This window comes from Geotrypetes seraphini, chromosome 6 (assembly GCF_902459505.1).
Source record: "Geotrypetes seraphini chromosome 6, aGeoSer1.1, whole genome shotgun sequence".
Classification (NCBI taxonomy): domain Eukaryota; kingdom Metazoa; phylum Chordata; class Amphibia; order Gymnophiona; family Dermophiidae; genus Geotrypetes; species Geotrypetes seraphini.
Genome location: NC_047089.1, coordinates 15,066,908 through 15,188,803, shown reverse-complemented (window position 1 = coordinate 15,188,803; position 121,896 = coordinate 15,066,908). Strand labels below are relative to the sequence as shown.

Genomic DNA, 121,896 nt, shown 5'->3' with positions numbered 1-121,896 from the left:
AGAGGACATGGGCTGAGAATAGTGTCTCTTAAAAGTTGATGACTTGATATCTAGGGTTATAATAATAACAACAATTTATATACCTCAGGACCGTGAAGTTCTATGCGGTTTACATTGATTAAAAACGTTACAGATTGAGTAGAACAGAATTAAAGTCTAGAGATCAGTTATTTTGGGAAAGATTGTGCAAATCAGCTACTAAGTACTTTAGGAACAGATATGTTTTTAGGTGTCTCCTAAATTCCCCATAAGTATTAGCAAGCATGAGTAATTGTTTCAGATCTTTACTCCATAATGCTGGCTGATATGAGAAAAGATGTTGATGATGTCTTTTAAATTTACATCCTCTAACCAGTGGAGAAACAAAATTCAAGTTTGAGCTTCTCTTATGTTGGTTGAAAAAGAGAAGAGGTCAGTTATATATTCGGGGGCTAGACCGAATAGTACCTTGAAGCAAAAACATCCAAACTTAAACTTCACACGTGCCTCCATCGGCAGCCAATGCATCACCTAGTAGTGTGGGCTTAAATGAATTTGAGGTAGACAAAAGTTGTCATACTTTGCTCATGCCTAGTCATTTTCTCAGTGGCTTTTTCAATCTAAACAAATAACTCATTCCCAGACAAGGAATATTGGTGAAGAAATTTTGTACATTAGGATCTAAGTCAGAGACTCGCAGCCAAGCCTGTTGATGCATGGCAATAGACAGAGCAAACATTGATCTGGCCATGAACTTTCTGGTTTTGAGCAGATTATGAATGATGTCTTGATATTGGTTGATTAACTCAGAAGGAAGATATTATTCGAAGGTAGCCAACTGCTGGACTAACTGTTTAAGGTAAAGAGTCATATAAAAGTTATAACTTAGAATATGGAGCCAAAGGAGGTATAGGGGCTGGTTGCGACTGCAAAATAAGGCACAACTCCCTTTGAAGGAACTCTCAAAGTTGCTCCTGTAAGGTTTGCACCAATACCATTGTCAGTACAGATAGTGCTCCTGCAGTGCGTCGAGGCATTGGTGACCTCGATGAGGAGGCATGCCTCTGAGAAGACACTAACTGCAGTGAAGGAGTGGTGTACAAATTGTCCATGGTCCTGCCCTCTCTTCCAGGAGGAACAGTGGCATAGACCGTAGAAGGGTTGTTCCATTTCAGCGAGGACTCCACAAGAAGGGATTGATGTGATAACTGAGACTTTTCGATGCCCTTGCAATGGATCATTCGGTAACGGGATTCCAGCTTGCTTTGTACAGCAAGAATGGAATAAGGTGTTTCAAGGTTTCTCTTGAAAGTTTGAGACACAAGTCTATTAATGGGTATTTTAAGAGACTCCACCGGAGGTCGAGATAATCCCATTTCTTTCTAAATACTCAGGAGTGTATTTGGAATCAGGCCCAAATTAATTTTGAGTTCTTTACTCATCTGACATAGAAAAGAAGAGAAAGATATCTGTTCTAAAGTAGGCTGTTCTGGAGGGGAAGGTGACCGTGAAGCGCCTCGAAGAGCAGAGAACAAGGGCGAAGCATCCCTGGAATACTCACACCTGAGCCCAGAATATTCCAGTATAGACGATTCACTGGGAGATGAAGGTCTAATAGGACAAACAGTTGGAGGTGGTGTCCTCGACTTTGGAGTAGAAACCCTCGAATGACCTCGAGGTGTAGAGACAAGGCATGTCTCGAGAAAAGGATCTATGCCTCGATGAATGTTTCAAAGGATGCCTCGACTAATGTGGAGAACTGTGCCTCGAACCAGGCAGGTCTAGTTAAGAAGAACGTTGAGGAGTCTTTGCCCTATGCCTCAGGAAGGGCGATGCCTTATGCGAGGAACGAGGACTGGAGATCAAGACACCACAAGAGGTTGAACTCCTGGTGTCAAGGCATCTCGAGGCACTGACAAGGACTCGACTCCTTGGACAGCGTGCTGATACTCCAGACGAGACACTTGCAAAGAATCGACTCCTTGCATAGAGTGTGTAGAATCCTCTCGAGGCAATCCCAAGGACTCGGCTCCTTGTATAGAGTGAGAAGATTGAGCTCGAGGTGCAGTCAAGGACTCGACTCCTTGTGATACTGCTGAATGCTCAGGTTGGACTGCAGGAAGCAGAGTTGAGGCAGGAGCATGTTTGGCAAGAATATTGCCCAGCTGATGATCCAAAATGGTCTGGATGAAAGCCTCCAAGTGGGACACAGAGACCGGATGATCAGTACTGTCGATGTAGGGATGATCTCCAAAGAAGAGGAGAAAGAATGACCCTTTGACTTGGAGACATGCTTCTTGGGTAGCTTGATAACTACTGCTGGCACCTGACCTGATGGAGGGAGCAAGGCAAGCGTCTCGTCAGGGGAAGACTTAGCAGATTTACCAGAGGATGAGGATGCTCTGAACGAGGCAGGCTTAATCATCGAGGTCAAGGATGAGGCAGAAGGCGGAATCCCTGTGAGAAACTTGACCGAATGGGAAGTCGAGGTCGAGACCGGGGCAAGTGGATCCATACCAAAAAATTTCTCCACCTGAACTTGATGAAGCTTGTGGGCTCGAAGTTGAAGGATAGCACAACGAGTACACGACTCCAGATGATGGTCAGGTCTCAAACACTGAATACACCACTTATGTGGGTCAGTGAGGGAGATCGAGTGCTGACAATGACTACACTTCTTGAAGCCTGTTGCCGGCTGGGACATAGATAAAAAAATGACTTTAGTAAAGTCGAAACCTGCTGGCAGAGGCCGCAAAGCAGGCCCCGCTGTGACAGAAAAAGAAAATCAAAGTCTTAAAATTTTTTTTTTGAAAGAAAATACGCAAACACACAGCGACCCTGAAAAATAACAAAACACGAGCCGTGGTGAGAGAAGGCACGAAATTTAGAACCGAGTGTAGCACAGAGCGTCAAAATCAAGCCTTCTCGGCTCTGCGGAAAACTGAGAGACACTGGGCAGGAAGGCACTCACGCACGCGCAGTGCGGCAGTCAAACTTTCTAAGTTCTGTAAGCAAATCAGCTTGCGAAGCTGTCCGCATCGGGGCTCCGTGGATGACGTCACCCACAAGTGAGAATATGCTGCCTGTTTGTCCTGGGATAAAAATATTGCCAGGCTACTAATAAAATAGTTTTCCTTAAAGTTATGGCCTGTTCATTAGCAAGAGCTTTTGGCATAATCTTCCTATATGCCATTTTTTCCAGTCCGGAAGCCCAGTTTTGTTTTGGCACAACACAGGGCAGCTCAGCTGTCCATGTTTAACATCATTAATACACTAATTCTGATCGCATGTTCAGCCAGTATACATTAGCTGCCTAAAGCCCTGAACAGAGACTAGACAGTTGGTTCAAATCTAGTCACCTAGGTTACTGTACACATCTGACCATTTCCTACACTAGTTTCATTAAATCATTGTAGCTCTGAATTATACAAAACCTGATACACTAAATTACATTTTTAACAAAATAGTGATAAACCAATCTAAAAAGTGTTAGTATTCTGTGACCAGACCAACCTCATTATAGACTCACACCTCCACAATACAGAGCAAAGAAAAGCCAAACTTATTATTCTGAGCAGTTAAAAATATACAAGAATAACATTAATTAATAACAACCTGAAATATAAAGCACATATTACCCTTGAAATGTGACCTCAGTTTACGATATGCTGTACCTGTCAGTACTATTAACATACATATATAATCATCAGGAAGTCACTTTATTGCAGAGAAATCTTGGAATTGATGCACAAATGCAACACTATGTGCCCGAACAATTGTGGAATGTCTGTCTATCTTCTCAGTCAGGCTAGCAGCTCAGATTTCCAATGCAGAGTTCTTCTCGATTTGTCACAGCTTCTTGGATGGCTCAACAAGGATTACAGGCCATATTCCACAAAGGAACTGTCATAAGGGTAAAAAATAGGGATATTCCTTCAGTGTTAACTTAAGGAGAAATTAGGTTCTTACCTGCTAATTTACTTTCTTTTAGCCTCTCCAGACCAGCATAGGACCCCACCCTGTCTATTGTCGTGTTCTTGCGTGCAGATTTTAATTTTTCGCTTCGTTTCTAGTATTTTTCTAGGGCCAAGAAAAACGGCTGTGGCTTGGCTGGTGAGCTGTGGGGACCTTTGCTATTTGCATTTTCCAACAGTGTTCCTGTTTTTATTAGTTGTTACTCCTGTTCAGAGTCCTGTTTGTTTTTCTGTTTATAGTTCTGCTTGGCTATTCGACAGACTGAGATAATTAGGGAGGAGTCACATTATATGTACTATTCCAAAGTTTTGTCTTAGTCTCCATCTGCTGGTCATGATGAGATATATACCCGCTTGTAAGATTAACCTATGCTGGTCTGAAGAGTTGCTAAAGAAGTTCTGGTTTGCATTGACTATTTCATGTAACATGTTCCATAAGTGACAGAAAACCTTATTAGTTTTATTAGCATTTGCTAGTATTAGCGAGTTTATGTGGAAGTATTATACTAGTTTTAGCTATTATCTCTGGAAGAATAGGATAAGATGCATATCATATGGGAAGGAGAAATTAGGTTCTTACCTGCTAATTTTCTTTTAGACTCTCCAGACCGGTACAGTTCACTGATGGGTAACAGCTCACCATGACCAGCAGGTGGAAACCGAGACAAAACTTTGGCTGTAATACTAATAGCTGTGCTTCCCTCTAGTCTAACCAGTCTGCCAAATAGCCAAGTAGAACGAAGAAGTGCTAATTATAACAGTAACAACACTCTTAACAGGAGCAATAACTAACATAATAATACAGATGGAGTACCTGGAAAGTACCACAAACTTATCTATTGTGACAGCAGCCCACATGTCATTAGCGGCAGCACTGAAGCAACCTGAGGCTCCCACAAGGCAGCAAGTACAGGCCAAGGTAGATTAGGTATATCAAATGTACAAACAGAGCTTTGCACTATAATAAAGTGCTTTTATGAAAACCTGGAATCCCTACATTCAACAGTGTGAACACTTAGGATAATTAAAATGACTATGGGATTATGACTATGCTTGCTTTCACCCTATTCATAAATCACTTGAGGCTGGGGGGGAAGGGGGCTAGTTTGTTAAGTCAGACTATGTTTTGTTAAGCAGTGTACCAAGGTCAGAAGTACATATTTCTTTAAGTATTTATATACTGCTTATCAAAGTTATCTAAGCGGTTTACAATCAGATGCTCAAACATTTTTCCTATCTGTCCTGATGGGCTCACAATCTATCTAATGTACCTGGGGCAATGTAGGAGTGACTTGCCCAGGGTCACAAGGAGTAGTGCAGAATTTGAACCCCCCATCCTCAGGGTGCTGAGACCGTAGCTCTAACCACTACACCACTCCTGTCTGTAAGTTCTGTATTGCAATTTGCATGTCTGTTAAAATAAATAAATCAATAACCCACCTTTACCCTTGGTCTGTACTTCAGATAAAGTGTTCTGGTATATAAACTAAAGGAAAAAGAATACATGGATTATTTATTGTTATTTCCATAAAGAATGTATAAAGAAAGATTAGGTTCTTACCTCGATAATTTTCTTTCTTGCAGATGTGTCCAGTGGTCCTGAACACTAGGGTTTTGCATCTCAACCTGCAAGTTGCTTGAAGAATGCTGTCAATCATCTTTTGAACTCTGCCCTGGCCCCTCAGTTTATACAAAAGCAATAAAGTAACACTGTAATTACAGACATAACTGGAAGGAGGAAAACAGGGAAAAATCCCCAAAACAGCCATTCTATTCTGCTCTGTAACCAATATATCCATTAACATTCAAGTAACTGATCAAAACAGACAAAGAAACTGTGCAACTCATCATATAGAGTTTGTAGTTACTCGCATATCCTGCTATCAAGCAGAGACTTAAAAAAAATTACTTTATAGAGCATTTTCCTTTTTTAAAAAATTATTATATCCTTTCAACTCATCTGAGTCAGAGAATTCTCCAAATTTGGACTGATCTTAACGCAGAAGGCAGGTGAAGCCCACTGACAGGGTGAGGTTTCATGACCACCAGACACATCTATAAGAAAGATTATCAAGGTAAGAACCTAATCTTTCTAGCACAATGTGTCTAGTGGTTATGAATACTAGGGATGTACCACAACAGACCCCAGAGTCTAGGGCAGGCCCACTGAGCCTGCCTTCAAAATGGAGGACCCAAAAGCGGCATCATTCCTGGCTACTATGTCCACCCTATAGAACCTGGTAAAGGTATGAGGGGTAGATGAAGTAGCTGCTCTACAGATTTCCTCGGGTAAAACTATCCGAGTCTCTGCCCATGAGGTAGTGATTTCTCTAAGTGGAGTACGCTTTCAATGTGATCGGCAGCTACTTGCCGCAGACCACATCCATGGCAGGGAGCTGTTGAGACACACGTGCTCCACTACAAGAGTCCCCGACTCCCCAGACTCGGAACGCAGACATTTTGCTCCAGAAGTCAGTAAAACCACTGGATGGTATTCTTTATCGAATCATAGACTCAGGTTGGCTCCCCAGCCCGGGAGAATGCGGAGGAGGCTAAATCTGAAGTTCTTGCCCCCTCACCCTACATGCTATGGCATGCAGTACACGGTTGCTGATCCGGCACAATAACTGTTGCCGTTGTTTGGATCCACGGTGACGGCTGGAGGGTGTTGGCACTGATGGATGGATTGGGATTAGGCCGCCTCGACTCCTCTCCTCAACTGCCGCATCTGATCCATCGCAGCATCCGATTCTCCGCCATTGGAGTCAGGTTGGTTGGGAGGAGGATAGTGCATCAGAGTGAGCTCGGAGGCGGTGCTTCTGAGGAGAGGATGGCACCTGAAGGATCCCAACGTGAGCAGTTGTCCTGCCTTGGAGCTCGCCTGTTCATCGGAGGGACCCCGTGATGTTTGGCAGGATCTTTGTGAGCAGCTGTCATGTAGCTTTTTGGGCTTCTAAGTCCCTGCCTGCCATATTTTCCCGGCATCAAGTGAGAGGATCGCAGTTGGCCTGCATTGGACTTTCATCGTACCAGCTGCATCTCTTTTGTCTCTTCTGATTTTTTGGTGGTTGTTTTTTCATTTTATTTTTAGTTTGGATCTGTCAAGAGCTGACATGGAGATGTCCTGTCATCTTTTGTCTCAGGCAGTTATTTGGCTCCCAGGATTTTGGAAAGGTCAATTACAGCTGGCTTTAAAGAGAATGTATAGGTTGCTCCACTAGACCGGAATGAAGCTTGGACCTAGTACCAAACTGGAATTTATTTTACTTTACATTATAATTCATTTCATTTTATTTTGCTGAGTATGTTTAATTTCTCCTTATTTTTTTCCGTTTGATATTTATTATTTTTGATAGTTCTACTTTTTGGGGTATCTTCTTCCTCTTAACAGAAAGTTTTAATACCAGTGAAGCAATTTCCTAAGTTAGCTGCTGCTTCCACCTGATATTTTCTTTTTAAAATTTATTTAATTTATTTTGTTAGGTTAATATGTTAGTATGTTAATAAATGTTTAATATGGTGCTTTAGTTAGATTGTGAGCCTTTTTTGGACATATAGGAAAGATTTAAGCACCTAGTGTTAACCGCCTTGATCTGACAATAATTGTAAAGTAAAGCAGTATATCAAATAAATTAAACATACATACACTGCACAAATTCAGAAGATTTATTTATTTATTTTCACAAATGGTTTACACAAGTTATACATAAAATATTTTAAAAAGTCAGTACAAAATAAGAACAAAGCAGACAGATTCAATCTTTACATTAGATCAATTGCTCAAGGAAATGCATCTACAAATAGTTGTGTTTTTAACATTTTCCTCAATGAGTTCCTATCTCTACATTTTTGAATTTGGCCAACAAGGCTATTCCACAACTTAACTCCTTCACATGTAAAAGTCATGGCATTTGTTTCTACTTATTTAGGATTAGCTTGTGTTTTCAGAAATGCCAAACTCTCAGAACATAATGATCTTAATGGTTAACAGATTCTTAAAAAATTCAGGAATCTTATTATATAGAAATTGGTGACATAATTGCTTTGTATTGAATTCTAAATAAAACTGGCAGCCAATGCAATTGTCAGAGATATGGAGTAAAATGCTCATATCTCGATGTTCCAGTTATCCATCCCAAATGATTTTTAATCAAAACCCAAAAATCTGAAAACAAAAATAGCGATTTTGGGTCTGGGGAGATAGGGGACCTGAACCCCACCCACAGAAACTGTGAAAAACGAACTTTAATGAAAGATTAGGTTTCTTACCTCTGCTAATCTTCCTTCTTGTAGATCTCCTCTGTAGCCTGAACTCCTGCCCATCTGATTTGTCCAATTCGCAGGTCGCCTGCCAGTAACTGGTAAGTTGGCTTTCTCTCTTTGACCAGCCTCACTAACATTTCCCCAAGTGTCCTTTTATTTAAGCTTATGGGGTTTTAAGGGTCCTGGGGTGGTGCCCCTTCTGCTCTTTAGGCTGGGTCTTCTTTAGTGATCTGTTCCTCAGTTTTGCAGGTGTGAAATGTTTCAATTTCTTATTATCCTAACTTGGCCTTTTTTTGGCCGTTGTTGATTATGTATTTGGTTATTATGAGCAGCATTGATGTGTATCAGGGAGTCCTTGCACCCCCTCTCTTTTTCTTGTGTTTCCTGTTTGTATTAGATACTCCTGGCTTTGCCAAGGGGAATGGCCGCACAGGTGACCTCGCAGAGGGGGTTGGTTTTATTTTTAATTTCTGCAGCCAAGGCTGGAATGGATGCACTATCCGCTAGTTTAGGCTCCAGAGGGATTGTACAAGAAATTGATTTACAAGCCATCCCTGAAGTTCCCATAGGAAATAATGGAGGTACTCACAGTCTGTGCTTATCAGCATTTTTAAAGCAGCTGAGTGGAGAAAAAAAGGACTTTCTGCCTCAGAAACAACTCCCCAACTGCACAGAATTGAAGATCTTCAGACTCTCAGCCAGCCAGGGACCAACTACAACCTCCGCCCCCACAGATCCTCTGCCACGTGGTAGGTGACGGAAAAGACAACCTGCGCCTTGAAAGTCAGGTCGGTTTCTGTCCAGACGCACACAGCCTATGCAAGAAACCTGTCACAGAGTCACCAACAGGACTTCAAAAAGGTGGCACACATCAGGCAGACTCCACAGATCCACCACCAGTTTTTCTGTGAAGCTGCAGTCCAGAACCGCAGGACTGCGTCCTTTTCTACGACTGCGGACAACCGGGGAGGGTCTCAAGGCACTAAAGCCACCGAGAAATAGACTTTAAGTGAATTTTAAGTGAAAAAATAAGAAACAGAAGCAGACACACCTGCTCGGACTGCTTGCAGAAACTCTCAGGCTAACACTCAGGCTAAGGGGGTGGAGCATGTGTTCAGAAAACATGTGGTGAATTTCTGCAACACCTGGACTGCGGGCTGGGATTGAACACATTACATTACATTAGTGATTTCTATTCTGTTAATACCTTGCAAAAGATTACAAAAGAAGATAACGACATTTCCAGGAAAATTACAAATTAGGGTGCTGTTTATATGGTTGAGATTTTGCTGGAAAATTTACAAGAGTGGGGATAGTCATGGAGATGTGTTAGGATTTCTTGATAATTTTTTGAATAATAAGGTTTTGATTTCTTTTCAAAATGATTTTCGGATGTTGTTGTCAGCATGTTGGAGAGGTGGAGATCAGGTTTTGCTGCTTGCGTTACACGTAGGTTGTCGTACATCTTCTTGCACTGTATACCTTTGATTGGGAGGTGGGTAAATGGGGTCTGAATTCTCCTTGGTCTGGTTGATTTGTTCCAGATTAGTCAATTGATTAGGTAGGTGGGAGCAGTGCCGTTTATTACTTTGAATAATAGACAATAGAATTTGAATAGTATTCTCGCTTGTGGAGGTAGCCAGTGTGGAGGTATGCGGTGGTGATGTGAACACCTAGCGTATGGAATCCGGAAGGGATGTAACAGAACTCCTCTTTGGGTGGACAGAAGCTCATTTGCAGGCTCTCTCGGCCACACACGTAGCAGGAGTGTAAAATGTGCAGGCCAACTTTCTCAGTCAGCAGATTCTTGACCTGGAGGAATGGTCTCTATTCCCTCAAGTGTTCATCTCCATAACTCGGCAGTGAGGGCGTCCACAGACAGATCTGAGGGCCTCAGCTGTAAATACAAAGGTGGATTGCTTTTACAGTCGAAGATACGAGCCCGGAAGCATGGGGTTGAATGCGTTAAGTTCAACCATGGCAAGAAAAAGGGCTCTTGTATGTGTTTCCCCCATGGCCCGGGCTAGGGTGGGTCAGCTGGGGTTGGTAGCCCTAGTGGCACCTGATTGGCCAGGGGAGGAGCCAAACAGCCTGCGCTGAAGCTCCTGATGGCCCCTGAGCTTAAAAAAAATACAAAAGCGGGCTGGCTAGCTAGGTGTCCCCATGGGCTGATCCTACAAGCAGCAGACTTCTGCAGCGTGAGTCTCCTTCTTCTCCCAGGCAAGTGGGAACCTCTGGGTACTGAGCCTCCAACCAAACTCTTAGAAAAATACCCAAAAATATTACAAATACACAGCAGAACAGAAATACTTCTGAACAACATGCTTGCAGAAAAAATAAAAAACTGAGGGGACAGAAGCAGCTCCTTCGGAAGGAAGTGGACGTTAAAATATGATTGACAGCATTCTGCAAGCAACTTGTGGGTTCAGATGCATTAGACACATTGCACTATAAAGAACTGTTTCTACACTTAGGTCTTTAATCAGATATAGTAATCCTAGTACTTGATTATGCCTTTTCTTTCGTGCAAATTCAATTAACAATCAAATATCACCCACATTGATAAGACTTGAGATTTTGTATTTCAGTGCCTGTATTCCAATGTGATATGTATACACAAAATGCAGATTAATTATTGAACTAATGCTATACACCAAACGTGTTGAAAAGGTCAAAGAATAGTACAATGTATCCCAATGTCAATTAAATCACCACCATTAATGACCTAATCTTCAATTTCTTAGTCCCAGATCCTCAGAGACAACACACTAGGCTCAAACATTTCATATACCTAGTAATTAACATGTCGCTTCGACATTAGGCTCAAACTTTTCATATACCTAGTAATTAACATGACGTTTCGTCACTGGATCAAAGTAATCTATGTGCCATTCCTTCAAATCTTAAATTATTCATAAATGTTCTCTATATATGTTAATTATTTAACAGCATAGAGAGGGCTAGAGCACACCAAATAAGTACAATACAGCAAAAAAAAAAAAAGCACAAAGGACCTCAATAAACAGGGACTTGTCTTTATTGACCCAATACAGGCTGTGTTTTGGCACACAACGCCTGTATCAGGGGTTTGCAAAAAAAGTATACATACAAAATTTAATAAAAACAAATACCAATAAAAATTAATAAAAATATTTGAAACAAATGATGCTTAAGGCACGAGAATAAAATCGTAACATTAATGAAAATCGTTATCAGATGGGGAATATATCTTTTTGGCTGTAATATATCTATATCTACTGATTACAGCTGTTACTATAACTCATTTGGCAGCTCTAGGACCGATTCTGATCCCTGAAGTTTGGTAATCATATTTTGCTCATTGGCTGGTAAGATTCTGACAATTGATTTGGATCATTCTCACATTTATTTTTCAGACATTGGGTGTCGCATCATATCTTATTTCTCACATTGTTTAGCAATTTCTCACATTGTTTAGCAATGTATGTTGCATTAAGTTCTTATCCTCTATAACAGTGTTCTTCAACCTTTTGATGCCTATGGACTGGCGGAAATAAAATAATTATTTTGTGGACCAGCACCGGTCCATGGACCGGCAGTTGAAGAATACTGGGCTAAATCATGGGTCAGATCCCACCCCATCTCCACCCAATCTCTGCCCCAGACCCCGCCCCATAATAGTACTAATTGTAACACCATTTTTTCCATTCATTTTTCATATAATCATTCCTATCAAAACACAGATAACCCCATGCAAATACGGGACCAAAAACTAAGGGCTCCTTTTACAGAGGTGCACAAGCATTTTTAGCGCATGCACCGGATTACTGCCTGCTTAAGAGGAGGTGGTAGCAGCTAGCGAACGCATTTTAGCATGTGCTATTCCGCGCATTAAGGCCCTAACGAAGCTTTGTAAAAGGAGCCCTAAAAGTACTAATATATACAAACAAACCCTAAGATGCAAGGCTCTGCATGCAGTACAACCCCAGAGGAAAAGAAAGAAATGCATTTCTTCCTGAACAGACAGCAGATGTAAATCAATCACTAAATTCAAAAATAAAATCATTCCCCCCTACCGCTGTTGTCTCCTCCCTCCATGCTGTGCCTTGCCTTCTGGCCTGTTCTTCAGAAGGAGTATTTATATTTACATTACAGACTCTGGCGGAGACCTATTTAGAAAGTATGTATTCTTCCAAATTAATATTTCCAATTTAATAAAGTGTCTTTGTTTATTTGTAAATGTGTGTCTACCAGAGCCTTTAATTCAGTAACATTATTAAATTAAATAACTACTTCTGAAGTTTATGGGGATGGCAAGGATAGAATAGATTACTTGTGGAGACAGGTGGGGACACATTCGTTTCCAGCAGGGACGGGTGGGGACGAATTCAATTTCCAGGGGGGAAAAATTTGGATTTCTGTCCTTGTGCAACTCTCCAGTAGAAATCTAGACATGTAGCTTACTATCAAGAGATGGGTGAGGTAATGAAAGCCCTACTGAACAAAACAGTGGAGTATATTCATGCAGGAAGATTAGAGATCATGCCCAATGATTTCACAAAAAAATAATCTTTTTTTTTTTTTTTCCTTCAAGTCAAGTGCCTGAGTAGTAGATTTAGAGATGGAAAGTGGGGTAGATTTGCAGTAGATGTGGTCAACCTGGATTTCAGTAAAAGCTTTGACACCGTTCCTCAAGACAACTGTTTAAAGAGTTAGCAAATCTGGGAGCTAACATGAAAATTATACTGCGTGACAAACTGCTTGAGCAAGAGGACCCAGGGATAAATCAGAGTTGTTCCATCTCGTCATTTAGAAGCAGTTCAAGATGTGATTTTGTTTTTGAAATCTTAGATTTTCTAAATTTCTCAGTGAGCTGCTCCATTAAGCAATAATCTTTTGTATTATTTTGCCCTGATAAGAATACCATTTTTTATCTACACTTAAGTACCTGTCTATAATATGTAAACTGCTTTGATTGTGTAAACCACAAAGGAAATGCAGTATATTGAGTCCCATTCACTTTACCTTATTTTTCCTTACTAGACTGTAGAAGGGGATTTCTTGGGGTATATTCGGAGGGAACAGGTGCTGGCTATCCTCACCAACTAAGCCTGTGGGTCAGATCTTAGGGCTTTGGAGGGGAAGGTACCCCTAAGACTGACCAGGGGATCAATATCTGGGAGCAAATCCCAGGCTAAGGCTACACCTCAAGGTCATGGACTGCACCCTTTAAAAACAGGCCTTCTCAGAAGGAACAAACTGGTGCACTAGGCCCAATCTGCACCATCTCTTGAAGGCACAGATTACTGAGATGTTCCAGGCTGCACCACTCCCTATATTGGCGATATCACTTAAACCAGGGGTGCCCAATGCGTCAATCGCGATCGACCGGTAGCTCAGGAAGGCAACGTGAGTCGATCACAGAGCCCATCCCGGGCTCTGTGATAGACTCGTGTTGCCGTCCCGATCTACCGGGCCTATTAGCCTTCCTCTCCCCGACGTCAAAGACGCCGACGCCGGCCATTAGGCTGTTTTTGTCATTTCAGGGGGGGGGGGAGCGTGGCAGCGGCAGCAGCAATAGCAGCCTGAAAAAGAAATCATCCTGGCTGGGGTCGGTGTCATGCTCCGGAGCTCCTACAGCCTTCCTATCTCCCTCTCCCTTCTACCTGCTTCCGGCCACATCCCCTGCTCCGCGGCTCTCTTCGGCAACTCAGCAGCAGTGATCGACACAAGCTTCTGACGTCGGGGCCTACCCTCTGCGAGTCCCGCTTATTTCAACTTCCTTTTTCCACAAAGGCGGGACTCGTAGAGGGAAGGCCTCGATGTCGGCAGCTTGTCTTGATCACCGCTGCTGACGAGTTGCTTAAGAGAGCCACGGAGCAGGGGGGTTTTGCCAGGTGCAGGTAGAAGGGAGAGGGCCAGATGCAGGACTCGTGGGTGAGGGAGCAGAAGAGAGAGAGAAAGAGAGAGGGGAGGGAAACAAAAGGAAATATTTCATACTGGGCTGGGCCGGAGTGGAGGGAGGGTGGAAAGATTCTGGCTACAGGGTGCATTAACAAAGGAAAAGGGGGGAAAGCTGAAAATGGAGATAGTGACACAAAGAAGAGAAAGAGTAAGCAGGACCTACTGAATAAGGATAGAGATACAGAGGGGACATGAAGAGGAGGTGAAATAGAGACATAGAAGTAATGCTGAAAAAGTGTGTGTGGGGGGGAGATAAAGACATTGAAAGGGCAAATGGTGAACATGGGGTAAAGACAAGGACAGAGACAAATGAAGATTCTGAAAAAGTGGTGAGATAGGGATATAGGTGAGATAGCCACAAAGAAGGGTGCTGCTGGAAAATAGGTGGAATGGTAATTCTGACAGACACAGAAGGGAAATGCTGGATCAAGGAGAGATGGGGCTCAGGCTGGATGGAATGAGGAGAAATGCCTTGTTGGCCCAGAACTTCCTCTCCTACGCCAGAATTGATGTCAGGGAGCGGAATGCTGGTCAGCGCGACGCTTCTGCAGGGAAAGCTTGGGACGGCGGTGGCTTGGGGGCTGTTCCCCAATGGCGGTGGCAGCAAACCGAGTGGCTTGGGGGAGGGCACGGAGAAAGAAAGAAAGGGGGCAGATAGGGAGACAGAAAGAAGGGGGAACAGGGAGACAGAAAGAAAAAGTTGGGGGAGAGAATGAAGTCTGGAGGAGAGGAAACATACAGGAGGCTGAAAGAAAGGAAGAAAGATTGGATGCACAGTCAGAAGAAGAAAGTGCAACCAGAGACTCATGAAATCACCAAACAGCAAAGATAGGAAAAATGATTTTATTTTCAATTTAGTGATCAAAATGTGTCGGTTTTGAGAATTTATATCTGCTGTCTATATTTTGCACTATGGCTCCCTTTTACTAAACCGCAATAGCGTTTTTTAGCGCAGGGAGCCTATGAGCATTGAGAGCAGCACGAGGCATTCAGCGTAACTCCCTGTGCTAAAACCTACTATTGTGGTTTAGTAAAAAGGGAGGGGGTGTATTTGTCTATTTTTGTATTTTGTTACTGAGGTGACATTGCATAGAGTCATCTGCCGTGACCTCTTTGAAAAAACCCGGAATATGAATAATTAACATTTCCTCTGCCTTTCAGTGTGCTTTGTGTTTTTTTTTTATTTTATTGTTGGTAGATCATTTTGACTTAGTCATTATAAAAGTAGCTCGCAAACCCATAAAGTGTGGGCACCCCTGACTTAAACAGTTCAGAATCTCTGCCTCCATCTGCTGGTAGTGTGATATAACCCATGGCTGACAAAGAGGTTTTGTTTTGGATTGGCCAAATGAAAGCCAATTTCATACCTACTGAAGTGTTGCAACAAGATCTGTAAAACTGTTTATACAGAGCCACAATCAAATGAACAACTGAAAGATTTCTATAAGGAAGAAGGTGCCATACAGTTAAGGAAGTGCCACTAGTTACTGAATAAAAGGTTTCACATAAGGATAATCAAAATATATCCTTTCTGTCTGATTTATTAGGGGTATTTTCACTCTTACCAAAATGTAAATGAGAATCTAATCACAGAGTATAAATTGTGTTAAAATACAGACATCTTCGGGGGAGGGGTTCACAAACTTCACCACTATAACTCATTATCAAAGCTACACAACTGGAAAAATTGGTTAAAATCAAATTTTGCCACTGCTCAGTGAACCATTGCTTTATAGTTACCAGAACAGGATGTGCAAGTAGGAACCCAAGCCTGTTAGAACGTGCCACCATGCATGAAACTGTGTGACAGCTCCCAGGACTGGGGGCATCTTCTGCCGAGCTCCTCTATTAGAAGAAAACAGAGATAGTTTTTCTGTAACAACTTTTATCTAAAGGTTGTGTCATATCTAACATATTTCTAATCTAATCTAATCTAATCTAAATCTTGGGTTTATATACCGCATCATCTCCGCAGATGGAGCTCGACACGGTTTACATGGTTAGTGAAGGAACGGAACTCCAGTGGAATTATATAAGTATGAGAGAAGAGAGGTTGGTGTGAGAGTGCCAGGAGCGGGACGGGGTTACGTTCTGGAGAGGAGCCAGGTCTTCAGATGCTTACGGAATGGTAGAAGGGGGCTCAAATTGCGGAGAGGGGAAGGGAGACTGTTCCAGAGCTGAGTGATTCTGAAAGGGAGGGAAGAGCCAAGTTTACCAACAAGGGAGATGCCTTTTAAGGAGGGGTAGGATAGTTTTAATTTTTGAGTGGATCTAGTGGAGGTTGGATTTGAGGAATTCCAGGATAGAGGGATAAAAGGAGGAAGGATACCGTGGAGGATCTTGAAGGTTAGGAGAACTTGAAGCCACCTCGTTGTTAGGCCAATAGGATGAGAAATAGGAAAGACCTTACTCCTAATTACACTTCTTGTGACCTTAAGCAAGTCACTTCACCCTCCACTGCCTCAGATACAAAAATTAGGTTGTAAATAGTAAATACCTACTGTAGCTGAAATGTAACCTGTCTTGAGCTACCAAAGAAAGTACTGAAACAGTCTTAAAGTACACATCCTATACTTAACCTTTGTATCTGTAATCCTCATTCTAACTTTGGACAATGCAATATTTAATTTTAATAAAAGTTAACATTTTCCAAATCATTATATGATATTTAAATGAGACTCAGCTCAAAGGGGTTCATGGGCCATTAATGCTGACCCTTTAACACCATTTCTTGCAACAGAATTTAATAAATATTTTATACATTTCAAAATACATAAAACATATTCAACAACAACGAGAGACTACTTCTAAATTTCTAGAAATGTTTCTAGAGAGACACGGGAGGGACCGGGGATGCCACAATATTTTCTATTTATAGACACTAAAATTTTAAAGAAAATTGGAAGCATCTTCATGGTTTTTTTTTTAAGCAGAAGACTGAACTTTCAAAATGTGTATCACAAACAAAAATTAAGGGCAAGCATACATAGTCCAAAGGAATGGTAGAGAGTATATTAACAAGCTCACCTCCATGTATCACAGAAAAGGGTGTCCAGGTTCCAAAGAAAGAATCCCATTAAAAATAAACCAAGAGATGTATAAGCTAAACTCCTAAGCCAAGGATATACCCTGTGAAGGAAAATTAAGAAAGAGAAAGAAAATTGATAAATATAAAGAGAAAGATAGAATTAATGCATGAAATCCACCATTAAGCTGAACTATTACTTACCATGTAATAATATAAACGGATCGTAGCACTAAAATAAAAACTAAAAGGCCATACATAACCTGAGGGGGAAGAGAGACAAAGGTTAGGAGTGCATTATATTTAAAAAAAAAAAAAATTATATATATATATATATATATATATATACATACACACACACACACACACACACACACACATACAATTTAATTTTCAAAACAAAGTAAAAAAAAACCCATTAAATTGGCCACTTCAATTACTGCACTTGATAGCCACTGCCCAATTTATCCTGGGAACATGTAACAGAATGGTCAGATAGACTGTTCTACTATATGAACAGTTTCACACAAAATCATTAAAATTTTAAACACCTCTACCGGTCACTAAAAAAAAAACCAACCCAAAACCCAGAAAAGAAACATATACAAAAAAACCTGTATCGTGCTATATCAATCTGGTTACAGCAGATTCATAAGGAAAGATCAGGTATTTACCTCAGTAATCTTTTTCTAGTAAATAGCATTTCCTAACTCCTGAGTAGTCAACCCCTTCGCATAAGATTTGTGTAGAGCAGTGTTTCAACTTCTTCAAGCCCTAAGTCTAAAAAATATCAACCGAGTACCCCTGTCCAAGCTCTGCCCCAGACTCCGCCCTAAACCCACCCAAGCTCCGCCCCTGCCCCTATAAAAGCACAGTTACTTACCATAACAGGTGTTATCCAGGGACAGCAGGCAGATATTCTCACATATGGGTAACGTCATCCACGGAGCCCGAATGCAGACAGCCTTGCAAGCAGACTTAATTGTAAAATTTTAAGAAAGTTCACAACTGTCGCACCGCGCATGTGCGAGTGCCTTCCCGCCCAAGGTAGGGCGCGCATCTTTTCAGCGTCTCCTCAGTTCAGATAGCTAGCTAAGAAGCCAATCCGGGGAGGTGGGTGGGTTGTGAGAATATCTGCCTGCTGGCCCTGGATAACACCTGTTACGGTAAGAAACTGTGCTTTATCCCAGGACAAGCAGGCAGCATATTCTCACATATGGGTGACCTCCAAGCTAACCAGAATGGGATGGTGGGAGTGTTGGCAATTGAGGAGAATAAATTTTGTAACTGCCTGGCCAGAAAGGCCATCCCATCTGAAAAAAGAATCCAGACAATAATGAGAGATGAAAATATGAACCAAGGACCATGTGGCAGCTTTGCAGATTCCTCAATAGGAGTAGATCTAAGGAAAGCTACTGATGCCGCTATGGCTCTGACTTTGTGGGCTGTGACTCGACCCTTTAGATGCAGTCCAGCCTGAGCATAGCAGAAAGATATGCAAGCAGCCATCCAATTGGAGACAGCGTGCTTGGAAACTGGATGTCCCAACTTGTTTGGATCAAAGGAGATAAAAAGTTGAGGAGTAGATCTGTGTGACTGAGTCCTTTGCAAGTAGAAAGCCAAAGAACGCGTACAGTCCAGAGTATGAAGAACCGTTTCTCCAGGATGAGAATGAGGCTTTGGAAAAAAGACAAAACACTGGAAGTACAATGGATTGGTTGAGATGAAATTCTGATACTACTTTAGGCAAGAATTTAGGATGAATATGGAGGACCACCTTGTCATGATGGAATACTGTAAAAGGTGGGTCCACTACGAAAGCTTGTAGCTCACTGACTCTGCGATCAGACGTGAGAGCAATGAGAAAAACCATTTTCCAAGTGAGATATTTCAGACTAGTCTTTAAGCCCGTTACATTAACGGGTGCTAGAATAGATGTGTCTGTCTGTGTTTCTTTATCTCTCTCTCCTTGGCCACTGTCTGTATCCTTCTGTCTCCCCCCCCCCCCGAGCACAGCTGTCTGCCCCCAGGACACACCTCCCCCCCAAAGCAGCCCCCTTCCCTCTCCCTAACTGTCTCTCCATGGCCCTGAGAAAAAATGTGATGAAGAGGCGAGGAAACGAGTGTCCATTCCTGAGGTTGCAGAAGACGACTCAATTTGTTCGCCAAACAGTTTTTCTCTCTTTGAATATAGACCGCTTTTAGAAAGGTATTGTGAAGGATTGCCCAATTGCACACCTTTTGAGCTTCCTGGCAGAGAGGGAGAGATCCTGTTCCTCCCTGCTTGTTGACGTAGTACATGACTACTTGATTGTCCGAATGAGGACTATTTGATTGTGGAGAAGATGCTGAATAGCTCTGAAAGTATTGAAGATCGCTCTGAATTCCAACAGATTTATGTGACACTGACGATCTGTGCTGGACCGATGGCCTTGAGTATGGAGACCATCGAGATGAGCCTCTCTAGCATAGGTCAAGGAATCTGTTGTGAGAACCTTCTGAGGAGGGGCGTTTGAAACAGTAAGCCTCTGGAGAGATTGGAAGAGAGCGTCCACCAGTGGAGAGACTGTCTCAATGAAGGAGTTACTGTAATATGTTGAGAGAGTGGGCCGCAAGCCTGCGCCCACTGAGATGCCAGGGTCCACTGAGGAATTTGTAGTCTTGTAAAAAGAGTCACGTGAACTGTAGAGGCCATGTGACCTAGGAGAACCATCATGTGTCTCGCTGAAAGTGAAGTGAGGGATGACACTTTGTGACAAAGTTGAATGAGAGCATTCTGACGCTGCTGAGGAAGGAATGCTCTGCGTTTCACAGTATCCAGTACAGCTCCGATGAAGTGTAGAGTCAGAGAGCTGTAGTTGGGATTTTGGAAAGTTGATTTCGAACCCCAAGCTTTGGAGGAACCAAGTAGTCCGTTGGGTCGCTACAATAACCCCCTGAGATGTTGTATCCTTGACGAGCCAGTCATCCAGGTATGGAAAACTCTGAAGACCATGGTTACGCAGAGCTGCTGCTACCACTACGAGGCACTTGGTGAAGACTCTGGGAGATGATGCCAGGCCGAAGGGTAGCACTCTGTATTGAAAATGATAATTTCCCACCCGAAATCGGAGGAACTTGTGAGAGGCTGGATGAATGGGAATGCGAGTGAGTATAAGTCTCTTTGAGATCCAGAGAGCATAACCAATCGTTCTGATCTAGGAGGGGATACAAGGATGCTAGAGACAGAATCTGACATTTTTCCCTGACAAGAAATTTGTTGAGTGCTCTGAGACCCAAAATAGGTCGCAGGTCACCCGTCGTTTTCGAAGCTAGAAAGTAACGGAGTAAAACCCCCTGCTCTGCTGTTCCAGAGGAACTTTCTCGATGGCAAGGAGACAGAGCAGAGCTTGAGCTTCCTGAAGAAGAAGGGCAGTCTGGGAAGGACTGGAAGGTTACTCTCTTGGCTGAAGATAGTAACCTTCCCTGATGATAGAGAGGACCCAGAGGTCAGATGTAATAAGTTCTCATCAAAGGTAATAGAGATGGAGACGATCCCCTATGAGAAGCGGAGAGGACAGAGGCGAACTATTGAGGTTATGCACTGTGTTATATGGTCAAAAAGGCTGAGAGGCCTTGGGTGCAGTAGGAGTCTTGAGTTTTTTGCCGACGTTGTTGCTGCTGTTGTGAATAAGGAGCCGGCTTCTGAGGAAATCGCCCCTGGTAGGATGAAGTAGGCTGAAAACCTTTGGCAGTGGAAGGCTTTGGCTTGATGATGGAAGCAAAGGACTTCTCATGTTCAGATAAACGCTTGGTAGCTGCCTCAATAAAATCATCAAAATAATCGCCCTGGCATGGAATGTTGTCCAGACGATCTTGGAAAGTCGGGTCCATGCCCACGGTGCGAAGCCAGGCAAGACAACGCATGGCCACCGAAAAAGCAGTGACTCTAGAAGACAGTTAAATGCATCATATGAAGACTGAACTAGATGCATGCGAAGTTGCCCCAGAGTATTGTGAAGTTGTTGAAACCCTGGAAATTGTAATTCAAAAGTCGGGTCGTCATGAGTTTTTTTTTTTATACAAACATGTCCATAGTCCTGCCCTCTCTTCCAGGGAGGACGGTGGCATAAACCTCGACAGGATTGGTTCTTTGGAAAGAAGATTCCACAAGAAGAGACTGATGGGATAATTGAGACTCTCTAGGAGGATGAGATATTCCCAGCTCTTCCAGATACTCCTTAGAATATTTTGAGTCAGATTCTAAAGATATGTTAAGATTTTTACTCATTTTAAAGAGAACTTGGTAAAGGATACCTGGCTGAAGAGGAATGACCTCATTGAGGAGAAGGTGATCGAGAATCCCTCGAGATCTCTCTCATAGCAGAGAACAAAGGTGAAGCCTCTCTGGAGTACTGATACTTCTGAGTCCAGAGGAAAAGATGACCCACTTATAGAATGTCACGAGAACCTTGCAGGAGAGGAACTCGACTGACGAGAGTGGTGAGGCTCTACAACTGACAAAGGAATATGAGGCCTCGATGAGTCTTGCTGCCTGGATAAACGAGACCTGTCTCGAGAAGAAGACTTAGGTCTCAATGAATGCCTCAACCTCAAATCACGGTCCTGTGATTGAGATCCAGCCTGGAAAATGAATGTCAAGGAGTCCTCATCCTATGCTTCGTAAAGGGCAACGCCTTATGTGAAGAGGAAGGACTGGTGGACGATCGAGGGTAAAATACCAAAAAATGACTCAGCTCTGTGTAACGAGGTATCTCGAGGCACCGTCAAGGCCTCGACTCCTTGTACAGAGTGTATTGGTGTTTCTCGAGGCACCGTCAAGGCCTCGACTCCTTGTACAGAGTGTATTGGTGTTTCTCGAGGCACCGTCAAGGCCTCGACTCCTTGTACAGAGTGTATTTGGTGTTTCTCGAGGCACCGTCAAGGCCTCGACTCCTTGTACAGAGTGTATTGGTGTTTCTCGAGGCACCGTCAAGGCCTCGACTCCTTGTACAGAGTGAATTGGTGTTTCTCGAAGCACCGTCAAGGCCTCGACTCTTTGTATAGAGTGTATTGGTGTTTCTCGAAGCACTCTCAAGGACTCGACTCACAGAATGTGTTGGTTTTTCTCGAGGCACTCTCAAGGACTCGACTGCTTGTATTACTACTGAGTGCTCAGGCTGGCCTGCAGGAAGCAGGGTCATGGCAGGAGTTAATTTGGCAAGCGTATTACCAAACTCCTGATGCAGAATAACTTCCAGCATACTCTGCAAAGCCGGCACCAAGACCACTGAGGTGGTTCAATTGGTGTGGCTATAGACGCCGAGGAAGGCGACCTCGAGGGAGTCTTGCCTCGATTTGGGGACACATGTCCTGGAGATACCACTGGTTCTAGAGGTGGCATGTCCGTAGGGTTGACTGGGCTATCATAGCTGATGGAGACACCAAGGATAACGCCCCAGGGGAAGAATTAGGTAAACTCCCCAAAGACGAAGACTCCCCGATCAAGGGAGATTTAATCGAGGTAGAGGTTGAAGATTTTGACCTCAAAGAAAACTGAGCTGGAGTCGAGGTGGAGGTCAGGGCAGGAATGGAATTGAAGGCATTAGGCAAAGGCCGATCCTTTTCCGGACTGTAGCACAGCGGGCGCCCGACTCCAACTGAGGTTAGACTACACTTCGTAACCCTGAGCCGGAAGTAGAAGGAAACACAGGTGCGGCAAAATCGAAGCCCGCAGGCTGAAGCCGCAAGTAGGCCCCGCTGAAGTAAAAAGAAAGAAACTAAATATTATTTATTTATATATTTTTTAAAGAAACGCACAAATAAACACAGCGATCCTGTAAAGAAAAATACACGAGCCCAGGGGAGAGAAGGCCCGAGTAGGACTAAGTCTAGCGCAGAGCATCAAAACGAGTGGCTTGTCGGCTGTGGAAAACTGAGGAGACGCTGGGGAGACACACACCCTACATTGGGCGGAAGGCACTCGCGCATGCGCGGTGCGGCAGTTGCGAGCTTTCTTAAAGTTTTACAAACAAGTCTCCTGTGAGGCTGTCTGCATCCGGGCTCCGTGGATGATGTCACCCATATGTGATAATATCTGCCTGCTGTCTCTGGATAATACCTGTAATACTTGATTCCAATGTGTGTGTAATATTTAAAGGTGATTCATATGAATTCTTTTGCAAATTCTCTGCAGTGGCTCCCATTTCTTTTTTCATCGTCAAATAGACACGGTTAATAGGAGGTATATTTTCAGGTGGAAAACCTAGGATTTCAATCAAATATTTTCTAAGCAACTCAATAGGGGGTCACACTCAGAGATTTAGGAAAATTCAACAGTCTCAAGTTCAACCTGTGGTTGTAATTTTCAAGTTGTTCAATCTTACGATTAAGCATAACTTTTTCTTTTATGATTCCAGTTGTTAATTCTTGCAATTTATCAGTTTTGTCCATAACATTCTTCATCTGTAAAGAAAATTCATCCCTAGTCCCATCTAATTTCTTCCCCAGAGCAGTCACAGTACTTACTGAAGTTGAAACTTCATTTGAAGATCTGGCGACTGAAGTGTTCAATGTCTGGAGAGCTTCCCAAATGCTCTCCAGTGTTACTGCCTTTGGTTTTTCAATCCGGGTGGCAGTATCAACTACCACTCCCAGCTCTCTCTATTCCTTCTCAATTCTCATGGCCACTGCTCCTTGGATTGGGGTTTCCCCAGTCGAGTCTCCTTTGCCGGGTTCCCCCATCAGTGCCGCGATGGGAGCAGAGCAAGGCGGAGGCACAGAACCCGGAGGGGATAGGGAGATGTTGAATCCCAAGTCTAAGTCCTCTGTGTCTCCTTCCACCAAGGACACTGTAGACTGACCTCCGGACACTTGTGGGGTTAAAGTGAAACCGAACTCTCTCATGGAACGCTGAGCAGATGATGAGGTCCTGGCTGCCAAGGGATCAGGCTGAACACTTCCCTTTCTCTTTGTATGCGGCATTTTGTGAAGAAACAAGGATTCTCAGAGTCCAAGTCAGGAGCATTTCATTACACATGCCATCTTGAACCGCCTAGTTCAATTTTTTTCTACACAATTCTTATTTTTAATTTGTGATCCCTTGTTCTGTATTTAGTGAGGGTCCACCTGTATGACTAACGATAGGTGGGGTGATTGGGAGGGAGGTAAAGAGAAGAGGGAACTGGTGGGAGGGGCTTCTTTAATTTTGTGCCCTGGGCCTTAGCATGTCTAATACCAGCCTTGCTGTAGCTGGCAGGACCCCCTCTGAAGGTGGTCAAAACTCCCTTCTACTAAACTTGGTAGACAGGGGCAGTATCTTTGAGCCATCGAAAACTAAGCATGCGTTAAGTGCCGGCACTAGTGGTTGCTGTTGCCTGCCAGTTATGGCTGCCTTTGTAGAAGTCTTCAGCTGACAGAGCTTGGGGATCCTCATGAGCTAAAGTATTTATATTTTGAATTCAGAGACACCAGAGGAGGGGTGGAGAGTGGGGGTCCCATTCAACAGGCTGATGATTTTAGTTATCGAGCAGAGAGCCTGAATGCTTTTATCTGTATGCACGCATGACTTTCCTATATATTTTGACAAGAGTTCCTACCTCAATTTACTTGGTAAAGTAGGCGATTTTATCATATACTAGCTGATTACCTGACATGGCCCGGATATTTATTTATCCCTATCATTTGTCATTTTTGATTATTTTTACATGTTACTCCCTTCCCACCCCCACAGTATTTTTTCCCCAGATAGTTTGGGTGAAATCTGTCCATGTGTTTCAGAGTTATGCTGGAACATACACACACACAGAGATACATCCGATTTTATATATATAGACTAATAAACCAAAGTTTTGTGCCCACTCATTTTGGGCTGTCTGGCTACACCACTTGGTCAGGGGATAGGGAAGTAGGAAAAGAGCTGGGAGTCTAGACCAGTGTTCTTCAACCTTTTTACACCCGTGGACCGGCAGAAATAAAAGAATTATTTTGTGGACCGGCAAACTACTAAGACCGAAATAAAAAAAAACACATTTTCGCCCCATCTCCGCAAGCTCGGTCCCCACAAACCATCTGATCCCATCTGCACAAGCCTCAGTTATGATTTTATATTGAACGTATTTTATTAAAGTATAAAAAGAAACAATATTCTGTACAATTGTCATTTTATAAATATAAATATTCAGAGCAAGGACCAACAAAACCCCTGTCTCCCCTCCCCTTCACATATATCCCTTCTACTATCAAGAAAACTGAACAAGCCAAATTATTACAGAATGCTACACAGAAATATCATGCTAACAGAATACTGCAGTTACACATGATAGGAATAGTGTTAGGCTTTGCAGTCCCCAGTTATGTCTCTAGCAGGATATATATTTCAAATCTGATATATTGTAATGACAAAATAGAAATAAAATGATTTTTTTCTACCTTTTGTGGTCTCTGCTTTCATCTTCTTTCCACTCTTCCTTCCAGTGTCTGCCCTTTCCATCCACTGTCTGGCCTCTCCCCCTTCCGTATGTATCTGACTTCTTTCTATGCCCCTCTCCCCTTTCCATCCAGCCTGTGCCTCCTCTCTCCTTTTTACATCATTCATTCCAGCTTCACTGCTTTCTTCATTTTTCTCTCTCCTACACCAGATCTAGCATCTTTATCCCTCTCTCATTTCTCTGCTGACCCCCTTTCCAGCATCAATCTCTCTCTACTTTCTCATTCCTCTGTCTCTCCCCTTTCCCTCATCTGATCTCCATTCCACCCTGACCCCCTTCCCCTCCTGTAATCTCCCTGCCAGCTGTTTCTTTCCTTTTTCCCTTCTCCCTTCCCTCCTTCCCCCTATCCAACATTAACTCTCTTCCTATCCCTTTCCCTCCTCCCCTCCCAGTAGCATCTCTCCTTCTACCTCCCTCCAGGTCCAGTAGTAGCTCTCCCTTTATCCAGCAGCTTCCTAGCTTCCAATAGTGGCTTCCTCTCCTTCCAGCAGCTCTCAGTACTTGCCTGCAGCAGTGATTTACTTAGGCAGCCTTGGGTCCGTTGCCACCTCTGAGGAAAGAGGAAGTTGCCAAAGTGAATCACTGCCCTGGTAAGTACAGAGCTGCTAGGAGAGGAGACAGCCACTGTTGAAGGCTCCCTGCACATTCGCGACCCCCCTCCCCCAAGCCGGCAAAAACAGCTTTGCATCGCAGGCCCTGCCGCCCAAGACGAGCCGGAGGCCCCTACCTGCCGCATCCTGCACGTGGGCAGACTCTCAGCACAAACTCTGTTGATGGCCCCAATCGAAACGCTGACCTCCCCGCGCACGCTGACCATCTCCTCTCTGCCTGCACTTTCCCCGCGGCCCTCTTCGGCGACTCGGCAGGAGCAGCGATCAAGACAGGCTGCCGACACCGGGCATTCCCTCGCTGAGTCCCGCCTATTTTGTTTCAACTTCCTGTTTCCGCATAGGCGAGACTCACAGAGGGAATGGCCGACGTCGGCAACCTGTCTTGATCGCCCGAGGCTGGGAGGAACAGAAGATTTCCGCGAACACCACCGGGGCAGGAAATTTAACAGCGTCCATCTCGCCGGTCCTGTGCGGACCGGCAGGAATTTTCTGCGGACCGACACCGGTCCGCGGACCGGCAGTTGAAGAACTGTGGTCTAGACTGTTTAATATCCCTTACTGTTAGTGCATGAGCCAAACATTCTTCATGGAATGATAAAAAGAGATAAAGTCGCAAACAGCTGCATCTTACTGCTGTGGTGTGTGTGCTTCCCCCCCCCCCCCTCGATGGTGCACCCTTTTTAACGCCTTTGCAATTTTCCAAGCTATTTGCTTACCACATCAGGGAGCACAATTTTTATGGTATATTTGGGTTAGTAAGCTGTAAGCCGAGTTTTAGCGTATGGTTATAATACAAGGTAACTATATTAGCTGCAGAATTAGAATAGGAATGGAGTTCCTCATACTTCTAATGCTTTACTAGTCTATATAACATAAAAGGCTTTTTTTCCTCTATATTTATGTCGGAGAATAACTAACCTGATGAAATAAGGGTTTTTTCCATCTTAAGTAAACCTGTGAAAATGAAAAAAAAAACAGAGTTAACACGTTCATTGTAAATTAAGGGCTCCTTTTACGAAGGCACGTTAGGGCCTTAACGCGCAGAATAGCGTGCGCTAAAATGCCGCATGCGCTAGCCGCTACCGCCTCCTCTTGAGCATGCGGTAGTTTTTCGGCTAGCTCGCGCTAATTCAGTGTGTGCGTTAAAAATGCTAGCGCACCTTCGTAAAAGGAGCCCTAAATATCTGCACACACACACACACACACACAAAGAGGCAAGTCTGATTAGCCCACATTGTTGCAAGATATGTACAAACCTTTGTAACTAATTTTCAAAGGGAAACTACCTGCTTTTTGTATATATAAAGAAATTAGAGAGTAGATTGGAGGCAAAGCAGCATAAGCATATTTCCCTGACCTATTAATTTAATCATGAATTTTTAATGAATATAACTAAATGGGCAGACTGGATGGACCGTTCAGGTCTTTATCTGCCATCATTTACTTTGTTACTATGAGAAGATGCTTCATGTAATAGGAGAAATAGAAATTGTATTAAAGATCCTGTTTGCCAAAATGGAATTCTGGCCTCATTACTAAACTACTTACACTCTCTTTTTAGTCAAGGTACCAGTGCTATGATTTTGCAGCTGGACCTAAGCTGCGCCTTTGACCTGGTAGATCATACCATTTTATTGGATAGTCTAGAATCAATTGGTATTACAGGAAATGTTTATAATTGGTTCCAGGGATTTCTAGGCAAACACTCTTATCAGGTATTCAAGGATGATAATCTATCTTACAGCTGGAACAACATTTGTGGAGTACCTCAGGGTTCCCCCCTGTCTCCGACTCTGTTTAATATTTATCTCACTTCATTGGGTAACTTGCTGCAAAGCCTAAAGCTCAACTTTTATATTTACGCAGATGACATCACTGTTGTGATTCCATTAACTTGTTTGTTGGCTTTTTTAACTAATATTTGAAATCAAATTCAGCATGACTCGGTGACAAAATTCATCACCGTTCCCGTCCCCACGGATAACTGCAGGAAACCATCTTCATGTCATTCTTTAAGGAGAGGGAAGAATCAGAGTATAATTGGGCACAACCACTGACTCGCAAGCTTTGCTTTGAAGAATGCTGAGATTAAGCAGCAACATTCCAGAGCAGAGATTGTGATGTCATAATGCCTCATTCCACCAGTGCCAAAGAGCCAATCACATCAGTGATGTCACAATGGCTTCATTATCCTTGGCTCACATAAGAATCAGAGTATGAATGGCCACAACCACTGACCCACAAGCTTTGCTTTAAAGAATGCTGGTGTAGAAGGACCGAGGTTGAAATAGACACTAGAAAGTGACATGGGTTTTTTTCCCACGGTTATCTGCGGGGACGGGAACGGTGATGAATTTTGTCACCGTGTCATTCTCTACTTTGGATGACTGCTTTTAAATTAATTTTAAATACTGAAAAAACCAAATTGTTTCTCGCAACTCCCAATGAAAGGATAAAAGAAGATTTGATTCAAGTGAGTGGATGAGAATACAAAATTGATCAATCAATAAAAATACTAGGTGTAACTTTTTTTCCCCAATTCTTTATTATTTTCAAAACTTACAATAAGTGTAACAATAAATATCACATTTTATACATCAATAACACACTTAATATTCCATTTATATCCATTTCAGAATTAATCCCCCTCCCTTCTAAACAATCACAATGCAATCGCATAACATTTCTATAATGAACCCAAATATATCTAAATTCATTAATCTAACAGACCCCCAACCTCCCCCCTCCCGGATGTGCATTACATAGGGAAAAACATTAATTAAACGTTATAGTAATTTGCTAATGGCTCCCAAATCTCCTGAAATTTCTTAACATTCCCTTTCTGAATGGCTAATATTCTTTCCATTTTATACATATGACATAGTGAATTCCACCAAAAACTATAATTAAGCCTCATCCAATTCTTCCAATTGCTCGTAATTTGTTGTATGGCAACTCTTGTCATTATTAATAAAAGCATGTTGTTTTTAGATGATATTTGACTTTTAGTTCTCATTGACATGCCAAAAAGCACAGTATCATAGGATAATGCCACCGGATTTTCTAACAAGCAATTTATTTGGCCCCATATTGATTTCCAAAAAGCCAAAACAAATGGACAGTAGAACAATAAGTGATCTAAAGCCCCTGCTTTGAGATGACAATGCCAACATTTATTAGACTTAGAGCTGTCCAACTTTTGTAATCTAACAGGGGTCCATAATGCTCTATGTAACAGGAAAAAAAACAAATTTGTCTCATAGATGCTGATATTGTACATCTCACCCTCCAAGTCCAGATTCATGGCCATTGAGATACAGGAATTTGTTGCTTAATCTCAATACTCCAAATGTCCCTAAGACCAGTTTTTGGTTTCTTATTTATAAATCTAGCTATCAATTTATACCACTGTGCAGCCTGGTGTCCCAGGAAGTCTACCTGAAAGCATAAGAATTCCAAACTATACTGATTATTTAAAATTTTCCATTCAGAGAACTCTACCTGAATGGCCTGCTTCAGTTGCAACCATCTATAACTTTGTGATTTATTAAATCCAAATTTATGTTGCAACTGTGAAAAGTCAAGCAGCTTACCATTAGATATAACAACCTCTAAAGCAGTGTTTTTCAACCTTTTTTGGGCAAAGGCACACTTGTTTCATGAAAAAAATCACGAGGCACGCCACCATTAGAAAATGTTAAAAAATTTAACTCTGTGCCTATATTGACTATATATAAAGTAATTCTCTTGAATAGGAATCAAATAAACACAAAGAAAGTATTTTATAATGCTGCCACCGCCAACAACACCGTTGGCGGCGGTGGCACTCAATGGCTAAAGAGCCGCAGTTTGCCGGCCTAGGGACAACACTGGAGGGTGGCCAGCTGTGCACCCCCTTGGGACGTAAACCCGGGGTGGGGCAGACCGCCCCCCCCACCCTGGTATGCCACTATCTGTACCTCACTCCCTCCCTATGACCAAAAGTTCTCCTTTCTTCTATTCCCCGTGTACACAACCATCTCTTTCCCTCCCTTCCTCTCTCCAAAGTCCATGCCTTCTGTGTCCAAACACTCATTCCCTCCCCCACCTCAGCATCTCTTTCCCTCCCTTCCTCTCTCCCAAGTCCATTTCTTCTGTGTCCAAAAACGCATTCCCTCCCCCACCTCAGCATCTCTTTCCCTCCCTTCCTCTCTCCCAAGTCCATGCCTTCTGTGTCCAAAAACCCATTCCCTCCCCCACCTCAGCATCTCTTTCCCTCCCTTCCTCTCTCCCAAGTTCATGCCTTGTGTCCAAAACGCACTCCCTCCCCCCTTTTGTGTTCCGTGTTTGCCTCCCAGCTCATCTTTGCAACTTTCTCAGCAAAACGAAGCTCAAGCCGCGAGGCTTGTCTTCTGCTTCCTGCCTGCCCTGCCGCGCACAAATAGCCGAACGGAAGTATTCTCCGACGTCAGCGCTGACGTCGGAGGGCAGGCTTTGCTTAAGCCCTCCCTCCGACGTCTGCGCTGACATCGGGGAACGCTTGCGATCGGCTATATGTTAGCTGCAGGGCAGGCAGGAACAGAAGACGAGCCTCGCGGCTCGAGATGTATTGAACTCTGCGGGTCCCCCGTCCAGCTCTCTCCTGTCCACGTGGGACGGACCGCCCCTCTCCCTAGACTGGTGGTACTGCCCTGATGGCGGCCCTGACAGTACGGCACACCAGGCAACATCTCGCGGCACACTAGTGTGCCGCGGAACAGCGGTTGAAAAACACTGCTCTAAAGTACGTATTCCTGCTATCATCCAATGCTTCCAAATGACCTTAAATCCACCAATTTGAATCTTGGAGTTTAGCCAAATAGTTTGATTTGTTGATTTTTGAATTGGAATAGGTGTTTTGACATATAGTAACGTTTTCCACATATCTACAAATATTCTGCTTTCCTTATATAATCTAGGCATTTTGATACTGAGAACATGGCATAATCACAGAGGAAACATGAGTCACCATTCCAACCATAACCAATCTAGTGTATTTTCAATGAGCTCTGGGAGGACTCAATACATACCTTGGCGCAAAATATAGGCTTGATGATACCTATAAAAATTTGGAAAATTTACCCCTCCTTCTGTAATTGGTTTTTGTAAAGATACTAAAGCTATTCTAGGAGTTTTACCCAGCCAAATAAATTTTGTAAGAATAGTATTTAACTTCTTATAGAAGGATCCCTTAAAGAAAACTGGTAACATACCCATTTGATAACAAACCACAGGCAATATCATCATTTTAATAGTTTGAACTCTCCCCCACCAAGAAAGATGTAAAGGATTCCATTGCTCACGCATTTTGTTATTTCAGAAAGGTAAGTATTTTCTTTATTGGATGGTTGAGGCCATTAACATTCATTGAAAAAATTATCAACTCCATTATAATATTGTAGTAAAAAGGGACTGTAAGAGATAGCACAAATCATCAAATATTCTATATAGATCATATTTCCCATGCATCTCAATATCTTTCATTACATCCGTGAAATTGGTTTTCCCTTGCACATCCAAACCCATAATTAAGAAAAACCCTTCCCTCCCCTACCCTTCAAACAAAATGACTGCCTTGGAACACAGATAGGATTAGCAATCACAATACCCCTCTCCCAGGGAATTTAGATCTTTTCCTTCCCCAATCAAGATTTAGAATTAATAAGTTTGTAAATTAATATTTTAATATGATTTCCTAATTTTCAATTCATATTACATTAAAATCTTTACTAATCATTTTTTTTAAACCTTTCAGAACGATCTTAACTATATTACTTCATATTAAATATATTGTTAAAAACCATTTCATACACCCTAAATTTCTTTATGTAAATATATAAAATACATCTATATCCTCCCATGTTTACCCACCCATTTTAACAAATTTCAACTCAACAATATCACCAAATTTATAATTTATCATTTAACTTTCATCAAGGATATTTGTTTAAATAATATATATTAAGTTCAATCTAACTTAAATTGGAAAATAGATCCTAATTCATATTCAATAATAAAAAGTATCTTCTATATAAAATTACATATCAACCTATATATTTTCTTCTTTGAATTTTGTCATATTTTCTTTTTTTTCCTTTTCTTTTATCCTCTCTATTTAATGACCAATATCTAAAATAAATTCATCTTTATTACTATGGATGAATTAAAAACACATATGACCATTGTTGTTAATACTATATTCTCAATCAGACCTTAACCATTAACTAAAAATTAGTCCATATATTGTACTGCATTCCATTCATACCATAAACAATTAATATTTCCTAAATATAAAGATACATTTTTTTTCCTTCTCTCTAACATCTTATATTTGAGAACTTTTTTTTCCCCCTTCTCCATAAACTACATGCTGTCAGTATTTTATTTCTTTGACTGATTCATACTATCATATCAACCCTGGACTTCCTGTTACGTTATAACTGTTTCAAAATGAAGAAACCTTGTCTCTCTTCTTTTACCAATTTTACTATTATAATGTCAATTTCAATATTTGTTAAGTTCAATGCTGATGCATCTTGGAAGAATAAGCATATGTTGTATACAGTATGTAGACTCCCACAGCTTTACTATCATCCTGAAAACCAATTATTCTGTACCTCTTCCTTTGCTTCTTTATCATTAAGCATTATGACTAATGCATTTAATATATCCTCTTCTACTAAAGCTGATACTTTCAAAACCTGAATATTTTTCATTAAGGAACAGACTAGAGAGTCTGCTGGTTAGGTGTCTTTCTCTCTTTCCATATTCAGATTATTAAATATAATTATGTTCATCCATTTTTTTTCCATCCTGTTGTTAGATGTTAGTCTTTTTCCTTCTTTAAAGTCCATCCTCTTCTTTAAGTTAACTTGTCCAAAATCCCCCCAAATATTGTAAAGTCTAGGTTATTAAATTCAATCCATTTAAATAGACATAGGCTCAGAATTTGACAAGAAGTCCTTTAACTTTTCCGGATCTTCAAAATATAAGGACTCGTTTCCACTTGTCACTCTCATTTTTGCAGGATAGTACAAGCCATATGTGAGCCCCTTTTCTTTCAATTGAGGACTTAACAGGAGGAATTGTTTTCGTATGTTCGCCGTGTTTTTTACGAAATCTGGCAAAAACAGCAACTTTGATCCTTTATAATTTAAGTTTCTGTCAGCTTTAGCCAAATTTAATATTTCCAAGGCCTGCTGGAATCGTAAGAGCTTGAAAATTAAAGGCCTTGGATTCACTTGGTTAGCTGACCATTTGGATGGAATCCTGTGGGCTTGTTCTATTTCTATGGGATGTTTTAAATTTAATTGCAGTAACTTTGGTAAAAGATTTTCCAAAAATTGGATAGCATTTCCCCCTTCCAAATTTTCAGCTAATCCAATAATTTTCACATTCTTTCTCCTTCCTCTATTTTCGTAGTCTTCAAGTTGTTTCTTCATTTCTTTGATATCTTGACTGTCAGTTTTACATTGAATCGCGTTGATTTCTATCTGCTCCATTTTGTTTTCTAGTAGCAACACTCTCTGATTGGCAACTTCCATTTGCCTGTTTAAATTTAACACTTCTTCCTTTACTTCTGAAATTCTAATTGCGTTGTCTTGAAGCATTTGCTTAATACTCCGTAATTCCGCCATTACTTCGTTTTTATTTAGCACGTCTGCAGTTTCAGCAGGGAGAGGCACTTTCGACGGTGTAACTTGATCGTGTTTAACACGCTTCGCCGTCCCTCCTGCCGCGAAAGCTGTTTCTAATTTTTTTTTGCCGCCTAGCCGCCATACTAAACAACATTTTGTTATAGCTACGGGAAAGAAAAAGCCGCGAAATACTTTTCAAAATTTTCTACTTGCTGCCTGGGTTAGAGGAGTGCCGCGGTTACCCCTCCATCTCGTGCGCCACCAAGCCACGCCCCCACTAGGTGTAACTCTTGATAAACAATTGATCCTGGAAAAACATACTGATCTATTATTCAAGAAATGTATTTCAGTCTTATGGAAGCTTCGTACCATCAAGAAATTTTTTGACGAACCTTCTTTTCGTCTATTGGTACAAGCATCCATCCTGAATATTTTGGATTATTGTAATATCATATATTTAGGGGCTTACAAAAAAATACTCAAAAAACTAAGACTACCGTATTTTCACGCATATAACGCGCGCGTTATACGCGTTTTTACCTACCGCGCATACCCCTCGCGCGTTATATGCGTGAGCGCGGTATACGAAAGTTTTCAAACATAGTTCCCACCCCGCCCGACGCCCGATTCACCCCCCCAGCAGGACCACTCGCACCCCCACCCCGAACGACCACTCGCACGCGCTCCCACCCGCACCCGCATCCACGATCGGAGCAAGAGGGAGCCCAAGCCCTCTTGCCCGGCCGACTCCCCGACGTCCGATACATCCCCCCCCCCGGCAGGACCACTCGCACCCCCACCCCGAAGGACCGCCGACTTCCCGACAATATCGGGCCAGAAGGGAGCCCAAACCCTCCTGGCCACGGCGACCCCCTAACCCCACCCCGCACTACATTACGGGCAGGAGGGATCCCAGGCCCTCCTGCCCTCGACGCAAACCCCCCTCCCCCCCAACGACCGTCCCCCCCAAGAACCTCCGACCGCCCCCCCAGCCGACCCGCGACCCCCCTGGCCGACCCCCACGACCCCCCCACCCCCCTTCCCCGTACCTTTGGAAGTTGGCCGGACAGACGGGAGCCAAACCCGCCTGTCCGGCAGGCAGCCAACGAAGGAATGAGGCCGGATTGGCCCATCCGTCCTAAAGCTCCGCCTACTGGTGGGGCCTAAGGCGCGTGGGCCAATCAGAATAGGCCCTGGAGCCTTAGGTCCCACCTGGGGGCGCGGCCTGAGGCACATGGTCGGGTTGGGCCCATGTGCCTCAGGCCGCGCCCCCAGGTGGGACCTAAGGCTCCAGGGCCTATTCTGATTGGCCCACGCGCCTTAGGCCCCACCAGTAGGCGGAGCTTTAGGACGGATGGGCCAATCCGGCCTCATTCCTTCGTTGGCTGCCTGCCGGACAGGCGGGTTTGGCTCCCGTCTGTCCGGCCAACTACCAAAGGTACGGGGAAGGGGGGTGGGGGGGTCGTGGGGGTCGCCAGGGGGGTCGCGGGTCGGCTGGGGGAGCGGTCGGAGGTTCTTGGGGGGGGGCGGTCGTTGGGGGGGAGGGGGGGTTGCGTCGAGGGCAGGAGGGCCTGGGATCCCTCCTGCCCGTAATGTAGTGCGGGGGGGGGTTAGGGGGTCGCCGTGGCCAGGAGGGTTTGGGCTCCCTTCTGGCCCAACTACCAAAGGTACGGGGAAGGGGGGTGGGGGGGTCGTGGGGGTCGCCAGGGGGGGTCGCGGGTCGGCTGGGGGAGCGGTCGGAGGTTCTTGGGGGGGGCGGTCGTTGGGGGGGAGGGGGGTTTGCGTCGAGGGCAGGAGGGCCTGGGATCCCTCCTGCCCGTAATGTAGTGCGGGGTGGGGGTAGGGGGTCGCCGTGGCCAGGAGGGTTTGGGCTCCCTCCTGGCCCGATATTGTCGGGGAGTCGGCGGTCCTTCGGGGTGGGGGTGCGAATGGTCCTGCCGGGGGGGGGGGGGATGAATCGGGCGGCGGGGGGGGGGGGGGTGAACGGAGAGTCGGGACAGCGCACGGAAGTCAGGGGGGTGAACGGAGAGTCGGGACAGCGCACGGAAAGTCAGGGCAGTGCACGGAAGTCCGGGGGGGCGAACGGAGAGTCGGGACAGCGCACGGAAAGTCAGGGCAGTGCATGGAAGTCAGGGGGGGGTGAACGGAGAGTCGGGACAGCGCACGGAGAGGCGGGGCAGTGCACGGAAGTCAGGGGGGGTGAACGGAGAGTCGGGACAGCGCACGGAGAGGCGGGGCAGTGCACGGAAGTCAGGGGGGTGAACGGAGAGTCGGGCAGCATGCGCGGTATAATCGTGAGCGCGTTATACCAAAGTTTTTGTGCTTATCATCGTGATTTCTGCGCGCTATACACGTGTGCGCGTTTTATACGGGTGCGTGTTATTTGCGTGAAAATACGGTAATCCAGAACACTGCGGTTCGTCTCATTTTTGGTCTAAAAAATTTGGAACACATTACCCCTTACTATCAAAAATTTTACTGGTTGCCAGTGGAGTCTAGAGTTCTGTTCAAGTTTTCCTGCATTAGTTACAAAGCAGTTTTTGGGATGCTACCTGATTATCTTGCCTCTCAGTTTTCCATGAATAGTTCCAATAGGAGTACTCGTAGAATAAACCTATTTAATTACTCTTCTTCTAAATCATGTCAATACAAGAATTTCTTTGACAGGATTTTATCATTCCAGGCCGCTAAACTAAATACATGGCTTGGAAGATTAATACTTTATCATTCCAGGCCGCTAAACTAAATACATGGCTTGGAAGATTAATACTTTATCATTCCAGGCCACTAAACTAAATACATGGCTTGGAAGATTAATACTTGAGGCTACTTCCTATTTTGATTTTAGAAAATCACTAAAAACACGCCTGTTTGATATGTTTTCCTCCTAGTTATGTTACTGTCAAATCTACTATGATTTTTAACAGCTTTCTACTTACCAATTGAGCTATTGTCTTAACTTTTACTGATTTTATCTGATATATCCTTTTTACTTATTGTTTTTATTCTGTATTTAGACACTAAGGGGCTCATAATCGAAAGAGAAAAATGTCCAAAAACCGGCCTAAGTCGGCACTTGGACGAACATTTCTGAAAAATGTCCAAGTGCCGATAATAAAAACAGGTTTTGGACGTATTTTTAAACCACCTAGGCCTTCATAGTGCCGCTGAACGGGGCGTTTCGGGAGGCATGTCGAGGGCGGGAGTTGGGCGGGATGTGGGCCAGCTTAGACTTAGTCGTACAGCATGTATAACTGAAAATTTTACAACAGAGCCTAGACGGAACTTGGACATTGTGACTTAGACCATGTAAAACATGGTTTAAGTCGCAAAAGCCACCCAAAGTTACCAGATAAGCACTGCAAACACATAAAACGGACCCTCACACACTACCCCAGTGATCACCAACCCCCTCCACCCCCATTAAAATTTTAATCATAACTTTAAAATTCAGCCTCCGGACCATCATCACCTGGCCGCCTGGCATAGGAAAGACTAGTCGTCCAGCCCAAACGCAGCTTAAGTCGTCTTGGGGGTGGGTTAGGGACTCATGGAGAGGAGGACCCATGCCCATAAGCCCCTATAATCACTGCATTGATACTTAAACATGTGCACTCCCCTATACACCCCCAAAACCCTTTTGTACAGGCATATAAGTGGCTCCTGCAGCCATTAGGGCTATTGGGGTGGTAGATAAGTGGGTCTAGGGGATTCTGGAAGTGGTTTGGGGGGGGGGCTCACCGTAACCTATAAGGGAGTTGTAGGGAGGAGAAGACATGCACCCTTTTTGTGAAGTTCACAGCAGTGCCCTGTAAGGTACCCCACTATTTAGGTGGCATGTCCGGGTGTGCAGTCCATCACTTTGCAGACCCTTCCCACGTCCAACAGGGCTTGTTCTAGGCGTTTTGGACTTGGACGGAAAGTTGGACGAAAATGTGGTATAAAGATAGACGATTTAGTGGCTTGGACGATCAGATCGGCAGGACGTATAATTAGACGATTTTCGAAACAAAAAAAAAGTTGGACGTATCTTTCGAAATGTGTCTTAAGCTGTTTTTTTGTTTGTTTTTTTTTACTTTGGACAGCTTGCGAGATGGATGTAAACGGACTTAAAACGTCCCTTTCGATTATGCCCCTCTGTTTTATTCTGTATTTTATTTTTTTTTAATTCTTTATTCTTTTTCAAACTGAACAGCAAGTGCACAAAAGAATATATTATACAAATTATTCCACAATAGCACATTAATATCTACCAAATAAAAATCTAGTGATGCAATAACCCCCCCAACCACCCATCCTTTATCATATTTTCAATAGGAATATACACATATTATATAGCATATTATAACATATTATGTAAAATTATTCCCAACTCCCTCCCCCCCTTTAGTGTGCTAAAAAAGAAAAGGAAAAGAGAAGAAATGATGACTATTCACCACAATATTTTGCCAATGGCCCCCATATTTTTATAAAGTTAGTATATGTCCCTCTTTGTACTGCTATTGCTCGTTCCATTTTAAATATATGACATAATGAATTCCACCAAAAGTGTAACTAAGGTTTCTGTGATTTTCCAATTATTGGCTATATGTTTATTCTGTATTTTAAATATTGGCTGTATGTTGTGAACCACTTCGAACTTTTGGTATAGCGATATACAAGAAATAAATTATTATTGGAAGAGAGCATCCACCAGTGGAGAGACTATCTCAACGAAGGAGTTACTGTAATATGTTGAGAGAGTGGGCCACAAGCCTGCGCCCACTCAGATGCAGGGTCCACTGAGGAATTGAGGTGAAGTCTGGAAAAAGGAGTCACGTGAACTGTAGAGGCCATGTGACCTAGGAGAACCATCATGTGTCTTGCTGAAATTGTAGCCAAGGAAGACACTTTGTGGCAGAGATAAATGAGCATCCTGACGTTGTTGAGGAAGGAATGCTCTGAGTTGGACAGTGTCCAGTACAGCTCCGATGAACTGTAAAGTCTGAGAGGGCTGTAGCTGGGATTTGGGAAAGTTGATTTTAAACCCCAAACTTTGTAGGAACCACATAGTCCGTAGGGTCGCTACAATAACACCTTGAGATGTTGAATCCTTGATGAGCCAGTCGTCCAGGTACGGGAACACCTGGAGCCCATGGTTCCGCAGAGCTGCTGCTACTACAACTAGGCACTTGGTGAACACTCTTGGAGGAGATGAAGCCAGGCTGAAATGTGTACTGAAAATGCAGATTTCCCACCTGAGGAAATGCAGATTTCCCAATCTGAGGAACTGTTGAGAGGCTGGATGAATGGGAATGTGAGTGTTGTGACAAACCTAATACCAGTACTAGTTTTGCCCCTAATAGGATCCGGTGCAGAAGAGCTGACCAGATTGATTCTGGGGACCAACTTGGGGCTGACCTCCCTTGCCCCTATGATCAGAGCAATAGTTAACTTGTTTTTCTGTCTTGTGTTTCAGCCTGATACTGCTGCTTGTTCTTGGTGAAGGAGGACAGGGATCAGGGGTGGAGGGGGGAGGGGTTCCCCCCCCACACCCCATCCAAAAGAAAAAAATAATAATAATAAAAATGCGCAAGAAAAACACAGCAACCCTGAAAGAAAATAAAACACGAGCCGCGGTGAGAAGGCACGAAGTAGAACTAAGTCTAGCACAGGGCGTCGAAATAGGACTTTTTGGCTCAGTGGAAAACTGAGAACTGAGGAGACGAGCGCCCTGCACTGGGCGGGAAGGCACTCGCACATGCACGGTGCGGCAGTCGCAACTTTCTAAAGTTCTACAAGCAGGTCTGCTTGTGAAGCTGTCCGCATCCAGGCTCTGTGGATGAGGTCACCCATATGTGAGAATAGGCTGCCTGCTTGTCCTGGGATAATTGGAGTTTTTAGGAGGTTGATTGTAATCTAGAGTTTCCAGGAACTCAGCAATATAAGCAGAATCAGCCTCAAGCTTGACAGATAGATCTTTACACAATTTTCTAATAAATGTGGTAAAAGCAAGACTCAGAAGGAGATTTCTCTTCAGACATGCCATAAGCCTCAGTAGTAGTAGGAGAAAAAAGTTGGCATCTGAATCAGACTAAAGATAAGAGTCACTCAATGGTTGCGAAGACAAGCTGTGACGATGTTTATACTTGGACCTGTACTGGTCAGATGACGAAGAGGAAGTCGGAGATTGTGGGTGCTTAGAAGCACGCTCATAAAGACTCTGCTGCTTGTGATGCGAGGAACGATGTTTCTTAGAGACGGAACTGAAATCGTAGATCTGTGACGTTCAGAAACATGGTGTGTCCTTTTAGAAAAACACTTGCTGAAATGAGAATGACGAGTAGGAGATGATTGACGATGCTTGGACAAACTTGAATGATGAGGAGAAGCTGTGCAGGATCGTCGAGAGGTGCTTTGATGTGGTACCGAAGAGCCATCGGCAGCACTGGAAGATCTTGTGGCATCATGCTCAGGCCGAGCCGGTACCGAGACAGTTGGTGTCGGCATCATGAGGCGAAACATGTTCCCAAATTCTAGGCGGAAAAGCACATCCAGCTTTTCCTGAAAAAAAAAAGCACCGGTACCAAAAGGTGCCTCAGCTCGCCTTGGGAAGGGTGACTGATGATGATGCAACCCTTGATTGAGAAAAGGCGAGCCAGAGGAGAAGTCGTTGCTTAGCCAACATGATTGGACTCAATGCTGTTGGCTTTTTAACTAGCTTACCAGAAGGAGGCGCGATGTCCTCAAACACCGGGGTCGATGCAGACGTCTTTGATGTCAATGGCTGAGATGATTTATCTCCATCCATGTTACTGCCAAATACTGTAACTTGCAGCTTTTAATGGTGCGTTTTTGAAGGGAAGAACAACCAGCGCAGGACTCGACACGATGTTCCAGGCCAAAGCACTGGAGACACTAGCAATGTGGATCAGTCAGAGAAATGGGCCGTTGGCACCTGCTGCACTTCTTGAATTCTGTCAACGGGCGGGACATTGACAGGAAGACCGCCTCAGCCAAATTAAACTCAATGGCTGAGATGAAAAAAAGGCCCCATTGGCAAACGCCCGCAAAAGGGAAAAAATAGAACCCTGCTTTTTTTTTCTTACAAAGAAAAATAAAACGGGAGAAAAAACCACGAGAGCGGGTAGGCAACAAGGCAAAAAACTGACCGAAGTGCAAAATAAGACTTCTTACTTCCGCAAAAAACTAAGAACTGAGGAGATGAGCGCCTAAGTCGGGCAGGAAGACATTCGCACATGTGCGGTGCAATAATTTGCAAACTTTGTAAAGTTCTTAAAGTGGTGATATACTTATAAATCTGTCCATACCGGGGCTCTGTCGACCACATGTGAGCATATGCTGCCTGTTTGTCCAGGGATAATGTCTGCAACCTCTGAGGGAATTACACTAAGGTCATGCTGCTGGGCTGCCTTAGTGCACTGAGTTGCTAACTGCATGGGGATGACCTCATAAACTAAAGTGTTAGAAGCACTTGGAATTCCTGTACTCCGACACAAGGTAAGATTAGCCAGCACACCAAAACTTTTAGCCATTGTCGGCAAAATCATGGCCAGGATCGCAGGCAGTCAGACTTCCTGATTTATGTGGCAAAAAAGAAGATACCATGCACAGGGAGATGTCAGCCCCTGTAAATCTGAGGAAAACTCCCTGTACGACAAAGCCTGGCTCTTCGAGACTCTGCTACGATAGTTTACAGGAAAAAACACTGTAACTATAAAATCCATTAGTGACTCCTCTTGTAAGGGCTCAAACGGAGCCTTACTGAGGTCCTACAAGATAATGTTAAGATGCTACATCGGGAATGATTGTCGCATAGGAGGATGCAGCTATAACACTCCCTTCAAAAAATCTGGCTACATCAGGATGGAAAGCCAAAGAACTTTCTCTACTCGAGCCAGAAAATGGAAGATGCCTGCCATCTGCTTCTACCTGGCTTAGGGTTTTCTCTCTGACCGGGGGCAGTTTCCCTAGTTTCACTCCCCTAACATTATTCTTGCCATATGTGACTATAGTATTCTGTTAGCTTGATTTTTCTATGTAGCATTCTGTAGTAGTTTGGTTTATTCAGTTTTCATAATAGAGGAGGGATATTTATAAAAGGGAGGGGAGACAGGGTTTTTGTTGATCCTTGCTCTGTATTATTTGTGTTTATAAAATTACAATTATACAGAATATTGTCTGTTTTTATACTTTAATAAAATAAGTTCAGTATAAAATCATAACTATTCGAGGCTTGTGCGGATGGGATCTGACAGTTTGCAGGGCAAGGACAGGGACTAAGCTTGTAGGACAGGAACGAGCTTGCGGGGACAGGGCGGGAACAGTGATAAATTTTTTCCCTGTGTCATTCTCTATACTGCAATCATAGGACTGCAGGACCCAGATCTGTGGGACGCTCCGGATCTTGGGGAGAGAGCAGACTATTGGGCCATTTTCCAGGCGCTCCTGGAGAAAGGTGAGCACCACTGTGATCAACAAAGAGCCTGTTCTTCTGAATGCCCAACGTCCCGGTCGGAGACCTCAAAACTCTCCAGAGCCCACGCATGCAATTGGGGGGAGGAACGCAATCAGCCCCAATCCTGGACAAACCGCCACAGAGCCTGCATTCAAACCCAATAGCAGGTGAACCTGGAGCAAGCTATGCTCCCAAGAGAACGGTCCCTAAGCTCCCTAACTATGAACGCAGGCTTTCCAAATGGGTACACTGCAGCAGCCAGCCCTTGGAAGCAGACCCCTTGCCTCAGAGTCAGCAATCTCCCACAGCCAGAGCTGTCCCCCAAGGGAATCCTCTGCAGCACGAAAAATAAGCCACACAAATTAGTAGAAAAAGGACTGAATTTAAAGAAAAATAAACACAAGAAGTAAAAACAAGCTCTTACTGTCTTGCTTGTAGGAAAACAACCGAGGAATTGGAAGGCAGTTCAGAGGTAAGAGAAAAGGAGCAAAAATATGCAAATGAAACTTCCAGCAAGAGTTCTTACGAGAAGGGATTGACTACTCAAAGGCTCAGGAATAAAGTAGGGTTTTACATTGAACCAACACTGAAACCTGACTCCCACATCAGGAGCAGCATTTCAAAAGTTCAGTCATAAGATAAAGAAGTATTCACAATTACACAACAGAGACTGCCAATCTGTTTAGTCCCAAGGAACTTGAAAGACCAAAACATCAGAGAAAATCTTTCAGAAAGCAAAGCTACTTACCTGTAACAGGTGTTCTCTGTAGACAGCAGGGGGATGCAGCCACATTAGTTGGTGGAGTCCTCTGACTGAGCCTGTGGGTTGGTGCTCTCCCTAGCTATAGAAACATAGAGAAACATAGAAACAGACGGCAGATAAGGGCCAAGGCCCATCTAGTCTGCCCACCCTAAAGTCCCTCCCCTACCTTCGCCCTGTGAATAGATCCCTCCCCTACCTTCGCCCTGTGAATAGATCCCATGTGACGATCCCATTTGGCCTTAAAATCAGGCACGCTGCTGGCCTCGATCACATGCAGTGGAAGACTATTCCAGCAATCAACCACCCTTTCTGTGAAAAAGAATTTCCTGGTGTCAGCTCGTAGTTTCCCTCCCCTAATTTTCCACGGATGCCCTCTTGTTGTCGTGGGACCCTTGAAAAGGAAGATATCTTCCTCCGTCTCTATGCGGCCCGAGAGATACTTGAACGTCTCGATCATGTCCCCCCTCTCTCTGGGCTCCTCGAGTGAGTATAGCTGCAATTTGTTTAGCCGCTCCTCGTATGGGAGATCCTTGAGTCCCGAGACCATCCGGGTGGCCATTCTCTGAACCGACTCCAGTCTCAGTACATCCTTGCGATAATGCGGCCTCCAGAATTGCACACAGTATTCCAGATGGGGCCTCACCATGGATCTATACAATGGCATAATGACTTCCGGCTTTCGGCTGACGAAACCCCTGCGTATGCAACCTATGACTTGTCTTGCTTTGGATGAAGCTTGCTCCACTTGATTGGCAGCCTTCATGTCCTCACTGACGATCACCCCTAGGTCACGTTCTGCTTCAGTTCTTGTTAGGATCTCGCCATTTAGGGTGTAAGTCTTGCATGGATTTTGGCTGCCCAGGTGCATAACTTTGCATTTTTTGGCATTGAAGCTGAGTTGCCAGGATCTAGACCAGCGCTCCAGTAGGAGTAGGTCGTGCATCATGTTGTCGGGCATTGAAACATCATCTATTGTGCATTTGCCCACTACATTACTTAGTTTGGCGTCATCGGCGAATAATGTTATTTTACCCCGAAGCCCTTCTGCCAAGTCCCTTATAAAGATGTTGAATAGGATTGGGCCCAAGACCGAGCCCTGTGGCACTCCACTGATCACCTCCGTCATTTCAGAGGGTGTGCCGTTCACCACCACCCTTTGAAGCCTACCTCCAAGCCAGTTCCCAACCCATTTCGTCAATGTGTCACCTAATCCTATAGAACTCATCTTGCTCAGCAACCTGCGGTGTGATACGCTATCGAATGCTTTGCTAAAGTCCAGGTACACGATGTCCAGGGACTCCCCAATATCCAGCTTCCTTGTCACCCAGTCAAAGAAGCTGATCAGGTTGGATTGGCACGATCTCCCTTTTGTAAATCCATGTTGACGGGGATCCTGTAGATTCTCCTCATTCAGGATCTTATCCAATTGGTGTTTTATTAGAGTTTCCATTAGTTTGCTTACTATCGATGTTAGACTCACTGGTCTGTAGTTTGCTGACCAGTGAGTCTAACATCGATAGTAAGCAAACTAGTTAGCTTTGAGCCTACTGAGCATGTGCAGGATGTCCTACACCTGGAGTCCCTCCCCTCGTGCTGTAAGTTTTGTCTTTAGCAATATAACAAGTCAAGATGAGGGGACGGTGGGTGGACAAGTGTGGCTGCATTCCTCTACTGTCCATGCAGTCCCTCCAGCCGGTACCCCACCACCACCACCACCGAAGGGCATGCTCCTCAAACCCCCCCCCCTAAGCCCACCTGGACCCCACAGTACCTTTTAAGTTAGCCAGCCAGAGGGATGTTTCCTCTCTATGGCCGGCAGGCCCACCTCCAACTGAATGGCGGGGATGCACCAGGGAAGGATCTTAAGGCCCTGATTGGCCCAGGCACTTAAGGCCCCTCCCCTTTTTTTCCTGAGGAGATAAGAGGGGAAAGCTGCGACTGTACAGGAACGGTTGAAGAAAAAAACTGACAGGTTGCGGGAGGGGCTCCAGGTTTAGGGCATCCTGCACATGCTCTGTAAGCTAAAAGCTTACTATAGCTAGGGTAGAGCACAGGCTCAAAGGACTTCACCAACAAGTGTGCCTGTATTACCCCTGTTTGTCTCCGGAGAAACTTTTATATGTTTGTTTGTTTTTTTAAGAGGTAGAAGAAAAGAGGCAGAGGAGTAGTAGTAGTGGAGAAGGAAAGGATCTGGCATCACCAAGTTTACACCTTAAACTTATTAGTACCTCAACCCCAGACTCAACTGAACCTTTAGAAAAGGACAAGAGACCACCAAGGAATAGACACAAAGCTGGACAGAAGCTGCTATCTGCCAGCTGGAGATAGAAAATACTAGCTCAGCTCATTATGGGCATAATCCATTAGTTTGAAATGATCCTTTGGTGATCGATGATTATATCATAGTATTCATACTATAGTTTTATAAAACAGTATACAGTGTTCCCCCGGTCATTTGCGGTTGGCGGTTCGTGGTCCCAGTCATTCGCGATATTTTCCGACTGCCGACCAGAAGAGGCAGGAGAGAGCAGCCGGAGTGCCGGCGAGTGAAGGAAATCACTCACTGTATGCTCCGACAGCCTCTTCCTGCACTAAAGTCGGGCCTTACCAATCAGGAGCTGCTTTGACACACCCGACTTTAGTACAGGAAGAGGCGGTCGCAGCATAGAGCGAGTGATTTCCTTCACTCGCCGGCGCTCCAGCTGCTCTCCCCTGCCTCTCCCGCTGCCCTCTCCAGTCTCCCCCACGAAAAACCGTATTCACAGTTTGTCAAGATTTGCAGGGCTTCCTAGAACGGAATCCCCGCGAATTTCGGGGAGTACTATATTATCACTGAATTGTTCAGTCTTCTTACTTTGTGAACCGCCTAGAACTCTTTGGGTGTTGGCGGTATAAAAAAATAAAGTTATTATTATTATTTTCAGAGTAAGGTTAAACTACATTTTACATATATACAGGCATGTAAATATCCTATAGTTCATAACACAGATTTAGAACCCTATGGTTCAAAACACAGATTTAGAATTAATATTTCAAATCTATTTGGCTTTTCTTTCCCCAGACAAAAATTTGAAACAAAAACCTTGTACTTACTATTGTTACTATTAAACTGAAAAGGATTAATATAAAAACTAGAAGGTAGTTGTACGAGTTTCTGTGCTTGAAACATTCATATCTGGAAAAAAAAAGCAAAAGAGCATTAAAGCACTATGATGAGAACCTAGTCCCATTTTCCCTAAATTTTTTTTTTTTTTTTTAGTTTTACTAACATTTTCAGAGAAATAAGAACAAATAAAACATCTTGTACCTCAGAACTATAGCAACATAAATGGTAGGTACATGTGGTTTCAAACTTCAAGTTTTATTAAAGATCCTATATAACACTTGGGGCAGATTGCTATCACAGCAATTTACAATATAATTTTATTTTTATATATATATATTTTTATAATTAATAGTACAGAAGGAGAAAAGATAGAGAATAAGAGTGAAAAGGGAGGACCTTCATTGCTAATAGGAAAAGATTAATAGCATAGAAGAGGAGAAGGGGGAGTTTGCTGTGTCTCTGAGCTGATCAGCAGGTCATTGTCCATGAAATTGAAGGACTATTCTTTGCACCCACCCACTCTATCCAACCAGGCATATCCCCCCCCACACCAACCTCCCTCCATTTTAAACCACCTTCCCAGAACAAGATGATCATAAAACATACCAATAAAAGGACATTTCCACACCCATATTATATTAAGTTATATAACTTCCATAAAGTCCCTCCATCATTTCTCACAGGAGTGGCCTGATTCTCAAAACCACGCCATACGTTAGGAGGCAAAAAGTGCCCTACCACCGCCTAACTTAATTGGTTTAATTGGTGGTAAATGGCACAGTAATTGATGTAATTTAAAACCAATTATAAAGTAATTAAAAAATGTAGGCGCCTGCAGGCACCTATAAAGAACATTGTCCAAGTCATAAGAACATAAGAATAGCCTTACCGGGTCAGACCAACAGTCCATCTAGGCCAGTATCCCATCTTTGCGGAGGCCAGTCCAAGTCGCAAGTATCTAACAAAACCCAAATAGTAGCAGCATTCCATACTACTGACCCATGTGATTCAACAGCAGACTATGGACTTTTCCTCCAAGAACTTGTCCAAACCTTCTTTAAAACCAGCTACATTAACTGCTGTTACCACATCCTCTGGCAACGTGTTTCAGAGCTTAACTATTCTCTAAGTGAAAAAATATTTCCTCCTATTGGTTTTAAAAGTATTTTCCTGTCACAACTTGTTTTAAAGATTTTATTCCATTTGCTATGTGAGGGAAAAGGGGGAGGAGGGGGGAGGGGGTTATTGTTTGGAGGGAAAAGGGGGAGGAGGGGGGGAGGGGGTTATTGTTTGTTACTTAACATAATTTTATTTAAATTTCCTTGGCTTAAAAGTATGTTCCTGTAACTTCATTGAGTGTCCCCTAGTCTTTGTAATTTTTGATGGAGTAAAAAATCAATCCACTTGTACCCTCATACCTGAAAGAAAACATATTGCATTTGGGGATGGATGGAGATGGGTGATGGGGGGTGGGGGAATTTTTGGTTGGGGTAGTGGGAGGTGAGGTTTGTGGGGAGACTTTAAGCCAAGTACTGAAGAGTGACAATATGTGATTAGAGCATCCTTTTGTATTTTATGGCATTTGATGTTATGTAGGACTTTTTAGCCTTGTTTTTGAGATTGATTTTGAAAATGCCATATTTTGGTTCAATTAAAAAAAAAAAAAGGTGGGGGGATTTTCCATAAGCACTTACAGGCAGTAGACAAGAACACAGCTGCTGTAGATCATTGGCAATTCATCCAAAAGCTGAAAGAAAAGAACACATAGGAGAAGACCCAAATATGAAAATCAGATGATGTCCAAATATTAGAGAGAAATGTGGTGCTTGTGTGGAACAAATCATATTAAAAACAATATGCTACAAATGAAAATATATCAACATAACCACAATGTATTAAAGTGCTGTCCTCACTGTCCTGCCAGAGCATACAGCAATGTTACTTACCGTAACAGTTGTTATCCAGGGACAGCAGGCAGCTATTCTCACTAGTGGGTGATGTCATCAGACAGAGCCCCGGTACGGACGTCTCACAAGCACGTGTTGCTTGTAGAAACTTAAAGTTTCTAGATGCCCGCACCGCGCATGCGCCGGTGCCTTCCTACCCGGAGATCCGGGCGTGTCTCCTCAGTTCAGGTAGCTAGCCTGAGAAGCCAACCCAGGGGAGGTGGGTGGGACGTGAGAATAGCTGCCTGCTGTCCCTGGATAACAACTGTTACGGTAAGTAACATTGCTTTATCCCAGGACAAGCAGGCAGGTATTCTCACTAGTGGGTGACCTCCAAGCTAACCTCAGTGGGATGGAGGGGGAGTTGGCGACTTAAGAGAATAAATTTTTCAATACTGTTTGGCCAAACTGTCCATCCCGTCTGGAGAGGGTATCCAGACAATAGTGTGAGGTGAATGTGTGAACCGAGGACCAGGTGGCAGCCTTGCAAATTTCCTCGATTGGTGTTGATCTGAGGAATGCTACTGAGGCTGCCATTGCTCTGACCTTATGGGCTGTGACCTTACAAGGAAGTGATAATCCAGCCTGGGCATAGCAGAAAGAGATACAAGCCACCATCCAATTAGAGATGGTGCGCTTTGATATGGGTCTTCCCAGCTTATTAGGATCGAAGGAGACAAAAAGTTGAGGAGTGGATCTGTGTGGCTTGGTGCGATCCAGGTAGAAAGCCAAGGCACGTTTGCAGTCTAGAGTGTGAAGGGCTGATTCTCCGTGGTGAGAATGAGGCTTAGGGAAGAATACTGGAAGTACAATGGATTGGTTGAGATGAAATTCGGAGACCACCTTAGGCAGGAATTTCGGGTGAGTGCGGAGGACCACCTTGTCATGGTGGAATACTGTGAATGGTGGGTCCGCCATCAATGCCTGGAGTTCGCTGACTCTGCGAGCGGACGTAAGGGCTACAAGGAAAAGCACTTTCCAGGTGAGATACTTCAGAGGGGCCCTGTTGAGTGGTTCAAACGGGGGCTTCATGAGGTGGGAAAGGACTACATTGAGGTCCCAAACCACTGGGGGTGGTTTGAGAGGAGGGTTAACATGGAAGAGTCCTTTCATAAATCTGGCGACCACCGGATGGGCCGAGAGGGGTTTCCCTTGTAGAGGCTGGTGGAACGCCGCAATAGCGCTCAGGTGGACTCGTATGGATGTGGACTTGAGCCCAGATTGAGATAGGTGTAGGAGATAGTCCAGCACGGAGGATAAGGAAGCTCGCTGAGGTTCCTTTGACTTAGAAACACACCATGAGGAGAATCTGGTCCATTTCTGGGAGTAGCATTGTCGAGTGGCGGGCTTCCTGGAAGCTTCCAAGACCTCCCTCACTTCTTGTGAGAATTGGTGAGGGGTTACGTTGAGAGGAACCAAGCTGTCAGGTGGAGAGACTGCAGGTTGGGATGAAGTAGTGATCCTTGATGTTGAGTAAGTAGTGAAGGAAACACTGGAAGTGGTACTGGTTCCCTGCTGCTGAGTTGGAGTAGGAGGGAGAACCAAGGTTGTCTGGGCCACCGAGGAGCTATTAGAATCATGGTGGCCCGTTCGAGTTTCAGCTTGACCAGAGTCTTCTGGATCAGCGGGAATGGTGGGAACGCATATAGAAATCGTTTCCCCCAGTTCAGTAGGAAAGCATCTGCCTCGAGGCGATGAGGGGTGTAAATCCTGGAGCAAAACTGAGGCAGTTTGGCGTTGTGGGGAGCCGCAAAGAGGTCTATCTGAGGCGTCCCCCATTGCGTGAAGATTTGGTGAAGGGGGCTGGAATGGAGAGTCCATTCGTGCGGTTGTAGCAGACGGCTTAGTTTGTCTGCTAAGACGTTGTTCTCCCCCTGGATGTATACTGCTCTGAGTAGGGTGTTGTGGCGCACCGCCCAGTCCCAGACTCGTAGAGCTTCCTGGCAAAGGAGGGCCGAGCCCGTGCCTCCTTGCTTGTTGATATAATACATGGCGGCCTGATTGTCTGTGCGAATGAGGATTACCATGTCGTGGAGTAGGTGTTGGAAAGCTTGGAGCGCATTGAAGATGGCTCTGAGTTCCAGTAGATTGATTTGGTGTAGTCTCTCCGCATTGGTCCAGAATCCTTGGGTGCGGAGACCCTCCAGATGGGCCCCCCATGCGTAATTCGACGAATCGGTCGTGAGGACTTTCTGATGGGGGGGAGAGTGCATCAGCAAACCTCTGGATAGATTCGAAGAGGTCATCCACCAAAGTAGAGACTGCCGAAGAGCAGGTGTGACTAAGATGCGTTTGGATAGTGGATCGGATGTCTGATTCCACTGTGATGCCAGGGTCCACTGGGGGATCCTGAGGTGGAGTCTGGCAAAGGGTGTCACATGTACTGTGGAGGCCATATGGCCCAGGAGCACCATCAGTTGTCTCGCCGGTAGGGTTTGGCGAGTCGACACCGACTGGCAGAGATGAAGAAGAGACTCCATGCGTTGCCGAGGTAGGAATGCTCGGAGTCGGGTGGTGTCCAGGACCGCTCCGATGAAGGGGAGGGACTGGGTGGGTTGTAGATGAGACTTGGAGAAGTTGATCTCGAAGCCCAAATTCTGGAGGAAGTAGGTTGTAGCCACGGCCGCCGAAGTGACCTCTGGGGCTGACGGGGCCTTGATGAGCCAGTCGTCGAGGTATGGGAATACCTGTAGACCCCTGTCCCGGAGTGCTGCGGCCACTACCACCAGGCACTTTGTGAAGACTCTGGGGGACGAAGATAGGCCGAATGGTAGCACTCGATACTGTAGGTGCAGATTTCCCACCCGAAATCTGAGGAACTTTCGGGAGGCCGGGTGAATGGGGATGTGAGTGTAGGCCTCCTTGAGATCCAGGGAGCATAACCAGTCGTTCTGCTCGAGGAGGGGGTATAGAGAAGCCAAAGTCAGCATGCGAAACTTCTCTTTGACCAGGAACTTGTTGAGGGCCCGAAGGTCTAAAATGGGTCGCAGGTCGCCCGTTTTCTTCGGGACGAGGAAGTACCGGGAGTAAAACCCTCGGTTCAATTGGTCTGACGGGACCGGCTCGACAGCCCGAAGCTGGAGTAAGGTTTGGACTTCCTGAAGAAGAAGGGCGGTCTGCGTCGAGCTTGAAGGATACTCTCTTGGGGGATGGTCCGGGGGGACCTGGTTGAATTGAAGAGAGTATCCTTCTCTTATGATGGTGAGGACCCATAGGTCCGTAGTTATGGCCTCCCATCGATGGTAGAAAAGATGGAGGCGGCCCCCTATGGGAGAGGCCGAGGTTATGCTCCCGGGGGGGGCGTCAAAAGGGCTGGGGGGCCTTAGGTACGGCCGGTGGCTGAGGTTTTTGCTGAGACTTCTGGGGAGGTTGTCTCTTCGCAGGCTGCCTCGCAGCGGGCGTTTGTCTGGGCATGTAACACCGCTGGTAAATCAGGGGTGGCCTGGAAGGTCGAGACTGTTGAGGTTTGGGTTTGGGCCGCAGGATGGATTGAAAGGATTTTTCATGATCCGACAGCTTCTTGGTAACAGTTTCGATAGACTCATCGAACAGGTCAGCTCCAGCACATGGTACGTTGGCGAGTCTGTCCTGAAGGTTGGGATCCATATCGATGGTACGGAGCCATGCCAGGCGACGCATCGCTACCGCGCTTGCGGCGGCGCGTGCCGAGAGTTCGAATGCATCGAAGGAGGATTGCATCAGCTGGAGGCGTAATTGGGAGAGAGAGGCTACCACTTCCTCGAACTCGAATCGAGCTTGGTTGTCTATGAACGGAGTGAACTTGCGGAGCACCGGCAAGAAGAACTCCAAATAGGAAGAGAAAAAGAAGTTGTAGTTTAGCACCCGTGACGCCATCATGGAGTTTTGGTAGAATTTTCTACCAAATTTGTCCATCGTTCTCCCCTCTCGGCCCGGCGGTACAGAGGCGTAGACCTGGGAGGGATGAGAGCGTTTTAGGGAGGACTCGACCAGCAGGGATTGGTGGGAGAGTTGGGGGCCCTCGAACCCTTTATGGTGCACGATGCGGTATCGAGCATCGAGTTTGCTGGGAATCGCCGGTATGGAGTACGGTGTTTCGAAACACTGCATGAAGGTCTGATCCAGCAATTTATGTAGGGGGAGCCGAAGCGACTCCGTTGGGGGGTTAGGTAAATGCATGGTGTCCAGATACTCTTTGGAGTATCGGGAGCCCGTGTCAAGGGTCACATCCAGATCATCCGCCATTTGTCGGAGGAATGATGAGAAGGACAATTGTTCCGCCAGCGTCGGTCTGTGGGACGGGCTGGCGGAGGAGGAGGCCTCCAGGTCCGTGGACATCGGGGAGTGACAAGGAGAATCGGGCACCGGTGTCTCCTCGTACTCTGGGCCCCTCGGAGGGGACGCCTCTGATGAGGAGTATCCCCTACGTTGCAGTTTTTTCTGCGGTGACACTTCCGAATAGCGTGAGGAGTGCCAGGATGAGTGTCTCGATCGGTGCCCGTCTCGGTGGCGGGACGGGGATCGGGATCGTCTGTGCATCGCATGGTCTCCCGAGGTCCCCAAGTGGATAGGGCTGGAAGCAGTGGATCGCCACTGGGTTTGCGATGCGGGTTCCTGCGATGCTACCCAAGTCTGGTAAGGAGTACGGAGGAACTCTTCCTGACTATGCCCAGGGCTTCGAGTATCGATCGAAGGTCTGGTCCCATGTTGGCGCGGAGGCGTAATGGGTTCTAATGGCGGCATGTCGGTAAGCGAGGCTTGCCGCGTGGGTATCGCCGCCCTCCCTCGTTCGTCCTCGTCGGTTGTCGAGGTCGAACGGTGTGGGGGAGGGGGAGGGGGCGGACCGCCCCTTTGGACCGGTACCGGGAGGTCACCCTGTATGGCAGCGATGAGCCCGGGTCCGATGGTCTGCATGAGCTCAACGAATTGAGCTTCCAGCACGGACCGTAGCGAAGCCGATAGGGAGGGATCCGCACCGAAAGGGGGTCCTCCTGCACGGGCATCGCGCTCCTTCGAGGTCGAGTGCTTCTGCTTAGTAGCTTTCGGCACTTTGATGACCATTGGTGGCACTGTGGAAGGAAGAGGTACCTGAACCGAGGAGACCGGGGCAGGCACCGACGTCGAGCTCGTGGATGGTGTCGGGGCGAGCGATGCCGGTTTCACCGCACTCGATGCAGGAGGAGTCGCTGCCGGTTTCGCCCGCACCGGGGAGGTATCAGATGAAGTGGAGGCTGAGGGATCCTTAGCTGCGTCCATCTTGAACATCGATTCCCACAATAGGCAACGCCGCTTGAAAGAGCGTGCCGTAAGGGTAGAGCAAGGCCCGCACGATTTCGGGATGTGGTCAGGGCCCAAACACTGCAAACAGCGCCAGTGAGGGTCCGTGAGTGAAATCGCGCGTTGGCACTTGCTGCACTTTTTAAAACCGGTGATTGGCCGGGACATAGGCCGGAAAATCTCTGCCGCGAGGTCGAAGCCCGTGGGCCTGAGCCACGTGGCCGGCCCGTTCGACCCGCCGGAGGAAATAATCTTCTCCTTTTTTTTTTTTTTTTTTTGAAAAAGAAAAAGAACTGTTAAAGTAATTAAAAGAAACGAAAACGAAAACGCGGACAAGGAAGGCAAATTTAACTGAATTCAGCTAGCGCATGAAGAAGTTGAACTTCTCAGCTCCGTGGAAAAGAAAGAACTGAGGAGACACGCCCGGATCTCCGGGTAGGAAGGCACCGGCGCATGCGCGGTGCGGGCATCTAGAAACTTTAAGTTTCTACAAGCAACACGTGCTTGTGAGACGTCCGTACCGGGGCTCTGTCTGATGACATCACCCACTAGTGAGAATACCTGCCTGCTTGTCCTGGGATAATGCCACGTATTAAATTTCTGTATAATACTCCCCTCCTCCTTGATTCTCAGATATCTGTACACAGTTCTTTGGATTTTCCCCCAAAAGATATTAACACATTCAAAGTATTCTAATACCAACATAGATGAATGTTTTACTGTGTGGGTTTAAAGGAAAGATTAGGTTCTTATCTCAATAATCTTTCTAGTAAAATGGCATACGAGTCTTGAAGAAGTGGGTAATTCACCTCTAATCATTCTGTCTCCTATATCCCTGCTCTGTGCTCTTGAATCTCCTCAGTTCATAACAAAGCAGTTGACAACCACTACAAAAGGAAAAAGAAAGAGGAGGGGCATGAAGAACTCGCCAAACAAATTGCTCTGCCATTAAACAAAAATACAATTAAGAAAACCAGTGTCAATAGGACAAAAAAAAACCCAAACCAAAACCCAAGGTGGAGCCCAACAAGCCACCCACCTGAGTGCAACCGGCACTAACACTTATATGGTTTGCGCAGTCTCCCATTCATTTGCTATTTTAAAAATATATATATATATAGTACAGAGAGTTATCTGCATACCTCCCCAAGGATATCTCTGGACAATGTGGAGATCTCTTCAGATCTGTTTGACAGGAGAAGGTCAAGCATCTAGAACACACACACACGTCTGAGAAAGTAAGCGGGCTAAATCAAAATCTGACAGGGCGGGCCTTCAAGACTCATATGCCTTTCTACTAGAAAAAAAGATTATTGGGGTAAAAACCTAATCTTCTCTTCTAGTGCAAAAGGCATACAAGTTTTCAAGTGGAACGTATCAAAGCAGTCTCCTGAATCTAGGATTGTACATAAGAACATAAAAATTGCCGCTGCTGGGTCAGACCAGTGGTCCATCGTGCCCAGCAGCCCGCTCACGTGGTGGCCCCCAGGTCAAAGACCAGCGCTCTAAAATGAGTCCAGCCTCACCTGTGTACGCCCCAGTTTAGCAGGAACTTGTCCAGCTTAGTCTTGAAACCCTGGAGGGTGTTTTCCCCTACAACTGACTCCAGAAGAGCGTTCCAGCTTTCCACCAGTCTCTGGGTGAAGAAGAACTTCCTTACGTTTGTACGGAATCTATCCCCTTTCAACTTTAGAGTGTCCTTTCATTCTCCCTACCTTGGAGAGTGTGAACAGTCTGTCTTTATCTACTAAGCCTATTCCCTTCAGAACTTTTAATGTTTCGATCATGTCTCCTCTTTTCAAGGGAGAAGAGGCCCAGTTTCTCCAATCTCTCACTGTACGGCAACTCCTCCAGCCCCTTAACCATTTTTTTGTCACTCTTCTCTGGACTCTTCTCTGGTAGATGAGCCTGCTGCTAACACCAAGGACCCAAAAGTGGTGTCCCTTCGTGCTATAAAATTTCATGTAACTATGAAGAAATAGCCTTATGAATCCATCTGGAAATGGAAGCTTTAGAAGCTGGCACATGCAATCTCAGAAACTTCCTGTGAGCCGGAAAGCTGGGATTATGCAATAAGCCTCTGTCAAATCCAGAGAGGTTAGAAATTCTCCCAGTGCTACCAAGGCAATGATTGAACAGTCTCTATTCGGAAGCAGGGCAATTTCAGCACTGCATCAGTCGACTTCAGATCCAGAATTGGTATCTAGTCGTCCGAGTCTTTCTTGAGTTCTAAGGCTTGAATATTCAGAAGCAATTTCACTATTGCTCGGACCCAAATTTGTTTGAGAAACCTCTTTGTGAATTCTTACCCTTACCAAATGTATAAAGAAACCTGTGAAATCTCTTTCATATGACAATTTTGGCTAAAGAAACCCAACTATGCAAGTTATAATTCCATTTGTATTTCATCTGCGTCTGGCAGATTCTCTTTGTTGTAAACTGCTCTGAACTGTTAAGGTATAGCAGGTTATAAATAAATAAATTATTATTACGTTAAGTCACTTGCATCACCAGCGAGACAAACCGCTCCTGAAAATCCAGAGCTAGCGATACAACTTTACATAGTCCTAGTAACCTGCAAAGAAAGATTAGGTTCTTACCTCAATAATCTTCTTTCTTGTAGATGTGTCTTGTAGTCCTGAACTCTAGGATCACCGTATATACTCGAATATAAGTCGATCCGAATACAAGTTGAGACCCCATTTCCTCCCCCCAAAGGAGGAAAAATGGTTGACTCAAATATAAGTCGGATGGCTTAATATTCAAATGTCCTACATTGCCAGGTTCTGCACTCAGCTCCTCTCCCTGCCAAGTTTTGCACCCAGCCCCCTTCCCTCCATGCCCTGCACTAAGTCCCATTCCCTACCAGACTGTGAACCAAGCCTCCCCCGTCCCTGCCAGACTCTGAACACTATCCCACCTTCCTTTCCTGTACCCTCTTCCCCCTAAAAAGAGCCAACCTCATCAGTGATGTCACAATTGCTTGATTGTCCTGTATTCCCCTCTGCCCTCTAACCTAGCCAGCAGATTAATCATGCCCCTTAACTTAAACCACCTAGTGGTAGGCCGTGACAGGAGGGATCCCTCCCGTCTCCTGCCCCGGCTGACACTAATAATTACCACCCTCCCTCCTTCCCTCCCTCGCGTACCTGTTTTCTGGTGGTCCAGTGTGTATCCCGCGCTGAAAACCTCCTTTGTAAAGGTAGTAGCCAGCGGCGCACCTAGGCCAGCATACAGGAGTGAGCTCTTTGTGCTGCCAGCTGGCCCTGCACTGCTCCTTGATAGGCTGCTGCGAGAACCGCAAATCCCACAAGAACTTGCAGCAGCCTATCAAGGAGCGGTGCAGGGCCATTCGGCAGCACGAAAAGCTTGCTCCTGCATGCCAGCCCGGGTGCACGCTGGCTACTACATTTACAATCTTCAGGAGGATTTCAGCGAGGGATACACACTGGACCACCAGGGAACAGGTACGCAAGGGAGGGAAGGAGGGAGGGTGGTAATTATTAGTGTCGGCAGGGGCAGGAGATGGGAGGGATCCCTCCTGTCCCGGCCTAAGGCAGGACTGCAGAAGTCCAGGAGGGTTTCAGGTGGTCAACGGGGGATGACCCGAATATAAACCAGGACCTCCATTTTTGGGCCCAAAATCCCGGTTTATATTCGAGTATATATGGTATCCATCTGAACCATCAAGTTGGTTGCAGAAGAATGTCATACATCTTTCAACTCTGCCTCCTTCCCGGTGCTAGCTCCTGCCTCCTCAGTTTGTACGAAAGCAGTCAAGAACCACTAAATAGGTAACCTCTGTTCTACTCTAACAACTATAACAAAAATGCTAATAAACCCCCATAACAAAAACTATGTACTACCAGCACTAACATTTATGGAGCTTGTAGCTACTCATATGTCCTGTCATCAGGCAGAAACACAGCTGTACCGTTTCATTCTTCTTCATTTTTTTTAACACAGCTTAGCTGAGAGGCAGAGAAATTCTCCAATTCATACATATATTCTACACGAGACAGAAAGCAGGTAAAGCACACCTATGGGGCTGGGCTTCAGGACTACTAGACACATCTACAAGAAAAAAAAAAGATTGAGATTATATTTTTTTCTAGTGCAAGGTGTCTAGTAGTTCTGAACGCTAGGGATATACCAAAGCAGTCCCTTGAATTTCAGGCTAGACTACTGAGCCAACCTTCAACATGGAAGACCCAAAAGAGATATCCTTCTTAGCTGCCATGTCCACTCTATAAAACCAGGGAAAAGGTATGAAGAATAGACCATGTAGCTGCTCTACAAATCTCCTGAGATGAAACTGCCTAAGCCTCTACCCATGAGGAAGTCGCATCTCTGCTAGAATGTGCTTTCACCGAGATTGGTGGTTGCTCACCACAGCCAATGTACACAGGAGAAATTGCCAGCCTAATCCATTTGGATATGGAAGCTTTAGACGCTGACTTCCCTCACTTGGCTGGACATGGCTTGGGAATCTGCTGTCCGGTAAGACTTTAGGGCGATAGTTCGTCACTATTCTTATGGTATAAGTGATTTATGTACAAGTTGTATACGATTTTTGGTGAATCAAAGGAAGGACATACTTCAGAGTTAAAATATCACTTTTTTTTTTTAATTCTTTATTCGTTTTCAAACTTTCATCAAGTGCACAGAAATCATAATAAACACTATTAATTAGATCACTTGAACATCTTATCATTGTATCTTATAAATATAAATGCAAACCTCCCTTCACCCTCCCTCTAAGCCCATTATTCATTATAAGATCATAAACCCTCCCATTAAACCCTTCCCCTCTTTCAACACTAAGTGGTGTATAATTAATAGAAAAATTGCATTTAATCATGACAAAAAGATGTTAATGGCTCCCATAATTTTATAAAACTTTTATACTTTCCATTCTGTACCGCCAATGATCTTTCCATTCTATATAAGTGACACAACGAATTCCACCAGAAATTAAAATTAAGTTTACTGTGATCTTTCCAGTTATTAGTAATGTTGGATGGCAACTCCTGTCATGATCAATAAAAGTTTATTGTTACTCGATGATATCTGACTCTTTTTTCTCATGGACATTCCAAATATCACAGTATCATAAGATATATATATATTTTTTTAACAGAGTTAAAATATCACTGATTAACAAATATCACTGAACTCAAGATCTGTATAGCAATGTTTTAGATTCTGGCATCTATAACATCTGCTTGTAACTCTGAAAAATGAACTATATTTAATTTTTTTTTTCTTCCCAATTCTTTATTCATTTTTTAAAAACTTACAATAAGTGTAAGCATTTATAACATTTTAAACTCAGATACAACACTTAATGTTCTGTTAAAATCCATATCAGAATTTATCCCCCCTCCCCCCTAATCAATAACATTCTTTAAATTCAAGAAAACCTACCAGAAACCCCCATGCCTATATACCTTATTTAATATTCAAATCAAAAAACCCTCCCCCTACCCTGGATGTGCTTTTTTAAGGGGAAAAATATTCAATCATTACAATATTTTGCTAATGGCTCCCAAATCTCCTGAAATTTTCTAAAATTCCCCTGCTGTGTGGCTATTGTCCTTCCCATTTTATAAATGTGACATAAAGAGTTCTACCAGAAACTGTAATTAAGTCTCTTCCAGTTTTTCCAATTACTCGTAATCTGGCAACGTTTATTATTTTTAAGGTACATGACATGAATACTAGTACAAAAAGCACAGTTACTTACCGTAACAGGTGTTATTCAGGGACAGCAGGCAGCTATTCTCACATATGGGTGACATCATCAGCGAAGCCCAGATACAGAAGCTCACAAGCACACTTGTTTGAAGAAGCTAGAAGTTTCAAGTCAACCGCACCGCGTATGCACGAGTGCCTTCCCGCCCAGCGTAGGGCGCATCTCCTCAGTTCAGATAGCAGAGAAGCCAACCAGGGGAGGTGGGTGGGTTGCGAGAATAGCTGCCTGCTTTCCCTGGATAACACCTGTTACGGTAAGTAACTGTGCTTTATCCCAGGACAAGCAGGCAGCCTATTCTCACATATGGGTGACCTCCAACACTTAATGTTCTGTTAAAATCCATATCAGAATTTATCCCCCCTCCAAGCAAACCAGAATGGGATGGTGGGAGTGTTGGCAATTTAGGAGAATAAATTTTGTAATACTGTTTGCCCAAACGTTTAAGGGCTCAAGGTTGAAGAGTAGCGCAGCGCTCGCACGACTTCGGTTGATGATCCGGCCCAAGGCACTTGAGGCACCAACGGTATGGATCCGTGAGGGAAATCGTACGCTGGCACTGGCTACACTTCTTGAAGCCCGTTGCTGGCCGGGTCATAGGAGGAAAAGCAGCCGCCGCAAAATCAAAGCCCCTGCAGCCGAGCAGCCTGCCCCAGCAGCCAAACGGAAGAAAGTAACAATTTTTTTTTTTAAAGAAAGAAAAAGAAAAAACACAAACCGCGGTGTAGAGAAGGCATGAAGTAACAAAGTTAAATGCAGAGAGTCAAAGATGGACTTCTCAGCTCCGCGGAAAACTGAGAACTGAGGAGACGCGCCCTACGCTGGGCGGGAAGGCACTCGCGCATGCGCGGTGCGGTCAACTCAAAACTTCTAGTTTCTTCAAGCAAGTCTGCTTGCGAGCTTCCGCATCCGGGCTCCGCTGATGACGTCACCCATATGTGAGAATAGGCTGCCTGCTTGTCCTGGGATAATGAACAATATTAACGAAAGATTAGGTTCTTACCTCTGCTAATCTTCTTTCTTGTAAATCCACATTTTATCCCGGGACCAGTGGGTTTTATGCATCTCTGACCACCAGGCACTGTAGAAAGATATGCTAGCAGAGGGAGGCATTATGGCTTCAGTCATCTGACGCTTTCTACAATGTTGGTGGTTAGAGATGCATAAAACCTGCTGGTCCTGGGATAAAGTGGGATTGTATAAGAACTATGCAATATCTCTGCCTACTTCAGGCAGTCTGAATAAGCGATCTTTTCTTTCCTGTCATCCAATGACATTCCTTTCTTTTTGTGCTTTTGTATTTTATCATAAGCCACTTGGACCTTTTTAGCTTTAGCAGTATAACAAATATTTTAACAAACAACATACTACATGCAGAATACTACTAATACATAACATTTTCTAATAAAGTAAAACAATGCAACAGAACCACTGAATTATCCCTGAAGTGTCCCTCTATCCCCACTGCTTTAAACCTTCCTTTTCAAATAAAAACTAATAGGAAACTTTTTTTTTTTTTTTCCAAATCCTGGACAGTTAAGTATAAGGAGTGGTGCACCCCTCTGGAGAACTTGTCAGTGTGCCAATTGTATCTCCCTGTAGGTGTAGGTGTGTGTGGTTAAAAAACAAAGACATTATGAAAAATAAATGGTAGTCTTAAAGACAACTCTCCCTGTAGGCAGAGATCCTATGGTACCTCTGAAAGCTAGGAATGATAAAGAAGGGGATCACAAACAGATCGGAGAGGGTTATCATGCCGCTGTACCGGCCATGGTGCACCCTCACCTAGAGTATTGCGTCCAGCACTGGTCGCCGTACATGAAGAAGGACATAGTACTACTCGAAAGGGTCCAGAGAAGAATGGTTAAGGGGCTAGAGGAGTTGCAATATAGCGAAAGACTAGAGAAACTGGGCCTCTTCTCCCTCTAACAGAGGAGATTGAGAGGGGACATGACCGAAACATTCAAGGTACTGAAGGAAATAGACTTAGTAGATAAGGGCAGGTTGTTCACCAAGATAGGGAGAACAAGAGGGCACCCTCTAAAATTGAAAGGGGATAGATTCCGTACGAACATAAGGAAGTTCTTCTTCACTCAGAGAGTGGTAGAAAACTGGAATGCTCTGCCGGAGTCTGTCTTAGGGGAAAACACCCTCCAGGAATTCAAGACAAAGTTAGACAAGTTCCTGCTGAACCAGAATGTACGCAGGTAGGGCTAGTCTCAGTTAGGGTGCTGGTCTTTGACCAGAGGGTCGCTGCGTGAGCGGACTGCTGGGCACGATGGACCCCGGGTCTGACCCAGCAGCAGCAATTCTTATGTTCTCATCAAATGAGGACCTGTGGGCTAAGACAGCTATTGCTTACACCTTATGAACAATTTGGAAAACAGCTGAAAACTTTCCTCTTTTCAAAATTCTTGACTTAATATCTTTCATTGTAATATTTTAGTACGTTTTTGTAAACCGCATTGAACTAATGTTTATGCAGTCTAGAAATCTGGTGTTATGTTATGACTAGAGAGCTGAACCCACTTTGGGCTCAATCAGAGGAAAAGGTCCATTGGTCAATGTAGATGATCAGGGATTGGTCAAAGGACTATCTTGAATACTGCAGCTTGTGGGCTGCACCTTGGAGGTCAGACCCATACTAAAGAAATCCTGCTGCACCAGTACAACATCTGTGTAGTAGCGTTTTTGCCCTGACAAGACGCTCTCATCGTGCTTTGACTGCTATTTGTTTCCTGGCAGTTTTTGCTGTCCCATATTCACGGCAGTATCCATTCATCCCCTCATGAAGGTATCTACAGATGCCGAAACTGGGATCCTAGTTGGGATAATCTAGGTTATCAATATGAACATTATACCATTGGCTGTCTATTTTTAGCAGTTTTTTCACTACTTCAGCTTGTCTGCGGTGTTCTTTGCTCACATGTTTAAAGACAATAGACTGTTTTCAGTCCAATTCTTTATATGTGAGGTTGCAAACCATTGGACCGCTGAGGAAGGCGTTTTCGCCGAAACACGGACCATGTAGGATCCGGTTGGATTTTTACCACTGTATTTTTTATCATTGTACTTTTTTCATTGAATTTTCATGTTTTTATATGGCAGTGTACAATAAATTTTCTCCAGAACATCTGTATCCACAGTTTTTTGTTTTCATCTGTCTATTTTTATGACATTATTTTTATTACCTTAATAAAGTATTTCCCTGGTTTATATTTGACATCTCTTTTGCCTCTTTGTGCACCAGTACAACATGCATCTGCTCTAGAGCAGGGGTGTTAAAGTCCCTCCTCGAGGGTCGCAATCCGGTTGGGTTTTCAGGATTTCCCCAATGAATATGCATGAGATCTATTTTCATGCACTGCTTTCATTGTATGCTAAGATCTCATACATATTCATTGGGGAAATCCTGAAAACTCAACAGGATTGTGGCCCTCGAGGAGGGACTTTGACACCCCTGCTCTAGAGGAAGAAAATACTGACAAGTTTCAGACTGCACCACTCTTTATATCAGTGGTGTCACCGAAGAGTTCATCTTCTCTGCCTCTATCTGCTGGTATAGCAACATAACCCATTGGTCTGGACTGATCTAACGAGATGGAAAAGGAATTTCCTATTTACATACTGCATGTTTCCTTCTCTAAGGGTGATGTACACCAAAGCAATAAAAATGATGAACTGGTAACCACTTACCTGCATTTCATACTGAAGCGTCATATGATAGCACCAAGACCCCATTCCAACAGCTTAAATCAAAATTAAAATGCAAGGCATTAGTAAAAGCACAACTGCAGAAGAATATTGTAAGCACACACCTAGAGAGATCATAAACAAAATAGGGCTCTACCTTGTTCAAAGTGCTTCATATTCCCAGGCCTTTACCCACCAGAGGCAAAGTGGCCAGTTTTCTACCTCCACCCCCTTCCATCTCCTCTCTCCTGCAAATCTTCTTTTAAAATACTTACTTACTGCCTCCCCTATCCCTTTCACTGACCTGGAATCATATGGAAGGTAGAACTGGATGATTGGGCTTGAATGTAAGAAAAACATGTACTCTACTAAAAGAAAATCCAAATATTCAAACCATTGACCTTTGGGATCTCTTTTTTTTTTTTATGCCGTACTTATTTGTACAGAATCTGGTTTGCATCTGAATAGAAAGCATGTATGTAGGTAAATAAAGTAAAACAAAAATTAAACAATGTTGTCACTTTAGATCCTATCCAGAAACAAATCTCTAGTCACCAGAATAGCAATACACATATATAAACCCTGATTCAAATTAAGTAAACTAGTAAGATCTCTTGCCCACAAAGCACTTTGCCTGGATCCAAAGATTAAAATATAAAAACTGACCCAATCTGTTCAGCATTATTTAAACACAAGGCATCCAGCAAAGAAATGCACTATGCAATACAGAATGAGAAGGAAAATAGTGCTAAATGCACTGAAAAGCTGTATATATACTGTGTATAGCGGTATATAAGAAATAAATTATTATTATTATTATTATAAAAAAATTTAAAAAAAAAAGTCAAACGTACAGAAACAGTGATGCTGCAAGTCATGAAAACAGGCACACCTGAGGCATTTTCAACGGAGAAAAAACACAAATACTATACATACAATACAGGTAAGGTAAAAGATGTGTTATGTTACTAATGCTAGGGATATCATTTGAGGTTTGATGCAGGTGGCTTTACCTGCATAGAAGACTTTAAAAAAAAAAAAAAAAGATTATGTACTTATCCTGGTGAGACATGAATACGTGCTATCCTGCAGAAGGAGCCCACTCCAGATTTTTGTCTATGCCTCTGCTCTACTTCATTAAGCTGCTTAGATCCTTCAACAGATAGTACCCAAGCACAGAGAGCCACTAAAACATAACTTGAAGCGGTCCAGAGGAAGGCGACGAAAAGAAGTACAAGAAGAGACTGGAAGACCTAAACATGTAATACTCTAGAGAGGAGGGGCAGGGGAGATACGATACAGACATTTAAATACTTGAAAGGTATTCATATAGAACCAAATCTTTTCCGGAGAAGGGAAAATGGTAAAACTAGAGGGCATAACTTGAGATTACAGAGGAAGACTTAGGAAATTCTTTTTCACGGAGAGGGGGTGGATGGCTGGAATGCCCTCCCAACGGAGGTGGTGGAGAGGAAAACTGATAGAATTTTAAAAAGCGTGGGATAAACACAAGGAATTATCATGAACAGCAAAAAGATTTGACAACATAACCCCTCTCCTTAAAAAAGCTCACTGGTTACCCATAGAATTTCCTATAAAATAGCTTTATTAACTTTCAAAATATTAACAGTTAAAGCCCCAACATTCTTCGAAAGGTACCTTATCCCATACATCTCAACTAGAAGCTTTAAGATCAGAGGAAAAAAAACTGTTTGTGGTCAAGTCGCTAAGAATTATAAATACAACACAAGAAACTATCTTTTCAGTTACAGCTCCTAAAATATGGAACACGTTACCAGCTTATATTAGAGAAGAAAAATCACTCAATAAATTTAAAGGAATGTTATTGAATGAGAGTCTCAAGAAAGGGACTTGGGGGTAATGGTGGACATGACAATGAAGCCGACAGCACAGTGTGCAGCGGCCGCTAAGAGAGCAAATAGAATGCTAGGTATAATCAAGAAGGGTATTACAACCAGAACGAAAGAAGTTATCCTGCCGTTGTATCGGGCGATGGTGCGTCCGCATCTGGAGTACTGCATCCCAATATTGGTCGCCATACCTTAAGAAGGGTTCAGAGGAGAGCGACACGTCTGATAAAAGGTATGGAAAACCTTTCATACGCTGAGAGATTGGAGAAACTGGGACTCTTCTCTGGAGAAGAGGAGACTTAGAGGGGATATGATAGAGATTTACAAGATCATGAAGAGCATAGAGAGAGTAGAGAGGGACAGATTCTTCAAACTTTCGAAAAATAAAAGAACAAGAGGGCATTTGGAAAAGTTGAAAGGGGACAGATTCAAAACGAATGCTAGGAAGTTCTTCTTTACCCAACGTGTGGTGGACACCTGGAATGCGCTTCCTTAGGGCGTAATAGGGCAGAGTACAGTACTGGGGTTCAAGAAAGGATTGGACAATTTCCTGCTGGAAAAGGGGATAGAAAGGTATAGATAGAGGATTACTGCACAGGTCCTGGACCTGTTGGGCCGCCGTGTGAGCGGACTGCTGGGCACGATGGACCTCAGGTCTGACCCAGCGGAGGCATTGCTTATGTTCTTAAAATGCTGGTTATATAAGGATGCTTTTCAGACCTGATTTATACATGACGATTTCATGGTTTTTTTTAAGAAAACAAAGAATCTTTTATCCTCCCATTGTTCAGACCTTTATGCCATCTTTCTAAGAAAGTCTTACCCTCCCCATGTTTTGACCTTTTAAGTTCTCTTTCCTATACTTATTGTAGTTCTTCCCTCATCCCTTATGTGCAAGTTTGTAATGTCTTTGTCTCCATTGTATTTAAATAATATGGACCCCTGCTTTCATTTGTAAATCGTTTTGAAACTATGATATCGCGATTGAATCAAAATTTTAATAGAACTTGAAACCTGAAGGATCTCTAATTAGAAAACAAACAAATGATATAAATTAAAGAACTAAGGCCGGTATTGGACAAACTTGTATGGCTTGTGTCCCATATGTAGTGATTAGGATAGGATGGGCTGGGGAGGGCATCAATGGGAGCTCCACTAACTTGAAACATGAGGAAGTTACTGGCCACACTTTTTACAGCAGATATCCTGCAAACAACGGGATGGTTGGATATGCTGGAGTGAGCTTAGATGGCAACTTCAGCAGTTGGAACCTAGCACAATACCAGGTGGATTTTAGTCTATGGCCCAGAAATATCAAAGAAACAAGCTGTGTAAATACATGAATTAAGTTTACATAAACATAACATAAAATTTCTAGACCGCATAACCTTAAAGTTCTATGCGGTTTACAAAAGATTATGGGCTTCTTTTACGAAGGTGCACTGAGCGTTTTAGCGCACACACCGGATTAGCACGTGCTATAGCGCGTGCTAGCCGAAAATCTACCGCCTGCTCAAAAGGAGGCAGTAATGGCTAGCATGCGTGGCAATTTAGCGCACATTATTCTGTGCATTAAGGCCCTTACGCGCCTTCGTAAAAGGAGCCCTAAATTAAGCAAACATGAGTGCGATGAGATGGAAATCTAGTTAACTATAAACTTAGATAAAAGTTTTTAGTTGTCTTCTAAAACATAAATACTGTGTTTCACCAAAAATAAGACAGTGTCTTATATTCATTTGTGGCCCAAAAAAGGCACTAGGTCTTATTTTCAGGGTATGTGCATGATCATATCTCCCTTCCTTCACCCCAATTCTTCCTCTTACCTTTCTCTCCCCCACATGTGCAGCATCTTTTCTCCCCTCCCTCCTTCCCATCCCCCTGTGCAGCAGAACCCTTGAGCACCCCCCCACCACACAGCCAAACCCCTGCTGACCCTCCATCCCCTTCCCTTCCTGCCAACTGTGAGCGAGCCTTTTCAACCTAAGTAGCATCGGGCCGGCAGTACTCTAAACAGGCTGCTTGGCCTTGTCTGTCAGGGATTTCACTCTGCCACGTTACTGACGACGTCATCAGTAACGTGGCAAAGTGAAATCCCTGACAGACAAGGCCAAGCAGCCTGTTTAGAGTGCTGCCGGCCCAATGCTTGCTCGCGATCGAAGGGGAGGGAAGGATGGAGGGTCAGCAGGGGTTCGGCTGCACAAGGGAAGGGGGGCACAGAGGCTGGGTTGAAGAGTTGCCGGTGAATCCAGGGACTAGGGCTTATTTTTGGGGTAGGGCTTATATTAAGACCTACCCCAAAAATTATGCAAGGGCTCATTTTTGGGGAAGGTCTTATTTTCGGGAAAACACGGTAGAAATAAGAAGCATAAATAGCAAATGCCGAAAGTCCTTTATCATAGAGAGCTGCCTGAAAGGGAAGGGAGCAGTCATGATGTTTTTTAAATTTGCAACCCTTGGCAGACGGAAATATAAATAGAGTATGGGATTTTCTAAGGTTCCTCTGAGAAGTAATGGAAAAAAAATTAATTAAATACAGAGGAGCCTGACCGAATGCGACTTTGTAGTATATACAACCCAATTTAAAAATTACACGGGCTTCCAGAGGGAGTCAGCGTAATTCCCGGTAAAAGGTGTTATATGATCGAATTTCTTCAATCCATAAATAAGTCATAGAAACATAGAAGATGACGGCAGAAAAGGGCTACAGCCCATCAAGTCTGCCCACTCTGCTTACCCACCCCCTGTCTATGCCCTAATGACCCAATTTCCTTATCTTGTTGACAGTGTTTTGGATAATCCGAAATCTAGCAATGTTTTTCTTAACATTTGCAAGATAACTGATGTTACAATAATCCAATTGTCTCAGCAACAGAGACTGAACCAAGGATCTGAATGCAGGACATCAAAATAAGGGCAGATTGGATGGATCGTTCAGGTCTCTTATCTGCCGTCATTTACTATGTTACTATTTGAAGTAGAGGCACCTAAGGCAATCAAGTTCAACAACTGTTCTGCTCAAGAAGTAACATTAGAACACCAACTGCAAATAGTCAACAAAAGCCTCAAAGGAGCTCAGAAACTACTCCTACAGAAAAAAGTAACATATATAAAGTATTCTTGACGCGATCGCATCAGAGGGAATGTGCTACCATGTGGAGAGCGGCCTGCGAGGTTCGTTACAGCCGGCCGCGAACCTCAGCAGGCCGCTTTGAACAGGAGCGGTAGCGGTTGTTGCGGGAAGGGGGGGGGAGTCGGCGACGTGCAGGCCGCTGTGAACAGGAGCGGCGGCAGGACCATGAGCCCTCCTCTCGCCATCCGCCGCCAGCGCCGCTCCTGTCGGCCGATGCACCTAACTGGCACATACGCCTCAAGCCGCGGCCACGGACGGACACAGCACACATGAGGTCCCCACAGGAGATGAGGCGCCGCTGCTAACAGCCAAGGTAGGTGCTGGGAAGAAGGCTGGGGACTCACGCATGCGCACTTCTGCGACCACAGACCTACAGCGCACGGAACACGCAAATAGGAGTGCACATGCGCGAGTTAGCCTTTTATTATATAAGAAGATAAGACAACATTGGCCCATTTTGAGATCTTTGAGGGACATTGAAGAATTCCCTATGTTCGCATATACAAAAGGTAGAACTATTGGCTAAGTTTTGGAATCCCAAGCTGATCATGAGAGTCAGAGTACACATTTGAGATGCCATCATTGCCAGTGGTGCGATAAAACAATTGAGAGTCACCACTGGCAAGACCCTCAGACTAAACGGATCATTTATGCTCGGGAGAATACCAATTGTAAAGCAGACTGGGTGATATGTGATAATCTGCCCTTGCCCCCGAGTATATGTGGGGCGTACAAAATGCTTGATTCAGATAAGGCTCACGGAGCATAAGTCTAGGATTACCACGGGGAATCTTATGGCTCCCTTGGTCCAGCACTGACCCAGTTTAAACATACTACAGACCAAATCCAATTGAGGGTCATAGCAAATATAACAGGAATGAGGGAGGGTAGAAACAAAGAAGAAAGACTAAACTTTCTGGAACAGAAATTAAATTCTGTAGAACCATTTGGTTTAAATTTAGAATGGCTTACTCTTATACAAGGTCTAAGTCAGGGAGTCTTCAGTTAGCCCTTCCATATAATGGGGGAGATTAATAGATGAATAATCTAGTGTCCTTTGTGGCACGAAGAGACACAACTTAAATTTTTCCCCCGATAGTGGATGGATGTTTCCGTCGAACATGACGTCACCATCAGCTGCACCAGGAGATATAAATAGTAGGAATGAGTACGCCGCGGCCATTTTTGTTTACAATACTAGGTGGTCTGATAAGGCGGCGAAAGCTGGTTTAGGTAAGAAATAAGGGATGTGAAACATCATATTTGGTATGTTTTGTGGGCGTTTTTATATATGTCTACCTGAATTAAAGCCTATATTGTTTAACATCTAGGGATATAATTCTATTTTGTTTACACCAGTGCCAGTGTGGTTAGGAGAAAGCAAAGGGGGTGAAGAGGCTGTAAAATAAACCCACCAGGATGTTTGAGAAAAAAAACAACAACAAACAAACACCCAATTGGGCAGGAAAATCGAATCGAATCGAAAAACCAATTCAATAGGCTGAATCGAATCAAAATTTTTTTTCCTGAATTGGGCAGCACTACTTTAAATCCCTATGGGCTTTGGTGCATTTGCCGCGCCTGCCCGCACTAATTTGTTTGATAAGAGGCCCACAGCTTGGATGACTTAAGTGCAAAATTTGATTCTCCATGCAATTAGGTAAATGAAAGATTATTACAGCAAAAATCCTGAAGGGTCAGATCAGACAAATTTGAGACATACCTGAGAGACCTAGAAAGGCTGCTAAATAACGGGTTTCAAGGCCATCTCGAATCACCTGAATTGCACCACAGACTGGAGATAGAATCATAATCAGGTTACTGACTGTGTTCCCTGAAATAGAAAAAGAAAATAGATTTAGCATTTGGGTAGCAGGACAAGTAGATAAACAAAGCTGCATTCATTCACTACATAAGTAAGCCTTTAACAGTTCTGTTGAATTTAAAAAGTGAAAGAAGAAAACCTCAAGGCATTTTCTACTTTTGTACACACTTGTAACAGAAGCCAGATACAAACCAGCAGGCATCATTAAACTAAACATTATAAAAATATATATGCTGCCTAAACCTGGAGATAGTGTGGGATAAAACATGTTTAAATTTTTTTTAATGCCACTAGTTGATAAAAGCAAAGTTACTCACCTAAAGCGGATGTTCTCTAAGGACAGTAGACCAAGTATTCTCACATGTGGGTGATGTCATCCAACAGAGCCTAGTGTGGACGCAGCCTAGCATGCGTCACTTTAAGAAGGTTCTAGAAGCAGCCCACCACATGCGTGGATGCCTTCCTGCTCAACATGCAAGCACGGATCCATCATTCAAATGACACAACTGAAGAAGACAACTCCTTCAGGAGGGTATGTGAGAATGCTCGGCCTGCTGTCTTCAGAAAACATCCACTACACATGAGTGTTTCTCAAGAGGACAATCAGACCAGTTGTATTCTCACATGTGGGAAAACCTAGCTACCAGGCTCGTTGAAAATAAAGATGTTAGGAAAAACGGACTCAAAATGTTGAGGCCTTGAAGTCAATTATCCTGAAATGATATACAAACTGGTTGTGAAAAGTGCAACCTGGAATAGAACAAATCTGGGCCTAGAGAGTGGAGTTAGATTCTAGACACCAAACAAATTCTGCAAGATGATCTGACTGAACCAGCTGACACACTGTGTATCCTGCTCAAGGCTGTAGTGTGATGGGAGACTGATCACAAGTGGACTACTGATATAGCCATGGCTCTGACATTATGAGTCGTGACATGATACTCAAAGGTCAGCCTAGCCTGGATATAAACAGAGAAGATGCAATCTGTTAGTCTAATCTAATCTTTGTGCGTCGCACAAACCTAAACAGGCTCTAGGCGACTTGAAGAACAAAAAGGGTAGCTGGTGCATAGAGGGGAAGGTAGGAGAAGTTGGACGGGGGAAAAGGTGAAAAAGAGCTTAATTGTACTAAGCAAAAACAGGTGCCTATTGTGATCTTGTAGATTTTAACTGTCAAACAGTAGAGTTCTCAGTTTCTTCCAGAATAGGGCATGGTTGGAGAAAAAAAATTCAGAAATACTCGCAATTGGCTTCTGTGCTCTGCGAGATCATTCCAAATTTTGACTCCCAGGAAGGTGAACATGGATTGGAAAATTATTTTGTACTTCAGATTTTTTGTCAAGGGGAGATTCAATTAGTCAAATGGAAAGCGTTTGCCATGCGCTACCCTCATCTTGTTTGGATGAAACAAAAAAACTGGGTAGATAATCTATAGGCTTTGGTCTGCTCTAGATAGAAGACCAAGGTATGCAGTGCACTTTCACCAGGATGGGCATGAGGTTTGGGGAAAATTATTGGCAGAACGACTGACTGGTTAAGATGGAACTCCAACACCACCTTATAATAGAACTTACGGAACATGTAAACAACTACTCTGTGATGAAATTTTGAGTGAGGTAGATCAGCTACTAGGGCCTGCAGCCCAATAATTCTGCAAGCTAAAAGTGACTACAACCAAAACCAGGTCAAATATTTCAGATGACAGGAATCAAGTGGCTCAATAGGAGCTTTCATAAATAGGGTCATTTCATGTCAAGTGGTCTAGGGCTCCCCACCTCACCATCACAAATTTTAATGAACGTTTTGTATGCTGAATCTTACATGACCCAAACGAACTCTGGTAAAGTTTAAGATCCACCAGTAAAATACTTGTGGAGATATAGCTTTGTTTGATACCATGAACCTCAGTGAAGAAATCAAAACTACAGGACTGGAAACCTGAACTAAGAGACCCACCTGTGATTGGTATTGGACAGCACAGCTCTCTCTAGCTCTGATAAATTGTCGTTCAATACGTAACAAATCCCTACTTATTCAGGATTAGATTTTAAATCATAAATTGAACATCTGTTTTATGACTGAAATGAGGCTCATAGATTCAGACACTTTTCACTTAAATCAGGAAATACCATTGGTATATCGTTATTACATATGCAATCAAAATTCTTGTAGAGGCAGAGGACTTGCAGTTATTTATTCAGCTTCCATAGATATTACTCATTTTTCCGAGTTGTTCAAAATCTTCCTTAGAAACACTTTAATTCATGCTAGGCTCTAATCCTACATTTGAATGTCTCCTGATTTATCAGCCACCCTCAGTAACTTTACAATCTCAGATATTTACAAGAAATAGTTTCAGACCTATGCTTAAATGCTCCACATCCTATTATTATTGGAGGTTTCAATATCCAATTTGATAATTTAACGTTACCTACAAGGAATTTTTAAAACATTTATCAGTGATTTAGACTTATCAACACTTATCTCCGTCCATACTCACAGAGATGACCTTACAATTGTTCAAATCTTAACTTTTCAACAATTAGATGACTCAATTACTAATATTCAGAATCTTCAGTTGCCTTGGACTGACCATTTTATTAGTTTCTCCCTATCCTATAGCAGGACTGTTCCACCCATCATCCTAAATAAATTAGGATATAGAGATTAAAGACATTACTCCAACAATACTGTTAATACAATCCCAATTACACTTAAAACAATTTGATACTCTTCCACTTCAGGAACGAGTTACCATTTGGAATGAGAAAATCAATTCATCGTTGGACACAGTGACTCCAATATTACCTTGCAAAAGACAAGGTCAATAACAGGCAGAAACCCTCCTGGGGTTCAATGGTGTGTGGCTTCTACTATCCAAGACTTTTTCTCCACATTTGGATGCCATGTAAGTGATGGTTGATTGGGATCTTATTTAAATTAGATTTGTGTGTGGTTGTGTATTGACAGAAGAGGAAAACTGGATCTATATTTGTGGAAGTGATTTCAATTACCCCAATAATGACTGGGTAAATGTATCATAATGGCATGCTACGGAAGTAAAATTCCTTGATGAAATCAGGGAATTTAAGGAGCAACTAATTCAGGAACCAACAAGAGGGGAAACAATTCTAGACCTAGTCATTAGTGGAGTGCACAATTTGGTGCAGGAGGTAATGTTGCTGCAATGATCAAAACATTATCTGATCCGATATAATCTCTGGAATCAGTACACATAGAAAATATGATACATTTGTATTTAACTTTAAAAATGAGGACTATGATAAAATGAAAATGCTAAAAAAAAAAAAATCTTAAGAGACGCAGCAGCAAAGGTCAAAGATTTACATCAGGCACGGATGTTACTCAAAAAATACCATCCTGAATGCCTAGATCACATATATTAAAAAAAGGAGGAAAGAATGCCAAAACAACAGCTGGCATGGTTAACTGAGGTGCAGGAATCTATTACGAGAGCTATAATAAAATCCTTCAGAAAATGGAAGACGGATCCAATTGAAAATAATAGGAAACAGCATAAGGAAGGGCAAATCAAAAGCAAAGCGCTGATAAAGAAGGCAAAGAGACTTTGAAAAGATCGTTTGAGGCCAAAGCACATAGTAAAAGGTTTTTTTTTTGGTATATTAGAAGCAAAAAGTCAGTAAAAGAATCAGTTGGACAATTAGATCAGTGTTTCTCAACACACAATACACATACCCCTAGGGGTACGCGGCACAAGTCTCCCTCCCCCCTTCATCCAGTGGAATGCCCCCCTCCACCGAAGGGCCTTCATGTCTACATGCTCAGGAAGGTCCTGTCGGCTCCACCCACTTTGACATGTTTGCATCAGAGGGGCGGTACCAACAGGGACTCATGAGCAGATAAGACTCGAAGGCTCTGCGTCAGTTAAGCTAGTGCCAGTATATAGACTCCCTGACAGGCAGCGGGAGGACTCTTTGCTGGTGTTGCCCGGACTGTGGGACCACCCTAGCCCTTCACCTGCATGTCCGCAGTGCTCTCCAGTGCCAGCTCCTGCAGCCTCTGGCTCCCGGCCAGAGAGTCGGCAGTAGTGGGAGACGAGCAGCTCATCCTCCGGGCCTGAACCTACCTCCCGGGTCTTTTCAGCGGGGGTAGCTTTCCAGGGCTTGGGCCCAGCAGAGAGGATGCTCTCCAGCTATAACGCTCCGCTCTGTGTTATAGCGATCCCTGCAGCTGCCCATGGTCCTCAGCGGCACGTTCTCTCTGCCGCAATCCTGCCCCTGACGTCAGAGCAGGGGCAGGATCGCAGCGGAAAGAATGTGCCGCTGAGGACAACGGGCAGCTGCAGGGATCGCTAACACCAGCGAGCCTGCAAGCTGCCCTATTAGCTTATAGGAGGTAAGAGCGGGGGAAGCTGGGGGAGACCTTTCTGACCGACCCTCCCCTCTCAAGAAGGAGCAGCAGCGGATGGCCAGCAAGAGGCAGCGCTGCAGCTCCTGCTTTAGGAAGGCACCGGGGAAGGGTCGGCCATTGAATCGGGAGGCCGATTTTTTAAAAAATTGAATCGATTCACCCGACTCGAATCGGTGAATCAATTCGAATCATGAATCAGGCAGCACTACTCTCCACACATCCAGCAACCTCAAAACCTTGTCCTGTTTCTTTTCACTTGTGTGCTGCAATGTTGGTAACCTCACTTACTGATTAACATGGAACACCAAAACTAGCTTTAGGAGAAAGGAAGACATGATACACAAAGACACTCCTGCTTCACTTGAATCTGAGAAAAGGCTCTGTGATTGATAATGCCTGCAGCTTGGACACCCTCCTAGTCAAAGTGATTACAACAAAAAAACACCATCTTCATGGTCAGATCCATGATAGACATTCCAATAAAGGTTCATATGGAGCCTTAGTGAGGGCCCATAATACAATATTAAGATTTCACGTTGGAAATGGCAGGCTCACTGGAGGCCAAAACCTCGGTGCTCCCTTCAGGAACCTAGAAACATCTGGATGAGAAGCTAGAGACGCTCGATCCATTATGGCCTGGAAGCATGAAAAACTAGCTACTTGAACTTTAAGAGATCCAACTGCTAAGCCCTCCTAAATATGAGGGCACTTCAAAAAGTATCCACACTTTCATATTTGCATGGGCTCAACCAAAAACATAATTGTATTAAGAAGTTAATAGTACGCTGGGAAAAATATTATCACAAAATAGGATGATTATGTGGAAGAAAGTGATGCAATTTGCTTCTGAGTTATTTAATAAATAGTGTTTAAAAAAAAAATTGGAGAAACTTTTTGAAGATCCCTTGTAATAAATCTAACGCAGAGCAGAGGAAGACACACCTTCTCAACTCGCTTGCAGAAGTTAAGACTGAAGAGAGAGGGCAAAGCTGAGAAAAATGATTAAGGCCTTCTACAATCCAACTCGTGAGTTGGGGTACATAACCCATCTGTAAGGAATCATATGCTGTTTGCACAGGAAATTCATATTCAAACTTGTTTCAGTTTCAGCTGAAAATGCTCATGCTTTTTCAGCTGAAACCATAACTATGCTGCGCAATCCCACTCCCTCATTCCCCTTTACTTGATCAGAAAGCATTTCTTTCCTGGATCCACCCATTGGCCAGCCTCCCTCCTGGGCCTACCATGCTGCTGGCTAGTGGAGGCAGGAGTGACCCCCTCTCGTTCCTGCCCACGGAAGCTCCTAGTCAAAATGGTAGCCTTTTTTTTTTAAGATTAGAGTTAGCTTGGGTAACTGTAGATCACTCCTGCTCATGCCGGTTCTAATCTCAAAATGGCTGCCTCTGGAGGAGCCGGCCATTTTGATGTGGGAGCCCTCTGTGATCACTACTTCCCTCACTAGCCACCAGCAACATAGTAAGCATGGGAGGAGGACTGCTGCCATTACCAAGTAGGTCCTGGAGGGGGGGTTTTGATGGTTGGTGGGAGGATGGAGCAGGTGCTATTCGGAGGTCAGTGAGAACTAGTTTCGTTTTTGTTTCTGGCTGAAACTGAAAATCCTGGCCTGCTTCATATCATTCCTTCACAGAAGTAAGATTTAAATGACTCGACCTCTGTAAATCCTTATTAAATTTCCAAACTACCTCTGACTAATTATTTATGGACTTATCCTGCAGAAACTTGCTCAAACCATTTATAAACTTGCATTCATTATAGCCCCACATTTTCTGACCACAAGTTTTACAGCTTAAATGTACAGTGAAAAACACACTTTAACAAATTTGTTTTAATCTGCTATTGTAAATAGTTCTTCCTATTAACTTGTTACATACTACATATAATATACACCTCTATCCACTATAAGCTGTCCCTTCTCAAACGTGAAGAAGCCTAACCCATATACCCCTCATTCATAATTCCTTTTGTTCTTCCCTATACCTTTCCTAGTTCTAATCTATCTTTTTTGAGGCATGACAAATAGAACTGTACACATTACTCAAGATGTGGCCCTTCATGGAGTGACAGAGGCTGTATGGACCCAATATTCAAAGTGATTTAACCAGACAACTAAGGCCGCTGACTGGTTAAATGGTACATAACTAGCTATTTGCAATTATTCAGCAGGAGATAACTATTCTCCCTGCTGAATATTGATGGTTAGCATATAACAGTGTATCGCAAACTGTGTGCCACGGCACACCAGTGTGCCTCTTGAGATTTTAGGTGTGCCGCTACACACTGGTGAGAAACGTCGTCCACGCTGGCTGTCTGCCTACAGGACGTGCCTCTCGCAGCGAGAGGCTCATCCTGGAGGAAGTTAACCGGTATGGACGACTCTCCTCCTGGCCGGCGTCCCTCCTCTTCTCCTCCTGGATCCCTCCACCAAAAGTAGGTCATGGCCAGATGGGCCTCCACTCACTTCTGGCCAGGGCACTGGATTTAGTGTGCGAGACACTGGCGTATAACCAGAAGCTGGTTTTCTTGGGGGCAGGTCACGCTTAGGTCCCGATATTCAGCACTAATCAGGTAAGGCTAGCACATAAATAGGACCATATACATAGCTGTCCTACCTTCATGCACTAGCCGATGGCTGGTTAGTGTTATCAGCTTAACTGGTTAAACCAAATGAAACCAGATATTCAATGCCAGTCACCAGAAATGATTCAGCACTGAACATCTGAGTTCAGCACTATCAGCAGGCAGCATATTAAAGCACAACGCTGGCTAAAAACGAGGTTGTCTGTTTCCAGCTTTGTTTAATGTTCCTTTTAGGATATCCAATAGTCTATTTGATTTTTTTAAGCTGCCACTACACACTAAGCCAGGGGTTTCAGTCGATACATTCATGGTCACCCCAAGATAGTATTCCTGGATGGTAACTATTATTGTTACCCACAATTAGGATTATTTTGTTCTATGTACATTACTTTTGCATTACCTTACAGTGAATTTTCTTGTGTTGCTCCTGTTTCAGCTGCTGCGAATAATTTGATGTATGGCCTGCTCTAGCAATATGAACTCTCCTTGAACACTGAGGAACATGGCAAGGCAGGCAGTGAAGCACGGTGGGAAGAAGAAAAACAGAGGCTGAAGGGCAAGAAAATGAAAACAGAAGAGAGGCTAATCTATTGGAAGAGCAAGTACAAATCCTCCCCGTTTCTCACTTACTCTCCTGCATGATCGTTGAAACCTGCAGGATACACTGAAATCAACAACAAACAGAAAAATCCAACAAAACTGCAGTGAAATATCGAGTCGAAGAACAAAAACTGCAGTAATGGTTAACAATCATAAAAATAAGATCATAAAACAGTTTGTATCCAAAAGGACTGATAAGACCGGACCTGACAAGGTCCATATTTCAAAGAAACACTCCTTCCTCAGGGGTCCTAATGTGAGCAATTAATATAAGCAAATGTATGTACATTTTAATTGCTCACATTAGGACCCCTGAGGAAGGAGTGTTTCTTCGAAATACAGACCTTGTCGGGTCCGGTCTTATCAGTCCTTTTGGATACAAACTGTTTTATGATCTTATTTTTATGCTTGTTAATTAAAGACTTGGCGTCCTGTACACCATTACTGCAGTTTTTGGATATACTGAAACCTTCAGCTTAATGAATGGCAATGGCTAAGAAAGTAAATAGAATGTCAGGAATTATCAGAAAAGGAATGGAAAAAAAAAAAAAGATGCCCTTGTATCGCTCTATGGTATGGGCACACCTCGAATACTGTGTGCAATCCCAGTCGCTGTATCTCAGAAAAGATATAGCGGAATTAGAAAAGGTACAGAGAAGGGCAATGAAAATGATAAAAGGAATGGGTCGACTTCCCTATGAGGAAAGGCTAAAGTGGCCAGAGCTCTTCGGCTTGGAGAAGAGACGGCTCAGGGGTGATACGAAAGAGGTCTATAAAATACCAAGTGGCGTGGAAAAGGTAAATGTGAATCGCTTGTTCATTCTTTCCAAAAATACGACGACTAGGGGGCATGCAACAAAACTACGTAGTTATAGATTTAAAAAAAAACACAGAGAAAATATTTTTTCACACATGTAATTAAACTTTGGAAATTCGTTTCCAGAAAATGCAGTGAAATCAGTTAGCTTAGCGGGATTTAAAAAAGGTTTGGATAATTTCCTAAGAGAAGTTCATAGGCCATTATTGAGTTGGCTTGGGGAAATCCACTGCTTATTGCTACGATAAGCAGCATAAAATCTGTTTTACTACTTGGGACCTGGGTTGGCCACGGTTGGAAACTGGATACTGGGCTTGATAGACCTTCGGTTTGCCCCAGTATGGCAATTCTTATGATATGCTTAAGAACATAAGAAGCGCCATCTCCGGATCAGACCTTCGGTCCATCAAGTCCGGCGATCCGCACACGCGGAGGCCCTGCCAGGTATACACCTGGCTTATTTTATAGCCAACCATATCTTTATATGCCTCTCTCAAGGAGATATGCATCTAATTTGCTTTTGAAGCCTAGGACGGTCGATTCCGCAATAATCTCCCCTGGGAGAGTATTCCAGATGTCAACCACTCTCTGTGTGAAGCAGAACTTCCCGACATTAGTCCTGAACTTGCCCCCCCTTAGCTTCATTTCATGTCCTCTTGTCCGTGTCCAATTGGACAATGTCAATAATCTTCTCTGCTCAATTTTGTCGATTCCTTTCAGTATTTAGAAGGTCTCGATCATATCCCCACGCAGTCTCCTCTTCTCAAGGGAGAACAATCCCAGTGTTTTAAGTCGATCCTCATATTCCAGTTTCTCCATACCCTTCACTAGTTTAGTTGCTCGTCTCTGCACCCTCTCCAGCAGTTTTATATCCTTCTTTAGGTAGCGAGACCAATGTGGGACGCAGTATTCCAAGTGGGGTCTGACCATTGCCCTATAAAGCGGCAATACTTTCTCTAGTTTACTTCATTCCTAATCACAGTCATGTTACCATCCCTAACACTTACCAATTAACTCATCCAGGGACATTCCCCTGACTTTCTGGTAATATAGTTTTGATTTATTGCTACTGTATTTGATATATTGGGCAGTATATTAAACTTGTAACATTCCATCCTGTCTCTTCCGCCAAACCTGAAGCCAACAACAACAAAAAAAAACCCTGCATGTCTACAGTATAGGGCTGATATAATACGCCGTATTCTTCAGTGCAGTTTCCTAACATAATTTCCAAGTTTTATTTAAAATTTGATTAATTGCTTATTAATTGCCTATCCAAAATTCTAAGTGATACAAAATGATAAAAAGGAGGGGGTGGTATTAAAAAATTAAAACAAAGACATATACAAACAAAATACATAAGACTCGATATACAGTTAAACGAAAGGGAAGAGGGATGAACTACAATAAAATACAGGAAAGAGAACATTAAAGGGGGAAACAATAGGAGTGAAGGGGTGCAACTTCTTTACCGCTGGATACCTTTAAAAAAAAAAAAGAAGAAAGGGAAAAAAATTCAAAAAAAAAAATAAGTGTTCAAAGACATCTTTAAAAAGAAAACATTTAAATGCCCCTTTAAATTTATCTAGATTTCTCTCTTCTCCGATATATATTGGCAGGGAATTCTAGATCATGGGGGCAGTTACCGAGAATGTTGTCGCCCGACGAGTACTAATAATCTTTAATGAATGTACGAAGAATAAATGTTGGGTTATGGATCTTAAAGGTCTGGGTGGATCATGTGGAATGAGACGTTTGTCAATAAAGGCATGTTCTTTGGTTTTGGAATATTAACATGGCAATTTTATATGTTATTCTGTATGGGATCAGGAGCCAATGGGCTTTCTTTAATAGTGGAGTGACTTAAAAACGTTTTACTCCAAATGCAATAAGCTAATTGCATGCAAGTGACTGCAGCATCAAAAGATGTGCACAATCAGATCTGCACAAGCTGCCAAGGTAACACGCTATCGTTTCTGCAATAAAGTCCTTTTTTTTCCTACTTTACTATGAATGCATGATGAATCAATTCCCATTCAGTATTTACCTGGTAATAATGAAGACTGGCCTGAGCACTGACAGGAAAGTAGAAGGAAGGGGGCTTTCCTATTTCCCCTCCTTGAAGAAGAAAAATGGGTTAAGGGCACCCGTGGGTCAGTCACCCGGTACAGGGAGAGCCCCTGAAGCTAAGGCACCACCATATACTAGCACTGCTATAGGATATTTATGTGGTCCAAAGGTACCATCTTCTTCAGCTGTCACCTTGGGAAACAATAGCACTTGGAAGTTGGAATCTTAAGATTACTCAGGGCTCCAGCAGCAAGCTGAAGGAAAAATTATGTTCTTACCTGTTAATTTTCTTTCCTTTAGGAGCAGCAGATGAATCGAGACTAGTGGGATAGCTCACATCGACCAGCAGGTGGAGATAGAGAAACTGATTAACAGGTGGCATTCCTCCTGTACATCCAGTAACGCTCCTTTCCCAAGCATCCAGATATAGGAAAAATGAGCATCCAAAAAACTTCTTTCCAGTAACGAATCACAAATAGGAAAATACAGAATACAACTACCAACAATAACCCTATACAACTACAACAATTTTTAGTTGCGAGAGAACAGAAATGAGTTTGTTTCATCTAGCTGAGAATAAGAGGAGAAATAAATTAATATCCCATTTAGTAAGGAATGATTCAAGGTGGAGTACGAACCGAGAATTATTGTCCTTTAGTTTTCTTGAATTTATTTGATTAGAAATAGTAACATGTTCTCCCCATTGATGTGGGCTTAAAAGGAATTATGTATGTATGATTTGATTATGTATTGTTCTGTGTGATTTTTCCTTTTTTCCTTTGGAATTATTGGATATTGTAATGTATTCAAAATTATAATAAAAAAAAGAAGAAGATATTCAAATTAGTTTGGGGTCTATCAACATCGTTTGTAGATTTGTTATAGTTGTCCTTTATCTCTATTTTCCATTGTTTTGTACCCACACATCCAATGGGGGGGGGGGTTATATTTTGTTTTGGTATTATTCCTAATAGTAATGATGGATGGGGAGGGAATTTTATTGTTGCTTAGATACTGATTGATTATAAGTGCTTATTTGATTATTATTATTTGTATGTAAATTGTATTGCACTTTTTGTTGGCATTAAAAGCTAAATAAAGTATTAAAAAAAAAAGAGCAGGCTCTCTTTGTTTTCCCAGTTCCAAAATTTTTTATTGAAAGTTTCGTAAAACAACATAAAATAAACATATTAGAGAATTAATACAATCGAAGGTGTATAGATCAGGGGTGCCCAATACGTCGATCGCGATCAACCAGTAGCTCAGGAAGGCAACGTGAGTCGATCGCGGAGCCCATCCCGGGCTCCGTGATAGACTTGTGTTGCCGTCCTGATCTACGGGCCGATCAGCCTTCCTCTCCAGTGTTCTCCCTGGGGCCTTTTAGCTGGGCGGTCCGCCCAGCTGTCATCTGCTGCTGCTGAACATTAACCCCCCCAAAAAAAAAAAAACCGGCTTGGAGATTTCAGCCCGTAGCGAACTTATGCTCCGGGCTCTAACGTGTGTGTGCCGGCTTCTCTTCTCTTCCCTCCGAAACCGGAAGTTATGTCCGGGGGGGGGGGGAAGGGAAGCCGCACACACATGTTGAGAGCCCTGAAGCAAGCGTTCGCTACGGGCTAATGCGGGAGACAGGTTAGTGAAGCATTTGTTCTTCTTCCTGCCGGGTCCTGCCTACTTTCTGTTTCCGCGAAGGCAGGACCCGGCAGCATTTCCCCCAATAGGTTGATCACGATCTTGGGCTGATCAGCCTTCCTCTTCCCGACGGCAGAATTGACGTCGGGGAGAGGAATGCTGGTTGGCCGAAGCAGAGAGAGCTTGGGGCCTATTATTTGTGGCGTTTGGGTCCTGGTCCCCGATGGCAGTGGCAGTGGCTTGGGGGAGGGCAGGGAGAAAGAAAGAAAAAGGGCAGGCAGGGAGACAGAAGGAAAGAAGAGAAACAGAAAAAATAGAAAGGGAGGCAGAAAGAAAGAAAGGGCAGAGAAGAGGAAGGAAAAGTTGGGGGAAGGAATGAGGTCTGGAGGAGAGGAAGCATACAGGCTAAAAGAAGGGAAGAAAGATTGTATGCACAGTCAGAATAAGAAAGTGCAACCAGAGACTCAGGAAATCACCAGACAAGGTAGGAAAAATGATTTTATTTTAAATTTAGTGATCAAAATGTGTCTGAATTTATATCTGCTGTCTATATTTTACACTAAGGTCCCCTTTTACTAAACCGTAAGAGGTTTTTAGCGCAGGGAGCCTATGAGTGTCGAGAGCAGCGCTGGGCATTCAGCGCAGCTCCCTGCGCTAAAAACTGCTATTGTGGTTTAGTAAAAAGGGAGGGGGGTATATTTGTCTATTTTTGTATGGTTGTTACTGAGGTGATAGTGCATAGAGTCATCTGCTTTGACCTCTTTGAAAAACTCTGGCATAGGAATGATAATTAACATTTTCTATGCGTACAGTGTGCTTTGTGTTTTTTTTAAATTTTATTGTTGGTAGATCATTTTGACTTGGTCATTTAAAAAGTAGCTCGCAAGCCCAAAAAGTGTGGGCACCCCTGGTATAGATTGTATAATCGTGGGACACAACATAAATCTGACCTTCTCAACACAGAAAAACATTTTTCTCTCTCTCTCTCTCTCTAAATATTTTTCTTTTTAGGCTCTTTCTTATAGTGATTATGGTGCTCTTTTCCAATTACAGGGAAGCCTTGGAATCCGAACTGAATCCGTTCCAGAACCAAGACAATTTTTCCCATTGAAAATAATAGAAATTGGACTAATCCGTCCCTGGGTCCCAAGAACTCAAATTTTAAGGTAAAATCTTAACAAATTTTCTGTCACACCAAGACACCCCCCACCCCGCCCCCCTTTAGTCACACAGGACGCTGGCGTAAAACGCGGGTTAGCGTCTCCTTTCCCTCCCAGGCCAGGGAGCCTCCGCATTCCCCGTGCCAGGCCCCAGCAGTGCCGTCTCGCGCCCTAAGACGGTGGGGGAGGGAGAGGGGGGGGGGGAGGCGCCTCGACTCACAGAACTCGGCGACGTAGAAGGTGACGACGTAGTTCTCCTCGCACCAGTCCAGCGTGGAGGTGGGCGAACCCCAGTAGCCGGGCCTGTCGACCGCCGGAGCCATCGCGCTAGCGAGGAAGGGGAAAAAAAAAGAGACACGCGGGGGGTGGGGAGGGAAGCAGCGGCAATAACTCGCCCCACCCCCATCTCCTTTAATCCAACTGGCGCGGGGAGGAGAGCCCCGCCTCGGGTGGGCTGGCGCGGACCCGGTCGCCATGGCAACTGGCGGAGGCGTGGGAAGCCGCTGCCCTCCGCGCGCCCGGCATCCAGCGGCTCGACTTTGTCTCGCGGATGGGCGGGGTCGAGGCGCGCTGCTTCGGGGCTAGGTGTGGGCTGATGGCTAGTGGCGGGCATCAAGCGCCGAAAATTGTAAGTCATCATTGGGATTTTGGTTTTTTTAAAGTTCGAACTTAATACATGTTGTACTAGATTTTCAGTATCCTACATATGACAGGCTTTTCAGCCCCTATGTGTAGGCTACTGAGGCTTGCCCCCAAAGAGGTATGAGAAAAACATAAGTGCATAAAAATAGCCTTATTGGGTCAGATCGGTGGTCCAGTAGCCCATTCTCACGGCGGCCAATCCTGACCAAAACCCAAAGAGTAGCAAAGTTCCATACAGAATCTCAAAAAGAATAGCAAGATTCCGGAACTCCAATGAGAGCAACATTCCAGACCTGAGATTGTGATGTCATAATTCCTCATTCCACAGTGCCTCAGAGTCAACCTCATCAGTGATGTTACAATGGCTAAAAAAATAACAGGATTCTAGAATCCCAAAGGGTAGCAACATTCCATACAGAATCTCAAAAACAATAGCAAGATTCCAGAACCCCAATGAGAGCAACATTTCAGACCTGAGATTGTGATATCATAAGTCCTCATTCCACAGTGCCTCAGAGTCAACCTCATCAGTGATGTTACAATGGCTAAAAGAATAACAAGATTCTAGAATCCCAAAGAGTAGTAACATTCCATACAGAATCTCAAAAAGAATAGCAAAATTCCAGAACCCCAGAGAGTAACAAGATTCTAGAATCCCAAAGGGTAGCAACATTCCAGACCTGAGATTGTGATGTCATAGTGCCTCAGAGCCAACCTCATCAGTGATGTTACAAGATTCCGGAACCCCAGAGAGTAACAAGATTCTAGAACCCCAAAGAGTAGCAACATTCCATACAGAATCTCAAAGAGAATAGCAAGATTCCGGAACCCCAGAGAGTAACAAGATTCTAGAACCCCAAAGAGCAGCAACATTCCATACAGAATCTCAAAGAGAATAGCAAGATTCTGGAACCCCAGAGAGTAACCTTCATGTTCCAAGCAAACAGACAGCAATCCTGGCTGGGAAACCTCATAAATAAAGCCAGACAGACCTACAACACATTCCGAAAATCAATTAAAACCGCTCTATTTGACAAATTCCTTGCCTAATCAGATGACCTCTCTCAGGTATTCTTTCCCATTATAACCCCAATGTATTGTGTAACATCTTTCTTCTCTCATGTATTCTTTCCCCATGCTACTCCAATTTATTATGTAACATCCTACTTCTTGCATTTTGTAATTCGCTGATTGTCCAGCCTTCTTTCTATGTGAACCGCCTAGAAGTCAGTTTGACTATGGTGGTATAGAAAAATAAAGTTATTATTATTAACAAGATTCTAGAACCCCAAAGAGTAGCAACATTCCATACAGAATCTCAAAAAGAATAACAAGATTCCGGAATCCCAGAGAGTAACAAGATTCTAGAACCCTAAAGAGTAGCAACATTCCATACAGAATCTCAAAAAGAATAGCAAGATTCCAGAACCCCAGAGAGTAACAAGATTCTAGAATCCAAAAGGGTAGCAACATTCCATGCAACCGATCTGGGGCAAGCAGTGGCTTCCCCCTGTGTCTTTCTCAATAACAGACGATGGACTTTTTCTCCAGGAATTTGTCCAACCCTTTCTTAAAACCAGCTACGCTATCCAGTTTTACCACATCCTGGAAAACCTCAATATTTATTTTTTTGGGGAATTATTAACCACTTTTTATAAAGAGATTCAGTGCACAGCAGGTATAATTCAATATAAAAACTTACAGTTTTGTTAACAGCATAACAGTAGTAAGACCAAATAGAAACATAAATACAATGAATGAGGTAAATAAGCAAACTGAGACTTCATAATTGGACTACCACAAAACAGTTTCAAAAATATACTTATTAATAGTACTGAAATTCAGATGAGAGAAAATACATGCTGAAAGGGAGACAAAATACTTATGAAGCATCTAATAAGCAGAAATCAGAACATTCAAATAACATAGATATCACACTAATGGTTTTCTGTGTTATGCATGTCCAAGAAAGGAGAGAGAGGGCAATATAATTCAGACCTCCAGGAGGCAGTAGTGTAGTAAGAGGGGAGTAGGGGGGGGGGAGCCATCCAAGCCGGGTGCCATCTTGGCAAGGGCACAGGCAGGCTTCCTTCCCTCCGTACCTCTGCAACATTCGTGGCATGAGCAGCAACCCCCAAGCTGTTGTCACGCCAGCGTCGGCTCTTCCTCTGATGTCACTTCCTGGATCCAAGCCTAGGAAGTGATGATATTGGAGGAAGAGCCCATGCTGGCACAACAGCCGTTTGGGGGTTGCTGCTCATGGCCTGAACATTACAGAGGTATGGGGGAAGGGCAGGGGTGTGTGCGCAGCAGGAAGGGGCGGGAAATGAACATGGGGGAGGGGGAAGGACGCATCTCATCCTCACTACACCACTGCCAGGAGCTATGGTTGAGAGAAGGTGTGTTTTAAAGCCGTTTCTCAACCTTTTTTAAGCCAAGTACCCCCTAAGCCTAACAAATATCAACCGAGTACCCACAGCCAGGCTTCGCCCTAGACCCGCCTGACTGCACCCCCATAATGCCATTTCTTCTTTTTTTTGTCCTATTTGTGTGCTTAACCTGGCTGGTTAAGTTCTTTTTTTTGTTTGTTTAATTGAGCTCCTGTCATCCTTGAGCTCCCGTAGTCTCTCGAGCCATTTCCTGTGAGCGATCTGCACGGGGCAGGAGCGTGGGAAGATCGCTCCTGCCCCGAAAACCCGCTAGACCACCAGGTAAGGCTTAAGGGGGGGGGCTTACAGGGCTTAAAATAGCTGGGGGGAAGCGTGGATTAGGGGCAGAACCGGCCCAAATATTATTCGCGCTTTTTTAATATTCGCAGGCAGGCTCTGCCCCTAACCACCGCGAATACGGAGGGGGAAGTGTAGTACTCAAAAAGCCTGACAATACTTAATAGGATATGACAGGACAAGACCTCACACAGTGGTGTGGTGATTGCCTGTTTGAGCAGCCAAGGGTTGTAAATTTAAAAGATTTCAACAACATTTGCTGTCCTTTCAAGCGGCACTCTGGAACAAGGATTTGACTTTCTTAATTATGTTGACTGACTCTTATCACACCGCGTTCCAACATTTTTCTTAGCTGGGGGTTGGCTATTTGTTATTAGAGAGGGGTGGGTGGGGGGAGTTTTATGAGCACCTGTGATTTTGTACAGGGCTATATTGTTGCAATTTCCTTGTTGGTTTGTTGCAATTTTCTTGGATGCCTTAAATAAGAAACAGATTACAAAGGAAAACCCTCAAGAACATAACGTCTGGTTTAAGTCTTTGCTTGATAGCAGGACATGTGAGTAGTTACGAGCTCTGTATAAGATTATTGCCGGTTGCACACAGTTTTTGTACCTGTTTTTGATCAGTTATTTGAATGTTATAATGTTGTTACAGAGCAGAATAGAATGGTTGTGTCTGGGATTTTTCCCCGTTTCCCTCCTTCCGGTTATGTCTGTAATTACGTTGCTACTTTATTGCTTTTGGACAAACTGAGGGGAAGGAGGCAGAGTTCAAAAGATGATTGACAGCATTCTGCAAGCAACATGCAGGTTCAGATGCAAAACCCTAGTGTTCAGGACCACTAGACACATCTGCAAGAAAGAAGATTATCGAGATAAGAACCTAATCTTTCTTTAGCAGACGTGCGCCTATCTTTTTGAACCATTAAATAAAAAACCCAACACGTCCGAAAGAAAACTCAAAACAAACTAAACTAAACTGAAGCTTAACTTTGTCTACCGAGTCATCATTCTGAGAAGGTTCGACTCGGTTTACAGCAATTAAACAAACGGAATGATTTACAAATGATAAATAGAAGATAATAGCAAAATTTCAAAAGAATTAATTTTCCAAAATGTCTGGCAAATAAAGTAGTTTTTTAAGATTTACGGAAAAATTGAAACGAACTGGAACTCCTTAAAAAAAAAAAAAAAAAAAAAAAGGGGGGGGGGGGAGATCATTACAGAGTTGAGAGAGTTTAGAAACCAAAGATTGACTGAAGATCTTGACTCCTTTAATCCCTTTTTTAGAAGGAAGGGAGAGTTTAAAGGAGAAGCGCTAAACTTTCAAGTTTCAAGTTTATTGATTTTTAATATACCGACCATCAACGAGTATCTAGCCGGTTTACAATAAAATACTAAAATAGAGTTAAAAAAGTACTTAAAAGTAATGACTATTGAAAGGAGGGGAGGTGAACATTGAAGACATCGACAAGACAGACTTGAGAGTGATGACTGAAGAGAAGGAGTGGGGTAAAGTTACATTATAAGAGATAAGAAGGGGGGGGGGAAAGAGGGGGGTAGAAAGGAAATGGATAGAGAGGGGATAAAACATTAGGGATGGGATTGCTTCATGAAAGCGGTTGGTGGAATTATAAAGAGAAATTCAGGAGCAATTGAATGCGTCTTGAAATAAAAACGTTTTTAGATTAGTCTTAAATTTATCAGTAGATTTTTTCATGACGGAGATAGGAAGGTAAAGCATTCCATAGGGTTGGAGCTACCACTGAAAAGTTTGTTTTCCTAGTATAGAAAAATTCCTTTATAGAAGGGATGAAGAGAAAGTTCTGATCTGAGGGTTCGTGAGGGATGCAAGTGAATAAGGAACATATCGAGAAAAGAAGGTTGGTGAGAACGTTTAATTTTAAAAACCAACAAGATGGTTTTGTATGTAATGCGATGTGTGACGGGGAGCCAATGGGCTTCTTTCAGGAAAGGTGTGACATGATCGTATTTCCCTAGTTTGTATATTAGTTTTATTCCAAAATAAGCAAGCCCCTGGGTGGCTGTATTTGTAACAGGCTGGACACACAGACATTCCAGCAGAGCAGTGGGGCAGCGAAATTGACATGAAAAATCTGAGGTACACATCTTACCTTTATATTATGGGCTCCTTTTACAAAGGCACGCTAGCGGTTTAACGCGCATGATAGCGTGCGCTAAACCGCCGGCCGCGCTAGCTTGACCGCCTCCTCTTGAGAGGCGGTAGTTTTTCGGCCAGCGCAGGGGTTAGCGCGTGATGAAAAGTTGCGCTCGTTAAACCCGCTAGCGCGGCTTTGTAAAAGGAGTCCTATGTGGTGAGACCTCCAGAACCTACCGGAACCAACAGTATACCAAAACAGTAGGTCTTATGCCTGCAAGGGGAACCTATATGACAGTCTAGTGTAGTGTTCTTCAACCTTTTGACACCTATGGACCGGCAGAAATAAAATAATGATTTTGTGGACCGGCACCAGTCCGTGGACCGGCAGTTGAAGAACACTGGGCTAAGCCGTAGGCCAGACCCTGTCCATGTCCACCCCAGACCCCACCCCCATAATAGTACTAATTGTACACTTCCCCCTCCCCATTCGCGGTTTCACACTCGCGATTTCACATAATCGTGATTTTGGGGGAGATGGGGGGGAAAAAAACAAGCCCATATTTTTGCCTTCCCCCCCCCCGGCATCCTGGCCTTACTTGGTGGTCTAGCGGGCTTTCGGGGCAAGAGCGATCTTCCTACGCTCCTGCCCTGTGTAGATCGCCAATAGGAAATGGCTGTGGGGAGTTCCCGTTGTAGTCTGGAGAGCTACCGTGAGCTGCCCTGCTCCGTTCAGCCCCTCCCTCTTCCCTTCCCGCGGGCTGGCCTGCTGCGGCTGAAGGTTTTTTTTTCGGCGGCTCTTCTCACGATCCCCGTAGTGGCTGATCCTCCTGTAAAGAGCAGCCTGCGATGGTGTCTGGCTTTAGCGAACCTCGCAGGCCGCTCTCCAACTCGATAGCATGTTCCCTCTGACGCGATCGCGTCAGAGGGAACATGCTACCATGTGGAGAGCGGCCTGCGAGGTTTGTTACAGCCGGCCGCGAACCTCAGCAGGCCGCTTTGAACAGGAGCGGTAGCGGTTGTTGCGGGAAGGAGGGGAGTCAGCGACGTGCAGGCCGCTGTGAACAGGAGCGGCAGTGGCGGCAGGACCATGAGCCCTTCTCCCGCCATCCGCCGCCAGCGCTGCTCCTGTCGCCCGATGCACCTAACTGGCGCATACGCCTCAAGCCGCGGCCACGGACGGACACAGCACACATCAGGTCCCCACAGGAGATGAGCCGCCGCTGCTGACGGCCAAGGTAGGTGCTGGGAAGAAGGCTGGGGACTCACGCATGCGCACTCATGCGGCCACGGAACTACAGATCATGGAAGCACGCAAATAGGAGTGCGCATGCGTGAGTTAGCCTTTTATTATATAGGATGGGAGGAAAAATGATTGTTTTCAGAATGTTTGTATATTTAAAGTGCTTTTCCTGATTCATTTTGTAAAACCCGGCAGTTTGTCCAGGTTTTAGGCAGCCTAATTTAATTTTTTTAATCTTCAGGCGGGTAGCGGGGGTCATCCACGGGTAGGAGCCACATGAATCATGGTCCCACTATGGGTATCTATGGTCCAGGACAAGAGCTTCTGTTGCAAGCCACTGTAGGCTCATTTGGCGCTGCCTGAGCTCAGGGCCGCGTCTGGAGGGCCTCTGAGCATGTGTGGACATGATGACATCATGTGTATGCTCAGAGGCCCTCCAGACGTGGCCCCAAACTCAGGTATATTTAGGGCCTTTCCTGCCACCTCCAGCCAACACCAAACAAGCCTACAGTAGCTCGCAATAAGAGCTCCTACCCCTGGACACAGTTCCCACCTGCGGGTGAATCCCCCCCCCTCTCCCATTGCCACCAGAGAGCTACCATCCTGCGAGGGGGGGCAAGGGGAGAGAGGAAAGGAGATGAGGTGGGGGTGGGGGCCAAGTGTCTTTTTTTTTCTTCTTAAAAATATGGTAATCCTATCCCAGGGAATTTTTTTGTGGCAGGTCTTGAGCTTCCGTTAGCTGTTGGGTGTGTGAGTATGTTAACGAGTGTATATCCCGAGTCTAACATAGGTGCAGGACACATATTCACACAACACATGTATAAAAACAGCTTATAAAAGGCTGAAGCAGAGCAGGCAGTCCAGTTCAGTACAACCTAGGGTTTGTTTTATTTCAAGCTGAGATGAAAACACAAAAAGAATCTTTCTGAGGCTTTATAGCCTAGGGTTTGGTTTAATTAATGCCGAGATAAAAACAAATAAGGATCCTTCTCAGGCTTTGAGCAGCGAGCTCCCTGCTCTCCCCTGCCTGCCTGGAGCTCCTATCGGATGAACAGCAGGGAAGAGCAGATGGGGCAGGAGCAGTTGTGATAGGAGGGATGGGGGAGGTTGGAGCTGTGCCTACCGGTTTGCTCTTAGGAGCAGGTGCCAGACACAATTCCTCCCCTCTTTTACTGGGCATAATCATCATACATATGATTTGCATGCTATTGTGCTGAGCATAGCCCGGCAAAAGGAAATCACTCCCAATCCGGCTTAAATCCAGCTTTGATTGCCTGGAGCTTTGTGCATGCAGCTCTATGTGTCTTCAGAAATATAAGCTGGCCAGACCTCCACTTAAAGGGTATCCCTGACATCCTGGTTCTCTTCCCTACGCCCTTAGCCCTGCTGTTTTGAAAGGATATTCAAAAAGAGTCAACCAAAGCACTGTAACAAACAGCTATCAAGAGCCTGGTCCACAGAATAATTATTTTATTTCTGCCGGTCCATAGGTGTAAAAAGGTTGGAAAAACACTGATCTAAGCGGTTTACAATCAGCTACTCAAGCATTATCCCGATCTATCCCGGTGATCAGGATAACCAAAAATATGGTATTTTTATTCTGTCCTGGGTGTTGTCCCCAAATTGGCATAGTAGACATTAGACCAAGCTAGGTGGGATATGTCTTCTCCATGTTTGGCCGCACTCTTAGCTTGCGTATTTTCTGTAGATGTGCTTGTGTGATCCTGGCTCCTGTTTAACTCTTGTTTTCCCGTTTATGTTTTCATCAGTTTGCATCCTTTTTGTAATTCCTGTAGCGCTATACAGAGGGCTATGAGAGTGGTGCAGCCTTCACAGGGCACAAACATGGAGGGGCACAAAATTGCTCCCAATCTACCTTCTCTCACTGGTATGTCAAAACGGGTGGGTCAGGGCAGGGGAGTATTAGCGGACAAACTGCGTAGAGCATAAAAATAGCTCACTTCAATCCTGTCCATATCCTGATCAGATTGGATTTCTTGAAATATGCACACAAATTCAGTCTTAAGAACATAAGAATAGCTTTAGTGGGTCAGACCAATGGTCCATCAAGCCCAGTAGCCCGTTCTCACGGTGGCCAATCCAGGTCCCTAGTACCTGGCCAGAACCCAAAGAGTAGCAACATTCCAGCATCTCAAAGAATAGCAAGATTCTGGAACCCCAATGAGAACAACATTCCAGACCTGAGATTGTAATGTCATAATGCCTCAATCCATAGTGCCCCAGAGCCAACCTCATCAGTGATGTCACAATGGAACCATTGTCTTATACTTGGCACATGTAAGAATATAAGAGCAGCCTTACTAGGTCAGACCAGTGGTCCATCAAGCCCAGTAGCCCGTTCTCACGGTGGCCAATCTAGGTCCCTAGTACCTTGCCAAGATCCAAAGAGTAGCAACATTCCAGCATCTCAAAGAATAGCAAGATTGTGGAACCCCAATGAGAGCAACATTCCAGACCTGAGATTGTGATGTCATAATGCCTCATTCCACAGTGCCTCAGAGCCAACCACAGCAGTGATGTTGCAATGGCTTGATTATTCTATGCTTGGCACAGGTAAGAACATAAGAACAGCCATACTGGGTCATACCAATGGTCCATCAAGCCCAGTAGCCTGTTCTCACGGTGGCCAATCCTTTATTTTTAAAAAAGCTCCTTGTTGACTGACCTTATGCTGGCAATGAATCTTGGCTGGATCCTGCTCATAAGGTATGAGATTTTGTTTTATTTCATAAGCTCTCTCTGTTCCTCCATTACCTATAAATCACTTAAAGTTCCCAGACTTGTCTTCCTTCCTCCTCCACTCTTATGTTTGGCTGAATTCTAAACACTGAAACCCAGATTCTCAAAACTTTAATGCCATCGTTAAACTGTTTTCCGACTGGTTAGCCTGCACGCATTATAGCAGCGGACCGTCAAAACGGCTTATCTCTGTCTTTAGCGAGGTTTCTAACAGTCTCCGACACTGACATGCAAATGGGCTCTTCAGCACTGAAATGAGCCCTCTGGTGGATTCTTAATTGCTGAGCCATTTTCTAAAAGCAGCATCAGCTTTTGGCGACAAAAATCAGGGACAGGTCCAGGGGTGCCAGTACAGTAACAGCACTGTATAAAACCCCAGCATGGCAGTATTGGAGACCCCCCCCCCCCCACACACACACAGCAATGGGAGAGATGAAGATTCTCTCCTGCCACAAACAACACCCCCCCCTGCAGTGGTGACACCCCCCCCCCCTCAGCAGTGGGAGAGATGCCCACTCTCTCTCGCCATAAAAATCCTCCCTGTAGTGGCAACCCCCACCCCCCACAGCAGCGGGAGAAATGCACATTCTCTGCTGCTGCCACACAACACCCTCCCCCACCTCCGACCACTCTCCCCCTTACATAAGAACATAAGAATTTCCGCTGCTGGGTCAGACCAGTGGTCTATTGTGTCCAACAATCTGCTCCCGCAGCGGCCCTTAGGTCAAAGACCAGTGCCTTAACTGAGTTTAGCTTTATCTGCAAATGTTCTGGTTTAGCAGGCACTTATCTAACTTTGTCTTGAATCTCTAGAGGGTGTTTTCCCCTATAACAGACTACAGAAGAGTGTTCCAGTTTTCCACCACTCTCTGGGTGAAGAATTTCCTTACGTTTGTACAGAATCTATTCCCTTTTAACTTTAGAGAGTGTCCTCTTGTGCAGCCATTTCCAGAAGCTGGGATTTGGCATGTATGTGAGAAGGACCTGTGAATCTCATGGTACTGTGATAAGAGAGGAGGTTGAACAACGGTCAACATTCCAGCTGGGAAGAAACATCTGTTGTTTATTACAGAAACTAACAGAGTGTGAGACAGTATACTTAGGGCTAGATTCACTAACCTGCCCGATTTGGCCCGATCCAGGCAGGTCCGACGAATTCACTAAACTTCAACATCAGATGGGGGAGATCGGAGGAATGCCCCCAACTGCCGGCACGGATCGCTCTATAGTGAACCCCACGCATGCGCAGACCAAAACAACACCATGGGGTTGGTCTACGTCACAAAGATGGACCTAACTGCCACAGCATTGGACCTTGGGTACCACAAAAAAACAGGTAACTCACCAGAAAAGAAAAGTGGAACCATTCCCTTGACTTCCAAGAGTTTAAAATCACAAAATTTATTGGTGTGTAGAACAATTAAAATCAATCGCAACAATATAGAAATGGTACTGCATGGACAATGACCAGACCCTGCACGGGCCGTGTTTCGGCTTTTTATAGCCTCCCTCAGGGGTCAACTTGTTAACATTCAGAGCCAGTAATGGACGTTGCAAGATAGTACGTGGCACTCATCTCACAGATCTACTGCCTTTTGATTCTTTTGAAAATGTTAATAGAAAATGACTACAGAATCAGAGTGGAATTGTCCCAGTCAGAATGGTGCTCACCAATAGTGTCCTTCAACTCATCTGATAATTCAAATGCCTTTATTCATCCAAAGTCTCATAAATTCTTCCATTGACTCAATGACTCGACATGCACATCTTTCGGCCTACCGGCCTGCCTCAGGAGTCTTTAGAGTCTTCAACAGGTGTATCAAAAAACACAATGTATTAAGATGCACACACCCTCTAAACGCAAAGTCTGAAGTTGTGGAGCAATGCTCAAACATCGGATGCCATTGCTGCATGACTACAGAGTTAGCAGCCGCATTTAGAGGGGGTGTGCATCTTCATACATTGTTTTTTGATACATCTGTTGAAGACTAAAGACTCCTGAGGCCGGTAGGCCAAACGAAACATGTGCATGTCAAGTCATTGGTGAATTTATGAGTCTTTGGATGAATTTATGAGACTTTGGATGAACAAAAGCATTTGAATTATCAGATGAGTTGAAGGACACTTTATTGGTGTGCACCATTCTGACTGAGACAATTCCACTCTAATTCTGTGCTTTTGAGTTTGTGGTTTTGTTTCCCCTGTTTTATTCAATAGAAAATGACTAGCCAAGTAGACTTTGAATAGTCATTGCTCATCCCTTCAAATGAGCTCTAGGAAATTTGATTTGCTTTTTGGAATTTGTTAAGTACTTATGACCTGGACCTGGCTACTGGCTCAGTTGTCTTTGATCTGAATCAATAAGGCTCATCTTGTGTTGTTAGAAAGTGCTGCTGTCATCATCTCTTATCAGTCTTGGTGGTAAGCTATGGGAGTTTCTCCTAGTTTTTCATCATTATACTGTTTACTAGGAATGGGAAGCTGGAAAAAAAAATGTGTTTTTATGTCATTTCTGGTGTTTACAGGATTGTTCATTTTCCCCATACGTCTTCAAGGATACAGTGTCATTGAGGTCACACATGTACACAGTATTCACGCCAAAATATACAAGAGCAAAAAAGAACCCCTTTGATCATTCCGGGTCGACATTTTGTCTCTACCCTGTTTGTGCACTATTGCCATGACCAACGTCAAGCATCAAGGTTGACACTTTACCGAAGGAGCAATCAAAGCCACAGGAGTGTGTGAGTTGTCGGAGCAAAGCATTGCGTTGCTACAGTAATCCAGATATACAAATGCTGAAAACTACAGGGCAACCATCACAATCAAAAGATGGCAGACTGTTACCCGAACGACTCGGTGTTGATCCACCATTCACCTCTATGTGGTTGGATATTTTCAGACCATGGTCAATCATTTTAAGATGGACCAGAAGAGGAAATGTGAAAAGCAATTGATGCACTGTTATATCCAGGTGAATGAGCATTCATGCTGTTCATATCAGGTTATTGAGTTCATGGACATTCTAAGCTTCTTAAATGCACTCAGAAGATTTTTATTAATTCATGGTCCAGCCAAGCAGATCCGCTCTGATTGTGGGCCCAACTTCATGAGCGTCTGCAAGAAACTGAACTTGGTCCTACTGTTGAGAAGTACCTGTGTGACTAGCACTGCATGTTTCAGCCTATCTTGGTGCTGTGTTAGCATTTATCAGCTGTGTTAGGGTCTTCCAGATAATCTGATGTTCTTCACCTTCTAACTAATGTTATTGATGCTTTAACCCACTTACACTTGCCTTGGGGTTATCAGGACAGTGTTGTCTGTTTTGCTAGGGTTACCTTTATTTGTGGGGACAAAAAAAGAGAACATATTGTCCCGACCCCCATCACGCATCTATCATGCCCCACCATACCCCTGTTCTACCCAATCACACCTCCAACACACAGTGCACAGCCAAAGTCCCGTGCTTTCCACACAACCATCAGCTATTCCTTATCTGGATGATTGGCTAATAAAAGCTGCCTTGCCTCAAGAAGTACTTTCCACAGCACAGTTGACGATAACATTTATTCAGCAGCTTGGGTTTGAAGTCAACTTTCCAAAGTTTCAACTTCAACCATCCCAAAAACTGCAATTCATACGAGCCCTACTCGACACTGTTCATCTATGGGCTTTCCTCCCTCAACAAACACCAGATACATTGCTTCACCTTTATAGCAGGTTTCTTTTCTACAAACCATTTCAGCCAGGCAGATGACACAGCTCTTGGGACATATGGCATCCACAGTCCATGTTAAACCTCTTTGCAAGGCTTCATCTCAGACCAGCTCAGTAGACCCTAGCCTCTCAATGGTCTCAGGCTCTCAATCCTTTCTCTCGAAAGATTACAGTTGCCTCAACTCTTCGTCATTCCCTTCAGTGGAAGATGGATCTGATCAATCTTTCTACTATTTCACATCTTTCCACATCAGAAAGTGCTCACCACAGACACATCCATGTATGCCTAAGGAGCTCACCTGGATGGTTTTTGCGTACAAGGTCTCTGGTTGGCTCAAGAAAGGACATTCCACATCAACCTATTAGAGCTCAGAGCAATTCAAAAGGCTCTTCAAACTTTTCAGAGCAGCCTTTCCAATCAAGGTCTCCTGGTTCACTTCCCCACAATCACAAATTGCCTCAATTCTGTTCCAAGCAATATTCTTCTCCTCAACATCTGGAATCAGATACTTTTCTCCTGGATTGGACAGAAAGGTTCCTGTACACATTTCCTCCAATACCTCTCATTCTCAAGACGTCAGTCAAACTCAAGACAAAGTCAGCCACCATGATCCTGATAGCTCCTTGGTGGCCCAGACAACCTTGGTACTCCCTTTTACTTCAACTGAGTGCCAGCATCCAATTCCCTTGCACATCTTTCCTTCTCTGCTCACTCAGTCAAGGGTCTCTTTTACATCCCAATCTGAAATCGCTACACCTCACAGCTTGGTACCTCTCGGCCTGACTTCAGCAGATCCTAATCTCTCTGGCACTGTATAAGCCATTGTAGCTGCTTCCAGAAAACCACCTACTCAACAATGTTATCAACAGAAGTGGACATGTTTCAATACGTGGTGTACTCTCCACCATCAAAACGCTCCATCTTCATCTCTTTCACCAGTATTGGCGTATCTTCTCCATCTTTCCAATTGTGGTCTAAAAAGTACTTCGGTCAGAGTCCACCTCAGTGCTATTAGTGTTGCCACATTCCCGTCAACAATAAATCTGGCCGCTCATCCTCTTGTTTCCAAACCTCCTCTCAAGCCTCCTCCAGTTGTCTGGTAGAAATGCTGTAAGTACCAAAGGAGGTACTGTAGCTTGGATGCCAGAGTACTAAGGGGTGGAAAAGTTGATGAGTTTACTATGGTTTTCTGCAGCCATGCATTAGCTGTATCAGAGACAGTGGCATAGTAAGAGGGGGGGGGGGCGGACCGCCCCGGACGTCGTCTTGGTGGGGGTGCCGGCACCTCTTCTTCTCTCTGCCCCCTTGCTCCTTCCCACTCCCTCGGGACCCGTGCACCTTCAATCCCCCACCACCGTACCTCTATCTCTACTATGCCGGTGCGAGCAACAACTCCAACCTTTTCCTGGGTGCTAACAATCTCTGACAAAATCATAAAACGGGGATAAATGAATCACATCCAAAGACAAACCAAATGGGGTTTGGAAACATATATAAACTGAACCATAGATTTTTGATGCGCACAATCCCCGCTGTTCTGGCTTTAAGTCCACACTGCTGCAGTGCAGAAACAATAAATTTGGCAAAAGGCTTTTGCTGGCACCTATAGACTGAATTTGTTGCTCAATGCCACCCTTGTTTTGCATTAATTTCTTGTTCCACTTTATCTCCACGGTCAACAGGTATTTTGTTTTAAGCATTAGGCATGTGCTCTGCCTGCTCATTTAAACGAACGAGAGCAATTTGTGTATTTGTCATTATTAGTGGGTGTTAAGTCCTTCAAACATCGCCCGCTGTCTACATTTCTGGTGATGGATGGGTTTTTCAAGAGCAAGAGACGAGGATCCGTTGAAGCAGTAGCTCAGCAAGGCTGAGAAAGAGACGGTTGTACTTTTGAAAAGTTTTTTTTCTAATCGTACAGATTTCTAAATGAAGATAGGACATGTACACAGTCATGGCAGAAATGCAGGCTAAGAGTGTGTGGCATTTTTTTTTTATTTTTTATTTTTTTGCTGCATTGCTTTCAGAAGAAAAATAGAAGTGGAGAATAAATTCCTCTCCGCTGATTGCTGTTTTCTGTTATCGTTGAACTCTGCAGTCACCTGGCTCTGGACTATAACACTAGTAAATCTTGTGGAGCGACTACCATTATGGGCTGGATAGTTCTTTATTGCTCTGCCATTCTACCAATCCATCCCACATTGATTCATTGCAATGATGAGGTGTCTAGTGTGGCGGAAACAAGACTGACTCGGGACACAGTGTTCTCCATCTCAAAGAACTCGTGGGCCTTATGGGGAGAGAAGTAGAAGACGGCTGGCCTCACATGCCCAACGCTCTCCTCCGGGGCAGTCAACACCTGAGGCACTGGCAACTTCCCCAAAAAGTGATGCGGGAGAATGCAAAGAGGACCCGCACAGCACTCCAACACCAAGATAAAAAATATCGTTGCGGGAGCGACGCATTCCTCCAATCAAAATCTGCTCCTCATTGCTGCTGTTCTTCCTATTGGCTGAACTGATCGCAGCTTCCACTGCTTCCCGCCCCCAGCTGTGCCGGCCACTTGACGAGGATTAACCAGCTGGAGCCTTACAGACCCCGAAGCAGGGAACTTGTTTGTGTTGTAGTTACAAATGCAGTGTGGGATAGACGCCCTGAGGGAAGGGGACATAGTCGACATGGAACTTTTTTTTTTTTTCCCCCCAAAAAATGCTGCTTACTCAGAATGTTACTCACTGGAGGAAAACAGCCGGGCGGTCACCTAAATTAGCCCTAGGGAAAACACTGCACTTCTATAGCGCTGAAAGACGTAAGCAGCACTGTACATTTTGACATTTATAGACAGTCCCTGCTCGGAAGAGCTTATAATCTAACTTGGACAGACAGACATAACATATAGAATTGGGGATGCTGCTATTAATGTTTCTAACAGTGACCAATTCAGGTCACAAGTACCTGGCAGAAACCCCAAGAGTAGCAACATTCCAGAGCTGAGATTGTGATGTCATAATGCCTCATTCCACCAATGCCTAAGAGCCAACCTGATCAGTGATGTCACAAAGGCTTGATTGTCCTATACTTGGCTCACATAAGAGCATAAGAATTGCCATACTAGGACAGACCGAAGGTCCATCAAGCCCATTTCCTACAGTAGCCAACCCAGGTCCTGGCAGAAACCCAAAGAGTAGTAAGTGTATTAAGGGTGAGTGGTGCCCGGGGCGGTGGCACCTCTCCCCCGCCCCCCAGCCGCGCATGCACCCCCTTCCCTTTTCCCCGTACCTTTTTAACTTCTCTGACGTGAGCTCTTAAAATAGGTTTAGTGACGATCGCTGGCTTTCGTGCATCCGGGCCCTGGTCTCTTCCAGCGTTTCCCACAATAGCCAGAGAAGCTTTTAACATCTTTCGATTGAGACAGTGAATTAAAATTGTCCAAAGAATGACATTTTGACTTTTGTTAAAAGAAAATGATAGAACGCTACAGTGGGCAGTAGCAGGTTTTCAGACAGCTTGCAAGTAGTCTGCGGGGAATTTTCGCCTTTGTAATGAGATGAAGAACCCATTTACTTTGTACAAAAAAATTTAACTAAAAGGACAAGTGTCCAAGAAAGACATTTTGTGCGCAAGTTGCTCAATATGTGAGGCATAGTCTATTTTCACATTAAAAAAAAAAAAAATCATGCACATAGTTGCTAGGCATGTGAATCACTGTGAGCCGCCTTGGACAAAGGCGGATTAGGAATGTTTTAAATAAATAAATGACTTAGAGAGAACACTGGCTCCTATGATCTCTGCTGTATTTCATACAAGAATCCTTTGTATGTTTCCTGCTATTGCGTGGGTATCATCTGAATTTTAGTTGTGGGTTAGACTGTCAGGGCCAGTTTGCAAATCCAGCCCTTTGGATGTCCAGCCTTTTGGATAGCCAGCGTCTAGCTTCCTCATTCCATTTCGGTAATTGTAATGCTCACAGTGTCCAGCTGCTTGCGTTGGTTTGCAGGCTCAGCTCATATTCTTCCTCTGGGGGGTACATGCCATCGCTCTGTGGCTCCTGCTTAGGTTGCTTGCACCCCAGTCGGTCTCTTTGCTGCTCTTGGGCAGCTCCATTGTTGGAGGTAGAGTGAATTTTCCTCTGTGGCTTGGTCATAACTTCAACTCTGGAATGTGGGTGCTCCTTCTCTGAGCCTCAGACATGATCTCACCTCAGAGTGTGGCACTGTCCCCCATCTCTGATTCTCGAGTTTAGGTTAGTCTCTGGGTATGGAGCACCATCTTTGTCTCTTGAGCTTCGCTTTTTCTCTAAGTGTAGAGCACACTGGCATCCTTAGAGTGGAGCATTTCTCCATTTCTGGTTGTAGAGTGGGTGCACTGACGTCTCGGACAGTCAAGCATGCTGTCTTCTCTCGATCTAGGGCATAGCTCCATCTCTGGATGTGGAGCGAGCATATTGCTATTCTTAGTCTTAGAGCATGACTCCATCTCTGGATGAAGGATGAGCACATTGCCGTTTTTGACCTTGCAGGATGGCTTTATCTCTAGATGTTGAGAGAGTGTGCTGACATCTCTAGCCCTCAAGCGTGGCTCCATCTCTGGATGCGGAGTGTGCACGTTGACATCTCTGACCTTCGAACATGGCTTCAGCGCTAGCTGTAGAGAGAGTGGTTCTTAGCTGTAGGGTGCATCTTTTACTAACAGTGCAACTCAGCTTCATTACTGCATGTGGAGCATGACTGCGCTGGCTGTACCGAATGCACCCATCTCTGTAGGTGGAGCATAGCTCTGTCTGACTGTGTTGCAGACTTCCATCTTTGGATGTAGAACTCAACTTCTCCTGGGTGTGCTGCAGGGTTCGATATCTAGATGTGACACAAGGCTTCACCTGGCAGTCCAGCTTGATCCCATCTCTGGCTGTGGAGCACAGCTGCACCAAGCAGTATGACTTCATTCCATCTTTGGATGTAGAGCGTGGCACCACTTGTCCATTCGGCATGGCTCCATCTCTGAATATAGTGCACAGCTTTATCTAGCAGTACCACTTGGTTCTGTCCCTATATGTAGAGTGCGGCTTCACCTGGATGTTCATTATAGCTCCAGCTCTCGATATAGAGCACGACCCCCCTGGCTATTTCGCATTGATTCACCTCTGGATGTAGGGAGCTCCTCCTGGCTGTTCAGCGTGACTTCTTCTCTAGGGGTGGAATGCAGCTCTACTTGGCTGTTCAGCACAGTTCCCTCTCTGTATGTTTGACATAGCTCCTCCTGTCTGTTCAGCATGGCTCAATCTTTGGATGTAGAGTGCATCTCTAACTGCCTGTATGGCTCAGCTCCATCTCTGGACGTAGAGCATGGGGTGTCCTGTTTGACATGGCTCTATTTCCTGGATGTAGAGCATATCTCTAATTGCTTGTTTGGCTCGTCTCCATCTCTGAATGTACAGCAAGGCTCCAGCTGCCTGTTTAGACATGGCTCCAACTCTGGATGTAGAGTGCGGCTCTAGCTGCCTGTTTGGGCTTGGCTCAACCTCTGGATGTAGAGTGCGGCTCTACAAGTGGATCCATTTGGCAGTGGCTCCACTGCTGCTTGCCATGTACTGTTTCATCCCTATATGTTGCACGCTGATTCATCACTTGAGATTGTGTGCAGCTCCATTGTTGAGCACAGCTTGCTCATTGACTGTTGAGTGCAGCCCTGTTTCAGACTGCTGTGCACAGCTCAATTTCCAGTGTTGAGCACATTCTTCACTGGCTGCCAAACAAGCTGCCTTCTTTGGCTGTTAAGTGCAGCTCTGTAATGCCAAGTTCGTTAGGTAGTCAGCACTTAACGGCATCCAAAGAGACATACACAAGGTAATGCTTATTATACTAATTAAATCGTTGCATAAATTGCATAGCAGTAATATACAAAACACAAATGAATTAGAACAACTTCACCATGATTGTAGCAACACCGCCCCTCACAGCCGGGAAATCCCCCTTTCCAGGCAGCCGATGGACCAGGTCAATCAGGGGACTATCCCTTTACGGCACATCGATGGATTCCAAGTAAAGACCCTTGCTTGCTCCTTTAATAATCTTTTGCTACGTGATTAACTATCATGCCTCACTCAGTGCTTCTGCAGCAAACAGCAGGCTTGGACATTCATTAAGCCAAGATAAGAGTTCAGCCTACTCTCTAAACCAAGATAAGATTCCAGCCTATACTAGCCTCCACCCCCCCCTTGAATTATCCTGAGATTCACTGTCATGTACACCAAATTCCACATAAGAATTGCCGCTGCTGGGTCAGACCAGTGGTCCATCGTGCCCAGCAGTCCGCTTATGCGGCGGCTCCTAGGTCAAAGACCAGCGCTCTAAATGAGCCCAGCCTCACCTGCATACTTTCCAATTGAGCAGGAACTTGTCCAACTTTGTCTTGAATCCCTGGAGGGTGTTTTCCCCTACGACAGACTCCGGAAGAGCATCCCAGTTTTTACCACCCTTTCAACTTTAGAGAGTGCCCTCTCATTCTCCCTTCCTTGGAGAGGGTGAACAACCTGTCTTTATCTACTAATTCTATTCCCTTCATTAGCTTGAATGTTTCTATCATGTCCCCTCTCAGTCTCCTCTTTTCAAGGGAGAAGAGGCCCAGTTTCTCTAATCTCTTGCAGTACGGCAACTCCTCCAGCCCCTTAACCATTTTAGTCGCTCTTCTCTGGACCCTTTCGAGTAGTACCGTGTCCTTCATGTACGGCGACCAGTGCTGGACGCAGTATTCCAGGTGAGGGCGCAACATGGTCCGGTACAGCGGCATGATAACCTTCTCCGATCTGTTCGTGATCCCCCTTCTTAATCATTCCTAGCATTCCACAAGCCAGCTTCTGGAAAATGGCTGCACATTCCACCCTTGAATCTCAGGAGACTTCAACAGATTGATAGGAGGTAAAGGAAAGGGAAGTTGAGTTGTGCATGATGTGAATTTGTTAATGAGAGAATGCCGGCAAATTGTAGAGATCTGCAAACCGGACAGGCAGTATAAAATGATATTATGGAAGATTATAGGCAACAAGAGATAACAGATATAATGGCACGAGTCTCCCAGCGGGTAGGGGAGGTATTGGTTCAGTGGTTAGTATGCATACAAGAGCTGGGAGAGGCAGGGATTAATGCTGGATCACGTGGATGCTCCAAAATTTGTGAGATTAAGCCAGGAAACTACTGTACAAAAAGCACTGCGCAATGTGCCTAATCCTTGCCAATATCAGCAATATTCGTTATTAGAACTAGTAGCAGGGGAGCAGTACTTAGATACCCAGTAGAATCAGATTGGCCCCCTAATGACAAAACTGAAAGATGCCCAACAAAGGATCAATGAAGAAGCTATGACAACGGCAGTAAGTGTGGTCATGCGGATACATATGTAGACACTGTCTTCATGACCGCCATGAGAAAAAAAATGATCAGAATGGCTTCTCCAGCCTATAAGCAGGTGATCATGACTTCGTTGATTAATCATAGAAACATAGAAAATGACGGCAGAAAAGGGCCACGGCCCATCGAGTCTGCCCACTCTAATGACCCACCCCCCTTACTTCTTCCCCTAAGAGATCCCACATGCCTATCCCATTTTTTCTTAAAATCTGCCACGCTGCTGGCCTCAATTACCTGCAGTGGAAGATCATTCCAATGATCAACCACCCTTTCGGTGAAGAAATACTTACCTGGTGTCGCCATGAAATTTCACGCCCCTGATTTTCAGCAGATGCCCTCTTGTGGCTGTGGGTCCTTTAAGAAAAAAAATATCATCTTCCACCTCGATATGGCCCGTGATATATTTGAACGTCTCAATCATGTCTCCCCTTTCTCTACATTCCTTGAGTGAGTATAGCTGCAATTTACAGGGAATACCATATCTGAAGTATTGGAAGCGGTTAGACAGCTTGGAGATCTCGGTGATTGGGGACCAAGAGACACTACCGCTTCCAATAACAAGGGAAATATCTGAGGGAGTCCAGGCTCTAGTGGACACTGGGGCGGAGGCCTCTAATTTATGGTAACCCCCAAGAAATTTAAAGGTCCTAAGATTAATATATCCATGCTGCGAACCCAAATTGTTCAAGCTACAAATTCCTTCATTGCTGTAAATAAACAGTTAAAAGAGGCTAAGGCAGAATTAAAATATTTAAAGTCAAAATGTGTTTTACAGGGACAGATTAATGCTATCTCCTGATAGAGTTTGCCTTCACCATATAATCCATGTAGTCAATTTATAGAGAAACAGAACAGAGTTTTTGTAGCAGGCCAAAAAAAGGTAAACCAGCTGCAGATGAAGAAGAGACAAACGAAGGGGAGGAAAATTCACTACCATGCACCGTGACACAGCACCAGTACCAGTAGTGCTGCAGGGACATATGAAAGACAGTGACGTTGAAAGAATAATGGAGAAAGTGGGCCCTATGCCTTTTAACATAAATGAATGGGGCAAATGAGCTACTGATAGACTGATTCACTGGGGTCTAGGGAAATATAAAAGAAACAATGCCGTTAGAATTGGACAAAGTAAAGAGTGATTTAACAGCCTGGGAAAAAGAGCACCACAGCATAAGGATGTCCTGACTCTCTGTGTCCAAATGCCAAGGTGGCTCAAGCCTTTACAGCCCTGCCGGACTCCTTTCACTTACCTGTGGACTCACTTCTGGAGACGCAGGATAGGGGGAAAGAAGTCAGACTCAGAATTCAGCTTGAGGCAGGCGGCACCTTTGATATTGGACACTTGCAGCTGCCCCAATGTTAATACTACCATAGAGAGTCAGGGGCCAGAATCAGTTTTACAGATAAAGCGCCTCCTACTGAAGATCAGAAAAATTTGGAAAGGTATGAGATTCAGGGTATAAGTGGCACGGTTCATAGACAATGGAGCGCAAGACGTCAGCGCGCTGACAATCCAGCGCCGACAATTCGGAGCAAGACAGAAGCGTGCGGGGAAAAAGTAATTTTTAAAGAGCTCCGAAGGGGAGTTTGGGGTGGCAACCCCCCCCCCCCACTTTATTGGTTAGTGTTTGCGCTGCTGTTGGAGGGGGGTTTGGGGGGTTGGAAACCTCCATTATAGCGAAAACGGAACGGACTTTCTCACACATGCTGTATCACCTTAGAGCTGGACACTTGTTTTCACTTGTTCTTTCCACAAAATGTTTCCTGTTCGTTGGATCCCCGGATACATGACATCTACCTTCCTAAAAATGCTTTGTTGTACAATTCAAGGTCTTTACTGCAGTGATTCCCAACCCTGTCCTGAAAGACTACCAGGCCAATCGGATTTTCAGGCTAGCCCTAATGAATATGCATGGAGCAGATTTGCATGCCTATCACTTCCATTATATGCAAATCTCTCTCATGTATATTCATTAGGGCTAGCCTGAAAACCCGAATGGCCTGGTGGTCCTCCAGGACAGGGTTGGGAACCACTGCTTTACTGAACAATACCTGGTGTAGTCATTCACCTCTGCCTCCATCACCATTAATGGAAAGCCTATCATATGCCGAAAGATTAGAGAAACTGGGCCTCTTTTCCCTTGAGAAGCGGAGGCTTAGAGGGGACATGATAGAGACTTACAAGATCAAGAAGGGCATGGAGAAAGTGGAGAGGGACAGATTTTTCAAACTCTCAAAAACTACAAGAATGAGAGGGCACTCGGAAAAATTGAAGGGGGACATTCAGAACCAATGCTAGGAAGTTCTTCACCCAAAGGGTGGTGGACACCTGGGATGCGCTTCCAGAAAGTATGATACGACAGAGTACACTACTGGGTTTCAAGAAGGGATTGGGTGATTTCCTGAAGGAAAAGGGGATTGAAGGGTACAGATAGAGGATACTATGCAGTTCCTGGACCTGGTGGGCCGCCGCGTGAGTGGACTGCTGGGCATGATGGACCTCGGGTCTGACCAAGCAGAGGTACTGCTTATGTTCTTAACCTATTCCAACTAATGATTATATGGACATTCCAGACTTTATTTCATATGCTGTGCATCCACTTCCTCTTGGAATGGGGAACGAAACATTTCACAAGCTGAAGAAAACCTCTAAAAGAAGTGAATCATACCATCACTTTTGAAAATGGATAGATTGCACAAACTGTTGAAAATTTGGTACAAGACACTCATGTCTCAGTTTGGGAACTTTTATTTGGGTATTAGCCTACTGCAAATCATGTCTTTAATGTTTTAATTCACCCTATCGTTATCTTAATTATGGTACAAATTTTGCTGTATAATAATAATAATTTATTTGTATGCCGCCATTTTCCTTTACTGTAAAATGAAACACATGTACACGCATATCCCACAAAGTTCCCTCTACCTTTGTGCACTTGTGTATTTGGTTCTAATTTGGTTGATTAGGCATGGCCGACTGCATTGCATACCAGGGTCATACATAATATATGATCTCATATAATAATAATAATTTTATTCTTATATACCGCCAAAGCCATGAAGTTTGAGGCGGTTTACAACATAGAAGCGCTGGGCAATCAGCGAAGAGGTCACAATTCAGAGTCATCAATACAATCTTATTTATTTATTTATTTATTCGAATTTTTAGCCCGTCCTCCCAAAAGAGCTCAGAACGGGTTACAATGAATATATTGGTGCATTAAAATTATAAGTAAGATAGGTACTTAGAAATTCCCTTACTGTCCCGAAGGCTCACAATCTAACTAAAGTACCAGGAAAAATGACAATTAGAAGAGTAATAAAGAAAGAAAATAGAGATAGAGGAGAAAAATAAGAAAATAAACATACTAATAAGATTACAATGATCTAAAGGAATTTGAAAGGTTAAAAAGAGGGGAGAAGAATAGATGCAGAGGGAGAACCGTTGAAGCAATAGAATTCTGGGGAAATTTAAATGAAATTTGAATGATAAAATAAAACAAAATAAGTGGTAAAACAATAAGTGAGATTAAAAAATATATCATAAACTAAAAAAGTGAAAATAAAATCTAAACAGTCAAAACTGAAGTCCAGCTTGAACGGGCCCCCGAGCCAACCGTTGGTCCGATGGCCGGACTGAAGCCCTCCTCCATCAGCTCTCCCCTGCTGGAATGGGGGAGGAGCGAAGACAGTGTCGGGTGCCCCGCTGGAACGAGCCCCTGAGCCGACCGTTGGTCCGATGGCCGGACTGCAGCCCTCCTCCGTCGGCTCTCCCCTGCTGGAATGGGGGAGGAGTGAAGACAGTGTCGGGTGCCCCGCTGGAACATAATGAAAGAAGTGAAAAGCTATATAGTTCTTAAGGTTACTGGTTGGAATAGCAGAGCTATAAAAATTCTTAGTTTACAAATCGATTGAACAAACTCGTTTTGACCAATTTTCTGAAATTGAAATAGGTTGACGAGAGCCTGATAACTTTACTCAGCCAATCGTTCCATTTGCCTGCCTGGAAGGCAAGGGTTCTGTCCAGGAATCTTTTGTAGTGGCAGGTCTTTATTGTCAGTTAGGTGAACAAATGTATTCTTCATGTGGGCCTAATAGAACTTGCCAGGTTAAATTGGGAAACTAGGTAATTGGGGGCCAGACTAAATATTGATTTATAACACAGACAAGAGAACTTAAAGAGGATTTGCGCCTCCTGGGGCAGCCAATGGAGTTTTTGATAATAGGGGCTTATGTGTTCCCATTTCTTCAGCCCATACTCTCATACTCATGGCGTCTTGGTACCTGAACCTGGTCTACAAAATCAAACTTTTGCGTCTCCCATCTTTTCTCAGAACAGTTGCAGAAGTGCATGCCATATAGAAGGGTCAGCATTTTTGGTTAGCCTAACCACAGTCAGCAGAGGCCTATGGGACATTATATCAATCTGACTCTGGAATGTTGATGCAGATAGACCCTAAATGCTCCTGCACACTTGAATGGGACAAAGAAGCCAGAGACTAATCCCATCTACCATTCCTGCAAGTGTCACACCTTCTTTATCAATTTTATTACTAACCGTTTTGAATTGTGGCTTCACATGGTGCACTTATAAATGAACCACTACCTCAATACGAATTACCTCCTATCAATCTGTCGCAGTCTCCTGAGATTCAAGGGTGGAATCTGCAGCCATTTTCCAGAAGCTGGCTTGTGGAATTTGGTGTACGTGACAAACAGTAAATCTCAGGATACTTCATTAGGGGGAGTGGAGGCTAGTGGAGGCTGGAATTTTTTCCTTGGCTTAATGAATGTCCAAGCCTGCTGTTTGCTTCAGAAGCAAAGAGTGAGGCATAATAGGTAGTCACGTAGCAAGTCATGTGAAGTTAGTCACGTAGCAAAACATTATAAAAGAGGGAGCAAGCGTGGGACTTCCCTCGGAATAGGAATAGTCCTGTGATTGACCCGGTCCATCGGCGACCTGAAAGGGGGGATTTCCCGGCTGTGAGGGGCAGTGTTGTTACGATCATGGTGAAGTTCTAATTCATTTGTGTTTTGTATATTACTGCTATGCAATTTATGTAACGATTAAATTAGTATAATAAGCATTACCTTGTGTATGTCTCTGTAAGCTGTGAAGTGCTGACTACCTAACGAACTTGGCATTACAAGCTCCATCCCTAGAGGATCATTTACATCTTCTTCCCAGCTGTCCACGTAGGCTTTGGATATTGTTCGTCCTTTGTGTCACAGAGTGCACTCTCTTGTCTCCTCTGGGTGCTCTGGTGGCTCAGGTTCAGTTTGTTTGACACCGAACTTTAGCAGGCTTGTCCTAGTGGTTTAGTTCTTTTCATTGAGTGGAACAGCTCTCATTCTTTTGAGGCCTGGTGTGCAGTTTCTGGTCATTCCTTTGGTGGGACAGATGGTTCTGCCCAGGGTAGAGCTCCTTTGATTGGGTGGTCCTTGTGTTGTTTCTTAGAGACAGTGGTTCTACTTTGGCTCATCCTTCAATTCCTTGGGGGATGGCGGACTGCTTAGCCTGGTATCTGCTTCTTTCTACATTCTGTTCACTGTCCCACTCTACTGAGGAATAGTAAATTTAATATGAATTTTAGTTTTGTAATTTTGGATATTGTCTTCATTTCTTATCATTTGTAAATCACAATGAGCTTTGTTAAGGTATTTATGATATATAAATAAATTTATTGTATTGTTTTGCTTTATTATGTCCCACTCGTCTGCTGATGATGACAAGGAAGGAAAAATTATGTCTTACCCGATCATTTTCTTTCCTTTAGTCCTCCATCTGTTAGAACACTAGATGGATTCTGGAGCTTCAGGAAGGCTGTGAAAACCTTCCTCTTCACAAACCCAGTGCCTTAAGGGACATGCACCCAGAAAATGTTATTCAGAGTCAATGCACCTACGCCACCTACTCTCACCAGAGCTGCTTAGTGGATATGTTTTTTGTCATGTCTATATTGTAAATTATGTAATCTTTGTCCTGCCTCGATTATATTGTGGATATACTTTGTAACCCGTTCTGGACTTCTTTGGGAGGACGGGCTAAATAATTGAGCAAATAAATAAATAAACAGATGAATCCAAAGTCCCACCATTTTATGGCTCTTTTTTCTTTAGTCTCTCCTTTTGCTCTATTGGGATTGGTCCTGTAGGTTGCCTGGATTGGACTGGATGTTGGCTAGCAGAGCTGTGAGGAGGGCGTTCTCAGCCGACTTGATCTTCATGTTTCTCCTGCTTTGCTACGAGGAATACTGGCTTGTCAGAAGGCTTACTTGTATGACAGAGCTCAGCTTTTGTGTTCTCTGTCTGCCTGCTGATGGAAGGTCATAACCCACTTCTCTCTGGATTCATCTGCTGTGACTAAAGGAAGGAAAATGATCAGATAAGACATAATTTTTTCATGTAACTATTGTAAGCTGCCTAGGATTGTAGAAAGCATGGGTTATAAAGTAGGGAATGACACTGGGGACAAATTTTTCAATGTCCCCGAGGGAATTCATTTTTCCATCCCATCCCAGTGAGTTCTTTTCCTGTCCCTGCCCCATTCCTGCAAGCTCCGTCCTCATCTGCACAAGCCTCAAACCCTTTAAAATCCTAAGTAGCAACATTCTAGAGTTCAGATTGTGATGTCATAATGCCTTATTCCACCAATGCCTAAGCTCCGTCCTCATCTGCACAAGCCTCAGACATTTTCAAATCACAAGTAGCAACATTCTAGAGCTCAGATTGTGATGTCATTATGCTTCATTCCACCAATGCCTAAGTTCCGTCCTCATCTGCACAAGCCTCAGACACTTTCAAATCCTAAGTAGCAACATTCTAGAGTTCAGATTGTGATGTCATAATGCCTCATTCCACCAATGCCTAAGCTCCATCCTCATCTGCACAAGCCTCAAACCCTTTAAAATCCTAAGTAGCAACATTCTAGAGCTCAGATTGTGATGTCATAATGCCTCAGTCCACCAATGCCTAAGCTCCGTCCTCATCTGCACCAGCCTCAAACCCTTTCAAATCCTAAGTAGCAACATTCTAGAGCTCAGATTGTGATGTCATAATGCCTCATTCCACCAATGCCTAAGCTCCGTCCTCATCTGCACAAGCCTCAAACGCTTTAAAATCCTAAGTAGCAACATTCTAGAGCTCAGACTGTGATGTCATAATGCCTCATTCCACCAATGCCTAAGTTCCGTCCTCATCTGCACAAGCCTCAGACACTTTCAAATCCTAAGTAGCAACATTCTAGAGCTCAGATTGTGATGTCATAATGCCTCATTCCACCAATGCCTAAGCTCCGTCCTCATCTGCACAAGCCTCAAACACTTTAAAATCATAAGTGTTCAAGGCTTGTGCAGTTAAGGCAGGGAAGGCAGGGACAGGGACAAAACTCACGGGGACGGGATGGGGAAATTGAGTTCCTGTGGGGACGGGGACAAATTTGTCCCCATGTCATTCTCTATTATAAAGTTCAAAGTAAATAAATATGCAAACATCCCTTTTCATCAAGAGACATCCTAGGGTTAGGAGATATGATACAATCAAAGTGGTTTACAGAAATTATGTTTAGTATTTGTTTTGTACCTGGGATAATGGAGGGTTGAGGAGTAAAAGGTGGCCTTAGCGCTTCCTTATGTGTGTCTTTTCCACTTGCTAAGGCTATTACTGCTGGGGTAAAATGGCCAATTTTTCTCATTAATGACTATGCACTAATTTTCCCATTAGCGTGTAGCCCTGAGCACGTGAGACCTACACTTCTCCCTCCGTATTCGCTGTGATGGGGGATTAACAGAACCGCAAACAGAGAAAAACCGTGAATAACTTTTTCATATGTTATTCGCTGTTTTCTATTAGAAACCATCGTGAATAAGGTGAAACCGCGAATAACATGGCGGAAGACCTGACCTGTTCCTGAAGGAGAAGCAAAACACGGTGAAGAAAGTGCTGGGAATCGGCGATTTCTCTGCAAGCTGATGTAATTTTGGGGGAGGAGCCAGCGAGCTAAAAACCGTGAGTAATCGAAACCGTGAACGCTGAATCCGCGAATATGGAGGGAGACGTGTAGTAATAGGCTCACACGATAAGCATGCGCTTATTGGTTAGCATGTGTCAATGTAGCCCCAGAACACGCCCACTCTCTGTCCCTAGATACGAACGTACATGCAAAAATTCCCATAGGATGCCTGGGTGCACCCCACAGTAAGTCCTTTTTTGCTGAGGTAAACTTAGAAAAAGGAGAGCCACGCTGAATGGCCCGCGCTGAGTTCCTATGAGCATCGGGAGCAGCGCGGACCATTCAGCGCAGCTCCCCACGCTATCGCAGTTTCATAGAAGAGGGGGGGGGAGGGGTAAGCGACTTGCTCAATCACAAGGATCCGCAGTGGGACTTGAACCAATGTTTAAAGAATTTTAGGGCTCCTTTCACTAAGCTGCGTTAGCGTTTTTAGCGCACGCAGCATTTTTAGCGCACGCTAAACCCACGTTACGCGGCTAGAGCTAACACCAGCTCGATGCTGGCGTTAAGGTCTAGCGCACGCAGCAATTTAGCGTGCGCTATTCCGCGCGTTAAAGCCCTAATGCGGCTTAGTAAAAGGAGCCCTTAGATTTTTATCTGTGTGTCTTGATTGTTTTTATATGATGTATGTGCTCAGGCCACTGTACTGACCATTTTATTACTTCTCCGCTGTGCTACTTATGTAATGCTACGCCCCCAAACACCCACTCGGCAAACTGCACCTTGTTTTACCTTGAGCTTTACAGATCTTCTTAGCATTTCCACTAATGTATGTGTTTTATGTTTGAATTTTAAATGTTGTGCGCCACCTGCAGATGGAAATTGATCAATGCAACTTATAAATGTAAAAATAAATTCTGTAACTAAATAAAATTAAGTTAGTGTTTCTAGGCCAGTGTTGCTCAACTTCTTCAAGCCAAGTACCCCCTAAGTCTAACAAATATTAGCCGAGTACCCCTGCCCAAGCTCCGCCTCTGACCCCACCCCCATAATAAAAGTACTAATTATAATGCAATTTCTTCCATTCATTTTTCATATACACACAATATAATCTTATTAATACATAATGGTAACCACAAAATAAAAAAAAACAAAGCATGCAGTATGGAAAGAAAATGTTAATTATCATTTATATTCTTTTTTTTTCAAAGAGGTCAAAGTAGATGACTTTAAATTATGCAATGTCACCTCAGTAACAACTATAGAAAAAATTGACAAATATAGTGCAAAATATAGACAGCAGATATAAATTCTCAAAGCTGACGCATTTCGATCACTAAATTGAAAGTAAAATCATTTTTCCTACCTTTTTTGTCTGGTGATTTCATGAATCTCTGGTTGAACTTCCTTCTGACTGTGCATCCAATATTTCTTTTCTTTTTTCTCCTGCATGCTTCCTCTCCTCCGGACCTCATTCCCTTCTCCAACCAACATCTCGCTATATCCCTCCATGAGTCCAACTTTTCTTCCTCTTGACAACGTGTCTCCCTCTCTATCACTGTCCATCTATCCTTCTCTCATTCCCTCCCTTGCTGCAAAGGGAGTTGGGAAGGAGAGAGATATATCCAGGGTGCATCTGTATCCTGCCACATCCACATTTCTCTCTCTTTCATCCCCCGGACCATGTGCAGCATTTTTCACCACTGCCCACCAGCCCCATGCCCACTTCTATCGCCCCTCTCCAGCACTATTCCACATCTCTCCAGCCATCACTATGTCCAACATTCCTCCCCCTTGCATACCCTTCAATCTGTCCCTCTGTTTCCTCTCCACCACCATATCCAACATTTCTCCCTCTCATCCTTCTCTTCCCCTTGCATCCCTACCTCAATCCTCTCTCTCTATGCCCAATTTTCCTCTTTCTTCCTTTCCCCATGTGAACCATATCTTTTTCTCTCACTCACGCTCTCATGCCCAACAATTCTCCCAAGTTAGTGCTTCCTTCCTCCCTACCTTCTGTGTCCCATGTTCATGCCCCTTCCTTTCCTTCTGTGTCCCAAGTTTATGCCCACCCCCTCCCTTCCTTCCAGCCTTTCTCCCAAATCCCACCCTTCTTTCTCCCTTTGTCCTACGATCATGTTCCCTCTCTCCCTTACTTGCTACAACGCGCTCGCTCCCTTCAGGGCCATCCAGCTTGGCTGCTCCTTCCTGCCTTCAGCCGCACAGGGACGCATCACGGGCAGCGGCTCTTACACGCTGCACGTGGCTGACCCATAAGCCTTCCCACTGACAGCTTCTAGGTCAGCCACGTGCAGCGTGCAAAAGCCATTGCCCATGACGTGTCCCTATGTGGCTGAAGGTCAGAAGGAGCAGCCCTGAAGGAGGTAACTGGGATCTCCCTCTGACCCAGATGCCTTTCCTCTGTCAGCTCTGACATCGAATGGATGCCTTTTCGGGTCAGCTTTGGCGGAGAGGGGAAAGCAGGAAGGAGGGCATGTTTAAGGAAGAAGGTGGGTGGGAGACTGGCACAGTGCCGCATACTCCCAACAAGTGGCTCGTGTACTTATGCATGTTGAGAAATTCTGGTCTAGACCATTACTTCATGCTGTTGAAGTATATAAGTAAGTATGAAAGTATACTGTTAAAATGTTAGTTTCTTTATATTATTCTCTATTTTGATTTTGTACATCGCTTAGTAATTTTAATAAGCGATTCATCAAACATATTAATAATAAACCTGTTATTATAACCACCCACCTAAAATGTGTGAAAAAATTTCAAATCAAAACTGCAGCAATTAGTGTTTTTACCTTTTCATCTTATTTCCAACTTTTTGCATACAATTAAAAACATATTTATTGGCCTTAACCTACTGATTTCTCAAGATTTTTTTTGCCAAAATTTGCCATGTTATCCAAGGGTATGCTTTTGTATTATGAGGTGAATCAGCTTGTTGCAACAGGCTTGCAGTACAGGCCAATCGAATTTCAGTTTCAGATGTTGCACTGAAACTGGACCAAAACCCAGGTGTGAGTTTCATCTGAAAATGTCTCGTAATCACTTCCCCCCTCCCCTGCCTGCTCCCTCTCCCCCATCCCACTTTGGAGATTCTTCATGTTATGTTGCTACTCTGTATGCAAATCCCGACTCAAAGCCCACTTTCAATTGTAAACTCCAACCCACCTGCTAAACACCAGTGTCTGTCTTATTATTCCCTCTGTAATTCCCCCACCTGAGCACTGTGTATCGATGCACCGGCTTGTCCAGTTTGTCTGTCTTGACTAGCTAGTAAGCTCTTTTAAGAAGGGAGTGTCTATTCTGTGTTTTCATGTATGTATGTCTAGAAGCGCTATAGACATGATACTTAGTAGTAGTAGCATGGAATGTTGTTACTCTTTGGGGATTCTTCATGGAATGTTACTACTCTGGTGATTCTTCATGGAATGTTGCTACTCTTTGGGGATCTTCATGGAATGTTGCTACTCTTTGGGGATTCTTCATAGAATGTTGTTACTCTTTGGAGATTCTTCATGGAATGTTGTTACTCTTTGGGGATTCTTCATGGAATGTTGCTACTCTTTGGAGATTCTTCATGGAATGTTGCTACTCTTTGGTGATTCCAAATAACAGCAACATTCCAGAATCTCAAACAATAACATTCCGGAATCCTGACTCGATACATCAGGCAGCATGCAGATCCAGACTCAAAGCCCACTGTCAATTGCAAACTCCAACCCACCTTCTCAGCACCAATATCTGTCTTATCCTTCCCTCTGTAATTCCCCCACCTGAGCACTGTGTATCGATGCACCTGCTTGTCCAGTTTGTCTGTCTTGACTAGCTAGTAAGCTCTTTTAAGAAGAGACTGTCTATTCTGTGTTTTGATGTATGTATGTCTACAAGCGCTATAGACATGATACTTAGTAGTAGTAGCATGGAATGTTGTTACTGTTTGGGGATTCTTCATGGAATGTTACTACTCTGGTGATTCTTCATGGCTGTACTCACTTGAGGAAAGAAGAGAACGGGGAGATATGATTGAAACATATAAGTACATCACGGGACGCATCGAGTCAGAAGATGATATCTTCTGGCTCATGGGACCCTCGACCACCAGAGGGCATCCGCTGAAAATCAGGGGAGGGAAGTTTCATGGCGACTCCAGGAAGTACTTCTTCACCGAAAGAGTAGTGGATCATTGGAACAGACTCCCACTCCAGGTGATAAAGGCCAGCAGCGTGACGGATTTTAAGAGAAAATGGGATACTCACGTGGGATCTTTAAGGGAGTAAATTCAGGGGAGGGGAAACTTGGAATGGGCAGACTTGGTGGGCTAAAGCCCTTTTCTGCTGCTTTTTTCTATGTTTCTATGAATGTTGCTACTCTTTGGGGATCTTCATGGAATGTTGCTATTCTTTGGGGATTCTTCATGGAATGTTGTTACTCTTTGGAGATTCTTCATGGAATGTTGTTACTCTTTGGGGATTCTTCATGGAATGTTGCTACTCTTTGGAGATTCTTCATGGAATGTTGCTACTCTTTGGTGATTCCAAAGAGCAGCAACATTCCAGAATCTCAAACAATAACATTCCGGAATCCTGACTCGATACATCAGGCAGCATGCAGATCCAGACTCAAAGCCCACTGTCAATTGCAAACTCCAACCCACCTTCTCAGCACCAATATCTGTCTTATCCTTCCCTCTGTAATTCCCCCACCTGAGCACTGTGTATCGATGCACCTGCTTGTCCAGTTTGTCTGTCTTGACTAGATTGTAAGCTCTTTTGAACAGGGACTGTCTCTTCTATGTTTCGATGTACAGCACTGCGTATGTCTAGTAGCGCTATAGAAATGATTATTATTAGTAGTAAATTTGCAGAGCTATAACATAGACAGAAATCCACACATTCACATCCCTTTATTGTTTGGAAAGCTATTCCTGATATGACAGTAGGTGTCATGTGATTTTTATGACAGTATGACAGAAAGTATGCTCTTGTTATTAGATTCTTTCTGGACACTTAGATACTCCGCCATGTGCCCTTTGGATGGATGTTTATGTGAGTTCATTTTTGGCTTTCTTGTGGATTTCTGATACACAGATTTTTTTAGTCACAATCTCAGAGTTTTGTTTATTGTGGAAGGTTCCTAGTCCATCCCTGCTCCTTACTATTATTTTTTTAATTTTCAGAATTATCACAATGAATACGCATTAAATAAATTTGCAGATTATGGAGACTCATTATATACAATAATATTTATTGTGGGATTCCGAAAAACTAAGGACCCATTTTAGAAAGCCACGGTAGCGATTGTCCCACAGCAAATGTACTGAAGCTCATTCAGTTCCTATGGGCTTTGGTGCATTTGCCGCAAGAGAAGCCCCACTGCAGCTTTGTAAGTGGTTAGGTGGGTTCATAGACAGTAATGCGGAAGACAAAGGCGCGCGCCGACAACTGAGCGCAAGACGGAGGCGCACGCCGAAGAAAAAGACTGTTTTTAGGGGCTGCGACGGGGGGGTTTTGTTGGGGAGCCCCCCCACTTTACTTAATATATATCACGGCGGCGTTGTGGGGGGTTTGGGGGGTTGTAACCCCCCACATTTTAGTGAAAATGTAACTTTTTCCCTAAAAACAGGGAAAAAGTTAAGTTTTCAGTAAAATGTGGGGAGTTACAACCCCCCAAACGCCCCCACAATGCGGTGCGATCTGTATTAAGTAAAGTGGGGGGTCCCCCCCACACCCCCTGTCGTAGCCCCTAAAAACAGTCTTTTTCTTCGGCGCGTGCCTCCACGCTGCGCTGAGTTGTCCGCTCGCGCCTTTGTCCCAGCGCGCTTTTGACCTGACACCGGTTAGGTGTGCCTTCAGGAGATGGTTGAGAAGCCCTACATAAGAACATAGGAACATAAGAATAGCCTTACTGGGTCAGACCAAAAGTCCATCAAGCCCAAAGGAAAGCTGCTAAAATGGTGCGTGGTCTTCGTCATGGGCATATGGGGACAGACTTAAAGATGTATACTTTGGAGGAAAGGCGGGAGAGGGGAGATATGATAGAGACATTTAAATACCTACGTGGCGTAAATGCGCATGAGTCGAGTCTCTTTCTTTTGAAAGGAAGCTCTGGAATGAGAGGGCATAGGATGAAATTAAGAGGTGACAGGCTCAGGAGTAATCTAAGGAAATACTTTTTTACAGAAAGAGTGGTAGATATGTGGAACAGTCTCCCGGAAGAGGTGGTGGAGACAGAGACTGTGTCTGAATTCAAGAAAGTGTGGGATAGGCACATGAGATCTCTTAGATTAGGTTACTGTGGATGGGCCATTTGGCCTTTATCTGTCATCATGTTTCTAGTACTCCGTTCTCATGGTGGGCAATCCAGGCCACTAGTATCTGGCCATTACCCAAAGAGTAGCAACATTCCAAACAGAATCCCAAAGAATAGCAAGATTCCAGAATCCCAGAGAGTAACAAGATTCTAGAATCTCAAAGAGTAGCAACATTCTATACGGAATCCCAAAGAATAGCAAGATTCCAGAATCCCAGAGAGTAACAAGTTTCTAGAATCCCAAAGAGTAGCAACATTCCATACAGAATCCCAAAGAATAGCAAGATTCCAGAATCCCAGAGAGTAACAAGTTTCTAGAATCTCAAAGAGTAGCAACATTCTATACGGAATCCCAAAGAATAGCAAGATTCCAGAATCCCAGAGAGTAACAAGTTTCTAGAATCCCATAGAGTAGCAACATTCCATGCAGAATAGCAAGATTCCGGAATCCCAGAGAGTAACAAGTTTCTAGAATCCCATAGAGTAGCAACATTCCATGCAGAATAGCAAGATTCCGGAATCCCAGAGAGTAACAAGATTCTAGAATCTCAAAGAGTAGCAACATTCTATACGGAATCCCAAAGAATAGCAAGATTCCAGAATCCCAGAGAGTAACAAGTTTCTAGAATCCCAAAGAGTAGCAACATTCCATACAGAATCCCAAAGAATAGCAAGATTCCAGAATCCCAGAGAGTAACAAGTTTCTAGAATCCCAAAGAGTAGCAACATTCCATGCAGAATAGCAAGATTCCGGAATCCCAGAGAGTAACAAGATTCTAGAATCTCAAAGAGTAGCAACATTCTATACGGAATCCCAAAGAATAGCAAGATTCCAGAATCCCAGAGAGTAACAAGTTTCTAGAATCCCATAGAGTAGCAACATTCCATGCAGAATAGCAAGATTCCGGAATCCCAGAGAGTAACAAGTTTCTAGAATCCCATAGAGTAGCAACATTCCATGCAGAATAGCAAGATTCCGGAATCCCAGAGAGTAACAAGATTCTAGAATCTCAAAGAGTAGCAACATTCCATGCTACCGATCCAGGGCAAGCAGTGGCTTCCCCCATGTCTAGTTTAATGAACTGTATGTCTCTTTTTAACCTGAGATCTGGAAAAATAATGCAAGAATCCTAATTACCTGTAAAGGTTTGTGTTCTTTTTTTAATAGGAAGACCAGGTCTGTTTTTCAGATGTGTCTTCATTTTCAAAGCTTTTCCTAATATTTTTAACTTCAGTGAGCTTTATTATTATATCACCACATAGATACCTTGGATATGTAAAAAGCCTTCCTGTGGGATCCAGAGGCCAATATTTTGATTGCTAGATTGAATGCCAAGATATTATTGCACCTGTGATATCTCTTCTAGTGTTGCTTTGCATAAATATATAAATTTTAGTCTGTAGCTGCCTTATGTTACACCCCAAAATTTTGCTGATTTACTAGTTTTATAGTATTTCTCCTTTGCTTTTCCAGCTGTAAATAAGATAAATAATGCTGCGGAAAAACCTTCTACATAATGAATTCTTTCTCCCTTCCAATTTCTTTTAATGTTGGTGACAGAGCTAATCTCCTTTGACTATCTTTCAGCTCATGCAAGGGAACATAATATACTCCTGGTTTAGAGACTCTACAGTTCTTTAATATTTAAATGAAGTCAGTCTCTTCGTCCCCTTTGAATTATGTTAATATCAGTAATGCATAATCTTGTCTTTGAAAAAGTTTGAATTGTTAATTTTACATATTATACAGTATACTAGTCTTTAAGCCCGTTACATTAATGGGTGCTAGAATAAATGTGTTTGTGTGTCTTTCTTTCTCTCCTTGGTCGCTTTCTGTCTGTCTTTCTTTCTGTCTCTCTCTTTCCTTGGCTGCTGTCTGTCTTTCTTTCTTTTTCTCTCTCTCTCCTTCACCGCTGTCTTTCTTTCATTTTCTCTCTCTCTCCTTCACCGCTGTCTTTCTTTCTTTCTTTTTCTCTCTCTCTCTTTCACTGCTGTCTGTCTGTCTTTCTTTCTTTCTTTCTGTCTCTCTCTTTCCTCGGCTGTCCACCACCACCCCTTGCCTGCTCCCCCTGTCCAGCAGTAGCCCTTTTCCCTTTGTTTTATCTCCCCCCTGTCCAGCAGCATCTCTTCCCTGCTCCCTAATACCTGCTCCCAAACCGCCGTTCCTACCCTCCCTCCATCCCAGCTTCCTGGTCTCTTCTGGCCCACTGGCATGAACTGCTGCCGCCTCTGCTGCTCCTCATTCGCGTCTGCCCTCCTCTTCAAAGCCCTCCTCTATTTTTATCTATCTGTCAATGTCCCTGCCCACTGCCTGTCTGTTTATCGTGCCCTTCTCCCACCTACTTTTTTTTTTTTTAAAATCACGTTTATACAGTGAAGGGCAACCGGCGCACAGTAACCGATGCAGGATAGAGGAAACCGCCAAGTGCGTACTTGTACAAAACCGTCATGTGTGCACATGCTGTATGTGCCGAACGTGTGCGCGCCGCAGGCTTTAACATTTCTCTGCCGGCCACGGAGTTACGGATCACGGAGGCAGGGATCACGCAGGTAGGATTGCGCATGCGCGCTTAGGGTTTTATTATTAGTGATACTACTACTAATCATTTCTGTAGGCTACTAGACATACGCAGCCCTCTACATAGAAGAGACGGTCCCTGCTCTAAAGAGCTTACGATCTAGTCAAGACAGACAAACTGGACAAGAAGGTGAGTCTATACACAATGCAATATACAAGGGGGGGGGGGGTGTAGGCGGGAGACCTCTATGCACCCTGTTGATTTCGTGCCTGGTCTTTTCCACGAGCCTTGTATTTGTTCTCAAGTCTTTTAAAAGTTTTTTTTACAAGTTCGTATTCCCAGCACTGGAGTGTGACACCTAGTGGACCAACAGACACACTCCTGAGGCCGGTCTCCTTCTGGGGGCCGAAACACAGACCATATCGGGTCAACAGCCTAATCATTCCAATAGAAGGACATCATGTTATATGGGCTTCTTTTACTAAGCTGCGCTAGCATTTTTAGCACGCGTTAACCCCGCGCTATGCAGAAAATACTAATGCCAGCTCTATGGAGGTGCTAAAACCGCTTGCGCAGCTTAGTGAAAGGAGCCCTATGTGTTTTTTTTTCATGTGTCTATTTTAAATTTATAAGAAATAAAAGATTGTTTGTCCCAAGGTTGACGTGTTCTTTCCCACTCCCCACGTGTTCTCTCTCTGTTGGATTTTACGTGGAGGTTTCTGTTCCTTTTACTTTGCTCTACATTTGGGGAGGTACTTTATCTTGTTTGTATTGTGATGATAATTGGATTGTTGATTTCTTTGAATTTATATATCTACAATGCATTAACTGAGTTGAGATGATATTCTTTGTAAGATTTTTGTTATGTATATTTTATTTTTAAAACTCAATAAAAATTATTGAACATTACTTTGCTCTACTTTTTTCTCCCATTTTGTTCCATGCTGATATTATCCTCTTCATTCTGTAGTTTTGTAGATCACCCCGGTTTTTTTTAAAGATTGGCATTACACTGGTTAGCCTTCAAGCCTGGGTATTGTAGCTGATGGTCCATTAGAATTCTCTTGTTTCTTTCTTGTATTGCATAAGTATGTATTTCTTGTATCGTTATAAGTATGTCATAAAGTGGCTTGGGTGATGAAAGGCTATGATACAAAATGCTATCAAAAAAACTCTGTGGAGTGACGATGTTCCCAAATGGACTTTATTTGAAAGTATCAAAGTTCCAAAGGTCCACTGAAATCATCCACATAAAATAATTCCATCCACATAAAAGTAAATCATCCACATAAAAGCCTTAAAGGACCTAGTCCGCTAGGAATACAGGACCCAACACGGTCCGCGTTTCGACAAAAAGTCTTCTTCAGGGGTCCCTGGGGGTCCTATAAAGGTGAGTACATGGGAAACAATTGTGTGGTGAGCCGGAAGTGAGACACTGCTTGCATTTGCAAGAAGACTTTTTGTCGAAACGCGGACCGTGTTGGGTCCTGTATCCCTAGCGGACCAGG

The 121,896-nt window shown here is 44.0% G+C and overlaps 1 protein-coding gene across 1 annotated transcript; it reads right to left on the bottom strand.

Moving 5' to 3' along the window:
- Positions 1-3,524: 3,524 nt before the first annotated feature.
- ACER3 (alkaline ceramidase 3) lies at positions 3,525-83,423 on the bottom strand. Its single transcript, XM_033950129.1, has 11 exons — positions 83,205-83,423; positions 69,617-69,727; positions 62,896-62,948; positions 47,940-47,992; positions 46,233-46,314; positions 27,182-27,217; positions 17,389-17,447; positions 17,187-17,288; positions 15,900-16,004; positions 5,394-5,439; positions 3,525-3,882 (listed from the first exon to the last, which is right to left on the bottom strand). Exons 1-11 carry the CDS (start codon positions 83,305-83,307, stop codon positions 3,829-3,831), a joined length of 804 nt encoding a protein of 267 aa, XP_033806020.1. The 5' UTR covers positions 83,308-83,423; the 3' UTR covers positions 3,525-3,828.
- Positions 83,424-121,896: the final 38,473 nt, after the last annotated feature.

What these genes read in the sequence shown, in the direction of transcription:
- ACER3 (XM_033950129.1), bottom strand. Translation starts at nt 83,307, where the DNA reads ATGGCTCCGGCGGTCGACAGGCCCGGCTACTGGGGTTCGCCCACCTCC. An exon ending in AAAAACCCTTATTTCATCAG is followed by an intron (nt 17,448 to 27,181) that starts GTTAGTTATTCT and finishes CTTCCCCCTCAG; the next exon opens with GTTATGTATGGCCTTTTAGT. An exon ending in TACTTGCACATCCTGTTCTG is followed by an intron (nt 5,440 to 15,899) that starts GTAACTATAAAG and finishes TTTTTCCTTTAG; the next exon opens with TTTATATACCAGAACACTTT.